General features: G+C 42.5%; 1 protein-coding gene, 1 long non-coding RNA gene and 7 pseudogenes across 4 annotated transcripts; 5 read left to right on the top strand and 4 right to left on the bottom strand.

The window, feature by feature from the left end:
- Nucleotides 1-11,743: 11,743 nt before the first annotated feature.
- LOC144580010 (NACHT, LRR and PYD domains-containing protein 7 pseudogene) lies at nucleotides 11,744-13,401 on the top strand (annotated as a pseudogene).
- Nucleotides 13,402-17,270: 3,869 nt separating this feature from the next.
- On the top strand, nucleotides 17,271-19,829 carry LOC128931024 (calcipressin-1 pseudogene; annotated as a pseudogene). Its single transcript, XR_013528856.1, has one exon. The product of XR_013528856.1 is annotated as a calcipressin-1 pseudogene (transcript).
- Nucleotides 19,830-23,188: 3,359 nt separating this feature from the next.
- LOC144580009 (uncharacterized) lies at nucleotides 23,189-41,981 on the top strand. The gene is made up of 2 exons (XR_013528855.1): nucleotides 23,189-24,322; nucleotides 39,997-41,981. It is a non-coding gene; the product is annotated as an uncharacterized LOC144580009 (long non-coding RNA).
- Nucleotides 34,018-34,658, bottom strand: LOC144580029 (HMG box transcription factor BBX pseudogene; annotated as a pseudogene).
- LOC144580008 (DNA (cytosine-5)-methyltransferase 1 pseudogene) lies at nucleotides 34,892-36,169 on the bottom strand (annotated as a pseudogene). Its single transcript, XR_013528853.1, has one exon. The product of XR_013528853.1 is annotated as a DNA (cytosine-5)-methyltransferase 1 pseudogene (transcript).
- LOC144580007 (fibulin-5 pseudogene) lies at nucleotides 38,811-39,983 on the bottom strand (annotated as a pseudogene).
- A 12,842-nt stretch (nucleotides 41,982-54,823) lies between the features above and the next one.
- On the bottom strand, nucleotides 54,824-126,786 carry LOC128930015 (proprotein convertase subtilisin/kexin type 5-like). The gene is made up of 12 exons (XM_078355017.1): nucleotides 126,733-126,786; nucleotides 109,952-109,994; nucleotides 106,556-106,692; nucleotides 104,919-105,226; nucleotides 102,731-102,751; nucleotides 84,560-84,971; nucleotides 82,097-82,327; nucleotides 78,680-78,758; nucleotides 72,450-72,711; nucleotides 60,770-60,892; nucleotides 59,173-59,359; nucleotides 54,824-55,551 (listed from the first exon to the last, which is right to left on the bottom strand). The coding sequence occupies exons 1-12, from the start codon at nucleotides 126,770-126,772 to the stop codon at nucleotides 55,145-55,147; spliced, it is 2,250 nt and encodes a 749-aa protein (XP_078211143.1). The 5' UTR covers nucleotides 126,773-126,786; the 3' UTR covers nucleotides 54,824-55,144.
- LOC100402010 (glutathione peroxidase 1 pseudogene) lies at nucleotides 84,432-85,104 on the top strand (annotated as a pseudogene).
- On the top strand, nucleotides 114,069-115,663 carry LOC118147816 (pre-mRNA-splicing factor RBM22 pseudogene; annotated as a pseudogene).
- Nucleotides 126,787-144,179: the final 17,393 nt, after the last annotated feature.

Genomic DNA, 144,179 nt, shown 5'->3' with positions numbered 1-144,179 from the left:
AACTGATAATTAACTAGAAGAGAGACTAATCAAGGGGTTCTTCTCTTAGACAACTGGGTAAATATCTAGGAAAACCCTGAAAGTTTCTTATAGAAAATGCTGAAAGTTCTCTGGAAAAGCCTGACCATTTCACTGTGGATTAGGGGCTAGGATACCTGAATGTGTGATGCCTGTCATCCCTTGTTAGCAATTTTATATAGGTTATGACAGTTCTGCACCATTTCTCTGTCCAAAATTTCTTTCCTCTCTACCTCAAAATCTAAATTCCATCCTCTGTTATGCTAGCTTCTTATATTAGACTGTTCTCATGCTACTAATAAAGACATACCCAATACTGGGTAATTTATAAAGGAAAGAGGTTTGATTGACTCACAGTTCCACAGGGCTCAGAGGCCTCAGAATCATGGTGGAAGGCAAGTGAGGGAAAAGGTCACACCTTACATGACAGCAGGCAAGAGAGCTTGTGCAGGGGATCTCCCATTCGTAAAACCATCAGACCTTATGAGACTGACTACTACAAGAACAGTATGGGAGAAACTGCCGCCATGATTCAATTATTTCCACCTGGCCCTATTCTTGACATGTGGGGATTATTACAACTCAAGGTGAGATTCGGGTGAGGACATGGCCAAAACATAATCACTATGGTGCTCTGTACTTTCCTTGGTGGCACTCAACTCATTTTGTAATTATAAATTTGCTTTTTGGTTATTTGATTCATGGTTGTCTTTGCCCTAACAACACTGTCACATCCACTAGAGTGCTGGTCTTTTCTGCATTGTTCAAAACTGTATGCTCAGCCTGTGACACACATAGGTGCACATGGTGTTTGAGGAAGGAGGGAGGAGTGGGAAGAGGAGAGGGAGAAAGGCAAGCAGTTAGATAGGCAGGCACAGTACAGTACACAATGGGTAAAATAAAGTTCTGTGATAGTTTAGAGACAAAAACTATCACCTCGGATTTAAACATGGGAATTAGGAAAAGCTTCAAAAAGACATGCCATTTTATCTGAGCCTCAGTGCATGTGCAGAATTTAAACATTCCCACTGGAAAAGCATGGGACAAGGAATAGAATGTGTCTCAGTTTTTCTAGAACATAAGGTCTCTGAGGAGGCATCATAAGAGTTGAGGCTAGAAATGTGTTCCAGACATGTCAGATGAGCTGTTTGACAATGGGGAGCCCCTGGAGGATCAGGGTGAGGGACAAGACATGCACAGATCTGTGCTCTGGAAATACAAGTTTGGTAAGGTGTAAAAGCCACATGTTGCAAGTAGAGAAATCTGAGGCATGGAGGTGACTTAATACAGACTACATTATTCTCTCTGCTATTTCTGCAAAAGTAGTTGTACTTACAGTGGCAAATAGCCTACCAAACATTCTGAGTCTATTGGATTTAGACAAATGATAATGTTGCTTACTCCTTGGAGGAATTTTTTTGTGTGAAACAAAATTACAAAGATGAATAATTAGAATATCTTGAAGACTATTCAAGCCTTTTCTATATATACATTTATCTATGTCTGGCTGGCATGCAAATTGGGGCTCATGCTTAAAATTATGGTGAATTATATCACAGAGTTCACATAGAGTAGATAAACCCCAAAAGAACCGTGGAGGTTGGAATGTGAAAATCTCTTTATTTAAAATAGTCAGGTGAATAATATTTTGATAAAAGTCTGCATGATTTTCAAGTTTATGTGGTTAATAACAGCATTTGCTGTGTAGCTTCAATGTTCTAGGACATTATATACATTATTTTATTTAACAGTCACATAAGATAGGTAATGCTATTTGTACCTTTTAGTTATTTAACTAGAGCCTCGAAAGCTCCATAGTGGCAGGACCAAGACTACAACTAAGTTTTTTCTAACATCTTTCTTACTAGTCTAGATGCAATTGTGCTTTGCCTGGTAAATAGCTTGTTATTATGTAAAAAGATCCTTTCCAGCTTACCAGTTCACAACAAAAGATATTAAACTTAAACACACAAATACACACACACCCTTCCCCATCTCTGTCTCTACACCCATCCTTTCCCGCCATCTTCTGCACCCATATTTCTTCCTTCTGAGGGGCATTTTCTGCCTTCAGGGAGTCACAGGTGTTTTCAGCTCACTCATCTCCCCGATCCTGCCCATCCCTGATGCAGCCATTCCTGCCTGGGTTACCTCTATCATATCCCCACTCCATCATCTCCTAATCTCTACCCCACATTCTGTTGGCTTCTCAATTCCAGCTGGTTGCTTTGCTGTCTCTAAGGCAGATGTGATTGTACAGCCCTTGTCACCTCAACATTTCACCAACAGAGCTGTGGCAGGGTGGGGCAACAGTGACACACAGCACAGGGATATATGGAAAATTTGATTAGATAAAACTCCTCATGGAGAGAAAATGCCTTCTATCAAACATGTCACAAAAATTGGTATGGCTAACATTGGTAGGTCATTCTCATTTTACTTAATAAAACCAGCTCTTGAAAATAGACTATACTTTAAATGCTGATTTCTGGTTGATTTATTTGAACCAGAGATTCTCAGACACGGCTGTTCTGTGTAATTTGATTTTTACATGTCATAAGGGAAAAACTCAAAAAAAATAGTATGTCACATGTTCAGAGTCCCACAATTGTCCTTTATGCTCTTAGAATATTTTTCTCAACTTCACCACTTCTCCATCTTCTGCACAGAGTTAGATAACTTTACTAACATTCCTTTACTGATTTTAGACTTTCATCTGATCCCTATCACAGACCAAGGGAGAAACACTGCTATTCAGCTCACTGGTAGGATTTGTTCCAGAATCCACTCTCCAATATTTCCCTACACTTTTCTCTGGCTGCCTCATTCTAATTACTTCTGTTGTTGATATTCACATTCTTATCCTGCTCTTTGGTCTCTTGACTTGATCTTTGCCTTCTCCTAACCACTTATTGCACCTGGCCGTCAGCTATTTTCGTGCCTCCTTACCCAGTGTCTCTGAAAGCAAACACCACTGAGTGGCCCCAGGGGCCCCCACATCTGAGTACCTGGGCAGCCAAGGATGGAAGGAAAATAATCCCTCAACCCAACTTCATGCTATTTTCTTTTAAATTTAACCTCAAAGAGTACTGGCCTATGCTCCAAACCTCAAGAACTCCTTGTGTGTAAACAGCTTTACATTTTTATCTTTATTCACTTTACATTTGAACTTGACCTCTATTTGACACTAGGCATGCTGTATTCTGAATCAGAATGGTCTTGGCCCCTCAACAGTGAGAGTATTGTGCTGAATACTCACAAGCCTGAGCCCCTCACTCTCTTCCTCTGAGGATGATTTTATTCCCAAGCATATCAGCAATCCCTCTAGCTAATGGATTTCATGTATGCATCTAAGCTATGAAAACAGACTTACTCCCATCTGCCATAGCTCAGCAACAAGGGCCTTGCAAGGTTCCTATCTGCACATGCACCATGGGGCTCATGGGGGCTAAATTAGATGGCCCAGAGTCCTCTTGGCTAGAAGGGATCAAGGACTCAGTGAAAAAAGGAAAAGGGAACTTTAGACATGGTTGATGGAACATTAAGACTTGGCGAAAGAAGAGGAGCTACCAGTCTGCCATTAAACAATTAAAACAAACAATACAAACAAAAATTTGGATGAATCTCCAAGGAATTAAATGAAAAAGCCAATTCCAAATATTACATGTATAAGATTCCATTTATATGACTTTTTGGAAGTGACAAAATTTCAGAAATCAAAGACATAGTAGTTGCCAAAGGTTTTGGACTTGGGGAGTTGGGGGATGGAAACAGGAGGAAGTCAGTGTGACTATGAAAGGGCAACCCAAGAGATCCTTATAGCATTGGACTTGTTCAGTACCTGGACTGCAGCAGTGGAGACAGGAACCCACGCCTGTGGGTAAAATTGTATAGCACTTAACACACCTACACACAGAGAGACAGACAGACATTATGATTTCATGGCATAGTCATGACATGAGTATAATTGAAACTGAGGAATCTAAATTAGATTAGATTATATCAATGTCCATATCTTAGTTGTGTAAAATGTTACTATTGGGGGAAACTTGGCAAAACATACAGGGGATCTTTCTGTATTATTTTTTATAATTTCATGTGAATCTAGAACTATCTCCATAAAATCTTCAATTAAAAGTTCTTTGCCATCCACTCTCAATTCAGCTTATTTCACTTTTCTTATTATCCTGTAATTTTAAGAGGCTATTAAGGAAGTCAGGAGGAGTATTTGATGATTCTAAATGAGGGTTCTCTCTTATTTTCTCCTGGGTTCTTTATGCTGTAATGTACAGCATCTGCCAATTAGCAATTTAAATACTTCCCTATGACCCTATGTGCTTCAACTGTCTCAGCACCAAGGCTGTCACTTAAAGGCAACATGTCCTCCCCATTGCCCAGTATCCATACACTAAAAGATGAGCTCCAGATTTGTATATACCCCATTTGAGTATTGTGATGATCTATAATTCAGTCACAAAGGGATCTAAAAAGTTCTTCAAGCCAAAGCAGAATGACAGCAGATGGTCCTATCCTAAAATGAAGACTTAAAGATATTAAGAAGAAGAACAACTCAACAAAAGAACATGAAGGGCCACAAAAAACCCAATCTTCCATGCTTTCACCTAGATAAGTACCTGCTCACTTCAATTCCATTTGAGTTCAGCAACCATGTCAATCAAAAGACATGCTAGAACTTGGTACAACACCATAGAGATGCACTCGGGTTGTTGACGTGATCCATGTATTTCTCAGCACCTACTAACCTCAACAAACAGAAAGCAAAACTTCCTATAATGTTTCCAGGCCCTCAAAGCCCCGAGTTTGCTTGTAGAGCTGTCAAAGAAGTACACATTTAACAAACCATCAGGCAGAAGAGTGTTTACAAATGAATTCTTAGTAACTCCCAACTTTTCTTCACTAGCTGAGCCATGAGTGCCTCTGGCTATGGCATGGTCTGCAATACTGTGGTGTCTTGATGGCCTCAACCACTGGTTCCCTGGGGTGATGAGTCAAGAACCCAGGACCTTGGGTTGCAAATAAAATTTCAAAACCTCTCCTATGAGGCCCACCACAGCCTGCAGGACTCTTCATGGGTCAGGCCTATATTAACATCATCCATCTAAAGGAATATGTAAGTCAGACAGTATGCCAAGCAAAGAGCTTAAGATGGAAATCAGTTCATAAGCCAGAGAAGATTCCAACTGGGTCAAACACCATGAAGCCCAAAACAAATAGTGAAAACTAAATCACAGCATCAGACATCAAAGTATCAGGGAGATGAACAAGAAGCAGTGGGCACAGTATAAATTTAAATAAGACTGAAGAAATTAACAAGAATAGGCCTGTTCTGACTGAGCCACCATTGTGCATGCAGAACAATTGTGGATAAAATGGCCAGCTGTAATATCAGACCTGGGATAAGAAGGGACACAGGGAGAACATGGAAATGATTTAAACCTAAGCAAAGCCCTGAACATTTAGCTCAGCTAGTGCCTGAGGAGTACTGGATGCAACAGTTTATAATAGACTCATTTAAAAACTCCAACCATGGTGTCCACCTCAGTTCCACTGGGAGTTCCTAGGAACAGCTAAGTCACAAGGGAACCAAAAGATTAAGGGGGCTTTAACATTTGCTCTTCAAATTAAGTAGCCTCTATTTAAGAATCAAACTTGGGGGAGAATCAAATTCCTAGGAAGCCCCAAAGGTGAGTGCACAGTAACCACACTATACTGCAAGAGCAGATAAACACAGAAAGCAATAAGATTTGACGAGGGAAACCTTGAGAATCAGAACAAGAAGGCTAGCAGTGAGTGAGCTGTAGATGAAATGACTGGCAATCGTCAAATAGCCTGGCTGGAACACAGGCCGACTACAGGGGTTTTCATGTCAGGAAGCATGTTTTCAAGGAAGCTATGATGACTGAGGCACTGGAAGAAGGCAGCATTAAAAGATTCCCATATTTCTCTCACTGGCTCTTGAGACAGGGGCCTTGGGGGGAAGAGGGGGAGGAGGGAGAGGGATAGAAGACAACACATATGGTGCATGGGGGATGGGTGCACCCAACTCTTACAAATCACCACTAAAGAACTTACTCATGTGACCAAATACCACCTGCTCCCCAATAACTTATGGGAAAAAATAGAAAATAAAAATAATTTTATAAATAATGAAACAGGCATCATTTAGAATAACTAAAATAATTGTATGTCCCACCCACCCTTGGGAGTCAGAGTCCACAATTGGAGAACCATTAGGCCCCTTAATGTGTCCTAAAACAGCCAAGCAATAGAATCACTGGGGAGATTGTGGAAATTCAGCTTCCCAGGCTTCATCCTAGGGACACCTAATAAAAATCTCAAGTTTGAAAACAACTGCTCAAGCAAACCTCCCTAACTGGTCATCTGTATTTCATTCACTTCTTGCTTCTGCTTCAGGAAGATGTCTTTTATGATCTTAGATTTGTTTGTTATAAGAGTGTTCCCTATAGCTAGGGTGACCTTAACAATTTATCATCCAAACTGGTACACTTAGAGTGTGAAAGGAGGTGCTGTAGGGTAATTATTAAATTAGGCTGGAACAACAGGCGTAAATCAACTTGGATTGCCTCAGGCAAACTACACTGTATTTGGAACAAACTAATGCCTCTCTCAAGGAACTTCCACCACTTATCCTCATTCCTCTTTTTGGAGTCATAACCATCCATCTAATTTCTTTGATATTCTTTTAAATCAGAAGATAGCTATTCTGGCATCCCTCCTGGTTCTTTAACCATTTCTTACCCAGAATCATAATAATGTACAACAAAATCAAATGTGATTGAAAGCAATGATGGGCCAAGACTCCACCTGCTGTCATCCCCTTGCCCCTAGTGCTGGTACCTGAGGCACCTCCTGCAGCATCCTAGGCATTGGTATATGAAAACCCTGCTGACTAAGTGAAGATCACTAGGTGACCTTTCCAATAGTAAGTTTTAGGTTTCTAGATGACTGCATTTTGAATGCAGGAATAATATGGCAAGGAAAAGAATAATGTTTGTTAGGCTTGCAATTCTCAGTATTTCTACTTTAAATATATAAGTACATGCATTTTTATATTGTAGAGTATAAAAAATATAACCAACATTCAAGTAAACATTAACCAGTTAAACAGAATGTCAACAGTGCATTTGAAATTGTGTCTGTTTATCTTTCTCTTCATCTCTCTCTTCTTTCAACCTCCAGCCCAAAAGGTAACCACTATCCAGAATTTGTGTGAATCCTCCCTATCACAATTTAACAGGATACCTTTAATCAAGACCAGGAAACTGAATGAAGTGGGGATGAAGATCTCACTAACTAAAAAGACAGCCCTCTGTCATGCATGATCTACAATTAGCTGGCAAGAGCTTCACACTGTTTTCCTAGAACCATTGGAATTAATGAATAAAGACCCCAGACTTGGCTGTCTCCCAAGCTCATTTGATGTGGCTAATGCAGAAAGGCCCATTCCACACTGCTGTGCAGAATGCTTAAGGTTTTGACTGAGGAAACAGGAGAATCTGGCACAGAAAACCTCCACAAACCAATGATTGTCCCAGCATTTTGTACCCAGAAATTGACTGCAACAGTCTTTTAAAGAAAAAGGGGGCTCATTTAAATCAAAAGGCTAACTAAAAGCAGGAGTTAACCAGAGAAGATATTGGAGAGAGACGGTGGATACTGATGGCAAGCAAAAGCATTTGTGGTCTCCCCCCTCAGTCACTAAGTCAGAAGGTAGTTTTGGAGATCCTATGTTTTGCCTTACATAGTCCTTGCTCTCATATTGTTTAAGCCTCATGTGAGAAGATAAATTCAGGGAATAATTATTTTATTAACAAAGTGGTATGCCATTGAACATCTTTACACATTTGTACATTGGGTTCTACAGACCACTGAAGAAAAAACACAGTGCCATATGTAGCTAAACAGTAATTATGAAGGAGAGCTTGTAAGTACAAAAGATATGAAAAGGTAAAGATCAGTTTGGCTGGCATCAGAGAAATCCCTGTAGGGGCAGCAACATTTCAGCTGGGCCTTGAAGACAGGGTAGGAGATGAAAAAATAAAGAGTGGATGCATTTTAATACTAATAATGAGAACAACTAGCATTCATTGAGTGCTTGGTACTGTGGAAAGAATTTTACATGCATTATTTCATATAATCTACCCAACAACCCTTGGAAATGTGATTCTACCCATTTTACAAATGAGAACACTGAGGCTCAGAAAGATTAAGTAATTTTTCCAAGGTCACGTAACTGGATAGTAAGAGGAGGATTGGAGCTCAGAATGTCTGACCAAACGGCCAGCATAATGCTACCCTGCAAAGGTAAAGGAACAGCAGGAGAGGAAGCCCAGGCATGGGAGAAAAGGGGTCAGCAAGGATCAGATATAGTGAAGGGGTGAAGGGGCATATGTAATCGGTCAAGTTATTCCTCTGCCAAAAAGCTCTAAGTATCTGCCCCATCCTCTGCACTCTGCACACAGAGATGCTCAAGACTGCTTGTTGGAAGGAGGTATACTGCTTTTTCAAGCCTGCATCAGTTGAGAGACCATATGTATTGGCAGAGCTGGTACACACAGAGTCCTCTGTTGGCTTTCCTACATAGACCTGGTGCTTTCTACAGCATTTCCCAGGCTAGAAGGCAAGTGAAAATCAGTACTTTTCTGTAAATGGTATATTTGGCTCCATCCAGCACCAGAAGCTGAGCAGGGACTCCACTAAGCTTTGGTGCTTTGTCTAAGCCTACCCTCGGCCAGGAGGCAAGCTCAAGTCCACACATATGTGTAGGACACAATGGCTTCTAGCCCTGATCACCCTGTGTAGCTAAGTAAGAACACCAGAGTCTTCAGTCTACCTTAGAGCTTAGCACAGAGGCCTGCTCAACTACAGACTCTGAACAGCAATACCACCCAGCCACTGGAAACAGTCTATAATGGTGCCTGATCAGAGTTAATTGCAGAGTCCAGTTAGCAGTACTGTTCAACCTTAGGGTACAGGAAGTGACACAGGCCCACTAGAGAACCTGACACTAAGGTCCAGCTTCACTGCCAGCTAACACATCCAGAATCCCTTCCTAGTAAGTAGTAAAGATCTGTCAAAGCCTCAAAGAGGTGGTCATCACCTCAAACACAGAGGCATCAATACAAGAATGAAAGGTATTATGAAAAGTCAGGGAAAGATGACACCACGAAACAAATATAAAGATCCAATAACAGATCTGAAAGAGAAGGTGATCTATAAAATGACTAACAAAGAGCTCAGGGAACTCCCTTAAAGAAGTCCAGGGAACTGCAATTAAATAAAATTAAATTGGAAACCAATTCATGAGCAAAATGAGACTTTGACAAAAAACTAGAGATGATAAATAGAAATGAAATAGAACTCTGAGTCATAAAGAATACAATAATTTAACTGAAAAATTCAATGGAATGCTTCAAGAGTAGACTTAATCAAGCAGAAGAAAGAATCAATGAATTCTAAGATAGATAACTAGAAATTATCTGGTCTGAAGAGCAAAAAGAAAAAGAATAAAGAAGGCCTACAGGAATTATGAGATACCATCAAGCAAAGTGATGTTCACATGATAGGAGATTCAGAAGAAGATAGAGAAGAGGCCCAAAAAGCATATTTAAGAAAATGGCTAAGCATTCCCCAAATCTGGGGAAAGAGAACATCTAAATACAGGAAGCTCAGAAGTCTCCAATCAAATTCAACTCAAAGAGGAATTCACCAAGATAAAGCAAAATCAATAATCAAAGACAAAGAAACAAAACTGAAAGCAGCAAGAGATAAGAAATGTATCACATTCAAGGGAACCACAATAGGGCTTTCAGTTGACTTAGCAGAAACTCTGCAGGCCAAGAGAGATTAGGGTGATATATTCAAAGTGCTGAAGAAAAAGAACTGCTAACCAGGAATTTTTTACTTGGCAACGGTGTCCTTAAAAAATAAGGGGGAGTTGGCCAAGCATGGTGGTTCACACCTGTCATCCCAGCACTTTGGGAGGCCAAGGGAGGTGGAACACTTGAGGCCAGGAGTTCAAGACCAGCCTGACCAACATGGCGAAACCTCATTTCTACTGAAAATACAAAAATTAGCAGGGTGTGTTGGCAGGCACCTGTAATCCCAGCTATTCAGGAGGCTGCAGCAGGAGAATCACTTGAACTTTAGAGGGAGAGGTTGCAGTGAGCCGAGATAGCATCACTGCACTCCAGCCTGGGTGACAGAGCGAGACTATCTCAAAAAAGAGAGAGAGAGAGAATTCTAACTTTCCCAGACAAACACCAAGGGAGTCTATCACATTATCCGTACTTTACAGGATTGGTTAAAGGCAGTTCTTTAAGCTGAAATGAAAGGTTTCTACTTAAAAACAGCAAAAAAATATGAAAGTAAAAAGCTCAATGGTATTAAGTAACACATAATCAAACTCAGATTCTCTAACACTGTATGGGCGGTATGTAAAGCAATGTTATCCTTACTGTGATGATTAAAAGACAAAACTATTAAAAGCAATTGTAGCTGCAATTGTTAAGAAATACAAATTACAAAAACAAATAATAATTTCTACATCAAAAGTATAAAAGGAGGGAGTGAGAGTGCAAGATTAAAGTTCAACTGTTATTAGCTTCATGTAGCCTGTTGGAAGCCTAAGATATTTTATGCAAGCCTCATGGTAACCGCAAAGCCAAAAGAAAACAGCAAGAGAGAAATAAAGAAACAAGGGACTTACCAAAAAAAAAAAAAATCAGGAAACCAATGACAAAACAGCAGCAGCAAATCCTTACCTATTAATAATTACCTGGATGTAAACAGATTAAATTATCCACCAAGAGACACAGGATAGCTGAATTTAATTAAAAACAAAACAAAAAAGAACCACACGCACACATACAGACTGAAACTGAAGGTATGGAAAAAGATATTCAATGCCAGCAGAGACCAGGAGTATCTCTACTTGTATCAGTCAAAATACTCTTTATATCAAAAACTGCAAAAAGAGACAAAGAAGGTCATTACATAATAAGAAAGGGGTCAATTCACCAAGAGGACATAACAATTGTAATTAAATATGCACCCAACATCAGAGCAGCTAAATACATAAAGCACTTATTAAATAATGTGAAGGAAGAAATAGATGCAATACTATAATATTGTGGAGCCTCAACAACCCACTTTCAAAAATTTTCATTCTACCCAAATAATCTACAGTGTCAATGTAATCTCTACCAAAATTGCAATGTTATTTTTCACAGAAATAAAAGTATCCTTAAATATGTGCAGAATCACAAAAGGCCCTGAAGAGTCAAAACAATCTTGGGCCAAAAGAAAAAAGTTGGTGACATCACACTCCCTAATTTCAAAATATCTTATAAAGTTATTGTAATGAAAATAGCATGGTACTGGCATAAAAATAAGCTGGATGATGAAACAGGATAGAAAGCCCAGAAAACAATCCATGCATGTATAATCAATTGATTTTTTTAAAGTTATCAGGGTATTAGCCATTTATTAAATGAAATAGAAATTAAAATAATATTAAGCCAAAGATACAAAACAAATTAAAATCATACTGATGGATGAAAGAGGAGGAATTAATAAAAGTAAATTGAAAAAAGTTCACTTAAATCAATAATTGGAGGCTGGAAGCAAAACCTGCCCTAAGGAACTCTTCAGCCTTAACCCAAGGTCTCATACGTGGAGCACTATGACATCACCACAGCTAGAGTGCACTCTGCAGCCCCTTCTGGAGCAGCTGAGCAAGGGCGAATTAGGGACTTTCAAATCCCTCTTATGGCTTTTCCCCTAGAAGATGTGCTACAGAAGACCCCATGGTCTGAGGCGGAAGAGGCCAATGGCAAGAAACTGGCAGAAATTCTGGACAACACATCCTCAGAATGTTGGATAAAAAATGCGACTGTGAAGATCTTGGAACAGAGGAATCTTCCGGAATTGTCTCAGATGGCAAAGGTTGAGTTGCTGGATGACAGACAGGTGGAAGACGCAGATAACCCTGAGCTCAGAGACTCAAAAGAGGTCTTGGAGTTAGCAAAGCCAGGTGAGAAGGAAGGATGGAGAAACGTGATGGACGAACAGTCTTTGGTCCGGAGGAACAGCTTTTGGCGAGGAGACAGTGACAATTTCCACGACCATGTCACTCAGAGAAACCAAAGGTTCATTCCATTCTTGAATCCCAGCAGACCACGTAGCTATCACCTTACACGGTGGGTCTGCAGGGTCCTGCGGGAGTGGGGAAAACCACGGCGGCTTAAAAAGTGTATGCTGGACTGGAAAGACTACAACCTCGGCCCGAAGGCCAGATACGCTTTCTACATCAGCTGCAAGGGGCTCAGTCACCTGGGCCCCTGCAGTTTTGCAGAGCTGATTGCCAAAGACCGGCCTGAATTGCAGGATGTCATTGCAAACATCCTAGGCTAAGCTCAGAGAATCCAGCTCATGGTCAACGCCTTGATGAGCTGAGCGTCCCACCCGGGGCGCTGATCCAGGACATCTTCGGGGACTGGAAGAAACTGAAGCCGGTGCTGGTCCTCCTGGGGAGTTTGCTGAAGAGGAAGATGTTACCCGAGGCCACTCTGCTGGTCACCGCGGGACCCAGGTCCCTGAAGGACCTGCAGCTCCTGGCCGAGAAGCCCATCAACATAAGAGTGGAGGGGTTCCTGGAGGAGGACAGGAAGGCTTATTTCCTGAGACACTTTGGAGAGGAGGACCAAGCCATGCGTGCCTGTGAACTTTTGAGAAGCAAGGCACCCTGTTCCTGCTGGGCTCGGCGCCCACGGTGTGCTAAACCATGTGAAGAGTCTGAAGCTGCAGATGGAGAAGCGGGGAGGACCCGGTCCCCACCTGCCACACCCACACAGGGCCATTTCAGCACTTTCTCTGCAGCCGCTTCCTGCAGGGTGCACAGCTTTGGGACGAGCTTCGGGCGCTGAGCCTCCTGGCTGCGCAGGGCCTGTGGGCGCAGATGTCCGTATTTCATGGTGAGGACCTGGAGAGGTTCGGGCGCAGGAGTCTGACCTCCGCAGGTTCCTGGATAGAGGCATCCTACGCCAGGACAGAGCCGCCAGAGGTCAGCGCAGCAAGGCGGGGTCCTCCCCTGCATCTGCAGCGAGGCAGGCGGGCGGGAAGCTGAGAACCTGCGATCTCGTGAGACACCGGTGCCCTCCCCTCCAGGGAGCAGAGGCAGCTCTGGAAGTCAGTTTAATGCGGACACCGCGACCGGCGGGGCGCAGAACACTTCTCCCAGCGTCCTGGGCTCCGCAAGCACAATTTTAAAACCAGCTGCGAAATCCGATCCTTCCGCAGTGGAGCGCGGCCGCCGCTCCGAGCGCCATCTCAGACTCCACCGGCTTCTGTGCCGCGAGTCACCCCGGTGAGTTCCAGGGCTCTGTGGGCCCCCAGCAGCCACCGGTCACGGGAGTCTCTTGGCGGCGGGGCGGGGTGGGGGGGGAAGGGGTGGGGAACGGAGCTGGGCGACTAGACGGCGCCGGGGTCGTTTCTCTACCCCTGCCCCGTGGCCTGAGCCGCATCCCTGCGCCTTCCCCACCAGGGCCGCGCCTTCCTCCTCCGGCCAGACCGAGCCCGGCCCTGGCGGGAAACTCACAGGCCCCGGGCAGCCTGGGCCGCGCTGCGGTGGAGAAGTGGGCCCGCCGCGCACGTGGGGTGGCCAGAGGCCACTGCTTCCCAGACCCATGAACAAAGCTGAGGATGCGGCTGCGGAGTTGGCCCTGGGATCTGCTTCAACTCTTGGCTCCAGGGCCTCAGCCGCCTCCCTGCGGTCAGCTGGCTATTCCCGGCCCTGGGCACCATCTTCCCTGCCTGTCACCACTCCTGTCTGCCCAATTAGCTCTGTCGCTACTCCAGGCTGGAGTGCAGTGGCTCAATCTCAGCTCACTGCAACCTCCGCCTCCCGGGTTCAAACGATCTTCCCGGCTCAGCCTCCAGAGTAACTGGGACCACAGGAGTCCGCCACGACGCCGGCTAATGTTTTTCTTCCCGTAAGACCGGGGTCTCCCTATGTTGCCCAGGCAGGTCTTGAACTCCTGCGCCCAAGTGATCCTCCCGACTCCGTCACCCAAAGTGTTGGGATTACAGGCTTGAGCCACCGCTTCCTTCCTTCTCTTTGAAGATGACAGATGAGGGGCATCTCGCATTTAGGGTACCCCAGAACACTAGATGCCCCTCATCTGTCATCTCTAAAGAGGAGGAAGTGGAGTCCCGGGCTCGGTCACTCCGGCACGGTGACTCCGGGGATCAACTGATTTTTGACCAAGGTGCCAAGAACACACAATGGGGAAAGGACAATATCTTCGATAAATAGTGTGGGGACAACTAGCCATCCACGTGAAGGAGAATGAAATTGGATCCATATTTCATACCACATACAAAAATCAACCCAAGTGGATTAAAAATCTAAGCATGATATCTGAAACTGTGAAACTACTAAAAGAAAACAGAAAAATCCCCGCAATTCTGGCTGGGGCAATGATTTTTTTAATATGACCTCAAAAGTACAGGCAACAAAAGCAAAAAGAGACAAATAATATGGTATCAAACTAAAAAACGTCTTCACAGCAAGCCATTAACAAAGTAAAGGGACAACCCACAGGATGGGAAATGAATATTTGCAAACTATACAGCTAATAAAGGGTCCAGATCCAAAACATATAAGAAACTCAAACAATACAAATCTCATCGGTCTAAAACGGTGAGCTCTTTCAATCTGCAGCTAACTCTTTTTTTTTTTAATTTTACTTTAAGTTCTGGGATACATGTGCAGAACGTTTAGATTTGTTACATAGGTATACATGTGCCGTGGTGGTTTGCTGCACCTATCAACCTGTCATCTATGTTTTAAGCCCTGCATGCATTAGATATTTGTCCTAATGCTCACCCTCTCCTTATCCCCCAAACCCCTGACAGGCCCCAGTGTGTGATGTTCCCCTCCCTGTGTCCATGTGTTCTCATTGTTTGGCTCCTACTTACGAGTGAGAACAGACCGTATTTCATTTGCTATTCCTGTGTAAGTTTGCTAATAATGATAGCTTCCAGCTCCATCCATGTCCTGCAAAGAACATGAACTCATTCTTTATTATGGCTGCATAGTATTCCATGCTGTATCTGTGCCATGTTTTATTTATCCAGTCTTTCATTGATTGGCATTTGGGTTGGTTCCAAGTCTTTGCTATTGTAAATAGTGCTGCAATAAACATACATGCACATGTGTCTTTATAGTAGAATGATTTATATTCCTTTGGGTATATACCCAGTAATGGGATTGTGCAGATCACGTTTTAATTTGCTCAGAGTTTTCTTCTCTTTGCATACTCATTGTTTCTGCTTCTTTTTCTTTTTCAGAATTTTCAGATTTGTGTAAATTCCATTTGTCAGTTACCATATCACCTTTATTTTCCATCCCAATTTTGTGTCTTAGAATTTTTGCTCTGAGACTTGAAGTGGTCCATGTTTTCCTTTGCTAGTTTCCAAGCTGTCCTCTAGCCCTGAGGGAGGAAAGCCCAGAATAGCTCTTCTACCACTCTCAGGCCTTCATCTGCCTGCTGTCTCATCCAAAAACATCTTGCTTCAGGAGTACAGATTGGAGTTAGGAGTAAAATTAGAGGCAAACTAGTTTTTTTTTTTTTTTTTTTTTTTTTGAGACAGAGTCTAGCTCTGTTGCCCAGGCTGGAGTAAGAGTGCAGTGGTTCAATCTTGGCTCACTGCAACCTCCAACTCCTAGGATCAAGCTATTCTCCTGCCTCAGCCTCCTGAGTAGCTAGAATTACAGGCATCCACCACCACACCCAGCTAATTTTTATATTTTTAGTAGAGATGGGGTTTCACTGTGTTGGCCAGACTGGTCATGAACTCCTGACCTCGTGATCTGCCCGCCTCAGCCTCCCAAAGCGCTGGGATTACAAGCCTGAGCCACTGCCCTCAGCCAGCTAGAATATTTTAAACTATTATTTCCCCAGAACCACACAAAATTGGCAGCTACATTAAATTTCTTACACACAGAGCTGATCTTAGAAATATGTAAGTCCAGACATTTTTAATGGTGACTATCCCAAGAAAGGTAATGGGGATGCATGTATGTGTGTACGTGTGTGTGTTATTATCCTCCAAAAAGGAGCAAAAGATTTTTTTAATGTATACCAGCAAACAATAGAAGAAAAGTTTTGTCATGCTGCATTTAGAATTCTGAACATCATAACATTTATTACAATGTATGTTTTAAGGTTAAAAAACAGTATTATTTCATGTGGAAAACCTTGGTAAATGACATTCTAGTTATATATTTAGTATTCATAATTACGTTAGAGTCATATGTAATATTCAACACTAATTTCTTATATAGTACATCTGGCACATAATTCTCTCATATCTTGGAGATGGTTCACATACATTTTTCTAATTCTGTCCTAACTAGTCTTATTAACTATTCAAATAACTTTATACTCTACTATGAAAATCCTTCTTTTTAATAAAAAATGTACTTTATGTAATAGTTCCCCTAAATACTTTGACATTACATCTGAACTATGATTGATATAAAAATACATACTTACATATATATTTATATCTATACTTACATGTATAAACGTATGTACCCATATCTATATGGAGAAATGTTTTTCTATCTGTCCTTCCTACTGGATGTCTTAAAATGCCTCCATTTTTGGGTTCCTTTCTTTTGACCTAAAACTAATTTTTTTCTACTAAAATATAGTGAAAATAAAAAAATTAAAACAACTGGAAGAACTAATAGTTGACTTTTTTGTCATTTTCTACCTCATTGGGACAATATTTTATCAATGCGTAGCATGGAAAAACAAATATAGTTTGTTTTTGACAGCAAAGAAAGGAGAAAGAATATGCGTCTCATTAGGCAAGAAAAGGATGAGAAAAGCATAATTTGGGTAAAGCTAAGTAGTGAAGTAAGTGTCAAATGGTAGCCTAAGAAGCTGAGGACAATTTTCCCTTACATCACAATTTTTAGTAGAATTCCTTAGCCGCTTTAAAAGCTGACTGAATATGTTTTTTCTCTTAAAAAAAATCTACAACAGGGTCGGCCCTCGGGGCTGGGTAGGCGGGCGCCGCGCCGAGTTTCTGCCCCTCCCGCGCGGAACGGTGGTCGCCGCTGCGCGACCGGGAGGGGTTAACCGTGACCGGGCGCGCATGAGGCTCCGGAGCACGAGCCGGGCGCAGCCCGCGGGGGTGCACAGGGGCGCGCGGGAGCTGGGATGGAGGACGTCTTGGCCGGGCCCCTGCACCGGGCGGCGGCGGAGACGGCCGAGGCATGAGCGCGGCCCGGGGTGACGCTGCTGCCCTTAGTGCCCCTCACAGGGACTGCGGAGGCGGACGAGGGCGGCGGCCACTGGAGCTTCATTGACTGCGAGATGGAGGAGGTGGACCTGCAGGACCTGCCCAGCGCCACCATCGCCTGCCACCCGGACCCGCCCTTGTTCATGGACGGCCTGTGCCGGGCCAAATTTGAGTCTGTCTTTAGGACATATGGCAAGGACATCGCCTTTCAGTATTTTAAGAGTTTCAAACGAGTCAGAATAAACTTCAGCAACCTCTTCTCCACAGCAGATGTCAGGCTCCAGCTGCATAAGACTGAGTTTCTGGGAAAGGAAATGAAGTTATATTTTGCTCAGACCTTACACATAGGAAGCTCGCACCTGGCTCCGCCAAACCCCGACAAGCAGTTTCTGATCTCCCCTCCCGCCTCTCCACCAGTGGGGTGGAAACAAGTGGAAGACGCAACCCCAGTCATAAACTATGATCTCTTATATGCTATCTCCAAGCTGGGGCCAGGGGAAAAGTATGAATTGCATGCAGCGACTGACACCACTCCCAGCGCGGTAGTCCACGTATGTGAGAGCGATGAAGAGGAGGAGGAAGAAGAGGAGATGGAGAGAATGAAGAGACCCAAGCCAAAAATTATCCAGACCAGGAAGCCGGAGTACACGCCGATCCACCTCAGCTGACCTGGCACGTGAGGAGGATGCATTCCAAATCATACTCATGGGAGGAATCTTACTGTGGAGGTGGCTGGTCACGACTTCTTCGGAGGTGGGAGCCGAGATTGGGGTGGCAGAAATCCCAGTTCATGTTGCTCAGAAGAGAATCAAGGCTGTGTCCCCTTGTTCTAATGCTGCACACCAGTGACTGTTCATGGCACCCGGGAATGGCTTGGGCCAATCCCCAAGTTTGTGGTGATTGCACAAGGACATTTGGGACTGTCTTGAGAAAACTGATCATGATAGTATTTTGTACTTGTTCTTCTCTGGTAGGTTCTGTCTGTGCCAAGGGCAGACTGGTCAGTGGGTTCAGGAGAGAGCTTCCTGTTTCTAAGCAGCCCGCCGGGTCCACTCTCTACTGGTAGGAGGAGGTACCACAGGAAGCCTCCTAGTGCAGAGAGGTCATGAACACAGCAGCAATGCAGCGTGGAAATTGTCGCGTTTCCTTTCTTCCCTCATGTTCTCAGGTTTGTGCATGTATAGTCCTGATTTTCAAAACTAACCTTTGTTCGTATATGAAGTTACACCGTGGTTTTACATCTTTTTGGAAGACAGGAAAGCATCTGGAAAACTTATCATCTTTCCCAGATTCTCATTCTCGACGCTCTTTGCAACAGCACTCGCTGGTGGAACTCTTCCTGGAATACGTTCATTCACTCGGAGTCCTAAACTGTGCAACGCGTAACCTGTACTTCTGCAAAAGCAGTTGATCTGAAGTTTCTCTGTAGTGTTTAGCTTATACAATTCAGAGAATAGCAGTTTCACTGCCAAATCTCAGTGGGTGAGACATTTTACTTTCGGTGTTTGGAGTCGGACATCAGTTTCTGTTATTTCTTTGATGTGGTGGTTTCTATACATGAATCTTTTCCAACAAAAACTTTTTTGGAAACTGTTGGTTGAGATAGTTGGGTATTTTTACCCCACTGAGACATCGAGAAAAAACTTGTAAATAAAGCTGATAGCATATATTCATACCTGTTGTACACTTGGGTGAAAAGTATGGCAGTGGGAGACTGAGTTGTATTAACCTACCTGTGAATGGTATGTTGTAGAAAATGCTGTCCCCAACGTCTAACAGGATTTGAATTCAAAGCATGTCAAGTGGACAGTAGCTCTGTGGTGATATGAGAGGGATGCAGTGCCTTTCTCCATTAATTCCTGCTGGAATTCTTATGCTAGATTAACATTTGTAATGTTTTTCTAGTTGTAACATGTATGTCTGGTAAATAGGTATTATATTTTGGCCTTACAATGCCATAACAAAGTTTGTCATTTTGAAATACCTAATGCCAAGTAACAATGCATGCTTTGGAAATTGGGAAGATGGTTTTATTAAATGCTTTGATTGTTTATATCAAGAAATTGATTGAACGTTCTCACACCCTGTTTATGGTACTTGGTATGAAGGAGCCTGTTTTGGAGAGACCATTGCATCACCATCTAGGTATTTCTAGTTAAGTGCTTTTAAACTGGAGAGGCTAACCTCAAAAAATATATTTTTAACTGCATTCTATAATAAATGGGCACAGTATGCTCCTTATGTAAAAAAATCAACAACAATAAATCTAGAAACCAATCAAATTTCTATCATTTCAAGCCATAATTATTTCAATTGTTTCAGGTTATAGAGCTATTGTTTATAAAATATGTTGCCTGATGTTTTCCAATAAAATGATGAGTTCGTGTCATTTGTAGGGACATGGATGAATCTGGAAAACATCATCCTCAGCAAACTGACACAAGAACAGAAAATGAAACACCGCATATTCTCACTCATAGGTGGGTGATGAAAAATGAGAACACATGGACACAGAAAGGGGAGTACTAAACACTGGGGTCTATTGGGGGAAAAGGGGAGGGCCAGTGGGAGGGGGAGGTGGGGAGGGATAGCCTGGGGAGAAATGCCAAATGTGGGTGAAGGGGAGAAGAAAAGCAAAGCACACTGCCATGTGTGTACCTACGCAACTGTCTTGCATGCTCTGCTCATGTACCCCAAAACCTATAATCCAATAAAAAATTAAAAAAATAAATAAATAAATAAATAAATAAATAAATATCTTATGCTCTCATCAACAACAAAATGCCTGGAAGAAAAAAGGAAATACTAAGGAATTAAGTTTGGCTGAAAAGCCTCTCTACTTAAAGGAATGAAAGGTGCCCAAGGTCTTGGACAGCTCTGCCCCAAAAGCTTTGCAGCATATAGCCCCCACGGCTGTTTCCACAGGCTGGAATTGAGTGCCTGTGGCCTTTCCAGGCCCATGGTGCAAACTGTCAGCAAATTTACCATTCTTGGGTTTGGAGGACAATGGCCCTCTTCTCATAGCTTCACTAGGCAATGCCCCAGTGGGGACTCTGTGTGGGGGCTCCAACTCACATTTCTCCCCTGCACTGCTCTAGTAGATGTTTTCCATGAGGGCTCCACCCCTGCCACAGACTTCTGCCTGGACATCCACACATCCTCTGAAATCTAGATAGACGCTCTCAAATCTCAACTCTTGCCTTCTTCACACCTTCAGGCCCAACACCATGTGGAAGTCACCAAGGCTTAGGGCTTACACCCTCTGAAGCAATGGCACAAGCTGTACCTTTGCCCCTTTTAGCCAAGGCTGGAGCTGAAGCGGCCATGATGCAGGGTACCATGTCCCTAGGCCACACAGAGCAGTGGGTCCCTGAGCCTGTCCCACCAAACCATTTTTCTCTCCAGGCCTCCAATGGGAGGGGTTGCACTGAAGTTCTCTGAAATGTCTTGAAGGCATTTTCCCCATTGTTTTGCCTATTAACATTCAGGTCCTCTTTACTTATGCAAATTTATATAGCCTTCTTTAATTGCTCCCCAGAAAATGGGTATTTTTTTTTCTACCACATGGCAGGGCAGCAAATTTTCCAAACTTCTATGCTCTGCTTTCCTTTTAAACATAAGTCCCAGTTGCAGGTCATTTCAGGTTATTTCTTTGTTTATGCAAATAAGCATAGGCTTTTAGAATCAGCCAAACCACCTCTTGAATGCTTTACTGCTTAGAAATTTCTTCCAACAGAGACAGTCTAGTGATTCCTCAAGGATCTAGAACCAGAAATACCATTTGACCCAGCAATCACATTACTGGGTATATACCCAAAGGATTATAAATCATTCTACTATAAAGACACATTCATACGTATGTTTATTGCAGCACTATTCACAACAACAAAGTCTTGGAACCAATCCAAGTGCCCATCAGTGATAGACTGGATAAAGAAATTGTGGCATATATATACCATGGAACACTATGTAACCATAAAAAAGGATGAGTTCATGTCCTTTGCAAGGACATGGATAAAGCTGGAAACCATAATTCTCAGCAAACTAACACAGAAACAGAAAACCAAACACCACATGTTTTCACACATAAGTGGGAATTGAACAATGAGAACACATGGACACAGTGAGGAGAACATCACACACTGGGGCCTGTCGGTGGGGGCTAGGGGAGGGGTAGCATTAGGAGAAATATCTAATATAGATGATGGGTTGTTGAGTGCAACAAACCACCATGGCATGTGTATACCTATGCAACAAACCTGCACATTCTGCACATGTATCCCAGAACTTAAAGTATAATTTTAAAAAAGAAAGAAATTTATTTTGACATACCCCTAAATCATCTCTCTCAAGTTCAAAATTCCACAGATCCCTAGAACAGGGACACAATGTCACTAGTCTCTTTGCTAAAGCATAGCAAGAGCAACCTTTACTCCAGTTCCCAATAAGTTCCTCATCTCCATCTGAGACCACTTCAGTCTGGACTTCACTGTCCATATCACTATCAGCATTTTGGTCACAACCATTCAACAAGTCTCTAGGAAATTTCAAACTTGCCCTTATCTGCCGATCTTCTTCTGATCCCTACAAACTGTTCCAACCTGTGCCTGTTACCCAGTTCCAAAGTGACTTCCACATTTTCAGCTATCTTTATAGCAATGCCTCACCTCTCTGGTACCAATTTTCTGTATTAGTTCATTGTTATAAAGAACTACCTGTGACAGAGTAATTTATTTTTAAAACGAGGCTTAACTGACTCTCACTTCCATAGGCTGTGCAGAAGGCATGGCTGGGGAGGCCTCAGGAAACTTACACTCATGGAATAAAGTGAAGAAAAAGCAAGCACACATCTTCACTTGGCCAGCAGGAGAGAGAGCGAAGGGGAAGGTGCTACACACTTTTAAACCACCAGATCTCGAGAGAACTCACTGTCACTAGAACAGCAAGCGGGAAATCTGCATCCAAGATCCAATCACCTCCCACCAGTTCCCTCCCACAACAATGGGGATTACAATTCAACATGAGATTTAGGTGGGGATGCAGAGAAGAGCCAGATCATATCAGATGACTTGCCACAGTCTGTGGTGCAACTTGTAAACGGAAGACCAGTGTTAGGATCTAGTTATCTTGTATTCACTGCAGTACTTGCTCAGAACCATTTTTTAAAAATTCAAATTCCATAAGAATTAAACAAAGGCAGAAGACAAATAGCATGGCATTCTAAAATTAATTCATACAGTTCCTAAGTCAGAAGACAAATAATATAGCATTCTGAAATTATTTCATACAGTTCTTTTATTATAAACTTAATCTTTGCTGTCTCATTAAATGAAAGTTTCTGGGATGACCACTGATGAAGATACAGACAGAAGCTATGAATGTGCTTTTACACATGCTTTGATCACATTTTTCCTTGCCTGAATTATTAGAGAAATAACACGTTTCCTTGTGCTTGATTGCTAAGTGAGACAGATAAGTGTGAGATTATTTTTCAAGCAATATACTTGCTCATCTTTCAGGAAGCACTTTACTCATGATTACATGTGCACTTACATAAAAGTACAGTTTTTATCTTGTCACTCACGATGTAATTATTCATAAACTTAAGAAAAGGAGTTTCTTTCAGCATGACAAATGGTTCTCATGCTTGTGACATGACACTTTTGATCTGTTATATGAAGGGAAATGTTCTTCTTCCACCTACCTAAAATTCTCCCCAATACAAGAAATTTGACAGCATTGAATTCTGTACCTGACAGGATGACTTGTCTCCTTGCATTCTGATAACCTAGCAATTTGTTCCAAGGAAAGCAGACATTCAAATGAAGAGTAACTTTGTGATAAAAAGACAGGAAGCAGGCCAGGTGCAGGGGCTCACACCGGTAATCCCAGCACTTTGGGAGGCCGAGGCGGGTGGATCCTGAGGTCAAGAGATCCAGACCATCCTGTTCAACATGGTGAAACCCTGTCTCTACTAAAAATACAAAAAATTAGCTGGGCATGGTGGCGCGTGCCTGTAATCCCAGCTACTCGGGAGGCTGAGGCAGGAGAATTGCTTGAACTTGGGAGGTGGAGATTGCAGTGGTCCGAGATCTGTGCCATTGCAATCCAGCCTGGACAAGAGCAAGACTCCTGCGCTCCGCGCTGCGCTTTGGGACCTGGAACCGCGCCGACACGGCGCCGGTGCGCTCGGGCCGCTGCGCGCTGCACTGGATCTATAGTCACAGGCGGCCCCGCTCCGGGCGCAACGCCTGCCGCCCGCGCCGGCCGTCTCCGCTCTGGGTCTTTGTGTCCCACCCTGCTCCCGCCCCGCCGCCCCGCTGCCCCGCGCCCACCCGCCCGCAGCTGCCGACCTGGCACCCTGGAGCCGCATGGAAGTCGGCAGTCGGAGCTGCGTCCAGCGCAGCGCCCCGGAGACCCCAGTGCGCCGCGCCGCCGCACCCTGCCCGTCGGCTCCTGCCTCGCGCCCTGAGGGCCCCCGGGGGCGAGCGCACCTGGCCGGGCGACCCCTGGAGCTGCGCAGCCCACCCCGGAGCTGCCTGCGGGCGCCCGCCGCCTTCCACGCCTGTCTGCCCCGGAGGATTGGGGGTCCAGCCTGAGTCGCGTCCGTCCCTTCTTGGCCTGGAGTGCGCGGAGCTGGGAGTGGCTTCGCCATGGCTGTGAGAAGGGACTCCGTGTGGAAGTACTGCTGGGGAGTTTTGATGGTTTTATGCTGAACTGCGATTTCCAAATCGATAGTTTTAGAGCATATCTATTGGAATTCCTCGAACTCCAAGTGGAGACTCCTCGCTCGGCCTTCCAACGCCGGGGATGGAAAAGGGACGGCCTCTTCGCCTTTCTTCCCCCGAGCGCTCCCGGACGCTAAAAGCTCCTAGAGGCTCGGGTGTCACGTCCGGGAAGATGTCCGATGGCGATACCTGACCCTCTCCTGTTTTCGAGGACGAAGGTAACATATCCACAATCTAGGCTGGCGGGCGCACAGGGACTGGCTAGCTCTGGAGAGAGGCTGAGATGCTGCGTTCGCGGGGAGCTCGGTCCGGGACCCGCTGGCGGGCGGGCGACCAGGGTGGCAAGACGCGGGCCGCGGAGCGCGTCCTGGAGAGGGGAGCCTGGAGTCGCGGCGCTGACTGCAGAGCCCCTGAGCCAGAGCGCCTTGGCCTGGTGCCGCCAGCCCGAGGGTGCGCGGGGAGCTCGCTTGCTCCACAGGAAACTCGGGCGGTGAGCTCTCTCCTCCATGCCCCTGAGATGGCCTTAGGCTTCTCCCGGAGGGCCCGCTGCACTTCGGCCTCCCGTTTCATTCCTTTGCCGGTAGCCCCCGAGTATGCGTTGTCGATAGCTGACCTATTTGTAAGGCACTTTCTATAAAAGCTTGGGGCCCTGCCCAGTCGTCACTGCTCCCGAAGCCCTTGAGACCCCTGGCAGGAATGGAATCCTTAGGATCATCAGACCTGCTCTTATCGGACGCCCCAGGAGGGAGCGAGCCAGGCTTTGTGCAGAGTAACTTTCAGTTTGGGCCACCAGAGTGCGTTCAGATTTTAGAAAATGCCATCCCTAAACCTGTGTGGCCAAAACTCGGCGTCATCCGGGCATTCAGCACTGCATAACACCTTATTTCGAGTCACAGCCAAAAGATATTTTACAGAATCATGGAATTGTAGTCTCCGGAAACTTGGAGAAGTGTGCAGACATTAGCTGGCTTCTGGAGTAAACGTTTGCTATCAGAAGCAAAATCCACTGCCTAACTGAAGTTGAGCAAGTTGGGCCTGGTTTTAGGAGAAAAGAAATGGGGGGGGGGCTGATTTAGAAATCACGTCTTAATTAAGGGAGTGTGTCCATTCTCTTAAAAGTGTTAAATTTCAGATTCACTATCATGTTAACCAATAATCCCTTCACGAAAAGGGCAAAAACGCCGGTTACCAATCGGTTTAAACAAATGTTTGTATGATGCTAGAAGGCACTTTCAACGCCGCTCATACCGAGAAGTTCCTCAGCGCAGCCTCGTCTGCTTTTGCGTGAATCCGATTTTTAATGTAGATTCTTGTATTTGCTGATGACATACTGGCTGCAGCATCTTTGCTTCGAAGCCGGCTTGAAAGGCGCCAGGTGAAGCCGGGCTAGGACCTCGCGCAGCCGCGGGCCCCAGAGTCCGGGAGAGGCAACCCGGGGAGCCCACGGGCACCACTGTGCGTCGGGTGCCTCCAGAGGTCACTCTTTCATGTGGAATCGCGCAGCGCCAGGCTTCGCCCTTCCCCCTAGGTCGCCTGCTCCAGTTTCTCTGCGCTTTCACTGACCGGCTCTCTCTAGGGCTGATTTTTTTTTTTTTTTCCCTATGAGGATTGAATATTTCTGTTTAAATCTAGTTGAAAGAAATTCCGTTAGCCTCTTCAGCATTTAGTTCTGTGTGTGTATCTTTATCTTTGCGTTATTATTAACAAGTAGTTTGTGTGCATCCGGTAGGAGAATTAGAAATACCTAGTTAGGGCGGCGGGGGCGGTGAAGGTAGAACCACCGTTATTTCGATCTAAGGTGTAGACATTAATAACTTCTTTGTAATGTGTCAGGGTAGGAGGGTGGGGGGGGGAGGTGACAGGTATTTACCCGCCATCCTGATGATGATGATGAGTCTGTTTTTCCCAGCTGTGTCCAGACTTGGAGACCTGGGAGGGCCCTGCGTTTCGGGAAGCCCGCCCTTTGCGCAGCTGGGCTTGATGCTGCTGCCTTCTCCTCCTCAGCAGCATTTCTTTTAAAATTCTCTTGATAACGGCTTGCCTGGAGAACTGGATAATGTGTCCCTGGAAAAGGTCTCCTTTGTAACTGAATGTTAGCTCTAGAGATGAGAAACATTTCTTCCTGCAGGAGCCATAGGGAAGACCTCTCTCTAAGTTTTTGCAGATGCATATAACCTCCTGATGCCAGGGCGTTGGTTTTCTTGGGGGAAGTTGTATATTTATTTCCAGGGGGAAGTTTCAGTCAGTAAATATGATGTGGCAGGAAGGTAATGAAATGCATTGAAATTTCACATCAGTTCCTATGAACTGTGGAACAATTCATTTGTAATGAAGCTGCCATCAGTAATTAGATTTGTTTCATTCAGTGGTCAGCTTTTTTAGCAGGTGGTCGACACAGGGGGCATGTAGCAGCTGTTTGGATGCAGGGTCCAGAAACCCTTTTGTAAATTCAGCCTCTCAGTAACTACTTGAGTCACATTGTTGACTCTGCCATCCCTGACTGTATGTAATAATGGAAAGAAGTCCTGCATGCTCAGAACAGTAGCTGCCCTGCTCGGTTATTCACATTGCTTTGATACGTTCTGGTAGAGTTGGGTCCATTGTAGCCATTTTGGTTGTTTAAAGTTGTTCTTTAAAAAAAAAAAAAAAAATCAGCAGAGAACAGCAATGCCTAGCTTGCATTTTTAACACTTCAATAGAACCTTTTTTTTCCAAGAGAGTTGTTTTTGCTTAAAGTAGTGGGCTCTTTAAAAAAAAGTATTAATTGTACTTTAATGTGAGCAAATCTGTATTTGTCTGGTGTTCTGGAATGTATTACACTGACTTTGTTGGGAAAAAAAGGTGAAGCTGCTATCAGTCATTCTTTTTACTTTGATTTTTTTTTTTTTTTGGCTGGAAGATTTCAGGCAGTTTTATTTTCTTTGGTCTATAATGCCAGTAAATAGGAGTTAGCATCTGCTTATCAGGTGAAAAGAATGACTTACAGTCCGAGAGTTCAACCTGTTGTGGACAGGACACAAGGAACAGAAGAACTGGACTCAACCAGCAGTTTCTGTTCAAGAAAAGGTTAACACCCCAAATTAGAATTCTGGAGAGCAAGAGGTTGAAGACCATGTGTAACATTTTTGCAAAAGCTTTGCTACACCTTTACCGGCAAATATACAGACTGAGATGCCAATGGAAAGGGGCCACAGAAAATAAGAAAAAAGGAGGAAGGAGGAAGATGGCACTGTAGGACCAACTCAGGACTGCAGCTCCCGGTTAATCTGCAGAGGGTGAGTGGACGCCGCATTTCCATATGGATCTTTATTGTCCACAGACTAGATTCCCAGGTGTAAGAGCCCCATGGGCCACCAGCATGGCAGTTTGGGCTGGCACAGCTCTTTGGGCTGAGGCCTCAGTGCAGCGACACTCCGTACAAAATACACTGGTTTGGTTGCCCTGTTAAACCGGCAATTGCAGATTTCAGAAGGCAGATTAGCACATTCATCTGATTAAACAGGACTTAAACAGAAAGCCAGGCCAGGAGATTCCTGGGCAGCAACGTGGTTTGAGCCAGCACAGTGGGTCGCTGCACAGGAAATCACACAGATCCCAGCACCCTTGAGCAGGCGACTGGAACACCTGGGAGAGAGTCAACTGTTCAACTTAAAAAAGGGGGGGGCTCTGAGGCAGGGAGCCAGGTGATCAGGCTCAGTGGGTCCCACCCCCACAATAACAAACAAAACAGCAATTGGAAATGCTCGAGGTTGAGAGTTTCATGGCAAGAACAGCTGAACCCAAAACGGTGCAGCTCAGTGTGGGGGGGCGTCCACCACTACCGAGGCATGTGACCCCCACAGAGGTCCACTGCCATTGTTGATGCAGCCTGCCATTGCCAAGGCAAACCACCATAACAGAAAGAGTCTGCCACTACAGAGGCAGGCCACCATCACCACTGCAGTTCTAACCACACCCATATAAACAGAGCTACAGGGAATTACAAACGGCAGCAGGGCAGAGCCCACAGCAGAAGGGCAGAGCCCATGGCAGCTCATGATAGCCACTACAGGCAGGCAGCGACTAAACTGCCTCGTCGCTGGGCAGGAAAGTGCAATGGATACTCATAAATAAAGCCCTAACTCCCCAGGACAGAGCACCTGAGGAAAAAAAAGGGGGGCTTTATGAGTTCTGCTGCAGTAGACTTAAAAGAACCTTCCTAGCAGCCCTGAATGAACAACGGAGCTCACAGCTCAACACTAGAGCTCCTATAAAGTACAGACTGTCTCCTCAAGCAGCTCCCTGACCCCCTTATATCCAAAGAGTCACCTCACAAAGAACTGATCAGACTGACATTTGGCAGGCATGATTCAGGGACAAAGATAGCAGAAGAATAATCTGGTAGCAACCCTCACGGTTCTGCAGCTGTACAGGAGTTCCCCCAGGCAAGCAGGGCCTGGAGTGGACCTCAGCAGTCATACAGCAGTGGGGCCAGACTGTTAGAAGGAAAACTGAGAAACAGAAATACTTCATCATCAACAATCTGGACATCCACTCAGAGACCCAATCAGAAAATCAGCAACCACTCAGATGGCAGATGGATAAATCCACAAAGATGGGAAGAAACCAGTGCAAAAAAGAGAGAAACACCCGAAACCAGAACACCTCGCCTCTTCCAAAGGACCAAAACTCCTCACCAGCAAGGGAACAAAGCTGGACAGAGAATGAGTGTGATGAAATGACAGAATCAGACTTCATAAGGTGGGTAATGAGAAACTTCCATGAGCTAAAAGAACATGTTCTAAATCAATGCAAAGAAACTAAGAACCTTGAAAAAAGATTTGAAAAAAGATTCGAGGAAATGATAACAAGAATGAACAACTTAGAGAGGAATATGAGTGAATTGAAGGAGCTGAAAAACACAACATGAGAACTTCACGAAGCATGCACAAGTTTCAGCAGCTGAATTGACCAAGCAGAAGAAAGAATATCCGAAGTCGAAGATCAACTCAATGAAATAAAACGAGAAGCCAAGATTAGAGAAAAAAGTGCAAAAAGGAATGAACAAAGTCTCCAAGAAATGTGGGACTATGTGAAGAGACCTAATCTACATTTGATAGGTGTACCTGAATGTGATGAAGAGAATGAATCCAAGCTGGAAAATACTCTTCAGGATATTACCCTGGAAAATTTCCCCAACCTAGCAAGGCAGGCCAATATTCAAGTCCAGGAAATAGAGAGAGCACCACAAAGATATTCCACAAGAAGAGCAACCCCAAGGCATATAATCATCAAATTCACCAGGGTTGAAATGAAAGAGAAAATGCTAAGGGCAGCCAGAGAGAAAGGTCAGGTCACCCTCAAAGGGAAGCCCATCAAACTCACAGCAGATCTCTTGGCAAAAACCCTACAAGCCAGAAGAGAGTGGGGGCCAATATTCAACATCCTTAAACAAAAGAACTTTCAATCCAGAATTTCATATCCAGCCAAACTGAGCTTCAGAAGTGAAGGAAAAATAAAATCCTTTGCAAACAAGCAAGTACTGAGAGATTTTGTCACCACCAGGCCTGCTTTACAAGAGCTGCTGAAAGAGGCACTACACATAGAAAGGAACAATGAGTACCAGCCATTTCAAAAACATACCAAGTGCTAAAGAGCATCAACAAAGTGAAGAATCTGCATCAACTAACGGGCAAAACAGCCAGCTAGCATCAAAATGGCAGTATCAAATTCACACATAACAATATTAACCCTAAATGGAAATGGACTAAATGCACTGATCAAAAGACACAGACTGGAAAATTGGATAAAAAGCCAAAACCCATCAGTGTGCTGTATCCAGGAAACCTATCTCATATGCAAGGATACAGAAAGGCTCAAAATAAAGGACTGGAGGAAGATTTACCAAGCAAATGGAGAGCAAAAGAAAAGCAGGAGTTGCAATTCTCATCTCTGATAAAATAGACTTTAAAGAAACAAAGATCAAAAGAGACAAAGAAGGACATTACATAATGGCAAAAGGATCGATACAACAAGAAGAGCTAATGATTCTAAATAGATATGGACCGAATACAGGAGCACCCAGATATATAAGGTAAGTTCTTAACGACTTATAAAGAGACTTAGACTCCCACACAATAATACTGGGAGACTTTAACACTCCACTGTCAATATTAGATCAACCAGACAGAAAATTAACAAGGAAATCCAGGGCTTCAACTCAGACCTGGAACAAGCAAACCTGATAGACATTTACAGAACTCTCCACCCCAAATATACAGAATATACATTCTTCTCAGCACCACATCACACCTACTCTAAAACTGACCACATAATTGGAAGTAAAGTACTCCTCAGCAAATGCAAAACAACGGAAATCATAACAAACAGTTTCTCAGACCATAGTGCAATCAAGTTAGAACTCAGAATTCAGAAACTAACCCAGAACTACACAGCTTCATGGAAACTGAACACTGGATCTTGAATGTTGACCGGATAAACAATGAAATGAAGGCAGAAGTAAAGAAGTTCTTCTAAACCAACGAGAACGAAGAAAAAACATACCAGAATCTCTGGGACACATTTAAAGCAGTCTCTAGAGGAAAGTATATAGCAATAAATGTTGACATGAGAAGAGTGGAGAGATCCAAAATTGACACCCTATCATCAAAATTGAAAGAGCTAGAGGAGCAGGATCAAAAACCTCAAAACCCAGTAGAAGACAAGAAATAACTAAGATCAGAGCTGAACTGAAGGAGATAGAGACACAAAAAACCCTTCAAAAAATCAATAAATCCAAGAGCTGGTTTATTGAAAAGGTCAACAAAAAAGACAGACCACTAGACAGACTGATAAAAAAGAAAACAGAGAATAACCAAATAGATGCAATAAAAAACGATAAAGGGGAAATCACCACATATTCCACAGAAATTTAAACCATCATCAGAGAATATTACAAACAACTCTATGTACATAAACTAGTAAACCTCGAAGAAATGGATAAATTCCTGGACACTTGTGTCCTCCCAAGCCTAAACCAGGAGGAAGCTGAAAATATGAATAGATCAATAACAAGGTCTGAAGTTGAGGCAGTAATTAAGAGCCTACCACACAAAAAAAGCCCAGGTCCAGATGGGTTCACAGCCAAATTCTACCAGACACACAATGAGGAGCTGGTACCATTCCTTCTGAAACTATTCCAAATAATCCAAAAAGAAGGAATCCTTCCCAAACCATTTTATGAGACCAACATCATCCTGATACCAACACCCAGCAAAACTCAACAAGGAAAGAAAACTTCAGGACAATATCCATGATGAACATAGACGCAAAAATCTTCAATAAAATACTAGCAAGCTGATTGCAACAGCACATCCAACAGCTTTTCCATCATGATCAATTAGGATTCATCCTGGGGATGCAAGGCTGGTTTAACATACGCAAGTCTGTAAACGTAATTCACCACATAAACAGTACCAAAAACAAAAACCACATGGTTATCTCAATTGACACAGAGAAGGCATTTGAAAAAATTCAACAGCCCTTTATGCTAAAAACCCTCAATAAACTCGGTATCGATGAAATGTATCTCAAAATAATAAAAGATATTTGTGACAAACCAACAGCCAATATCATACTGAATGGGCAAAAACTGGAAGCATTCCCTTTGAAATCTGGCACTAGACAAGGATGCCCTCTTTCACCTCCTATTCAATATAGTACTGGAAGTTCTAGCCAGAGCAATCAGGCAAGAAAAAGAAATAAAGGGTATTGAAATAGGAAAGGAGGAAGCCAAATTGTCTCTATTTGCAGACGACATGATAGTATATCTAGAACACCCCATCGTCACAGCCCAAAAATTCCTGAAACTGATAAGCAACTTCAGCAAGGTCTCAGGATATCAAATCAATGTGCAAAAATCACAAGCATTCCTATACACCAATAACAGACTTAAAGAGAGCCAAATCAAAAATGAACTGTCATTCACAATTGCTACAAAGAGAATAAAATACCTTGGAATACAACTCACCAGGAACGTAAGGGACCTCTTCAAGGAGAACTACAAACCATGCTCAACAAAATAAGAGAGGACACAAGGAGATGGAGAAACATTCCATGTTCATGGTTAGGAAGAATCAATATCGTGAAAATGGCCATATGGCCCAAAGTAATTTATAGACTCAACGCTATCCCCATCAAGCTACCACTGACTTTCTTCACAGAACTGGAAAAAACCACCTTGAACTTCATATGGAACCAAAAGAGAGCCCACATAGCCAAGTCAATTCTAAGCAAAAAGAACACAGCAGGAGGCATCACACTACCGGACTTTAAACTATACTACAAGGCTACAGTAATCAAAACAGCATTGTACTGGTACTAAAACAGAGATATAGACCAATGGAACAGAACAGAGGCATCAGAGGCAACACAACATATCTACAACCATACAATCTTTGATAAACCTGACAAAAACAAGCAATGGGAAGGACTCCCTGTTTTAATAAATGGTGTTGGGAAAACTGGCTAGCCATGTGCAGAAAGCAGAAATTGAACCCCTTCCTGACACCTTACACTAAAATTAACTCCAGATGGATTAAAGACTTAAACATAAGGCCTGGTACCATAAAAACCCTGGAAGAAAATCTAGGCAAAACCATTCAGGACATAGGAGTAGGCAAGGACTTCATGACCAAGACACCAAAAGCATTGGCAACAAAAGCTAAAATAGACAAATGGGACCTAATGAAACTCCACAGCTTCTGCACGGCAAAAGAAACAGTCACTAGAGTGAATCAGCAGCCAACAGAATGGGAAAAAATTTTTGCAGTTTACCCATCTGACAAAGGGCTGTTATCCAGAATTTACAAAGAACTCAAACAGACTTACAAGAAAAAAACAAACAAGCCCATTCAAAAGTGGGCAAAGGATATGAACAGACACTTTACAAAAGAAGACATACATGAGGCCAACAATCATATGAAAAAATGCTCATCACTGGTCATTAGAGAAATGCAAATCAAAACCACATTGAGATACCATCTCAACCCAGTTAGAATGGCAATCATTTAAAAATCTGGAGACAACAGATGCTGGAGAGGATGTCGAGAAATAGGAACACTTTTACACTGCTGGTGGGAGTGTAAATTAGTTCAACCATTGTGGAAGACAGTGTGGCGATTCCTCAATGACCTAGAAATAGAAATTTCATTTGACCCAGCAATCCCATTACTGGGTATATATCTAAAGAACCATAAATCGGTCTACTCTAAGGACACATGCACACGAATGTTCATCATTGCAGCACTGTTTACAATAGCAAAGACCTGGAACCAACCCAAATGCCCATCGATTATAGACTGGACTGGGAAAATGTGGCACATATACACCATGGAATATTGTGCAGCAATCAAAAATGATGAGTTCATGTCGTTTGTAGGAACATGGATGAATCTGGAGAACATTATTCTCAGCAAACTGACACAAGAACAGAAAATGAAATACTGCATATTCTCACTCATAGGTGGGTGATGAACAATGAGAACACATGGACACAGGGAAGGGAGCACGACACACTGGGGTCTATTGGGGGAATAGGGGAGGGACAGCGAGGGGGGAGCTGGGGAGGAATAGCATGGGGAGAAATGCCAAATGTGGGTGAAGGGGAGGAAGGCAGCAAAACACACTGCCATGTGTTTACCTATGCAACTATCTTGCATGTTCTGCACATGTACCCCAAAACCTAAAATGCAAATAAAAAAAAGAAAAGAAGGAAAAAAGCAAGAAACAAAGATAAACTTGGAAAGCAACTTGAGATTCTAACTCCCTGTTGCCTCAATTCCAAATCCAATTACATGTCTAAAGGGAGCTGCAGAAACTTAGCTGAAGGGTCAGTTGAGATTCTGACCACATGGCAGGAAGGTACAGGTCACATCTAACCTTCACTGGTTTTAGTCGGTTCTGAGGACACATTTCCAGTCTTCTTTTTTCTTGGGACAGGAACACTTTTCTGGTCAAATGTAACAGGTCTATATTGCAGAAGACTGTTGAATTTTTTTTCAAATTCTTCATCCAGCTTTGGGGAGCCAAGGAGACAGTCTTCCTTTGGCTTTGTCTTCTTGAACTTCTTGCTCGCATGGGTCCCACTCTGATTAAATGTCCAGCTTTCTTCATTCCATCACCCTTCATGATCAGAGGACTTTCCTTTTCCTGAGCTTCGTTTCCCTCTGTCAACATTAGCTCGCAGAGGTTAGCATGCCTTCAGACACCAGGGTTATATAAAGAGCACCTTTGCAAGACCTTTCAGATTTCCTGGAACCACAAGTTTCTATTTTTCTGTGACAGTCACTGTCCTCGGATTTGGCCTGTCCTGATAGGCTGGGTGGTAGTACATCTTCCATGGGGGTCAATGGTTCTGCCTTTATACCCTCTGGTGCCTCACCAGAAATGTTCTTGCTGTCAGAAATACAAATGAAATCTGAAGGTCTTAACTCTTTGGTGGTGTCTGAGGATTTCTCCTTTGACATTTTCTCTTTTTTTTATTGCATTTTAAAGTCTTAATTTCCACTCATACAGTGGTAGATTTGATATAATGCATAATAAAAATCTTAAAATCCAGAATGCACAAAGTACTGCACAATTTGATCACTAAATCATTAGTTGATAAGCGAACCTCACACAACAGCTTCATGTCAGCCAAGGCCACAAGCACCATGTACCATACATGTGAATGGACAGATTGACATGTTAAAAACACAATATCAGTGCATATTGGGGATTCCTGGTGCCAGAAACATGGGAGGGCAGAACTAGTCCTTAGCAGCTTCCTCCTCCTTTATTCTAGCTGAGGCATTCTCTCAGGCTTTGGCCAACACACAGAGCTTGATCTCCAAGCCAATGGCTTTGGCCAGGGGCAGTGGCATGGCTTGTCCAGGATGTTGCCAAAGAGCTGGTAGGTGTCGGGGAAGCCCTGGGAGCGGGCACACTCCCGCACACTCACCACATGGTGTTTCTCGGAGTGGAGCACGCAGCCCTGCTTGTCCATGGGCTCAGGGTTGGTGACTGTTGTGCTGAAGAAGCCGTCTCACTCGAGCCTTCCCTAGAGGCCAGCCCAGTGGTTGTGCCAGTTCCCAGTGTGGGGCAGGCACCAGGGGATGAGGGTGTTGAACTGCCTAGCTGTAGAGTCGCAGGCTTTGCCATCTTCCACACAGGAGCAGATTCCATAGAGGGCCCCGGAGCTGCTGCAACCATTCTTCCCATCGTGGTGGGTATACCGCAGCTTCCGGGCCATGGTGCTTTTGCTGTCCAAGCCGCACTTCAATGTTGGGCAGATCTCACCAGTCTGAGCCAGGGGCCAAGAGGATGTGCCACATGCGGGAAGCCACCAATGCTCTCATGTTCTTACAGATGTGGTCCCTGAGGATGGGCTGGTACTGTATGCCCCAGAGCTGCCTCTGAAACCAGGACTGAGGCTCCCCGTTGTAGGAGATCTCCAGCGCTGAGGCTCCATTCCGCACCTCCAGCAGGTCAGACAACGTGTCTCGCACCGTGATGGTCCAGAAAGGACCCGAGCTCAACCTGGTTATGTTGCTCACGAACTTCTTGTCATCCACCACCACGCTCAGCTGGCAGGCCTGGGGCACAAACACATGCAGTGGCTCCGGGAACAGGGGGAGCTTCTCTCCAGGGGCTGTGGCCAGGATGATGGCCTGCCTCCGCATCCAGGCCACGCCATGCTGACTGGCCTGCAGCACGCCAAAGGTGCACTGATAGCCCATCTTCAACCTCTGGAAGATCACCAAGGTCATGGATGTCCAGCTGGACCGGGAACACAGGGTGGCAGGTATCTTCTCCCACATGTCATTCAAAGACAAGTCCACGCATATCGAGTCCTCGACATAGGTGTATGATGATATGGCATTCCAGTGCCTGTCCTGGATCCTCTTCCCACTCCTGGGCTACTACGCTGTCTACAGCCTTCTGTACCTGGAGCACAAGGGCTGGTACTCCTGGGTGCTCAGCATGCTCTACGGCTTCCTGCTGACCTTTGGCTTCATTACCATGATGCCCTAGCTCTTCATCAACTACAAGCTCAAGTCCGTGGCCCACCTGCCATGGCGCATGCTCAACTACAAGGCCCTCAACACCTTCATCGATGACCTGTTTACCTTTGTCATCAAGATGCCTGTTATGTACCAGATTGGCTGCCTGAGGGATGATGTGGTTTTCTTCATCTACCTCTACCAATGGAGGATCTACCGTGTCGACCCCACTCAGGTCAACACGTTTGGCATGAGTGGAGAGGACCCCATAGCCTCCACCCCTGTGGCCAAGGTTCCCACAGCAGCAGGGTCCCTCATGCCTGCACCTTCACCCACCATGACCACTGCTACCAGGGAGGAGGCCTCCACATCCCTGCCCACCAAGCCCACCCAGGGGGCCAGCCCTGCCAGTGAGCCCCAGGATGCCCCTCCAAAGCCAGCAGAGGACAAGAAAAAGAATTAGTCACAACTGGTCCTTGCCTGTTCCGGTTCCTGGTGACCACAACCGCTGTGCCCTGGCCCCCTCACCCCCCCTCCCTGTTGCCCTTTCCCTAGATAGATCAGGCCAGGGTGGCAGGAGGCCCACCTTGGGTCAGGGACCAGCATGTGATGTAGGGGCCAGGGCAGGCCAGGGCTTGTGTGTGGAGGTGCCGTCTGTCCCTCTGTGTTTCCAGCCATCTCGCCCTGCCAGCCCAGCACCACTGGGAATCATGGTGAAGCTGAAGTGGTGCTGCCAAGGGGGTGGGTGGGGATGGGGCTGGGGCCAGGCCCCACTACGGGATGCCCATGGCTGTCCATCATCTTGTCCCTCATCCCTCAACCACTTCCCCCCTACCACCACCCTTTAACACAGTCTGGATTTAATAAATTCATATGGGTGTTTAACTTAAACTCAGAAAAAAAGTATCAGGTTTTTTTTGTTGTTTTTTTTTTTTATTCTACCTGCTAATTTTAAAACTGATCTATTTTTCTGCTATTTCTAAAATATAATGATTTTAATGTTGTATTGATTTTTATTGATAGATAACCTTTATTGAGTACTTTATCTGCCAAACATTGTGCTGGACACTTGAAATATAAATTTCACCTGATCCTCACAACCACCTTAGGAGACACACAGTTGCATTTTATAGATGAAAAACTGAGGTCAATAGACATTAAACAACTTGCTCAAAATCATGCAGTTAATTTATGAAGCTAGGATTCTGCTGGTCCTTTTAAAATGAAGCTCATACTCTTTTAGTTATACCATGCTGTATCCTTAATTAAAACCCAGAAGTTCATTCTGACTGCTTGGTCTTCCACTTCAAAACAAAGATTATAAAAAAGATGTAACCTCAGAAAAAGGAAATTTTTATATTCCTAAGAAAAAACAGCACCACTGAGCCACCATCTTATTTTATCAAGATCTCAATTGACGGTTTAGTTTTCCCCAAAAGAGCACTGAGCTGACTCAGTATCAAGTAATACCTGCACAGCCACCACAGCACCTCTTTGCAGCATCACATAATCACCAAAATCAACCACTTTTCAAAATTAGAAAATCACAGCCTAATATGTATTACTTGCAGTTTCTTTCTAGAGATTAGGTGCATGGTGACATAAAAATGGAAGCCTCCAGATTTCACAAAGATGTCAAGTTTTACATTTTGATACAATGCAAATGAATTGGCAAATACCATTGAAACCAACAATCAACCAAAGAAAAAAGTATTCTATAACCAAGTAAACACCTTCTATGACTTCCTTTTAAGAATAAATAAGGTCAAATTTATTCATTCAACAAACATGTATTGAGCACCTGAAACTGTGCTAGGTGCTGAGGAATATAGCTGTGAACAAGATAAATCAGGCTCCTGTCTTGACCAGATAGGTTTTTTTTCTCTTAAAATATTTAATCAGTTTGGAGACCTCTTCCTTCCAATACAATTGGGTAAAAATTCTAAAGAAAGCAAGATTAAGGAGTCCTCAAAGAAAACATTGTTCTAAAATGGAGAGGAGGCTGGGTTTGGGAAAAGAGAACATAGCACATGTCTGAAGGCCTTTGGAAGGAATTCTACAACTTATTTTTTTTTTAATACTCAAAATGAACAAGACAGGATTAAACAGTGATACAAATTTAAGGGCAATTCAATCTTCTTTTATGGCTGAAAATACCAGACATGGTTTTGAAATTCATTCTCTGAAAACCCTTCGATACTGCTGCGGTTTGTTTACATAGCCTTCTCAGTGTATGCAAAAAGCAAACTAGCTACTCCGAGCATTCCCCACCAGCTCCCAGGTCTTTGCAAAGCAGCAACACAGTGAGAGAAAAAGTGGAAGAGGTGAGAGCAAGCTGTTCACAGTCTTTGAACATAGACCACCACAAACCTAATCTATGTTCCTTAAAAAACATGGAAATAAACTGAAGGCCTTGAAAAATCACCAACAATCTTATATCAGGGAGCCAGTGATAATACTTTTTGATAACTGCATCATAGGAACTGGGGGTGGCATGTCCTTCAGGGCGACAGGTCTGCAATAGTACTGGTGGGAGTCAGGACGTCGGGGCTGACTCTTTGGGGAAATGTTCAGCAGGAAATGCATAACGTCTGTGTCACTCTCATTCTCTCTGTTGTTTCCTCTCCTCTCTTCTCCTGTCCCTTGGTGCTGATGAGAGGCAGCATCAGAGGCTCCAGCCCAAGGCTCAGAATGGGTACTGAGACAAATATATCCACAGTGGGACCACAGAGCTGCCTCTGAAGTTGATGACAGTGTTGACAGTGATCATTTCCAAGTCCAGCTGGATTTCCCGGGGCCCTTTGAGGGGGCGCGTCATCACTAGGATGGCGCTGATGGGGCCCATTTGCTGCACATAAAATTCTCTGTCCTTGTTCCCAGATTTGATCTGGAAAAGGTAATAGGCCCCAGGGTAGCAGGTCGTGGCTTGCATTTGGAAGATGTCAGCAGGAACGAAGTGTCCTGACACCACATCCACGTCCAGGTACAAGATGGTAAAGGGCTTGTCTCTGCAGCCAGGGTTCTCAGCAGGACACATACAGCAGTTATCACTGATCCTCAGATAAGGCTCCTCACATCGGATGGGGTCAATGCGTTTGAAACCCCCTTGTAAATTGTAGCAAGTCTGCTGCAGGTTTCATGTGTGCTTTCTGTGCTCACATTCATTGATGTCCTGGCGGCTTCGGTTGTCATCCAGTAGGATGTAGCATGAAGGGCAGGAGCAGAAGTACATGCTGGGCTGGTTCACACATTCATGTTGGCAGAGGAACTCAGAGAAGCTGCACTCATCCACATCACTGCAGTGAACACCATCTTCCTCAAGTTCATATCCTAGGTCACAGTGGCAGACGAAAGAGCCGTAGGTATTGATGCAGGTTTGCACGCAGGGGTCCTCAGTTACACACTCGTTCACATCTTGGCAAGAGCTTCCATCCTCATTGAGGGTAAAACCAGGGTTGCATGTACAAGAGTAGGATCCAGGAACATTCGCACAGAGCTGCTGGCAGTACCATAGTGACACTCATCAATATCTAAGCACTGGCCTTCCAGTAGCCAGTATCCATCAGTGCAGGAGCAGGGGTACCTGCCTTCAGTGTTGATGCAGATCTGGGTAGAGTTGCACTGGTGGGAATCTGTTGTACACTCGTCCACATCCACACACTGGTTGCCTTCATCTGGTATCCAAAGCGGCATATAAGAGGCCTGGAGATTGTGGAATAGTTTGGAGCTGAGAGTGGTGGGGCAGCTGCTGGGTATGGACCTGAGTGGGGGTCAAATAGGGGTTCAAGTAGGGCCCTCGATACGTGGGGTTTGCTCGGGGGATGCATAAATACCCACCATTTTGGTTAATACACATCATGTCTCCTCTGCAGGCCTCAGGGATGGTCCAGCATTCATCGACTCAAGAATTCCATGTTCATGGTTAGGAAGAATCAATATTGTGAAAATGGCCATACTGCCCAAAGTAATTTAAAGATTCAACGCTATTCCCATCAAGCTACCAATGATCTTCTTCACAGAACTGGAAAAAAACACCTTCAACTTCATATGGAACCAAAAGAGAGCCCACATAGCCAAGTCAATTCTAAGCAAAAAGGACAAAGTGGGAGGCATCACACTACTGGACTTCAAACTAACAAGGCTACAGTAATCAAAACAGCATTGTACTGGTACCAAAACAGAGATATAGACCAATGGAACAGAACAGAGGCATTGGAGGCAACACAACATATCTACAACCATCCAATCTTTGACAAACCTGACAAAAACAAGCAATGGAGAAAGAATTTCCTGTTTAATAAATGATGTTGGGAAAACTGGCTAGCCATGTGCAGAAAGCAGAAACTGGACCCCTTCCTGACACCTTACACTAAAATTAACTCCAGATGGATTAAAGACTTAAACATAAGACCTAACACCATAAAAACCCTAGAAGAACACCTAGACAAAACCATTCAGGACATAGGCAAAGGCAAGGACTTCATGAACAAAACACCAAAAGCATTGGCAACAAAAGCCAAAATAGACAAATGGGACCTAATCAAACTCCACAGCTTCTGCATGGCAAAAGAAACAGTCACTAGAGTGAATCGGCAACCAACAGAATGGGAAAAAATTTTTGCAGTCTACCCATCTGACAAAGGGCTGATATCCAGAATTTACAAAGAACTCAAACAGATTTACAAGAAAAAAACAAACAAGCCCATTCAAAAGTGGGCAAAGGATATGAACAGACACTTTACAAAAGAAGATATACATGAGGCCAAGAAACATAAAAAAATGCTCATCGTCACTGGTCATCAGAGAGATGCAAATCAAAACCACATTGAGATACCATCTCACACCAGTTAGAATGGTGATCATTTAAAAATCTGGAGACAACAGTTGCTGGAGAGGATGTGGAGGAATAGGAACACTTTTACACTGTTGATGGGAGCGTAAATTAGTTCAACCATTGTGGAAGACAGTGTGGCGATTCCTCAAGGACCTAGAAATAGAAATTCCATTTGACCCAGCAATCCCATTACTGGGTATATATCCAAAGGATTATAAATCGTTCTACTATAAGGAAATATGCGCACAAATGTTCATTGCAGCACTGTTTACAATAGCAAAGACCTGTAACCAACCCAAATGCCTATTGATAATAGACTGGACAGGGAAAATGTGGCACATATACACCATGGAATATTATGCAGCCATAAAAAATGATGAGTTTGTGTCCTTTGTAGGGACATGGATGAACCTGGAAACCATCATTCTCAGCAAACTGACACAAGAACAGAAAATCAAACACCACATGTTCTCACTTGTAGGTGGGTGTTGAACAATGAGAACACATGGACACATGGAGGAGACACTGGGGTCTGTTGAGGGGAAATAGGGGAGGGACAGCTGGGGGATGGGGAGCTGGGAAGAGATAGCATGGGGAGAAATACCAGATATAGGTGAAGGGGAGGAGGACAGCAAATCACATTGCCATGTGTGTACCTATGCAACAATCTTGCATGTTCTTCACATGTACCCCAAAACCTAAAATGCAATAACAGAAATAAAATATACGGCTTACCTAAAAAATAAAACACTAAATTAATTATGAAAAGCTTTGCATATGGCTCTAGTTTCTCATAAATTACTTATAAACATGATATTTACAAATATAATTATGAATTATAAGATGATATCATATTTAAGTAACATTTTGTTTCTGTAATCACGCCTCTTTTTATGTAATTTTCTCGTGTAATTCAATGTATTATGGAAATGCAATAACTGAAGAATTTGTATTTTATACAGCTAGAAATGTGTAAACAAAGTCTTCTGCCATAATTTAAAAAAATGAAGAGGAGCACCAAAACAAGTAATTTGCCAAGAGTCACAGTTTTCCTTGTATCCATATATTCTGATCCCCCTGCCACTACCCCACACAGACACATTCACATTTCCCACCACTCTCTCACTGCCTGCAAAAAGATCTAGTTAGCCAGATATGTTTTTTTCAGGCTTTTTCAGATATTACATTCATGTTTTGACTTGCCATGTAGCATAATTAAGAAGGCCTGCCTTTGTTTTCCTATTGTGAAAGGTTTGGAGAGTTTTGATGTCCCACTGGGCTGTCTGAATGACTGTCAGTTCACTTTATTCTTCATGTAGGTATGGCATAAGTGACTTTTCAACTATTAGAAAGTTACTTTTAAATGTTATTTACTTGACTAACATCCACCTTAATATTTCTCTTCTTCCCTTAAAAGGAAGAAGAATATTTGCCATATAAAACACTGTATATCTTATTTCAATATAAAATACAAATTTAGTTTTTATTATTCATATGCAACAGTAAAGACTCCCAGAAACATTTAAAAGCAGAGTTTCACATCAAATATGTAAAATTGCCAAACTCGAACTGAAAGACAGGCATCTTAATTTCATCCTTGAAATGCTAACTTACAATAAATATTTTGAATATTATTAAAAAATAAAACAAACAGAATGACAGTTGGAGGGCATGTCATTTTCTTATCTGTAGCTTGAACACTGTAATGATCCACCTCATTGCCACCATATTTTTCTAATTCAATTTTTTCATTTTCACTTTGAAAAATATTTGCCATTCTGGACAAGGATAACCAAAAGATGTTCCTCAGAGAAGGTGCACACATAAATCAGTAAGCTTGAAGCTCATGTGTGTCATGTAGTTTTAGAATGATTCCAAAGAGTTAAACAGCTTGCTGTGTTTTGCTGTGACAAGAACTTAGATTGTACTGCCCCACACCTCAAGAATGCAATGTCAGCCAGGCACTGTGGCTCACACCTGGAATCCAAGCACTTTGGGAGGTCCAGGTGGGAGGATCACGAAATCACGAATTCAAGGCCAGCTAGTTCGAGACCAGCCTGGCCAACAGGGCAAAATCCCATTTCTACTGAAAATACAAAATTAGCCAGGTGTGGTGGCGGGCACCTGTAATCCCAGCTACCTGGGAGCCTGAGGCAGGAGAATCGATTGAACCTGGAGGCAGAGGTTGCAGTGAGCCGAAATCACGCCACTACACTACAGCCTGGATGACAGACCAAGACGCCATCTCAGAAAAAAGAAAAGAATGCGATGTCAGAGCTTATCAGACCCATCATATGCGAGTTACCGGCCTCAACCACGGGAAATACATAAGAGTTCGATGAACACTCTGAGAACGCCCATCTCAGCCATTTCTCCAAATATGGCAAGCATATTCTACGACAGGGCTGCACTGCCAGTCACTACTTGGAAGACTGAACTCAGGCAGAAACAGTGCCCTACTCTGCCAGTCTTTGAGCTTTGAAGCCTGGCCTGCAACACCGGCACCATCCACTAGTGTCAGGGGACCTTAGGTGTCCTTGAGGATCTGCATGATGTCAGACACCATCTTTCCAGAGAATTCGCTTGGAAACAATGGTGCACCTCAAACTTTAATTGGATTTTTCTTTCCGCAGAGGCCTGCTTCATTCGTACTTCAGGAACTAGACTTGAATATTTGGAACTCGCTCACTCAGTGGTTAATGTGCCTCATCTCTTGGGTGTATTCCCTGTAGATTTGTTCACATTATTCTCCCCCTTTTCAAGCACTGCAAACCTAAGAAAACAAATTCTCCTTGCATGGCAATAACCATGTGATTTGTGAAGTCATACTTTGACGGTCTTATTTTAACCACACAAAACAGTGTGGCTCAGAAATTCAATGGGATAATTTCTCTGGTCAGGGGCATATCCCCATGAAGTGAAGCAGTAATGGAACAGGGGTTTTAGTTAATGGGTAAAATGGGTGATTTAATTGGAAATTACAAGGAAGTGAAGAGCCATTCCAAAATATGCAGAAATCTCTGAAATCATACATACTTTTTAGGTTAGCAAAACTTAAGTGCAAGGAGTCATAATTTGGGTTTATTTAAAGAATGTCTCTAGTCAGGCCGGGTGCGATGGCTTTGGGAGGCTGAGGCGGGTGGATCACGAGGTCAAGAGATTGAGACCATCCTGGTCAACAAGGTGAAACACCGGCTCTACTGAAAAATAGAAAAATTAGCTAGGCATGGTGGTGCACGCGTGTAGTCCCAGCGACTCGGGAGGCTGAGGCAGGAGAATTGCTTGAACCCAAGAGGCGGAGGTTGCGGTGATCCAAGATCGTGCCATTGCACTCTAGCCTGGGTAACAAGGGCGAAACTCCATCTCAAAAAACAAACAAACAAAGAATGTCTCTAGTCTTGAAATAACCTGGGTGATAAAATAATAATCATCTTTACTTTTTTCTACTTGTTTCTCTTTAATTTCAGCACTTTAAATATAAGACATAAAGTAATATATAACAGATCTTCAATACATATTTTGCAGAACTAAATAAACTTTAAGGGAGATATCCTAATAGTCTTCAAAATATTTTCACATTAGATTACATATTATTTTTCTGTCATCAATTTCTAATTTAAAGCTATTTTCCCACTTAGAATCCTTAAATTTTACCTCCTCTTTTATGGAGAGCTTACAATAATTTTTTCTCAGTGCATGAAAAAACTGAGCTTGACAACCACCCATCCCCTTGAAAATCAGTATTGTCTTTTATAATAAATCTCTTCCTTATTTACTGGAGAAGTGAAGCTAAGTATACTGTTGCATCAGCGTGAGTCAGAAAGAGAAGCAGATCTTGCTCATCAGGAAGCCAGGATAATGAAATTTCCAACTTCCTCTAGGTCATTTTGTGAAAGATGGTATCATTTTATGTAAGACAAATTCCCAGAAATATTACCACTCTACACACACACACACACACACACACACACACACACACACACACACAGGCAAGGAGGAGGCTATTGTGCCTTGGGTACTTGCCTAGGCATTGCCTGAAAAGTACAGATAATTGTCATTAATCAAGCTAATCACAACTGTTAAAAGAGATGACCCTCAATTCAGAGTTATTTCATATTCAAATGCAATACAGTTTCTATTTCTAATATACTAGGTTGCACAGAAACACTAAGATTGTACTTAACAAATGTGGACTGAGGACCATTTTAACATTGTAGTAAAGGACTGATCACAATTCTACCTAGTTATATTAACAACATTCCAGAATGGTATTGGGAATTGATTTTTTTTTGATGGGGGTCTCACCATGTTGCCCAGGGTGGTCTCTTAACTCCTGGACTCAAGTGATCCTTCTGCCTCAGTTTCCCATGTAGCTGGGACTACTGGTGCATGCCACTGTACCTGTCACATTTTTTAAGTCATAAACTGATTCCAAATCATAAATAAATCTAGAGGAAAGGCAGAGGACTTGCTATGGTGCTATCTTGACAACCTCAAAGTAACTAATCCCCAAAAGTTTCTTCAAAAATCACAAATTGCTTCCATCTTAGACCCAATTTTTCTACCAAATAAAGCCTATTGTACTCTATAATGAAAAATACAGAGCTCAATGATACTTAAGTGATGCTATGTAATCTAATAGCTTTGATGACTCAGTTTCCAAGATACACAATTATATTCAGAGTACTGTCTAGTCCCATTGATACCACAATCAAATTCTTCCTTCGCTGCAGACAACACCTCGTACTTGAGCAGAAGCTGAGTCATGTTCCCCAACATATGCCTCTAACAACAGATATGCAAAAGTCTTAGAGTTAAATGTCTGAGTGGTTCTGTTTTATAATAGATCAGTAGTTCCTGAAATTAGTATTTGCCTTCCAGGATAAAATATTTTTTCTAAAGTGTTCCTAATATTCTTGCATCTCTTAAAGTCATTGTCATAAATAGCAATGATGCTTTGATAATCCTGATAACAAACTACTTCCAAACTGCAATAAACAGAAGGAAAATGGTAGGATATACAGAAAATCCTTTGAGAAATCCAGAGAGAACTGATAATAGATATAAAACCAGTAGCCTGTGGCTTTTGAAGAGAGAAGCACATTTGTTCCCAATTAAAGCTAGGAATTCTCGACAGATATCATTTACTTTCAAATGACCATAATTGTTGTATTCCTTATAATGTCAAATGAAATATTCTTTGTTTCCTATGTTTACCAGCTCCTTTACTATTTGAGCAGAACAATCCATGATACATAGAGAAGGCACAGTCACAAGCAATCCCTCTGCGTTTCTCTCACATCTCCCTCCATGGTGACACACATGGCCATAGTTGTGCAGTGTCAGGCATGCCTTGGCTCCACTCTTGGAGTCACTGTGGCTCTTTCTTTCAGACCCAGAATCATCGCTTTCAACTACAGAGAATGAATGCATCCCAGAAAGCCTCAGTCTGGTGGCCGTTCCATCTACAAGGGAAGCAGTACAAATACAAACACATTCCTTTGCGTTTTATTCAAGATTTCATCATCCTGTCAAACTGAAGCCTTATGGAGAATAGCAGAAATTGTGATCATTCAAAAGGTCTTAGGAACAAATATAACTTTGGAAATGTACATTTAATGAAATGTTAAGTAATGGAAAATTACTTCATTTACTTACTTAGCATACATATTCATATATTTTACTTGATATATAATAATTGTACATATTTATGGGGTACAGAGGAATATTTCAGTAGATATATTCAAAGTACAATGGTCAAATCAGGGTAATTAGCATGTCCATCACCTCAAATCTTTATCATTTCTTTGTGTCAGTAACATGCAAAAACCTCTCTCCCGGGAAAAAATAATACAATAAACTGTTGTTTACTGTGGTTACCCTGTAGTGCTCTAGAACACTAGAACTTATTTCTTCTATCTAGTTGTACTTTTGAGGAAGACGATACTGACCACATTTGTGAAACATTATCCTAATATGAATGATAATTATAGGTGGGGTTTTATGCTAATATAGCTCAAAGAACTGCATAAATAAATGCCCACAATTATAAGTGAGAAAACAAGATTATTCAGTTTGGTCTGTGTGTGTGTGTGTGTGTGTGTGTGTGTGTGCGCGCGCGCGTGTGTGTGTGTTCCTATTGTCAAGCAAGGAGTTTGTTTTAGTTCATTTTTCAAGAGGCCCAAACTTATGCAACTGGAAGAATTAACTGCAAGTTAATTATTGCAATCTGAAGTTATTTATAAGACTATGGTATGTACATACATACACACAATTCTGAATTCACTGTGTAATATTAGTACTCAAAATCACATATATTCTACAGGAGAACAAGCTGTGTGAAAATTTGTGAGTTATCTCAGTCTGCAATTGGACACTACAATTATTTACTTTAAAACAGATTAGAAATGACTGACAGAAAGCTATTTTTTAAACAAAATGACAGCACAGTAAAAAGAAATGTGGTACAAAGTAATGAAGCAAAATATAAATTTTCCTTTGGGAAAAAAGTGAAGACACATAAAGCAATTGAAGAGATGTCTTTCATTTCCTAGAGTGATACACATATTTAGTAGTTTGGTAGTTAATTTTTGTTTAACACTTATATTGAGGTTTTGTTGGCATATAATGAACACACATACTTAAAGTGCAGGACCTGTAAAAATTTTTACATATGTATACAACCACGAAACTATCATCATAATTAAAATAAGGAATATATCCATCCGCAAAGTATTAGATATATCCAATATACCCCCACAAAGTATTCTCTTGCCTCTTCACAATCCCCTCCCCCATAACCTTCCTGCTTTTCTCAAATCCCACGTATCTGATCTCTCTCATGGTTAGTTTCTATTTTCCAAAATGTCATATAAATGGAACCATATAGTATTTACTTTTCTTTGTCTGGCTTTTCTTTCAGCACAATTATTTTGTAATGTATTAATGTGTGATGTGTATCAATAGTTAATTCCTTTTTATTGCTGAGTAGTATCTCACTGTGTGAATATAGCTCAATTTCTGTGTTCATTCATTTGAATATGGGCATTTGAATTGTGTCCAGTTTTGATCTCTTGCAAATAAGCTACTGTGAACATTTATGCACAGATGGTCATATGAAAATATCATTTCATTTCTCTTAGGTAAATATCAAGACAAGAATAGTATGTCATATGGTAGGTATATGTTTAACATTTAAGAAACTGCCAAATTGTTTTGCAGAATGTTTGTCTTTATGCCAAATTGCTACAGTTAATTTCTTTTTTTTTTTTTTTTTGGGGGGGGGAGGAAGGCAGGAAGGAAGGGAAGAAGGACGGTAGGGAGGAAGGAAGGGATGAAGGAAGGAAGGAAGGGAGGAAGCGGGGAGGGAGGGAGGGAGGAAGGGAAGGGAAGAAAGGAAATCAGGCAATGAAAGAGACATTGCCGACCTGGATCTAGAGGTTTACAAGTTGATTTATTTTTTTTTGAGAGAAGGAAAGAAAAAAAAAAAAAAGTAAAGGAGAGGAAGAAAGAGGAAGAGAAAGAGGGAGAGTAAATGGAAATATTGCTTTATTTTGAAAAAAATTGGATATTAATAATGGCCAATCAATGTTTCATTTAAACTAATGGGTAGGTGTGATGTGGTATTGACAAGAATGTATATTTTGTGTATCTGAAGTGGAGAGCTCTATAAATATTTATTAAGTTTACTTGTTCTGGATCTGAGTTCGAGTCCTTGATATCCTTATTAATTTTCTGTCTCATTGAATCTAAGTCTCCTATCTGGGTGTTAGGATCGTTAGCTCTTGTTGTTGCATTGATCCTTTTACCACTATATCTTTGTTGCTTTAAAATCTATTTTATCCAATACAAGAATTGCAACTCCTGCTTTTTATTTATTTATTATTTATTTTTGCTCTCCATTTGGTTGGTAAATCTTTCTCCATCCCTTTTTTTGAGTCTTTGTGTATCCTTGCATGTGAAACAGGTCTGGATGTAACATGCCGTTGGGTTTTGGCTGTGTCTTTTGATTGGGAATTTAGTCAATTTAAATTTAGGGTTACTGCCATTTGATGTTGACTGGCTGTTTTATCCATTCGTTGGTGTAAATTCTTCTTTATGTTGGTGCTCTTTACTTTTTGGTGTATTTTTAGAAAGGCTAATACTGGTTGTTTCTTTCTGTGTGTAATGCTTCTTTCAGAAGCTCTTGTAAAGCAGGCCTGGTGGTAATAAAATCTCTGAGTTCTTGCTTGTTCATAAAAGATTTTATTTTTCCTTCAGTTGTGAAGCTTAGTTTGGCTGGATATGAAATTCTGGGCTGAAAGTTCTGTTCTTTGAGGATGTTGAATATTGGCCCCCACTCTCTTCTGGCCTGTAGAGTTTCTGCTGAGAGATCTTCTGTAAGTCTGATAGGCTTGCCTTTGTGGGTTATCCGACCTTTCTCTCTGGCTGCCCTTAGTATCCTCTCCTTCGTTTCAACCCTGGTGAATCTAACGATTATGTGCCTTGGGGTTGCTCTTCTTGAGGAATATCTTTGTGGTGTTCTCTGTATTACCTGGGGTTGAATGTTGACCTGCTTTGCTAGTTTAGGAAAATTTTCCTGAATAATATCCTGAAGGGTATTTTCCAGCTTGGATTCATTCTCTCCGTTGCATTCAGGTACACCTATCAAACGTAAATTTGGTCTTTTCACATAGTCCCACATTTCTTGGAGACTTTGCTCATTCCTTTTTATCCTTTTTTCTCTAATCTTTTCTTCACGTTTTATTTCATTAAGTTGGACTTTGACCTCTGATATCCCTTCTTCTGCTTGAACAATTCGAGTGTTTAAACCTGTGCATACTTCTCGGAGTTCCTGTATTGTATTCTTCAGTTCCATTAATTCACTCATACTCCTCTCTAAGTTGTCTATTCTCAATAGGATTTCATCAAGCCTTTTGTCAAAGTTCCTAGTTTCTTTACGTTGGGCTACAACATGTTCTTTTAACTCACCGAAGTTTGTTATTATCCATTCCTTGAAGAGTGATTCTGTCATCAGGAGGCGCTCGTTCTCCATCAAGCCTTGTTCCATTGTTGATGTGGAACTGTGATCATCTTTAGAGGGAGAGGCGTTCTGACTTTGAGTATTCTCAGCTTTTTTACGCTGGTTTCTTCCCGTCATTGTAAATTTATCCTCCTCTCGTCTTTGAAATTACCAACTTTCAGATTAGGTCTCTTGAGTGGACGTCCAGGTTGTTAGTTCCCAGGGCCAGAGCAGCGGCGTTAAAACTGATGGTGCTTTTCTGCCCAGGATTCTCCTGTCGGGCTTCCTTCTTGTTTCCGTAGTAGGCGACTCTGCCTTCCCGGGGCTCCAAACCTCGGTCAGAAGGGGAAGCGGTCCCGTTTACTCTGCTCCGAGAGCTGCCGCGCCGAGGTGCCGGCGGAACCGCTGCACCGACCATGAGAGTCGCGCTGGCGACCCGTGTGTTTCCACCACTGGGGGATCTTCTGCTCCGTGAGCGACCAGACTTTGTCTGAAAGTGTGGCGTCCTCTAGTTCTCCGCGCCTTCCCTGAGAGCTGCAATCCCGGGATGTTAGCGATCGGCCATCTTGGATCATTCCCCTCCAGTTAATTTCATTATGGTAAACTAAACTTGAATTCCCAATACATCAATTTTATAAAACTTTGTTAAGATTTTTCTTGCATCTGAGGTCATGAAGAACTGTATTTTCATTTTCTTAAAACGTCTGTCTGAATGTGGTATCAGAATAATGCTGGACGTAGAGAATGAGTTCAAAAGTATTCTCTCGTCTTCAATTTTCTGAATGAGGAGGTTATAAGGAAATGTGACTTTTCAAAGAAGGTCAGGAATTTTCCAGCTGGTTAAGGTGGGAGAATATTCCAAGGGGTGTAAATAATACGTGCCCAAGGACATGAGATAGCAGGATATTATCCTGGAGAACCTAGAAGCAACTCAGTACTATTGGAGCATCATGGAGAAACTGAGAAATAAGAAGGAGGCCGGGAAATTGAGGGTGATTAAGTCCAGAGGCAAAGCCAGTGGTCATATGTGGGAAAGTTTTGAATGTCATAATCAGTGTAGGTGACAGGGAGCCTGCAATGGAATGATCTGAGGAAACTTGGAAATTATCTTTGGAATTATCTTTGGAATAGCAGTGTAGAGCATACACCAGGAGAAAAAGAGATTGAAGCTGAGCAATACTTCAGGAGGAAGTATGAATGGTCTAGATGAGAAACACTGAGGGCCTGATTGAGGCAGTGCTGATGAGGCTGAAAAACAGGTTGGGCTAATTTTTAGGGGAGAAAATTCAGAATTGATAAGGCTAGCTTGGTCTTTAGGTGTAGGTAGATTAAAAGAAGAAAAAAATAGCACTCTTATTGTGTATCTCATTTGGTAAAATGTAATGCTAAGCACATAAAAACGCTCAGGAATAGTTCTTTAATAAGTAAGTCTCCATAGTATTATCTGGTCTTGATTTAATTTTATTTCCAATTTTAAAATCACTTTCTATTAACTGGAACCTCCCATGCTTTATTCAGCCTCTTGGTGTGTTTCCAATCTACAAGGATTCTCTTAATATTTCCAAATGATTTGCAAGCAGAGAACTAAAAGGTGCCTTGCTTTCCAACCACATATTTATCTATTTAGATAGTCATTGTGTAGTATTCAAAATACTGAGAATAACATTGTATGACTAAAAACAAAGAAGGAAAGGTATCAAAGCTCAATACACAAGCATGAGCCTTCTTTCCATTGCAGGCCACACAGAGGAACACCACATTTTTTCTTTTTTTTTTTAAGGCAGAGTCTCACTGTCACCCAGACTGGAGTGCAGTGGTGCAATACCCGCTCACTGCGATCTCTGCTTCCCGGGTTCAAGCAATTCTTCTGCCTCAGCCTCTCAAGTAGCTGGTACTACAGGCATGCGCCACCATACCCAGCTACTTTTTGTATTTTTAGTAGAGACAGGGTTTCACCATATTGGCCAAGCTGTTCTTGAACTCCTGACATCATGATCCACCTGCCTTGGCCTCCCAAAGTGCTGGGATTACAGGTATGAGCCACCATGCCCAGCCCACAATTTTTCTTAGTATTGAACTTCAGTTCATTTCAACCTCATCCACTCTTTAACTGTGTATCATCAACACAGACTTTTTTCATAGAAAACAATTTCCAGTCTACAGAAAGAAATGGGAAACTCAGTCTATCAGAGCTTTAGAATTATTGAAGAAGATGAACACAGTATAAACAAAACTGCTTGTTTTTGTAAGCTAATTGCAATTACAGAGCTGAGAAAGACTTCCATTGATATGATGACTATCGAGCATATATTTTTATGTTTCTAAGAATTGAAAAGAAAACTATCAGGGCTTCAAATATATTTTGAAAAGATAATGTTATTTTGAGACAGGGTATTAGCTCTGTCACTCAGACCGAAGTGCAATAGCACAATCACAGCTCACTGTAGCCTTGACCTCCCAAGCTTAAGTGATCCTTCCACCTCAGTCCCGTGAGTAGCTTAGACTACAGGCCCTTGTCACCATGCCTGGCTAATTTTTACATTTTTTATAGACATGGGAGTCTCACTATGTTGCCCAAGGTTGACGTTGAGCTCCTGGGCTCAAGCAATTCTCCTGCCTTAGCCTCCCAAAGTGCTAGGATTACAGGCATGAGCTGCCAGTCCTGGTAAGGAGATAATTTTAGTTAGTTAGTTATTTTTTGAGACAGAGTCTTGCTTAGTCACCCAGGCTGGAGTGCATCGTGCCATCTCAGATCACTGCAACCTCTGCCTCCTGGGCTCAAGTGATTCACCTGCCCCAGCCTCCTGAGTAGCTGGGATTCCAGGTTTGCACCACCACAACTAGCTAATAATTGTATTTTTAGTAGAGATGGGGTTTTATCATGTTGGCCAGGCTAGTCTCCTGACCTCAGATGACCTGCCTGCCTCAGTCTCCCAAACTGCTGGGATTAAAGGTATGAGCTACCATGCCTGGCCAAGAAGATAATTGTAAATTATCACAATTTGTGGACGTGTATCATTCATGTACGTGATGCACATGATCTCTGAAGAGTGTTTTAAAGGTAAAATCAGCAAAGCACAGCCTGTTGGCCAAATCTGACCCACCACCTGTTCTTGTAATGCTGTGAACTAGAATAGTTTTTGCATTTTAAAATTTTTGAAAGGTTGAAAAAAATCAAAAGAATAAACTTTTATAATATGTGAAAATTATCTGAAATTTAAATTTCTGTGTTCATAAATAAGGTTTTATTGGAGTACAGCTCACCAATCCATTGTGTACCAGCTGCATTTATACTACAATAGCAGAGCTAAGTGCTTATGACAGAGACTTTCTGGTCAACAAATCCTAATGTACTTACTAGCTGGCTCTTTCCAGAGACTGTCAACCCTGTTTTATGAGCTTTCTTCTAAAGAAACACAAGCCTTTAGTAAACTGAAGACTTCTTCATAAAAATTTTCTATGTCAGTGATTACATATGATAAAAAAAGAAAATGCATGAATTTAGTAAAGACAAAATTGATATTACAGATGAAAACCATAGGCATGCCTTTAATTATATATAGGATGCTTATTTTCCACCTTATGTCAGTAGATAGTTTAAGAACACATGCTTTAGTGTGGCCATTATTTTTTCTTGCATCTTGATGAGCTTTGCATGACTTTTGGCTGGTTACTTTTCTCTTGTAAGCCTCAGGTTTCCTACAAAAACAGAGTAATAGCAACACCAACATCATGGGAGTATGTTGAGTACCAAAGTGGGGAAGTGGGGTGTTTTTTTAGAGGAATTACTTAGTTTGTTATCTGGTCATAGGTGTGCAATAGATTATAATTATCATTCTCTGAAAATGTCACTTTCACTTTCTGGTGCTCCACTTCTAGTACTGCCTGTAAGGTCTGAAAGAAAATCTGTAAGACCCTGCCAACCATCATTTTGCATAGCAAGAGCCCCGCTCTGTGTTCCAATCTGGAGAAAAACTGTCCTCAGGTACATGAATTCAAGAACACGCTTGACAGAAGAGTGGAAAAAGGGAAGCCTAGGAGGTCTAGAAACAAAAATCTTAGTGGTAAGCAGTGCTGGAAGGCTGGTCGGCAGCTGGAGTACAGCTTGTGAGCAGCATATTGGGATTTTTGTTTTCCATGTTAGACTCTATTCCAGCTCTTTCTATGGAGAGTCCATGGTTTTATGATGGGTTGTTGATGAAGGAAAGCTCTAAATTTTTTTAGAGTGGATGAAGTATTTGTCATTTTATTCCATTTTATGTTAGGTTAACACTGCCATTTTTCTTTTATTATTCGATGTCTTAACAGCTGATGTCTCCCAGGGGAATGGTACTCAGAAAATCATGAGGGTGCATTTCCTGGAAACTCTGTGATTTCTTTCTCACTGAGCTTGCCCTGCCTGTCTCCCTCCTGGGCCTGCTCTGCCTTTAGAATCCTTGTGACTCGGGATTCCTGTGGAGGAACTAGGGCCTGGTGACCTCCTGTCTCCTCAGCTATGATGCAACTTCTCTTTTCTTCTCTTAACTCAAGTAGGTCCTGAGCAGCCCAACAGAGGTGATCTCTTCTCCTCACCAGGGGTGGTCTGGAGTCAATTGATAAGAATCCTCTTTTCTTGGCCCTTACAAAACAAATCTCTGCCTAAAGACAGCTTAAGGGGAGAAAAATACCTGCAAACTGACCACTCCTTTGTACCCCCATTAATTACAGAAAATTAGATAAAGAAAAATCAGAATAGCAGGAGGCAGCAGACGCCTCCACAATGCAGCTTGGAAATAAAATTTCTATAGATCTGCTGTCCTTTTTTTTTTTTAATCACATAGAAGAGTTTGCACAAATCTCATTTTTTTCACTTCCTGCATTTTTTGTGTCTTGACATATTATTTTGAGGAAAATATCTCTGAATTTTATCCTTGCTCAATTGTGGTTGAACAGGAACTGTTAATTGAGTTTAGTCATTCAAAAGAAGAACAAAGTATTTCATCATTCTTACATATTTTGGTTGGACTCGTGATTAAAGAAGACAAATAAAAACACTCACACATCAGCCTGGTGTGGATAAAACCAAAAACAGTGATGCTCACAGGCATGCCTGAGAGTGGAATAATGGTGGGTGGGTAGGGGGTGGGTGGGCGGTGTGCCTGTTTAGTGAAATAATGGTGGGTGGGCGGGGGGGCGGTGTGCCTGTTTACTGGTAGGAGTAACTCTCATCATCATATTCCAGCTCATCTTCATCATCATCATCCAGCAGCCCGTACTTAAATTTCTGGTAGACTGTGCCATCCTGGCCCATGTAGACAATGTCATCATTGTCATCCTCATCATAGTCCCGACCCCTGTACTCAATCACCTGATCCTCTTCAAAGCTGGTGCTCTCTCTATAGCTGCTCTTATAGGAGGAGTAAGACTTGTTTGGGTCCACCAGCTTTTCATAGCCAGCCTTTTCTGTTGCCTGGACTCGGCCACGTGACTTCCTCCACACAACCACAGCTGCCCCCAGAAGAAGGGCCAGCATCAGGGAGGAGGTGATGAACAGAGCTGTCTTGAAGTGCTCAGCTGCAGGCCCAACCTTGCTTGTTCGAAGGATGCATTCTTCTGTTGGAAGTCCCCAAAGGAAGAGGCAAGAGGGAAAAGGTGGAAGAAATAGAATAGAGAGAATTAGTTTCTGAGCTAGAATTTCACCCTTATTTTCAAAATCGAAAATGCTGGAATCACTGTCTCTGCTTTTTCTTTGTTTAATTTTAATTTTATGTAGAGACAGTGTCTCATTATGGTGCCCTGGCTGGTCTCAGACTCTTGGGCTCAAGAGATCCTCCCACCTTGGCCACCCAAAGTGCTGGGATTACAAACATGAGCCACTGCACCTGGCCTGTCTCTGAATTTCCTAGAAGGCACACCACTGTATAAAATTGGAGTATGTACCCCCTGAGAATTCTAGTCTATGTCTGATGAAGTCAATAAATCCTTCTAGAAAGGTCAGTTTGCCATTCAAAGGGAGTTCCCTTATCCCTATATCTCATAGGTCAGCCACCAGGTGTCCAACCTTATCAACTGATTCTTCTCTTTCCCACCTAAAAAAAATTTCATCTTGGACCAAGCTTTAGTTATTGCTAAATGCTCTATTTTTTCCCCCCGATTCCAACTTCTTTTCTAAGACAGAGTCTTCTCCCAAGCTACCTTACGCTGGGGCCAGCCTGACTGTCCCACCACTTAAGGGCAAGAGCAGAATTTATAAAACTGCTGACTCTGAGAACCATGTGGGGCCTTAACAATTACTTAGCCCAATTTGTTGTTTGACGTTCGAGGAAACTAAATTCCATTGAGAGAAAGTAAATTGTCACATTGTCAGAGACGAGACTGTTGGTGGAACAATCAGAATTCAAATCTAGGAATCCTAGCTCCGTGCTACAGTCTGAAGACATTAGGACAGAAGGCTCTGACAACTGTTCCATGGCTTCCTGGAATTTTGTGCTCCTAGCCTGGTAGAAAAAGAAATACCATCTTTAAATCCTATCAACTTTAATGATATGCAGTTTTTTTCTATCATTATTAAGAGGTTTTTTTGTTTGTTTGAGATGGAGTCTTGCTCTGTCACCCAGGTTGGAGTGTAGTAGCACAATATTTTGGCTCATTGCAACCTCTGTCTCCCAAGCTCAAGCAATTCTCATGCCTTAACCTCCTGTGTAGCTGGGACTACAGGTGCATGCCACCTTGCCTGGCTAATTTTTGTATTTTTAGTAGAAATGGGTTTCACCATATTGGCCAGGTTGATCTCAAACTCCTGACCTTAGGTGATCCACCTGCCTCGGCCTCCCGAAGTGCTGGGATTACAGGTGTGAGCCACCACAGCCAGCCATTATTAAGAGTTTTGAAATCCAGAGCTCTGACCCTGTCATCCGTCAGCCTCTGTTTTGATGCATTGATTGAGAATATGGAGTTACCAAAACTGTTTCATGGAAGGAAAGATTCAACTATAACTTTAGTAATAATGATGATTTGTCTTACTTTTTATTCATTTATCCAGGTGGTATAATTTGGGTAATCAAAAAAAAAGGCTATTTTTTTTTTCTGTTCTTTAACTCACCACATGGGAGTTTGAAAGAACCAGAGGGAAAAATCTATCAGGCCATCTTGGATGTACAAGCTGAAATACACAGTAGGTTTTCCATAAATATTTATTGAGCCTCTTGGGTCTCCCTTGTTCAGGGGATACTTTCATGAGAGATTCTAGGTATGTTCTACATACTAGATAAACGAATATAACACTGCTGCAAGATGCAATGATTTTTGCTTATTAAATATTGACCAATGAAATCTGATTCATCATGACTATGTATTTTTCTTTTTTGCTAGTGCTAAGCAAGTTTTCTATTTTATCATAATTCTCACGGGATTTTCCCTATCAAGCCAAGTTTCTTCTTCTAAAGTAACAGACCTACCATTATTACATTAATCATTAGCAAGTTCAGCACAAAATTCTTCCCTGGAGAAAACATTAAAGCTATTGGAGAGATTGATAAGCAATCTGTGTGTGGTACTGTGAGATAAATAACGCCTGAAGCAGTAGAATCAATATAAAAATCCTTTTGAGGTTGTTTTAATTACGAGGGTGCCATACGCAACCATGCCTTGCATACTATTCTCCAACCCAGATCTGCAGAGTCAGGGTTAGCCTTTGTGATATGGTTTCCTTGAGGGGGTAGAGTGTCTCTGTAAAGAAAGATCAGGTAATCAGGAGCATTTAGACTTTTGCAGATTGCTGCAGGTGTCTCATCAGGAGCCTCAGGGGGATCAGGAAAGCTGACAAGATAGTTCTTAGTTGGAACAGGCTTTCACGAACTCTGCACCCAACATGCACAAACTACTGATTTCATTTAAAGGTGTTAATGTTGTGAGGGTTATTATTTTTAGCTGACACTGTGGATATTAGGCAATCAGACCCTCAATGTAGGTGTGTATGAAGAACAGAGAAAACCAGGTGCTCAGAGGGGTAGGAAAGCTAAAAGAAGGAAAATGTTTTTGGAGATATGATACTTAAAACCCAATTGAAAATGCTGATCAAAAATAAAAAAGAAATGGCTGGTAGCAGTTACGGGTCTGGGGTTTTCTTAACTTACAAATGGACAGACTCACAAATATGGCATCTCTTTTTGTTGGTGAATGTTATTTCTGAACCCCAAGGAAACTATCTACTTCTGGTATAGAAAGTATATTTTAAGAATATGTGTTTCTTTTTTGAGAAGAAATCTCTGTTTGAGATCTTTCTAAGTTTGTGACCAATGAGAATCAAGTACCTACATGGATGGGGTTAGATGTGGAGACAGCTGAGGGACTGGAAATTGGTAAAGGGAGTTTTACTTCTTATGCTTCAAGAAAAATTCATTTCTAAAATGTCATCAGTCTCTAATGAGAAGTCTAGGTTTGGGCTGACTTTCATGGAATGATTCTTCCACAGAATCAAGATAATACTGACATCAGCTTCCTTGATAGTTGATTCTCTTCCTTTTTTCCCCCAGGAGGGAAGAATGAAAAAAAGGAACAAAGTAAATTCATAAAGGTAAAATGCTAGCTCTACTTGAGTTCTAGTCTCGAAGGCAAGCAGAGAATCTAATTCCAGATGAGCCATTTATAAAAAATATTTGAGATGGCATCTTGCTCTGTCATCCAGAACTGCAGTGGTGTGATCTCAGTTCACTGCAATCTCTGCCTCCTGGGCTGAAGAGATCCTCCCACTCAGCCTTCTGAGTAGCTGGGACTACAGGCATGAACCACCACATCCAGCTAATTTTTGTATTTTTAGTAGAGATGGGGTTTCTCCAAGTTTCCTAGGCTGGTCTCCAGCTCCTAGACTCAAGTGATCTGCCCACCCTACACTCTCAAAATCCTGGGATGTGTACAGGCATGAACTCTCAAAGTACAGGTGTGAATCACCACACCCAGTCCCCAGATGAAACTTTTATTATTGGTGTGGATATGGGCATGCAAATCCAACTCTTTGAGCCTCAGTCTCCTCATCTGTAAAGTGGGACTGATAATCTCTACTTGTGAAATGAGACAATGGGCGTGAAGTTTCAAGTACAGTAGGCCCATAGTAAGCACTCAATAAAAAGGTAGCCATATTGATTCTCCTGAACTTCCCATGCCCTCTCCTTCCGTCCTCATTGGCGTTCTGAGCACATGCCCTTCCTCTGCAGACTGCTCTTGCTCTCCCCTCACCCATGGTGTCCTGGCAGTCACAGCACTCCTGGGCACTGGTGGGATCAGAGGCGTTGCAGCAGTGGAGGCAGCGGCTGTTGTCCATGTGCAGCACCAGGTTGGCAGGGCACAAGGTGCAGTTCTTGGCCCCTGGTCCCTTGCATTCTGTGCAGCTCTCGTGGCATTTTTCACAGTTAAATTTCTTTCCCTGTTAAGAGCAATCAGGAGGTTCCTTTTGAGTGCAGAGGTATTAACAAGGCACTGGAGTTTCCAGATGGCATTTCATCTTGTCTCCAGAAGGAGGGCGGTGTATGGGGGACAGCAGAAGGATGGTGTGTTCTGAGCCCATTTTAACTGTGCTGGGTGAAAAAACAAACTGTCTGTGATGGGGTGGAATCATGGCTGGGCACTGCCCTTTGAGATCTGCTAGTAACAGTGGGAGAACAGATGTATAGAACAGCTTGGGTTAGGAACTGACAGCTCATGTACTCAAGGACAGCTCAGGTCAAGGACTAGTTTTATCTGGCCCACACTATTGACTTTCAGTTTAAAATATTTTGCATTCATTTCTCACATCTCAAAAGGGGGATATTTCACATGTAAATTCATTCTTAATTTCTCTTTAGAAACTAGAAGACCTGTCAACACTGGATTCATTACTCCCACGTGGCAATGGCCCTGATTTTCACTCTTTTATTTGACACAATCCCTAGCACTTGCTATTTTGTCACCAACATGTAGGTGATACATCAATTTCCTTTCCTTCAAGCTTCAAGCTTATGCTGTGGTTTTCTTTGACCCAGCATGTATGTTAGTGACCTGCTCGGCCTCTGTGCTTATTGGATTCTTGTAGTGTGGCCCCGGAATAAGGTATGTTGTGGCCCTGTAGCTCAAGTAGTTAAGTCTCTATGGGAAGAGAGTAGAGAGATAAGAAAGTGGCTTCCTTCCCAACAAGTTATTCCTTAACTGGCACTGGAAATGTGGGTTAGGGAAGATGCATTCCTATTTTACTTCTGTAACTTTGGAAGTATGGTATGATAGAGAAATAAAGAGGACTATAAATTGCTTTTATTGAGCACCTTGGCGTGTTTCAGGCACTGTTAAGGTTTTCTCAGCTGTGTTACCTCATTGAATCCTGTATCTCATGTATTACCACATCCTTCAGGTTTAACCCCAGCTTTGTTACTTACCACTCATATAATCTTTCTTTTTTTTGAGACAGGATCTCACTTTGTTGCCAAGGCTGGAGTATACTGGTGTGATTGAGTTCAAGCAATCCTCCTGCCTCAGCTCCACAAATAGCTGGGACTACAGGTGTGTGCCACACGCTCGGTTAATTTTTGTATAAGATGGGGTTTCACCATATTGGCCAGTCTGGTCTCGAACTCCTCACCTCATGATCTGCCCGCCTAGGCCTCCCAAAGTGCTGGTGTGAACCACTGTGCCCAATGTGAGCTACTGTGCCTGGCTGGTAGAAGATTTTAAAATATTAAACATACACTATTTCTATAGTATGAGATTTTTGGGACTTTTTGATTGCCCGGAATGACATGAAGGAACTAAGCTCATGTTCCTCTCTGGAGAGAGCAGATGGCTTCACACCCCCTGCCCTCCATACCTCTCCCACTCTGTATTTTCCAACAAGACAGTCCGAGGTGCAGATCCCTCCCATGAGGTGGTAACTCCACACACAGGTTAGGCAATTCAACGCTCCTTTTCCTGAAAGAAGAAACACTTTAAGCTATGATATTGACCTTAGATTTCAACCTCTGTCTTTGTTCCAGAACACTTAAAAACAAGGAATATGTCAAGTAAATTGAAGAAGGGTGAATTGATTGATGATATGAAAAAGAAAAATATCTCCCACACAAAGTAAAAATAATACAATTAGTTCAATCGATGTAGATTCTCAGTCTGAAAATTGAGGATTTAGGGATGACAGATCTTTTATTACAGCAAGAGAAAAGATTTTCAGGGAATAAGAAATCATGTAGAAAGCATATAAGACCTTTGTTCATCCTCCTGCTTATTGCTTAACTAGTGTGGAGGATGTTACTAGCTGTTTGGACGATTGCAATACTCAGTGCATAAATCATGAACAGACGGTTTCTAATTGAGCAACAACACTAAACTTGGCACTTAAAATGCTAGGGCTGAAAGAATTTAGCAGCTCATTTTGTTTGGCAGTTCTTAATTTTGGGGTTGTAATGATGGTGATAGATTCCTTTGAAATTCTCTTGAATGCTGTAAGTTCTCTTCTCAGAAATTTGACATTTATTTCTTATTTATTTCTCATTTTAAAATATTAATAAATGAAAATTAAGGCCCAGACATGTAATGTCACCTATCCAGGGTTACATAGGTGGTGGTCAAGATTCAAATTCAAGTTTGCTGACTCATAACCTCTTGATCTTTCTTTCTTTTTTTTTGTTTTGTTTTTTGAGATGGAGTCTCCTTATGTTACCCAGGCTGATCTCAAACTCCTGGACTCAAGGCATCCTCTTGCCTCAGCCTCCAAGTAGCTGGGATTATAGATGTGTGCAATTGCTCCTTGCTGAGGTGCTCTTTCTACCACACCATTTGCCTTATCACATGAGCCACCAAATAGAGGGGTTGGAATCTACAGCCTCTGTTTCCTATGGAGGCAGTACTCTTCTCTCCTAACTCAGACACCCCAAAAAGGACAGGCCCAGACATGTTTTCTATGCAGGTGTCAAGGGATAATAACTTCTGGAAACTTTGGGGATAGGAGACCTAAATCTAGCTCATTCTGTTAGGAATGCCTGAGCATTTTTGCTGTTAATTTTAAAATGGGAGCATCAGATTAATGGGCATAGAATATGCCTGGTATTGTAAGTTGGAACTTGATATAGGTCTTCCCATCAGAACAATCCTGTAAAGGGTGGTTTTTGAACTTGAAGTAGAACCATGAATCTGTCCTTTACATTCACAATGTAGTTACATTGACTTTTCATGGCTGATCTGTGAGCTCAATCATTTATAATGCTTCTGTGGAAAAATTAATTCTGAGCTCTAACAACAGCTTAGAGAATAAACACCTTTACTACTGAACTGCTTCTTAGATTGGAAGCTGCCTGTAGTGATATAAACCACTTTAGTTTTACCTTAGCTCTAGCTTCATACAGAATTTCCTGCATGTTCGGGAACATTATTGTGGTCTCTGATGGAAAAATCAATCTTCTCTTATTTTCATTGTTCCTTTTTCCCATTCTACATTTTTCTAAAATATAGCTTAGATGTCTTACTTCAGTTTTTAACACAAAAGAGAGTTTTTTTTAAATGATGAGAAATTAAGGGTAGATACATGCTCTCACTTTAATGTGGAATCTAAAACAATTGAACTCATAAAAGTAGAGAATAGAACGGTGGTTACCAGAGGCTGGGGGGACTGGGGAGATGGTGGTCAAAGGTTATAAGGTTCTAGTTAGACAGGAAGAATATGTTGTTGGAATCTACTATATCTTGTGATGATACTTAATAATGTACTTTCAAAATTGGTAAGAGTAAATTTCAGATGTTCTTATCACAAAAATGAGTAAGCATTTGAGGTGACAAACTCGTTTTTTCTTCTCCAACTGCCTTCACAGGAAACAGAGGCTGTAAGCTTTGGACCTCCTCTATCTGGTGGCTAAGGCAGATAGTGTGGTAGAAAGAGCACCTCAGCAGGGTGCAATTGCACACATCTGTCATCCTGGGCTGTTGCCCAGGCTAGATTGCAATGGTGTAATCATGGCTCACTTCAGCCTCAACCCTTGGGATCAGGTGATCCTCCTACCTCAGCCTCCTGAGTAGCTGGGACTACAGGTGCACGTACCATATGCAGCTAATATATATTATTTATTTTTACTTTTACTTTTGAGACAGACTCTTGCTTTGTCACCCAGTGGTGTGATCTGGACTCACTGCAACCTCTGCCTGCCAGGTTCAAGCAATTCTCCTGCCTCAGCCTCCTGAGTAGCAGGGACTACAGGCATGCACCACATCTGGCTAATTTTTTGTATTTTCAGTAGAGATGAGGTTTCACCATGTTGACTAGGCTGGCCTTGAACTCCTGACCTCAAGTGATCCTCCTGCCTTGGCCTCCCAAAGTGCTGGGATTACAGGCATGAGTGACTGTGCCTGGCCACATTTTGTTTATTTTTTGTAGAGATGAGGTCTCACTATGTTGCCCAGGCTGGTCTCAAATTCCTGACCTCAAGTGATCCACCCACCTTGGCCTCCCAAAGTGCTGGGATTACAGGTGTGAGCCACTGTGCCTGGCCTGATGGACATGTTAATTAACTTGACTTAATTATTCCACATGGTATACATAGATCATGACATCAATTTGTACCCTATAAATATATATAATTATAATTTGTCAACGTACAATAAAATAAATTAAAAGTAGAAAACACCAAAAGAGGGGAACAGGCCATAGCTACGTTAGGTCACAAAATTCCTACCTTAACATTGGTTACATTTTTTTTTTTGAGATGAAGTTTTACTCTCATTAGTAGAGATGGGGTTTCACCGTGTTGGCCAGGCTGGTCTTGAACACCTGACCTCAGGTGATCCACCCACCTCAGCCTCCCAAAGTGCTGAGATTACACACATGAGCCACTGTGCCTGGACATGGTTTGTTACATTTTTCTCAAAGACCAACAATAAATTGTCTGAGGCCCAGATCCCAGGCAATATCCAAGGGCACTACATGTCAGCTTTGGGTGACAAATCAGGGACTTCATTTACATCTCCTACACTGATTTATTGCCAAACCTGCACACTTAGGGTACCCAGAATCTTTTGCAAAAGGCAGTTTGTTAATTTCTAGAATGCGTTCTGTTATTTTAAAGTTTAATATAGTACATCTATCATTGCTTCTAAGGATCTTCAGGGGCTTTGGGACCTAAAAGACAGGCATTTTGGCATTGCTTTAAAACTCAGAGCAGCTCACCATCTACTCTCCTTCAGACTGAACCCCATGGGATGAATTTAAATGCGAAGCAACTTCTGAGCTCTGTTCATGAGCCTCAGTCCCCACAGAAAGATGCATCTTGGAAGAGTTAAGAAGCTTTGGTTACTCAGCCTGGATTTTGATTCCAAACCATTTTATGAGGAGAAGAAACAATAACACAAAATCAAAAAACAAAAACAAAATAGAAAAAATAAAATTTTATGAGGAGGATAAGTAAAAAGTTAAGTATGTAAAGGCAAGGAATGAGCTAATTATGGAGGTTATCAGTTACAGAGAAAGGTACATATTAGGCCTGAGTGTACTACATTTTCCCAGTCTACCCCTCCTTCCATGCTTTTACATATTTTTCTTTTCAATATCTTAAAATTGTTGGGCAGTCCAAAGTGAATAAAATACATAATTGGTAATTTCTTCTTTAGGTTGCAAATTTTTTCCTGATTCTTTCATACATCCTCATTTCTTACTATGAGAGCTAATGACTTAAGAAGGAAGGAACTCATCTTTTCTTTTACCTAGTTTATTCTCCTGAGAAAAACCTGTCTCCAGATTTTGTATCTATATGCTGCAAAACCAGATGATTAGCACAACATTTTCCTAGCCAGCAAGGGACATATGTGCTATAGTAAAGAAAGGATTGCTCACTGCAAAGAATTATAAGAAAAAATAACTTTAAATAAAAAACTTAAATCAAAAAAAGAATGATAGCAGGAAAAATGAGTATCAAAGAGAACTTCAACTGGGCAAGTCCATGGGTTGATGTCAAATATGGAAGGAAGAGGTACGAACACTCCAGAGGGCTGCAAGATTCATCCACTAACTCCTGTTCTAGAATGTTTTCTATTATTTTAAAGTTTAACACCCTACGGATACGTTAAACTTCATTAATTTTTATTTTTGAGACAGAAAATTTTTTAGTTTTGAGACAGACTCTTGCTTTGTTGCTCAGGCTGGAGTACAGTGATAGATCTCAGCTCACTGCAACCTCTTTCTCCCAGGTTCAAGCAATTTTCCTGTAATTCTCATCCCTTGAATACAATCTCATGGATACTGTGAGGATGAACTTTTGAGACTGGTAATGCCCAAACCATCATCCTTGATTCACCCAGGAAATCTCAAACCCAAATAAAGACATGTATAGTATTTCTATAGTATAAAGCCACAGTAAGCAAAATAGCATGGCACTGATACAAAAACAGATACATAGACCAATGAAAAAGAATAGAGAACCCAGAAATAATGCCACACACCTACAACCATCTGATTTTTGACAAAGTTGGCAAAAATAAACAATGGGAAAATGAATCTCTGTTCAATAAATGATGCAGGGATAGCTGGCTAGCCATATGCAGAAGAATAAAACTAGACCCTTTACAATCACCATATAGGTGATAACTCAAGATGGATTAAAGATTTAAATGTAAGACTTCGGCCAGATGTGGTGGCTCATGCCTGTAATCTCAGCACTTTGGGAGGCCAATGTGGGCTGATCACCTGAGACAAGGAATTTGAGACCAGCCTGGCACGCATGGTGAAATGCAGTCTCTACTAAAAATAGAAAAATTAGCCGGGCTTGGTGGTGTGTGCCTCTAGTCCCAGATAGGAGGCTGAAGCAGGAGAATTGCTTGAACCTGGGAGGCAGAGGTTGTAGTGAGCTGAGACTGCACCACTGCACTCCAGCCTGGCCAACATAGCAAGACTCTGTCTCAAAAACAAAACAAAAATACACCAGGGATGGTGGTGTATGCCTGTAGTCCCGTTACTTGAGAGGCTGAGGCATAAATATTACTTAAACCCAGGATGTGGAAACTGGAGTGAGCTGAGATTGCATCACTGCACTTTAGTCTGGGAAACAGTGTGAGACTCTGTCTCAAAAATAAAATTAATAAAATAGATGGGACCAATAGACACTGGGAAATACAAGAGCAGGGAGAGAAGGAGTGGGGCAAGAGTTGAGAAACTACATATTGGGTACTATGCTCACTACTTGGGTGACAGATTCATTTATACTCCAAGCTTCAGCATCATACAATCTACCTTTGAAACAAACCTGCACATATAACCCCAATCTAAAATGAAAGTTGAAAAAAATATATTGTTTTTCCAACTGTGCTTACAATATCATGAATCATTTCTCTAATCCCCACAAATAACTTCAAAGGCTGGTGTTGTCCTGTTTTGTCTGGTTGCCAGTAAAAGACATTAGCTCACCTAATGATGGCTGCCTAATCTTAATTAGAAACCAAGTACCCCCTACTACACTGAGCTGCTCACTCAGAAACACTAGTGGTTGGAATTAGGGTTGCCAGATTCCACAAATGAAAATAAAGTATTTTATCAGGCAACTCTATTTGAAATAAAGGTCTCACACATCCAATAATCATGGTAACAGAGATAAGTTCAACTTTTCAAAAAAAATCAAATAGCCAATATTGACCACCACGTGGCCAATGACAGTATCAGCTTTCTACCACTCCCATTCCACCCCAATTCAGTGTATTTTCTCTCATCTGTTATCTAATTCTGGTTAGATGTTTTGAGCATTAACCACATGTGTTTCTGGAATGAAAAAGAGATAACATGGCTTAATGAGTAGTTACTGCTGTTTGGAAGGCTAATTCTTTCACGGGCAGGAGTCAATTGCGAATGGGCACAGACTGGGAACCACTATATGGTAAAATTTTTATGGAGCTGCCTTAGGGGCTTCCTGGGAGTAGTGGAGAGGGGCATCAGATGGGGCTCTGAGGTGGTTCCTCTGCTTCCACCCAAACAGCTCTGCCTGGATCAGTTTACCTAATACGGTTCAGCCTCAGATTTTATCTGCGGAATGTGGCCACTGCTAAAATACCATTTGAAACCATTGCTCTAGATTATTACTGTGTGTCCAATACAGTAGCCACTACAGGTGGCAACTGAGCACTTGAAATATGGCTAGTGCAACTTGAGTTGTGCTGTACATGTAAAATAAAACATCTCTGTAACATGTATGTAGATTACATGTTCAAATATTTTGGATAAATGTGTACAATTAAAATTATACTTATTTTTATTTTTTAAACATGACTAATAAAAATTTTAAATCACGTTTTCTTTCTCTTGGACAGTGCTGATACACCACTATGTACAACTACACAAATTAAACTAGCCTGGGCTGCAGGGACCTTGGCTGGTTTGTTCACGGTTGTATGAACATTGCGCCATAAAAAAATGGATGAATGAATACACAGAGTGCTAAAGGAATATAGAACGAAGGGTCTAGGGGAGGCTTTCTGGAGGAAGTGATGACTCTAATGGATCTGAAAGAGGTACCCAGGCAGAGCAGGCTGGAGAAAGTAATCCAGAGAGAGAAAGTGGGTGAGGTTGGCTCAGGTTTACAGCAACTAACTATGCATGGATTAGAGGATAGGAGAGGAGATGGTGAAAGATGAGGCTGAAGATGAGAAGAGATCTGTGTTGACAGGCCTCATATGCAAAGATACTAAATTAAAATTCTATCCTGGCCAGGTGTGGTGGCTCACACTTGTAATCCCAGCACTTTGGGAGGCTGAGGCAGGTAGATCATTTGAGGTCAGGAGTTTGAGAGACCAGCTTGGCCAACATGGCAAAACCCTGTCTCTACTTAAAATATATATATATAAAACAAAATTAACCAGCTGTGGTGGTGTGTGCCTGTAATCTTAGTTACTATGGAGGCTGAGGCAGGAGAATCACTTGAATCCAGGAAGCAGAGGTTGCAGTGAGCCAAGATTGTGCCACTGCACTCCAGCCTGGGTGACAGAGCAAGACTCTGTCTCAAAAACAAAACAAGATTCTATCCTAAGTTTAGTGGAGAGTTGTTTTTAAGTGGAGGTCAGTCACTATATTTGTTGTTTAAAGAGATCAGTCTAAGAGCCTATGGAAGACTGATTTATTACAGGCTGACCAATGCTAAAGCTAGGAAGACTAACTAAATAATTGGTAAACTATTCAGATAGTTCATGGTGAGTCTGAACTATGGCAGTGACACTAGAATACCAAGAGAGTGGAGATGGAGTTAGGAGATATTTAAGGGGTAGATTTGGCAAGATTTGGGGACAAATTGAATGTGGGGATTGAGAGAGGGGGAGGAGCAGAGGGTAATGGCCAGGTTACAGTCTCAGGCAACTGGGTGAGTGGTGGAGCCATTTAACCAGATAGGGAGCATCAGAACGAGTGGTTTGGGAGTGTGGTGAGTAGTTGGAGGTCTCTGTTGAGCATCCAATTAGAGATATTCCATTAGCAATTGTATGGAACTGGAGCTCAGGAAAACCATTTGGGAAAAAGACAGATTGGAGATACCAAGACATAGGTAATATTGGAAGCCACCTTAAACTTGGAGATGGCTTTATTCACATGTACTTGGGAAGAAGTTATTTTAAAATATAATGTCGTCAAGACACTCTTCAGGAGTTTCAGCTCAGTAGCTAAACAGAAACATGCTGATGGTCTTCTTCCAGTGTGGGGAAATATGTGATTTCTCATCTTGTTTTCCCTAATTCTTGGCATTTCTATGTCATCAACCTATTGCCTCAAGATGAATCATTTTGGAAGGAAACAACAACCACCACCACCAGGATTAGAAGCAGGCTCTAACAGGTTGGCCTTTGCTTGTTTCATCTAAAAGTCTTAAGTGTCCCTCCTGCCATCCCACCAGGCATTTTGATTAATAGAGTGAGGCTGGGCAATAATTTAGGGTATAATCCTCTTCTAAGAATCTCATTATCCATTAGTAACACATATGCATTAAAAATAATATTTTATAAGTTCAAGTTCTGATATCCCATCCACATTAAACATAATGAAATCATAGAATAAATATAAAGAGAGAAAACAAACAAAAGATAGATAGATGGCCTTACAAAGAAAATGAAATCTGTTTGGAACATGAAGAAAATATCAATGCTAAATTGTAGTCAGATTCAAGGCATCCACCTTCTCTGCTCCAGGACTAGAAGTAGGCAATGGTGGCTGCGAGTTCACCTTTTCTACCAAAATAGGAATTAAAAGTGTTTTACATAAGACCAGGACCAAAATCTAGGCTTAGAGCTTAAACCGGGAGTCAGGTTGAGACTCTGCCTTCGTAGACATAACTTCCTGACGAGAACTCTCCTGAGCTCCTAATTGAATTGCTGATGGGATCTGTGCTGTCATCAACATCACCTCCAGGAATACTGGAACATCTTGTTTCTGGACTGAGTTTCAGGTTGGAGAGAAGGATAGAGTTAGTGAAAAAATATCTGGACTATGAGAAGTAAAGATAAAAGAAGAGATAGAGGGAGTAAAGAACCAAAACCAAAACATTTCATTTACAATGAGCTTAAGACCAGCATTCCAAAGTATATAGATAAAATGAATGCTAAGAAAGACGACAGGCCAGGTGCAGTGGCTCATGCCTGTAACAACAGAACTTTGGGTGGCCAAGATGGGAGGATTGCTTGAGCCCAGGAGTTCAACATCAGCCTGTGAAACATAGCGAGACCTCATCTCTATTATAAAATAAAGTTTAAAAAGAGATGATAAACACAATAAACAATTAGAACATGAATTTACATCAGATAATACTGATATCATAAAGACATTTGACAAAGTCTTTAAAATTGGTATGTTTAAGATGCCCGTAAATAAATGAAGACATAGTATCTATAAATAAATTATAAGACACAAAAAGATCAAAAATAAAAATGGATAAGAAAAAGAAACAATTAGAAACCTTTTTTCTTTCTTTCTTTTTTTTTTCTTTAAGGCATGGTTTCACTCTGTCACCCAGGCTGGAGTGCAGTGACACAATTACAGCTCACTGCTGCCTTGACGTCCCTTGCTCAAGTGATCCTCCCACCTCAACCTCCCGAGTAGCTGGAATTACAGTTGTGTGCCACCATGTCTGATAATTTTTGTATTTTTTTGTAGAAACAGGATTTCGCCATGTTGCCCAGGCTGGTCTCAAACTCCTGGGCTCTAGGGATTCTCCTACCTCAGCCTTCCAAAGTGCTGGGATTACAGGTATTAGCCACTGCAACTGCCAATTAAAAATCTCAAAAGTAAAAATATAGTCACTTAAAAACAAAAAAATAGATGGGTTGGACTTTAGACTGAACACAGAGAACAAATCAGGGAATGAAATGGAGTGCCGGAGAATTAACCTAGTATAACTCACATAGAGTCAAAGGGGTAAAATATAAAAGAGTAGGTAGGATACAAAGACAGGTCAATAAACTCTAAATTGCATTTAATAGAAATTACACAAAAGGATATTGTAGAGGAGAGAAACAATTTTTGGAGGTCTAATAGCTGAACATTTTTTCATTTGCAAAAAGACATTACGAGTATGTCTTCCTATTCGTTCATTCATTCAGTGAACACTTAATGAACACTTATGTTTTATACTCTAGAGTAGAAACAAGGGATACACAATGAAGTAGTATAATCCTTGCCTTTGCTTGGGGGGCTCACAATTAGTAGGAGAGATGGACATGTATAATTAAAATGTAATCTAAAATTTCTATGAGAAAGCAATGTATTACAGAATTAAGGAGGACGAATACTCCTGGGAGGACTAACAAAATCTTCACGCAGGAGATGGGATGATACTCAAGATGAATCTTTAAGTTGAGAGTTCCCTAGAGCATTGTTCTTCAGGAAGACGAAACAAAGTCAACAGAGGCATGAAAGAGCATGGCATATTTGGTGGCTGCTGAGTGGTTCTGGGTAGTTCTAGGTGGTTCCAGCTTCTAGAATACATGGAAGAAGAGTCCTTAAGACATATGTTAGAGACTGTTGGGAAAATCTTAATCAACTTTTAAAGATAAAAGCACTTATGGGCCTGAGCCTTGGCTCACATCTGTAAATCCCAGTACTTTGGGAGGCCAAGGTGGGTAGATTACGAGGTCAGGAGTTTGAGACCAGCCTGACCAACCTGATAAAACCCCATCTCTACTAAAAATACAAAAATTTTCCAAGTGTGGTGGCGCACACCTGTAAGCCTAGCTACTCAGGAGGCTGAGGCAGGAGAATCGCTTGAAACCAGGAATTGGAGGTTGCAGTGAGCTGAGATTGCACCACTGCACTCCAGCCTGGGTGACAGAGCAAGACTCCATCTCAAAAAAAAAAAAAAAGAAGAAGAACAAGAAAGAAAACACTAATTAAAAGTTTTTTGAAGGTTAATAAGGAAATGCATAGAATGGAGAGATCTACCATGTTTATAAATACAATAACTCAGGATTATAAAGATGGGGTTTTCTCCAAAATAAATTCAATGTAATGCCACTCAATATCCAAATAGTTTTTAAAAATGAACAATTAAAAAAATGAAACTTGACTGATTATATATTTACATAAAAGAACTAAAAATAGTCGAGATAATTTTGAAAAGAACAGGAATGTACCCTACCAGGTAATACATTTTTCTAGAAAGTTTTTTTTTAAGTGAATCAAACACATTGCTTTATTTTAACATCAAGCTACTAATAGTAACACTGTGGCATGGTCCCAGTAGAAGATATTAAAATATGCATATACACATAAAGCTGAGAATATGGGTATGGGAATTACAGAAAACATCAAAAAGTCCTCTCAGCTATTCCCCAGAGGATTTTCCATAACGTTTCAAGGTAGCCAAGTTGGCAGAAGGGTGGCCACCCAGGTTCACCGCGGAGTTCCTATTTTGACCGTACGGTTATTCAGAAAAGAGTAGCCGGACACCATTTTCAAGTCCTCCCGACAGGACACAGCCACTTTTCTCTGCATAGCGAACTCCCTAAAAGCGCTCGACTTACCTGGCAAGAAACCTGCCTCCAAGAAGTGGCAGCGTGAGGACAGGAGTCTGGACGCGCATTGTGGGGAGAACCACGGAGCAACCTGGGCATCTCTTACGCCCCGTGTCTCACACCCCGGTCCCCAAGTCTCCACACATCGCGGTTGCGCTCGGGCCAGCGAGGCCAAGCGGCCGCGGGGAGAACAACCTCTGCCCTCGCCGGGGAGGGCCTTATGGCGGGAGGGGGCAGCGGGAAAGGAAAGAGAATCTGAGCCGAGAAGGCGCCGACAGGCCTGGGTGAAAGCGGTGCCACCCACCTGCGCGACCTCTTCGCCAGCCTTCAAGTACGGCCTAGGGGCGGGCTGGACGGGGGCGCGGGTCAGCCTCCTCTAGCCTCCGGCGAATGCTCCTTCTCCCTGACCCTCTAGCTGCGTCCCTCGCTCCCTCCGAAGGCAGCCGAGTGGGGAACGCAAGTCCTACGCAGGGCGCGACGGAGGGACAGCGGGGCGGACCGCGACCCTCCCCCGGCCCCGGCCCGCAGCGCTGCTCCTAGACCAGGCCCGGCCCGTCCAGGGATGCCCCCAACACGTCAGGAGGCGCGCTCCAGCCCTCCGCCGGCCTAGCCCACCGCTTCTCAGCCTCCCTGCCCGGGTCCCAGCGCGACTCCGCCACAGGCGCCGACCCCCGCCCTCTCCCCGCAGCTAGCAGTTCTGCAGGGATCGCAGCTTCCTGCAGGCTTTTGTCCGCACCGCCGAATCTCGCGATCTCGCGCGCAGCGGCCTCGAAAGTTTTAACAAAATGTAGACGTACTTCTTTCCTAAATATTGAGAAGCATTCATGGTGATCACATTTACGGAAAGATGTAAAGAAAAATGAGAAATTTGAATTTTAGGACAATCATTCTGTCATTAGTGTACCAGATGACCTGGTGTGGGGGCAAGATTCAGAAGTGGTGACCAGGCAGCTGTTTCAAAAGGTGTGATACTAGATACTGAGAATGGAAAATGAGGATAGTGAGAATGGAAGAAGATGTCATTAGATAACTATTTGGGAAAGAGAATCAACAGACCTTGAAGTTTCGCTTTGTTGGAGGTGGGTGGGTTGGGCGGGCATCAAGGGAAGGAGTCAAGGAGAACTTCAAAGTATTGGCCCAGGCTCGTGGGTAGATGGTGAGCCTTAAGGATCTCTGGGACAGACAACTAGGCTTCTGTAAAAGAGGCATGGAGCTTGGGAGAGTTTGAGGCAGAAGTCTCAGGGAATAGTGAAAGTAATGAAAATAAACAAGTTTCCCTCAGTGATTCAACAGGTAGAGTAGGAAAATGATGAGTGGGTGAACAATACTTCCTCAAGGAGATGATGCCTGTCTCTGGGCCTTGAAGGATGGGGTATGGGCAGGAGCAGCCCAGGTTAGAGGGAAGATGGGGAAGTTAAGAGCAAATGATGCTGGAGAGGATGATACATGAGGCGAGAAAGCAAGAGGAACCTCCAGGTGGTGAGAAGAGAGAAAGGGGCAAAGAAGGAAGAAAAACTTTCATTTTTCTATACCACATGCAAAATGTCAGACAGACTCTCAACTTTGCATTGATCACAAGTTGGATGGTATCTCTCACAGGTCTGTGTCCTTTGCTCGGCATAATAATGGTCTGGGCAGGTGCGATGACATTCTCCTTTAGAGCTAAGTAGAAAGAAAAATGTATCGCAAGACAGGCAGTCTGTGGGCTGTGGGCCCTGGCACGTCTTGCAGCTCCTGTTCCACTTCTCACACTGGCCGGTGGAGTTTTCTGCATAATATCTGAAACCAAGGGAGAAGAAAAGATGGAATATGAAGCTTTGCTCCTAAATTGGTTGCGGTGGAAAACATGGTAGTCAGGTTTCATTTAAAAGCTGGGTGACTTTCGCCTCTTTACCTTACTCATTAGATCACTGCTAATGCCACTAATGAATACAATGATTCCCAGTGTTCTTACCTGTAAATTGGGCCAATCTCTACCCTACTATTTGTGAAAATTAAATTGGGTAACACATATGAAAAGACCTAGTGCTTATCACACCTTGTAGCACCTACATCATCACTAGCTACCATTGCCTTTTTGTTTCAGGTGTGCCTCTCCAAATTCATGCTTTAAGTTGTGGTTAATAGGGGGCATCAGGGAATGGAAGGATTTTTTTTTTAATAGAGATGTGTATCTCACTATGTTGGCCTGGCCATTCAGAGATACATTTAAAAGATCCATCCAGGCCGGGTGCAGTGGCTCACACCTGTAATCCCAGCACTTTGGGAAGTTAAAAGAGAGTAAAGAAATTCTTTCTAAGGATGAACTTCTAAATGTCATCTGATTCATCTCTGTATCTCTAGACATCAGCACACTAAACCTATCCTAGAAACCTAAAGATTCATCTTTGGTTTCTCTGGTGCAAAACTATAGGTCCCAGTAGGCTTTTTTTGGTAGACTAATTCAGCTCCATGAACTTGATGAAAACTCATCCCGTGCCTAGGTCATGATGAGCCTTCCTCCATTTAGCCATCTGTCACTGATCTGAGTTAGTACACTTGTACCTCAGTGGCGCAGCTTGTCATAACTTGAGACTTGCTTCACTTTCTGCAGTTATGTGAAGAGCAATGACTACCATGTGTCAATCTGTAAGACTGAGGTACCTGAGAGACAAGGCGATAATGAACTGAATAGTTGACAAAGGTCACATAAGACTCAAGAAACCATCAAGAAAAAGTGAAATCTACACAGAGCAGAGGGAATACATGGGATTAGAGTCAGAAGATCAAATTTTTACTCCTGACTCTGCCATGTATTAGTAGCTACGTGACTTTGGGCAAGTCACTTACCCCTCTTAGGTTCACAAACCCTCCTCCCAGGTTCACTTACAGTTTCTTCATCTGTAAAATGAAGAGAACTCATATCAGAGTTCTCATGAGATTGTCACAGAATTAAATCATAATGTAAAGACACATTGTGAGTGGAAATACTTTGTAACTCTTAAGCAGCATCCCCAATTTTTTTAACCTAATGTTCTTATTATAGATTGTTATAAAGATGAAAAGCATCAGTAGGAACTCTGGGAAAGAAAGCGTATCAATTCCAAGTAGGTTTTTAATATTATCAAGAAATAATGCTGAAAGAGACAATGAAGAGTTTATCGGGTCAGATTAAAAGAGTGCAATACCGGGGTCCAAAGTGGCTGCCGCCAGAGGTCATGGCGCTTGTGAAGGCGAGGTCATCAGTTCAAGGCTAACCTGAGCAACCTCATAAGTTCAAACTGATTGGCAAAAAAAAAAAAAAAAAGAGTGCAATACCACTGCTTGCTCTGAGGACTCATCTCTTGAGCCTCCCAGCCTTGAAAATCATCTCATGCATAAGCACAAGCAGTAACCCAGGCTTCAAAGAAACTTCTCTGAGTTAAACACCAAAATAATTATGTAGGTTGGGATAGGGTGCAGAGAAATATATATCTACTTTTCCAAGGCAGAGGTTTAACATAAGAGGCTTATGGCAAGCATGTGGAACACTGATTTTATCAAAGGAAGAGTTCTCCTCATACACCTCATGAATATTCCATTTCTTCTTTATTAAAGAGATCTATGACAACCTGTGCCTCTCCCCATCAGCCCTGGGTAATTTCACATGCTGTGGAACAATTGTCTTCTTAATTCCATAGTCTGCATTCTATTTAGATCACGAGATGATCAAGCACCCTTTTTGTGCTTGAGAGTATTTACTGGCTAGATTTGAGGAAGATGGGATCCAGATCTTTGTAGACACTTACTATGGTGATGCAGAAGGGCTAAGCCAGGTAGCTTCATCCCTGTCTCTTTTTTTTATTTTTGTTGTTGTTGTTGTTGTTGTTGTTTTGAGACAGGGTCTTGTTCTGTTGCCCAGGCTGGAGTGCAGTGGTGTGATCTTGGCTCACTGAAACCCACCTCCCAGATTCAAGAAATTCTTATGCCTCTGACTCCTGAGTAGCTGGGATACAGGCACCAGCTAACAGACCCTGCTAATTTTTGTATTGTTAATAGAGACAGAGTTACACCATGTTGGCCAGGCTGGTCTTAAACTCCTGGCCTCGAGTGGTCTGCCTGCCTCAGCCTCCAAAAGTGCTGGAATTACAGGCAAGAGCCACTGTGCCCAGCTATCCATCCCTGTTCCTGTCTGTCAGGGACCTTTCTTCCTTGATCTATATAGCTGGTGCTTTTCCTTTTTTCCAAGATACGGTCTTGCTCTGTCACCCAGGCTGGAGTGCAGTGGTGTGATCTTGGCTCACTTCAGCCTCTGCCTCCCGGGTTCAAGCAATTCTGCTTCAGCCTCCCAAGTACCTAAGATTACAGGTATGTGATACCATGTCATGCTGATTTTTGTATTTTTAGTAGAGACAGGGTTTTACCCTGTTGGCCAGGCTAGTCTCGAACTCCTGACCTTGTGATCTGCCCTCTTTGGCCTCCCAAAGTGCTGGGATTACAGGCATGAGCCACCGTGCCCAGCCTGGCTGGTGTTTTTCAAGAGCTGCTAACTGTGGCTCTGTGCTGAGTGTTGTAGAAGCAAATGTAAGAAAGAAGAGGTGTTTTTCTTCCAGGAGTTTATAATTTTTGGGGGACAGGCATATAGGAATAAAAATAAACTCTAAAAGGTCAGTGATATGGTTTGGTTCTATGTCCCACCCAAATCTCATCTTGAATTGTACTCCCATAATTCCCATGTGTTGTGGGAGGGGCCTGGTGGGAGATGGTTAGATTGTGGGGGCAGTTTCCCCCATGATGTTCTTGTGGTAGTGAATAAGTCTTACGAGATCTGGTGGTTTCATAAAGAGAAACCCATTTTGCTTGATTTGCATTCTCTCTCTTTGCCTGCCACTATCCACATAAGATGTGACTTGCTCCTACTTGCCATCCACCATGATTGTGAGGCCTTCCCATCTGCCTGGGACTGTAAGTCGAATTAAACCTCTTTCATTTGTAAATTTCCCAGTCTTGGGTATGCCTTTATCAGCAGCGTGAAAACAAACACAGTCAGTCTTTGTCTTGCTCATCTTATTCATGCATACAAAGTGCTTGTCATGAAACGTGTTAAATAAATAAGTGAATGAATGAGATAAATCGAAATGCAAGGCAGCATATGGCACTAAAATTAATAAAATAAGCAGTAACTGCTATAGGACTGAAGAGACGTGTCTATTTGGGAGAAAGTATTTGAAGAAGGTCTAAGGTCACAGCCCTCTATTTGGGTCTGGAAACTCCCAATGCCCTAGGTTATTGATTGGGTAGAAAGAGTCAGAAACAGGCCTATCATCAATCTTTTATTCCTTCCTGGGAATGCCCAAGGGGAAAAAACAGGATGAATGGGTCAAACCCTCTTCCAAATATGCTGGCAATCAGACCTTCTGGTAACACAGTTTTTCCTAGCAGAAAAATAATAGAGTCCTTATCTGTGAAATGCTTTTAGAGAGATACATCAAGTGTGTGTCTAGGTTGTTAATGATAACAAAACTTGTAATCTGTGGATTTATGGAGGGCATGACAGGTTGGGGAATTAATGGGGAATAAGTGGAGATGTTAATGGAACTGTTTCCTTTGTAAATCAATGTTGCACATGCACTGCTCACCTCACATAAGCAGGTTGGGAGAATGTGAGTCCCTGAATTTTAAATCTGAATCTGAACAAATCCAGAAACTGAAGGAAAAGAACCTCCATTAATGGTCTTGGGCTTCTCTGAGGAAAGGATGCTTTGCCTCTGCCTTGTGATTGCTGAGACCTTTCCCAAATTGTTTTAATTTTTAGAAACAAGGTCTTGCTCTGTCACTGAGGCTGGAGTGCAGTGGTATAATCATAGCTTACTGCAGTCTCCAACTCCTGGGTTCAAGTGACCATCATCCCCAACCTCAGCTCCCATAGAAGCTGGGGCTATAGCCTCATGGCTCCATGCCCAGCTAATCTTATCTTAATATTTTACAGATTGGGGTCTCACTATGTTGCCCAGGCTGGTTCAAACTCCTTGCCTTAAGTGATCCTCCAGCCTCAACTTCCCATGCCAGTGGGATTACAGGCATGAGCCACAGTGCCAAGCTGTCACTATGCTTTGAATTATCAGTGAGGACTGTTGCTGAGGAAGATCAATTGCTCATGTGACTCTGGCCGGACAATCTGACCCTTTGTGTTAACTCACTGGGTCACTCTGCCTCTCCTGTTTCTCTTCTGTTATGGTGAATTGGTTCATCTTTGCTCCTTACTAGCACTGAGACTTCAACCTGGTTTTTTAAGTGTTCTAAATCTTAGTTTCCTCATTTGTAAAATGGGTTGATATCTGGTGTGGCTGTGGAATTACATGGGGGAAATGTATCGAGCACTTACCCTTCCCTACACTGGAGCAGGCACTCTTTTCCCAGCTGAAACCAGCCCAGGTGGCAGGAGTGGCACTGCCTGCTATGTCTCCCGTCACATGTCCTGCAAGAGCTGTGGCAGCGGGCACACCGGTGACTGTCCTCATCGGCATAGTAGCCCTCTGGGCAGTCCTTCACACAGGTTGTGTCTGTCAGGGGAGGAAAAAAGTCTTTCTGGACATTAAGCATGACAGGTCTCCCCTCTGTTATCCCTCCTATGTGCCATGGTGGGAGGAAGGAGAGGGCTCCAGGAGGAATGGAACAATGTCCCTGTGAGTTGATGGATATGCTTGGGAACTAAGGTGAGTGCCCCAGAAACAGAACTGCCCTAAGGCCATGAGGAATACCAGGAAAACAGAGGTCACAGTGGATTAGCCGTGGTGAGTAGAACAGAAACTACAGTCCAGTGACTGTGGATGTTGGCAACGGCTCAATGTCCAGCTCATGTATCCGATTAACTAGAGGGAAGCCCCAGTTTCCTAAAGGAAAAACACCTCTATATTGGTCTCTTATTGCTGTTCTTACAAAGTATCCCCACCTTGGGGGCTTGAAACAACAATTGATTACTGTTCTGGAGGTCAGAAGTCCAAACAGACCCACAGGACTCTGTTCACTTTAGAGGCTCTAGGAGGGAATCTGTTTCATTTCCTTTTCCACTTAGTAGAGTTCACTGCATGCCTTGGCTCATGGCCCCTTCTTCAGTCTTCAAAGGCAGCAATGCAGTATCTTCTCTCTGTCCCTGTGCTTCTGATCACATCACCTTCTACTACCGGCTCCAATCACCTGGCATCTCTTTTATCAGACCCTTGTGATGGCATTGGGCCTATGTGGATAATTCAGGATAATCTCTCTATGCCAAGATCCTTAATTAAATCACAGCCACAAAGTCCCTTCTGCCAAACAGAGTAATACATTGACGGGATCTGGGGATTAGGATGTGACATCTTCAGGACAGCCATTATCCAGTCTACCACAACATCCAAAAAAGTATCTAGTTTATAAATAGCCTAACCCTGGTGGTGTGGGGAAGGGTGGAGAGAATGTGAGGAGACCAGGCTGGGCAAATCTGGGCCCATCCCCAGGGGGCTACAGCTCTGTGTCCTACAGCAGCACTGAAGCCTCAGTTCTAATCTACAGCCTCCGTTGAGGGGAAGACCACTTTGTAGAGGCCAGGAGTCTTCCTCTCTGTATGAAGACATCTGAGATGATTACCAGTGGTATTCTAGATTGGAGATAAGTAGAAAAGAAAGTCCCAAGGATTGAGATTACATGGGAGACGTGGCTGGAGGGAATGCTTTTGTGAAGCAGCAACTGCTGGGGAGGAGAGTCACAGAGATTTGTGGACCAGGAGCTAAGGCAGCTGGAGACAGAAGACTGGTCTCCTTGAGTGTTTTTCTATTGTGAAGTGATCAGGAATGGTACTGAGAAGGGGTCTCCCTGCGTCTTAGCAGGGGGATGGCGTCCTTGCTCAACATGAAGAAGAAAAGCTTGCTACACACATCTTTAAAATATTTCTTTTAATGTTTAAAAATTTAAAATTTTAATTAATTTTTTTTGTAGGGATGAAGTCTCACTGTGTCGCCCAGACTGACCTTGAACTCCTGGGTTCAAGCAATCCTGCCTCAACTCCCCAAAGTGCTGGGATTACAGGTGTGAGCCACTGCGCCCAGCCAACCACATATGTCTATTTGGAGTTTCACGCTTTTGGTAGGGGAGGAAAGTGCTCATACTTCCTGGTCTTCACCATATCCATCTCTTTCTTCTGTCTCCTATGGCTTCTTTTTTGGTCAAGTTTTATTTCATTTTCTTTTTCCCATGCTTGTTTTAAGCCTAGTCACAGTACCCCTGGAAACCTGAGGACATTGCTTCATATTAGCAATAACCTTCAAACCTGATCTGAGGCACATGGCCAAACTTGGACTGTGCCACATTTTACTTAAGATTTCTTAATCAGCCACGCTAATGAAGGGGAAATTTTGATGAGGAGCTGAATATCTACATGTTCTTAAAGTGTAAGCCCACAGGCAACTTTTTTTTTTTTTGAGATGGAGTCTTGCTCCATGTAGCCCAGGCTGGAGTGCAATGGCACAATCTTGGCTCACTGCAACCTCCGCCTCCCGGATCCTTGTTCAAGAAATTCTCCTACCTCAGCCTCCCAAGTAGCTGGGATTACAGGCACGAGTCACCATGCCCAGCTAATTTTTGTACTTTTTAGTAGAGATGCGTGTCACCATGTTGGCCAGTCTGGTTTTGAACTCCTGACCTTGTGATCTGCCTGCCTTGGCCTCCCAAAGTGCTGGGATTATAGGCATGAGCCACTGCACCCCACTCAGGCTACTTATTAATTACAATGGAATAAATAGTAATTGTGCATTAGGGAAACAACATCTTGGTCAGACGATCAACATTAATATCACTGAAATCACGCACCTCCAGGTGTGACTCTTGGAGGACACAACAACCCTGTGAAGTATGCTGGCCAACACCCACACTCTGCAACTGGTCACAGGGCAACTTCACACCCATCCAAAAGGAAAAACGAAGACTGTATTTGTCTAAAGCATTGATATTGTGAAAGAGAAAGAAAGCCCATGGAAACGTTTCAGATTAAAGGAGGCTAAAGGGACATGGAAGGGCCTGGCTTAGTGGTTCACACCTGTAATCCCAAAACTTTGGGAGGTTGAGGCAGGAGAATAGCTTGAGCCCAGGAATTTGAGACCAGCCTGAGGAACACAGTGAGACCCTTGTATCTTAAAAGAAAAAGAAATTAGCTGGACGTGACATGGAAGGGCCAGGCATGGTGGCTCATGCCTGTAATCCCATCCCATCTACTTGGGAGGCAAAGGCAGGAGGATCTCTTAAGCCTAGGAATTCAAGGCTACAGTAAGCCATGATCATGCCAGGGGACTCCAGCAGCCTGTGAACCATGCCTGGCCACCCGTCTCTTAAAAAAAAAAGTGGCTGGGCACGGTGGCTCATACCTGTAATTCCAGCACTTTTGGAGGCTGAGGAGGGCAGAGTGCTTGAGGCCAGGAGTTCAAGACCAGCCTCTCCAACATGGTGAAACCACATCTCTACCAAAAATATAAAAAAAATTAGCTGGATGTGGTGTGCTCACCTGCAGTCCCAGATACTCAGGAGACTGAGAATCCCTTGAACCCAGGAGGCAGAGGTTACAGTGGGCCAAGATCATACCACTGCACTCCACCCTGAGCAACAGAATGAGACTCTTCAAAAAACAAAACAACCAAATGAACAACAACAACAAGTGGGGGGACATGGAAGTGAAATGAAACAAGTGACTCTAGACTGAACCCTAAAGGGGAACTGACAAAATTTTAATATGGATAGTATATTAAAGTATTGTATGAATGAAAAATTTACTAGAGTTGATAACTATCCTGTGGTTATGTAAGAAAATAACACTAATCTGAGGAAATAGGTACTAAAATATTTACGGGAAAGGGGCCACAATATATGTAACCTGCCCACAAATGGCTTTGAAAAAATAATATTGGGAATGATGTTCATGTATACACTGAGAGAGTGAGAGAGTGTGACAGAGAGAATGAGTGAGAAGGGGAGAGAGAGCCACAAACAAACGATAAAGCAAATGAGGTAGAAGATGAGCAAGGGGCAAACTGGGTGAAGCCCATCCCTGCGCTGTTCTTTGTATGGTTCTCACTCTCGCATTATTTGCCAAACACAAGGCAAAAAATTAAAAAGAAATCAGCCAATATCTACTGGACAAGGCAGTGTTCGAGGAAGATTCCCAGAGGGAGGGAAACACAAAGCCCTCCTTGGAGAGGTAACTCACTGAGAAGAAGGCTGTCCCTGGGGCACGTGCAGCACTGGTCCTCTGCCGGCCCTGTGCAGCGGAAGCACTTAGCATGGCAGGGCTTGCACCTAGTAGCATCCTCATCCCAGTACTCGTAGGGGGTGCATTTCTCATTGGCCATGCAGCTCCCACGGGGGTTCTTCATCAGGCCTTTCTGACAGGTGGTGCAGGTCCCAGATGATGAGCAGGTCAAGCAGGATTTGTGGCAACCTGCGGGCATGGAGGGATGGCAGAGAGAGTGAGTGACAGCCAGGGTGGCCCTCAGTGGAATGTCTTCCCCTTGGAAATAATGCTCACAGTTCTTCCACATTTCTTCCAGAGATTTCCAGAACTCTGGGCCAAGGGTGTGGGGCTATGAGTTGGGTACAGCCCTTGAACTCTGGGGAGGACCATTCTTTTGCAAAATGAGAGAAAATTATTTTATTTTCTCTGTGGCACTCAGGAAGTGCCTTCATGCAACAGCCACCTCAGAAATCTTAGTAAGGCTCACTATAGTTACTCAAACTGCAACAAAATAATAACAAGCCATTCTGTAACAGCACCTTTTCCACCAGTGTAACACCTGTTATGGTCCTCCACTTACCTCACTTACCTCACTTACCTTGAGCTCATCACAAGTACAGCAGTTGCTGGAATGTATTTAACTGTCTGTTGAGAAATAAAGGTCCCCTTTGCATTTATTTTTGAATACATAGTGCCTGTGAGAGGGCCTGGCATATAGCAGGACTCAGTAAGTATTTGCTAGACAAAGATAAATAACAATTCACTTTCACCTCTAGGTTTTCTTTTTTTAAATTTAATTAGAAATGGGAGCTGGGTGCGGTGGCTCATGCCTGAAATCCTAGCACTTTAGGAGTCCAAAGTGGGTGGATTGCTTGAGCCCAGGAGTTCGAGAGCAGCCTGAGCAACATGGCGAACCAGTCTCTACAAAAAATCACAAGAATTAGCATGGTGATTTGGGCCTGTAGTCACAGCTACTCAGGAGGCTGAGGTAGAAGGATCACCTGAGCCCAGGAGGTCAAGGCTGCAGTGAGCTGTGATTGCACCACTGTACTCCAGCCTGGGTGACAGAATGATACCCCGTCTCAAAAAAAATAGAGATGGGGCTTCACTTTGCTGGCCAGGCTGGTCTTGAACTCCTGGCCTCAAGTGATTTTCCTGCCTTGGCCTTCCGAAGGGCTGGGATTACAGGCACGAGCCACTGCACCAGGCTGACCATCTCTGGGTTTTAGTAGTTGCTGTTCTCCCTGCCTGGAATTCTCTTCTCCCAGATGCGTGCAGGGTTTGCATCCTCCCTTTCTCAATGAAATCTTTTAAGACATCTCAAGTTTTATCTCCATTCTGCCAATCTTCGTGTCCTGCCCCTTTGCCTTATTTTTATTCTTGGCTTATGGTCTTCCCTAATAGAATGTGAGTTCTATGAAGGCAGAGACTCTTTTTGTCTCACTCCCTGCTGTTCCCCCGGCCTGAAAGAGCACATGGCACATAGCAGGCCCCAGGTAAGTCTTCCCTGGGTGAACAGATGCATGGTATTATTATTGTTGTTTATATTATCCTCTCATTTTATCTAAATCAGGAAATTGGGCTGGAGATGCCAAGTCACTTATGCTAAGTAGTATCAGGAGTTGAACCCAGGACCTCAGCAACTGCCTCACTACTTCTGTCCCAGTGCCTCAGGAAAGGTATGGGACTTTTAGAGGTGTCTGTACTATCTATTAAGGGATAATCTGGGTGATCAGAATGGATCTAAAGTTCTTGTGTTTCTTAGAGAAGATCCTGCTTAGAGATTGATTGGTTGGTTGAAAACAGGGTCTTGCTCTGTTTCCCAGGCAGCGGCAGTGGCCGCCCAGTCGGTGTACGCCTTCTTGGCGCGGCCCGCTGGCCAGCGGGGAGCCTGTGAGCTTGGGTTCCTGCTGGACAAGGTGCTGCTTTTTGGGCCAGTTGCGGTGGCTTAAGCCTGTAATCCCAGCACTTTGGGAGGCCGAGGTGGGTGGATCACGAGGTCAAGAGATCGAGACCATCCCGGTCAACGTGGTGAAACCCCATCTCTACTAAAAATACAAAAAAATTAGCTGGGCATGGTGGCGCGTGCCTGTAATCCCAGCTACTCAGGAGGCTGAGGCAGGAGAATTGCTTGAACCCAGGCTGCGGATGTTGCGGTGAGGCGAGATCGCGCCATTGCACCACTCCAGCCTGGGTAACAAAAGCAAAACTCCATCTCAAAAAAAAAAAAAAAAAGAAAGAAAGAAAAAGAAAAGAAAAGAAAACAGGGTCTTGTCTTGCTCTGTTTCCCAGGCGGCGGCGGCCGCAGCCCAGTCGCTGTACGCCTTCTCGGCGCGCCCGCTGGCCGGCAGGGAGCCTGTGAGCCTGGATTCCCTGCGGGACAAGGTGCTGCTTATCGAGAATGTGGCGTCCCTCTGAGGCAGCACGGTCCGGGACTACACCCAGATGAACGAGCTGCAGCGGTGCCTCGGGCCCGGGCCTTGTGGTGCTCGGCTTCCCGTCCAACCAGTTTGGACATCAGGAGAACGCGAAGAACGAAGAGATTTTGAATTTCCTCAAGTACGTCCGACCTGGTGGTGGGTTCGAGCCCACCTTCATGCTCTTCGAGAAGTGCGAGGTGAATGGTGCGGGGTCGTACCCTCTCTTCGCCTTCCTTCGGGAGGCCCTGCCAGCACCCAGCGACGATGCCACTGAGCTCATGACAGACCCCAAGCTCATCATTTGGTCTCTGGTATGCCAAAATGATGTTGCATGGAACTTTGATAAGCTCCTGGTGGGCCCTGACAGTGTTCCTGTGCGCAGGTACAGCCGCCGCTTCCAGACCATTGACATCGAGCCTGACATCGAAGCCCTGCTGTCCCAAGGGCCCAGCTGTGCCTCGGGCACCCCTCCTACCTCAGCTGCCTGGCAGTTGTAACGCTGCTTTCTGGGGGATTTTCATCTGTGAGGGTGTTTCCTCTAAACCTACAAGGAGGAACACCTGATCTTCCGGAAAATACCCCCTAGAGAATGAACCTTCCAGAAAATACCCCGTAGAGAATGGGTCCTGTCCATCCCAGTCTCTCTGCCAGACCAAGGCAAGTTTCCCCACTAATAAAGTGCCAGGTGTTAGCAGAAAAAAAAAAGAAAAAGAAAAAAAAAAACAACAAAAAACAGTGATGTGATCATGGCTTACTGAAGCATTGACCTCCCAGGCCAAAGCGATCTCCCATCTCAGCCTCTTGGGTAGCTGGGACCACAGGTACACACCACCACATCTGGCTAATTTTTATATTATTATTGTTTTTTAAGAAATAGGGTCTTGCTATGTTGCCCAGGCAGGTCTCAAATTTCTGGACTCAAATGATGCTCCAGCTTTGGCGTCTCAAAGTGTTGAGATTACAGATGCACGCCACCATCCCCAGCTGAGATTGCTTCATTCTAAATGCTTTTCTACACCTCCCTAAATCTTAATTTTCAGATCGGGTTCTTTGTGTCATCTCTCTGGAAAGTCAGTTTGTCTCTGTGTTTCTTCCAAGACCACATTCCTTTTCCTCCCTTTGGTCTGGTACAAAGTGCAATCACATTGTAGGGAGACACATCAAGTGAGTCTCCAACTCTGTCCTCACTAGAAGGGTCACATTGAGCAGGTGCTTAGCTTCTTAAAGCATCTATTTCCTTCTCAGAAAAATGGAGAAAATCGCCATATACCTCAATGGCTCTCAACTTACAGTAAGCATCAGAATTACTGGGGGTGGGAGGAGGAATTAAAATGTTGGGTGCAGGGATCTGTGGCTTTTAGAGCTGTCCAGGTGATTTCAATGAGCAACCAGGTGTCTTTTTCAAGATAATGAAATCAGGTAAGTTAAGAAAACCTGCTCTGAGACCTGTAAAGCTCCCTGTATGGTAAATTACTTTCATTATTGAACATCAGAGAAAGGCAGGAAGTTCACCCTGAGTTCCTGCCCTCACACAGGCAAGATGGCACCAAAGGCCTGTGGCTGAGTTTGTCACCTCCCAGAAGCCATCTCCAGACCCGCGAATGCCCACCTGTTCTGCATGTGGGCACAGCCTTGATGTCCATGGTTTTTCACAGGTGAAAAACCATGTAGGACATTAACACTAAATAATGCTTTATATAAAACACACAAAAAGGGGTATCCGAATCACAAGGCTGGAGCAGAAAGCCTTCAGGAGTGAGACACATCTTCATGTCCTACCAAAAACCTTCCCCTGAGTATGTTCTAGGGCGTGGGTGTCCCAGAGTTTCTCAGTGGAAGGTCACTCTTGTTAGCGGAACTGCCTCTGGACATCTATCTTGTGTTTGCTTGGGGGTGACATAGAGGGGTGAAGGGCTGCTGGCTGCCTCATCGGAGTAGATCCTGGGGCTCTGAAAAGCCCCCTGACCACACATTTCTCTCACTTGCTAGAGAATTCTAGTAATGCATAACTTATTTTCCTGTCCCTTGATAATGAATAAGAGGCAAATGATTCATGCGGAGTTAAAATATAAGGGGGAGGGCGGATTACTTGAGGTCAGGCGTTCGAGACCAGCCTGGCCAACATGGTGAAATCCTGTTTCTACTAAAAATACAAAAATTAGCTGGGTGTGGTGGTGCATGCCTGTAGTCTCAGTTACTCAGGAGGCTGAGGCAAGAGAATCACTTGAACTCAGGAGGTGGAGGCTGCAGTGAGCTGAGATTATGCCACTGCACTCCAGCCTGGGCAACAGAGCGAGACTCCATCTCAAAAACAACAACAAAAAACATGGGCCAAGTGCAGTGGCTCACGCCTGTAATCCCAGCACTTTTGGAGGCTGAGGTGGGTGAATCACTTGAGGTCAGGAGTTGGAGACCAGCCTAGACAACATAGTGAAACCCCATCTTCACTAAAAATATGAAATAAGCCAGGCACAGTGGCACATGCCTATAGTCCCAGCTACTCAGTAGCCTGAGGCAGGAGAATCGCTTGAACCCAGGAGGCGGAGGTTGTAGTGAGCTGAGATCATGCCACCACACTCTAGCCGACAGAGTGAGACTCTGTCTCAAAAAACAAACAACAACAACAAAACCATGGAGAAAGACAAGAGGCACCAAGAAAGTCTTTTATGGTGGCACAGTTTGCTTGTGCTATAAACTTTTAATGGCTTAACATTTCAAGAAAAGTCTTGGGTGACTTTTGAAGATTCCTCCTCTGTGCTGTAAATCTTCATGTGAGAATGTTATTTTGATCAGCAGTTCATAGCCACTGTTGTGAGGAAGGTCCATGTGATTTGTCACTAATAAAAGTTACCTGTACAAAGCTTATGAGAGATTCATTTAAAAGAAAATTTACAACCAATTCACAATAATGACTCCTTGAGTGAGGAGGTAAAGGATGAGATGGGCTGGACATGGTGGCTCACACCTATAATCCCAGCACTTTGGAAGGCTGGATTGCTTGATGAAGCCAGGAGTTCAAGACCAGCCTGGGCAACATTCTGAGACCTCATCTCTATATCCCCAGCAACTCTGGAGACTGAGGTGGGAGGATCACTTGAGCCCAAGAGATGGAGGCTTCAGTGAGCCATGTCTGTACTACTAAATTTGAGCCTGGGCAGCAGCGGGAGACCTTGTCTCAAAAATAAAAAAAAAGATTGAGATGACAGTTCTGTGGCTGGGCCTGGGCTGGAATTGTGCAAACCCTGGAGCCTATTTTGAACCCCAGAAGTCTTTACCTCTGCACTCCTTAGTCTCTTTTTCATAATAGGTTCCTGCCAGACACTCCTCCAAGCACAGCCCAGCCCATCGTAGAGGACCCAGGAACTCTATGATGCAGTCATCAGCGTTGGGGCCACTGCACTCCAGGCAGTCTTTATGGCAGGGGACACAGTGGCGTGAGTCTGCATAGGAGCCACGGGGACAGGACTGGTGGCACACATCATTGTGCAGGAAGAACTCAGGCATGCACTCTGGGGAAAGGAGGAAGCAGCAAGTTATCTCTGGGGGAAAGGAATACATTGTTTCTGCAGTGGGTGAGCTCCTCCCTCAGCTCTCTGGTTGATTTGACTTGAGAGTATGCTTACCCTTCCCCCACCTGCCAGGGTCTATATCTTATGAGATATCAAGTCTATATCTTATGCTTACTCCCCCCCACCCCACCACCACCTGCCAGGAGGGGAAGGGTAAGCATAAGATATAGACTTGATATCTCACAAGCCCTGGCTTGATGGTGGGAGGCTACACATGGTGACCATATTAGATGGTGCTGGACTTAAACACACTGAAGTGGTCTGCCCTTTGGAGGTGCAAAAAATTGCAATGCTGCAAAAGACAGGGATAGTTGAGAGGCTGGAGGTATTGTTTGAAAAACCCAAAAAGCATGAACAGATTTTAAAAGTTGTATTAAGATTTTAAAAGTTGTATTGAGAACTTCACACTCTGTTCAATACAGAAAGCAGTTCAGGAATGGTTGGATGAACTTTTCATTCATTGTTCAGGTACCACAACAAATAAAGATTTGATCAGTGTGAAGAATATGTTGTGGGTTTATTTTATTTCTGTTCATTTTCCTACTTTGGAGGGAATCCTGGAAAACACTTGAGGTCACACCAAGAGAACACTTTGGATAGGGCAGCACCAGTTAAATCAGTCTGTATTATTATTCTGGATAGGAAATTGAACAGCTTTTTGGGGGAGATAATTCCTGAGGAAAAAAACAACAAAACTTGTTCATAGCCAGAGTGGTCAACTCAGTCATAGCTGCCCAAACTTATTTTTTTCTTACCCTTTTTAACAATTGTAGTTTTCTTCTTTTTAGACTGAGTGTTGCTCTTGTTGCCCAGGCTGGAGTGCAAAGGTGTGATCTTGGCTCACTGCAACCTCTGCCTCCTGGGTTCAAGCAATTCTCCTGCCTCAGCCTCTGGAGTAGCTAGGACTATAGGCACCCCCACCACACCCGGTTTATTTTTAATTTTTTTCTTTTTCCTGTTTGAGGTCCCGCTCTGACACCAGGCTGGAGAACAATGGTGCAATCTCGGCTCACTGTAACATCCACCTCCCAGTTCAAGTGATTCTTCGGCTTCAGCCTCCCGAGTAGCGGGGACTACTGGCTTGCACCACCATGCTCTGTATATTTGTTTTTAGTAGACACAGGATTCCACCACATTAGCCAGACTGCTTGAACTCCTGACCCCAGGTAATCCTCCCATCTCTGCCTTCCAAAGTGCTGGGATTATAGGCATGAGCCACTGTACCTGGCCAAACAATTTCAATTTTCTAGCTACTTCGTGTTTTGTTGTTTACTAGCAGTCTGTAAGATTTTATGTTCAAAAAGATGGGAACAGCTGGGCGCAGTGGCTCATGCCTGTAATCCCAGCACTTTGGGAGACTGAGGGAGGTGGATCACCTGAGGTAAGGAGTTTGAGACCAGCTTGACCAACATGGAGAAACCCCATCTCTACTGAAAATACAAAATTATCTGGGCATGGTGGTGGGCACTGTAATCCCAGCTACTCAGGAGGCTGAGGCAGGAGGATCACTTGAATCCAGGAGGCAGAGTTTGTGGTGAGCCAAGATCTCACCATTGCACTCCAGCCCGGGTGACAAGAGTGAAACTCCATCTCAAAACCCAAAAATCAAACAAAGGGAACATTAAGTTTTTCTCTGTATCTCTAGCACTTAGGATAGCACTTGCACACCTGCTGTGTGTACATGTGAGTGTGTGTAAGAAATCATGCAGAAAGCGGCTCTTGCTTGTCTTAGCTTGCAGCATCCATAATGAAAAGGGTGTATCCCACCCTCAATTTCTCTGATGACAGGCACAGAGACGTACCTTTTGGGAAAGGTAGGACGAATGGTTCCCGCAGCTCTTTGCCATCCACCCTCAGATAATCGGCCCCACCGGGTGGCTCAGTAGAGCCTGGCTCTCCTATGGAAAGCTCCCAGGTACCTTTGCATGTTTTCTCATGGATGCAGTCCTGACACATCTCTGGGCAGTGCTTACACACCCCCTCCACAGCCATGTGCCTCTCGGGGCAGGTTTCCTGGCACACTCCGTGGTGCAGGATGAGGGCTCCTTCACAAGAATGGCAGTTGGTGGCATTGCCTTCACACGTTCTGCAAGGAGAGCTACAGCATTTGCATACGCCATCTTCTGCATAGACGCCCCTGTGGAAGGAAGAGAGAGCACAGCTGGAGAAGTGATTCATTCCTGGGGGAAAGGAATTAGGGCTAAAAACAAAAGGGCTCCTGCTGTTATCAGCTGAGGGGCATCCATGGATTTATGAGGAAGTGAAAAAGAACATGCAGAAAAATGAAAGGAAAAGGACAGGCATTAGTCTTGTGAAGGAGAATAAATCTTGGGACCCTAATATCACTAAGCCAAAGGGGAAAGTCAAGCTGGGAAGTGCTTAGGGCAAACCTGCCTCCTATTCTATTCCTTCAAAAGATAGCTACTGGCCAGGCCAGATGGCTCACGCCTATAATCTCAGCACTTTGGGAGCCTGAGGTGGGAGGATCTCGATGGCAGGAGATCGAGACCATCCTGGCCAAGATGGTGAAACCCCATCTCTACTAAAAAATACAAAAATTAGCTGGGCATGGTGGTGCATGCCTATAATCCCAGCTACTGTGGAGGCTGAGACAGGAGAATCACTAGAACCTGGGAGGGGAGGTTGCAGTGAGCAGAGATCATGCCACTGCACTCAAGTCTGGGTGACAGAGAGAGACTCTATCTCAAAAAAAAAAAAGTTGTTACTAAGATTTAAAAAAGCTACAGTGGGTCGGGTAGGGTGACTCATGGCTGTAATTCCAGCACTTTGGGAGGCCAGGGTGTGTAGATCACCTGAGGTCAGGAGTTCAAGACCAACCTGGCCAACATGGTGAAACCCCATCTCTACCAAAAATACAAACAATTAGCTGGGTATGGGGGCAGGCACCTGTAATTCCAGCTACTTGGGAGGCTGAGGCTTCAGAATTGCTTGAACCCAGGAGGCGGAGGTTGCAGTGAGCGGAGATCATGACATTGCATTTCAGCCTGGGCAACAAGAGTGAAACTTTGTCTCAAAAAAAAAAAAAAGATATATATTACTGTTAAAACATTTTTTTTGGCCAGGTGTGGTGGCTCATGCCTGTAATCCCAGAATTTTGGGAGGCTGAGGTGGGTGGATCACAAGGTCAGGAGTTCAAGACCAGCCTGGCCAACATGGTGAAACTCTGTCTCGACTAAAGATACTGAAAAAAAAAAAATTAGCCAGGCATGGTGGCAGGCACCTGTAATCTCAGCTACTTAGGAGGCTGAGGCAGGAGGATCACTTGAATTCAGGAAGCGGAGGTTGCAATGAGCTGAGATCATGCCTCTACACTCCAGCCTGGGCGACAGGGCAAGACTCCATCTCAAAAAAAAAAAAAAACACTTTTTTTCATGAATAAATACTATATTTGCTAACTTATAAATAACTCTGAATATCTGGATGCTGTGCCATTGCAGGTTATGTTCCTGTTATAAATATTATTGCTGTTCTAGGATGGATCACACCCCAAGGGTGATTCTTAGAAATAGCAATAAAGCTTCCCGAGATAAACTGGATATTGTATGTTCCTCAGACTCTGTGTCTTCTGTTGTTGGTTTTCTTTTTTTCTGTAAACACAAAGATGAGGGATTCTGCCATAATCAGATCATCCTACCCATAACAGGACGACATATGCTCGTAATTCTGCAGTATTCCTAGGCCACGCTAGTAACTTTCCTACTGCTCAAAAAATATAGACTCTCTTGATGGCTGTTTATCTTCATAGTGTGCCATGGTTCCATGAGAATGGTTAAACCCAGACGCAGAGGAAAAAAACATTGAGCAATCAGCTAACTGGAGTAAAGCAAAATGCATCTCTTTCTTCCTTGTTTCAATGCTTTAGCAATTCCTGGAACATTCAAAGAATCCAAGAGAGAGTTGGAAAAGGTAATGATTAAATAAATAAGACAATAATAATGACAAGGAGTTCAATCCTGCCACTGAGAAAGCAGTGACTGACTCTGATCCTGACCTTTAGGATCCCTGACCTTCACCTTTGCTTCATTGTAACACTTGGCTCATTTTGCCGGGTGGGATGGAGCTCGGTTGCTAGGGAAGGAGGACTGGGAGTTTCCTGACCTGCCTTGTCACCCGGGTTCTCTTACTCTGATGCTTTGCTACCCTTCCTCCACTCTCTGCTGGACAAAATCCTCCAAGAACTAGTGACCATCAAGCGCAAATACCCAGCTGGGGATGAAGCTGGAAAACAGCATGCTAAGTCAAAAAGTCGATCACCAAAAAAAACAAAAAAACAAAAAAACATGTTTTGTCTTTTTGGTTTTATATGTTTTGTTTTTGTTTTCAGAGAAGGGTCTTGCTATGTTGCCTAGGCTGGCCTTGAATTCCTGGGCTCAAGCAATTCTCCAGTCTTGGGCTCCTGATAGCTGGGAATATAGGTGTGCACCATGGCCACCACGGTTGGCTAAAAGAACATATTTTATACAAGCCCATTTATAGGAAATGTCCAAGAATAGCGAATCTATCAAGATTAGTGGTTACTTAGGGCTGGGGAAATGGAAAAAGCGGGAATAACAGCTAAAAGGGTATAGGGTTTCTTTCTGGGTTGATGAAAAGATTCTAAAAATGATTATTGTAATGTTGCATAACTGTGAATATACTAAAAACTATTGAATTATACACTTTTATATCTCAATAAAGTTGTGATTTTTAAAAATACTCAATTGTACAAGAAGGCAGCATTGAGTGATAGTTAAGCATCTGGACATCAATGCCAGAGAGGTTTGGTTCAAATTCTGGCCATACCACGTATTCAATGGATAAAATCGAGCCTAATATTATTTTCCTCATCTGTGAAATGAGGGAAAATAATATAGTATGTGGATAAGAGAATTCTTCTGAGAATTAATGGAATCATACATTTAAAGCTCTTTGCACAATACCTGGACATTGCAAGCATTAAAAATATGGTGATTTAAAATGTTTTTTCCTTTGGAATCTCTTACCTCTTTGTATATTAAGGCCCTGAGAAGTATGATGCTGACTGATATAAACCTCTATTACTGGATCATAAGGCTTTTGCAGACCCAGACTTCCTGCACTTGGTTTTAACTTAGCTTCCCACATCAATATCAATACCAATATCAATTGTTGGTAGAAGAATAAACTCCACTGAGCTACACATCCACAATACAATACATTGATATTGTATCAGTATCAACTTTTACACCTAGTTGGTGCTAAATATGTATCTGTGTTATTGAACTGAATATGCTTGGCTTCTACACTAGATTGGATGCTTTTTTAGTGTAAATGCCATAGCTTATATTTATACTCTATGAAGTCCATCTCAGTAATAAAAACAAATATGTCATTAGGAAACAGGTGTTGTTTTAATCAAATTCTTCTAATAAGAGGGCAAATGAGAATTTGCCCTTAAAGTAGACACTGCCAGTTATTTTCCCAAATTCATTTTCTGCCTCCCTCTCTCCATTTTTCATGGCTGTCAGAGTTCTGATTTGGGTGTTCGGGGGTGAAGCTTGTTCAGGCTAAGCCAGTCCAGTCCTTATGTTTTCATGCTTTTTTCCAAAGATTGATTTAGGGAGGTATTAGTGATGCATTCTTGCTACTGATATCAGAAGGGAAGTCTGTGGAAATTTTCTTTTCTCTCAAGAAAGGGATCAACAAAGGGAAACATTGCCTTTCCTGGCCTGGTTATGGCTGCATGGGGCCACAGGGTCTGGAGCAGAGACGGACAGTGTGGGCTCAGCATTGGCACCAGTCAGAGTGGATGAACTAAGGTACAAGAGCAAAATGGAAAAACTGGGTTTTCCAATGAGCCTTTTGGCCACTGAAGCGAGCAGTACTGGACTTCCAACATTTTTTTTTGTGAGATAGTACTCCCTGTTGTGCCTCAGTCATTCTACTTGGCATTTCTGTTGCTTATTGCTGAAGGTTTCTTGCTGGACTTTGCATTTGCTATTTCCCACTTTCTTCCTATGTAAATTCTGAAGGTGGGACCATTGGTAGGGAGAGCAAAGCAATTACAAACCAGGAGACCAAGGAAACCAGGAGGAATCAATAAACAACTAACCAGGAGTTATTTATTAAAATTAATGTCTCACCTATTTAAACCTGTAGAAGAGATTCACATCACAGTCTTACTTTAGTAATGGAGAAAAAGACTGACAACAGTTGATCATTAATACAAGATGGGAAAAGAACTTTTTTTTAAGAGACAGGGTCCTGCTTTGTCATCCAGGCTGGAGTGCAGTGGTACAATCATAGCTCACTGCAGTCTTGAACTCCTGGGCTCAAGGGATCCTCCCACCTCAGCCTCCCAAGTAGCTGGAACTACAGGCAACCACTGGCTAATTTTTCGATTTTTTGTATACAGAGTCTTGCTATGCTGCCTAGGCTGGTTTCAAACTCTTGGCGATCCTTCCATCTTGGCCTCCTGAAGTGTTGGGATTACAGGCGTGAGCCACTACACCCAGCCCCTGAACATACCTTTCATAAAAGTAAAAATATACGCATAAAATAGTCACAAAGGAGGAGTGGGCATCTGGCCTCACATAAGTCCTCTGTGGCCCACAGCAATGTCAGTCAACAGAGGACATTTATGTGGGCACTCATAGAGTGAGAAGTTTTTCGGTAAATAAGAAGGAATTGTTACCGAAGGACCATAGGAGAGTGATTACAAGCAGGAAGTAAAAGAAAAAAGGGAACTTACTCCTGGCACTTGGAGAGGCACCTGCCTTCCTAAAGAGGGCGGCCAGGCTGCATCTGGCACTTTTCACAAAGACTGGCTCCAGAGCAGATGGCACAGGTCTCTGCATGGTTCTCACATCTCCTGCTCCTTACAGAGGGCCATGTGCCTTGAGGACAGGAAGGAACACAGGCTTGAGCCAACAGATACGCACCTAGAAATCCAGGGAAGAGGGAAGATGGGAATAGTCATCATGTGTTTCTCCATGCAGACATGGCCTTTTTAGCCTTTCCAAAGACCAAAGTATCCAGGCATTTATTTCAGGCTTACCAAAATATTTAGTAGTGATTCTAAGTCCTCCAGGATGAGTTACATTTCTAGAAAGGCAATTCACAGCAAGAGGCTTTTGCTGTTTCTTTCCTTTTCTCCAGATATTAGGTGTAGGTCATGATGGGACTTCCCTTTGCCCAGCTGATCAGTCTTATTAACACCCTGTCTGTGTCTTCCTGGTGTAAGGCAGCTGTACATGTCCAGCTTGATAGAATCTATTAATACTCTGCTTCCCCAGAGCCCGTCTTGTAAAGACACTAACATAGTTGCAACTTTTTTTTTTTTTTGAGACGGAGTCTTGCTCTGTCTCCCAGGATGGAGTGAACTGGTGCGATCTCAGCTCACTGCAATCTCTACCTTCTGGATTCAAACCACTCTCCTACTTCAGCCTCTTGAGTAGTTGGGACTACAGATGTGCACCACCATGCTGGCTAATTTTTGTATAATTAATAGAGACAAGGTTTCACCACATTGGCCAGGCAGGCAGGTCTCAAACTTCTGACCTCAGGTGATCCACCCACCTTGGCCTCCTAAAGTGCTGGGATAACAGGCATGAGCCACCACACCCGGCCCATAGTTACAACTCTTCCACCCAACTCTCCTTTTAACAGAAGATCCAACTACTGTTTAATTAAAAAAAAAAAAAAAACAGATACTCATTAAGGAAACCAATTTTCAAAATCACTCTCAAACCCAGAATTCTAAGAAAATGCTTTAGCTTTTTGAGTATAACCTTTTATATTTAATATGATTATTATCATGGCTTGTCTATGGTAAACTTTTTTGCTTTAGTATCAGATCCCATTATTAACATTGTACATTTCAACATGGACTTCATAATGATCATGTAAACAGTCTTTTTTTTTTTTTTTGAGACAGCGTCTCACCCAGGTTTGAGTGCACAGAGTAACCACTGCCTCCCAGGTTCAAGTGATCCTCCTGCCTCAGCCTCCTGAGTAGCTGGGATTACAGGTGCGCACCACCACGCCTGGCTAATTTTTGTGTTTTTAGTAGAGACAGGGTTTTGCCATGTTGGCCAGACCTGTCTTGAACTCCTGACCTCAGGCAATCCACCCACCTCAGCCTCCCAAAATGCTAGGATTACAGTCGTGAGCCACCTCGCCTGGCCAAATGACCATTTCTCTTCACTCCAAGGTGATAATTGAGAAGTCATTGTACCTCTTGTAAAGAAACTTCTTTTCTTTTTGTTTTTGTTCTTTGAAAATCCGATTTCATTATTGGCCAATGTTTGGGTCTCTGTGTTCTTTAGAGTAGCTACAGTGGTATGCAACCTAAATTTATCTCATCTTAAATTTGTCCCAAATCAAACATCAAAATTAAACATCAGAATTATCCCCCACTCATGAGCTTTCTGGTTGATCGGGCTTTAAGTAGGCTATCCCAGGTTAATACACCATTAACTAGGGAAACATTGGAAGTGTGTGTTCCCTTCTCCCCTTCCTTCCAACAGCATTTGATGGGGAGGCTTTCCCAGGAAGTCGCCTCAGCAACTCCATGGGACAATTTCAGAGACAGAACAGCTTCAATGACAGCACTCAATCAATACATCCTGAGACCTTGACTAGAGCTCAGGGGCTGCTCGGAAATCAGCACGGCTCACACAGGGAAAATCAGAAAATGAAGTTCTAGCTCAGAATGTGGGATTTAAATGACCCTGACCCTCAATCAGTATTGACATCTTACCATTTCCCTTCATTACCTCCTCCCTCCCTTTCTCCCTTCCTTCCTCTCATTTTCTTTCTGCTTGTCCTGAGAGTCAGCTGGGTATAGATGGCGCTCTAGTCACACCTGCCTTCAGATCCCAGCTGTGCCGCCGAAGGGTAGGGTAACCATAGATACAGTAATTAAACTCTCAGAGTCCTACTTTCTTTGTCTCTAAAATAAGAGAAAATGATTTGCCCTTATAGATTTGCCCTTATAGTGAAGACTAAATGAGATGATGTGTGTCAAGTGTGTGACTCAGTGGTGCGGTGAATGGTGGTTCCTTCTTCCCGTTGTCTCTCTCCTGTCACTGTTGCACTCCATTTCTGAGCCTTGTTTTACTCCCTTCTCCCTTCACTCTGCTTTCATACCTGAGTGGCACCAGGAGGCACTGCTTGGCTTCTATGATGATAGTCATGGATACAAAGCTGATGAGCTTTGTGATAGAGGAAACTAGATTCAAATACAGGTGAGAGAAAGATGCATAAATAGATAGGATGGATAGGTACAGATAAGGGGATAGGTGCAGATACTGGTGGAGATGGAGATATAAATGATTAGGCTGCCATGCTGGGTCATTGATTTTATCCTAGTTCGAAAAAATTACGCTGGTTTTCTTTTTTTGTTTTTGAGACAGAGTCTCGCTCCATCACCCAGGCTAGAGTGTGGTGGTGCAATCTCAGCTCACTACAACATTTGCTCCTGGGTTCAAGAGATTCTCTGGCCTCAGCCTCCCAAGTAGCTGGGATTACAGGTGCCCACCACCCAGCCTGGCTAATTTTTGTATTTTGAGTAGACACGGGGTTTCACCATGTTTCCCAGGCAGGTCTTAAACTCCTGACCTCAGGTGATTCACCTGCCTCAGTCTCCCAAAGTGCCGGGATTACAGGAGTGAGCCACTGCAGCTGGCCCCCTGGTTTTCCAATATACTAATTAAAGGTGATGATTGACTAATGTACTCTCTCTGGGGAATCTGCTAAGGGCTGGATTTAGCCTTGTGCAGAGCCACCTTAGCCACAGACTGTCACAAACGTGTTCCGCATGCCTCTCAAAGTAACTGATTCTGTCCCTGAAGGCTTTTTAATCTTGCAGTATCACTCAACCCAAAAGAGAAGACAGCCGAAAGGCGAGCAACCATCCTGTTGCTAATATCAGTCACGATGCTCACTGAATGGCTGAGAGCATTGTTCAAAGAATCATAACACAACAATATTTGTCAAACAATGAACACCTTGCAAATCTTCAGTGTTGTGTGCCCAGGCTTCAGACTGACTTTCCTTTGATGTTATCATTTATATACTAAAATACATTTATAAAGACATGAGTTTTCATTATTTTTCTCATACTTGTGTAAACTTTAATGTCTATATCTACACATATGCACATATTTATAATTACATGTATCTCACATTCTGGCAATTTGATATTTTACTACATACATCTGGCATAAAAATTGTACTGTCAGCCAAGCATGGTGGCTTATGTCTGTAATCCCAGAAGTTTGGGAGGCCAAGGTGGGAGGATCACTTGAAGCCAAGAGTTTGAGACCAGCCTGGACAACATAGCAAAACCTTGTCTCTTAAAAAATAATAATAAATAAAAATAAAATAAAGTTCTGTAATGCCCTCATATGTCCACCAGAGGGAGATCTATACAAGCAGTTAACTTAGCAATTAGGCCTGGGCAGAGGACCAAGTCCTCCCCAGCAGGAGCTCTTTATCGTAAAAAAATAAGGGTCTTAATCTCAGCAAGTAAATTTTAACCGTGATCACAGTTTCTCTTTTTCCCATTCCAGAAATTCTAGACTGCACAGGACTGCAAAAAAATGAATGAATGAATGAATGAATACAAATAAATAAGAAAGAACAAACGAACCACTTTGACCCAGAAAATGCAGTGTTCATTCTTCAGAAATGACTAGCTAAACTACATAAAGCAAGGGGTTTATTTGTTCTATTTATTTTTTATTACATACATAATTCGCACATGTTGCATAATGGAGAAAAGGCATGTACTATGATGTCTCCCTCCCAATCCCTTCTCCACCCTTTTTCATACAAACTATATCTATTCATGCTGTTTATCACCTTGCCTGTAAAGTGAACAAGCAGTGTACTTGGAGATCATTCTTTATCAGTACATAAGGCACCTCTTCCTTCTTTTTGGTGGCTCCACAGTATTCCATTGTATGAATACATCGACTTGACTTCTCTGTCTCCTACTGGTGATGATTTAGTGTTCTCCAGTCTTTGTGATTTCTAAATGCTGTGGTGACTGGGAAGGCTAGGTGCTTCCTTAGCCTATTAATGTTCTGCAAGGACAGAGGCTTTTCTAGCTAGCCCCTGCCAGGCATGACCACTTAGCACGTCAGGAACGTCCTTATATGTTACAGAAGTCTCCACTGCTAAAGTTTCACAGTCTTCCTTCTGAGTGCCACTGACATTTTGTGTTTATGGCCCCTTCTCTCTCCATGTCTCTCTAATGATCTCTGCATCTCTGCACCCAATTTGCAACTGGCCTCCCAGCTTCTTGGGGTGATTTCTCCATAGAGACCATCTCCAGAGACGGTCTCTGCTGCTGTGATTGGCGCCTCCCTATTTCCCTGTTACCTCTTTTGATTTGAACCTTCCACCTTCATCGCTCCTGCAGCAGGCTCTTCACCACAGATAGGTTTGCAGTGGGCACAGCTTCTTTTTTATTAAAAAAAAAGTATTTAGTTTTTCTTAATGCAAAAAGGATAAGGAAGATAAACTTTACCTATAATCCCACCACCCAGAAATGTCTGGTGTGTATACTGTGGCACATGAAAGCCTCATCTTCATATCGAGTGAGTATAGTTACAGCTATGTATAGATGTGTGATCATTTATAGCTTCAGTATACATAAGACTGACCCCGCACACTGCATTTAACACTATAAATCTCATAGGCATTTTTCTTGTCATTAACATTCCTCATAAACATAATGTTTAAATTTTAAGATGGAGCCTTGCTCTGTCACCCAGACCAGAGTGTGGTGGCATCATCTCGGCCTGTTGCAACATTTGGATCCTGGGTTCAAGCGATTCTCCTGCCTCAGCCTTCTGAGTAGCTAGGACTACAGGTGAGCACCACCATGCCTGGCTAATTTTTTGTATTTTTAGTAGAGATGGGGTTTCGCCATGTTGGCCAGGCTGATCTCAAACTCCTGGCCACAAGTGATCTGCCTGCCTTGGCCTCCCAAAGTGCTGGGATTACAGGCATGAGCCACCGTGCCTGGTTGTAAACATCATTTTTAATGGTTTACATATTTATTTGTATAAATGGTAATTTACTTAGCTTTCTTCCTTTGTTATATTTTTAAGATTGTTCCCTTCTCTTTTTAAAATTATAAATAAAGCTACTCTCAACATCATTGTGAGTATACATTCTTGGCTAAGTCAGGATTCTGCCTATTAGGCATTCTGACTTACCATTATCTGCTGCCTTCTTTTTGGGGCCATTTCCCCCAGACCTCTATTTATCTTTATACCCTCCCAAATGGCTTTTTTTGTTTTTTGTTTTTTGGAAGAGAGTCTAGCTCTATCACCCAGGATGGAGTGCAGTGGTGGAATCTCAGCTCACTGCAACCTCTGCCTCTTGGGCTCAAGTGATTCTAATGCCTCAGACTCTTGAGTAGCTGAGACTACAGGCGCATGCCACCACATCTGGCTAATTTTTGTATTTTTGGGAGAGAAAGGTTTTCACCACATTGGCCAGGCTGGTCTTGAAATCCTTGTCTCAAGTGATCTGCCCACCTTGGCCTCTCAAAGTGCTGGGATTATAGGCATGAGCCATCATGCATGGCCCCAAATTGCTTTCTTTCTTTCTTTCTTTCTTTTTTTTTTTGAGATGGAGTTTTGCTGTTGTTACCCAGACTGGAGTGCAATGGCACAATCTTGGCTGACCGCAACCTCCGCCTCCTGGGTTCAAGCAATTCTCCTGCCTCAGCCTCCCGAGTAGCTGGGACTACAGGTGCGCACCACCATGCCCAGCTAATTTTTGTATTTTTAGTAGAGACGGGGTTTCACCTTGTTGAACAGGATGGTTGCAATCTCTTGACCTCGTGATCCACCCGTCTCTGCCTCCCAAAGTGCTGGGACCAAATTGCTTTCTTTCATGAGCCGGGGAATGCTGCTTTCAAAGCAAACTAGTGTTTCAAACATTAAAACTAGATCGAGTCAAAGGATAGGGAGTAGAGTAGACTTCAATGTGTCCTGAGAGCTTTAGATATATTCTCTCACTTGTTTCTTAAAATGACTTTGTGGGAGGCAGTTTCACGTTTTCACTTTATAGACAAGGACACTGAGGCTCAGAGAAGAATGAGTAACTCACTCAAGGTCACACAGCTAACAAATTACAGAGCTGGGATTTGAATTCATGTGTGTCACTCTCTGAAGCTCGAATCTGCTAGAGGGTGTAGACATAGGCTTTAGAATTTTTCAGTAATGAATTTAAATTCTGAAGTAGTTTGATAGAAGCCAAAGTAATAGTGTTGCTGGTGGGACAGGTCTCTAAAAAATGAAAAACCAAAAACTGATTTGTAGTGTTTCCAATTTCTGTGGTGTAAATACTCCCACCATAGTTAATTTCAAGCTGTCAATGGTTTAACAATCCACTTACAGAACTCCTGAGTATGTAACAATCCGTGCAAGCTGATACAGATGGTTCTTTCATCCTGCTGGCCAAACATTTAATTACTTACAAGTGCCATTTGTTTTTTTCACTCTGTGTTCTGGTTGGTTAAATATCTAAACAGGATGTACTCATTTCTAAGTGAGGCAGCTGAACACATCTACAAAGTCTAAAAATCAGATTTCCAAGGCCTCTTTAAAATTTATTCTAAAGTTCAGTGATTAATAGGGAACAAATCTTCTCACTATTGAAGCTGATTTTTTTTTCGCATGTGAGCGGCTTTCTGTTTTTATGACTAACTCTGGGACTCTAGTCTTTCCCCAAGGATAAGAATTAAGATCAAGAGATGGGCTAGTGATAAATCATTAGGATGTGGTCAGACAAAAAGCGAATTCACTATGGCTGTGTTCTGTAGATTAGACCATCACCAGAGGATGTAATTAGAGCCTGCTGTAACATGGTTTTAATCAATGATGGAAATGGGGTAGGAGAAATGTACAGAAATTACTCCTAGGACTTTCCAGCACTACCGGGTGGAAACCACTTAAGAAAATCCAAATGGTTTAACAGTAACAGAGGAAACTGTTGCCATTCGCAAACAATGGCTTCAGGAAACCAGCGGAAGCCATCACCTTTTTTCAGAGCTCATGGTCTGCCCCACCTGAACCTTTCCCCCAAGGCTGCATGATGGATGCTTGAGTCACTGCTGAAGCTGCTTGCAGCCTGTTGAATACTGGTTTTATTCCTGCCACTTAGGGGCACTAAATAATTGTCACAATATACTTGTGATCAGGAGAGAGGGTCTGGGGATGATCTGTACATTTGTGCAGTGACTTTTTGGTGGCTGAAAGAACAAGAGAGTCCAGCCCCATCTTTGATTACTTAGCCTGAGCTGGAGGATTTTTCAGGCACTGTCTCATAGCTGGAAGAATCTGCGTCCTTGGACTAGGTGGGAGGTATTCCCACTTTGTTGGTAGTTGGCAAAGAATGGTGGCTCTCTCACTGTAGACATTCTCATCCTGATCAGTCACCTTATTAAGAAAGGAGGGCAGGGAATTCTAGCTGGACTTTTATTTCAAGGCTGTCTTCCTTGCTTGTGCTGATAGATGTTCATGGATTTGCTCGTGGTCTTCAGATGCAAACAAGATCTTTTTGTTTCCACTGGGGAGCAGCATGAGCGAAAGAATAGACTGAAGTGTGTGTCATCTTACCTTTTCTACCTTAACCTGAATCTGTTTGAAAAACAAAACAAAACCCAAAGAAAAACAGAAAAATGTGCTGGTCCCACCTGGGCAGCTATATCCTCTCAAAAGCACTCTGTAATTTGCCTGGGTGTCCTCTGAGATGACCCAGGGTGACTGCAATCCGCTTTCCGTCCTCTTAAAGGTGTGGATAATTAGTGCTTGTTCTCTGGAACCCTCTACTCTCCTGTTACACTCTCGATCCTGTTTTTTAAGAAAAAGAAGTCAGGAGAAGGTTGTAGGCATTGGCTCAAATACTCCCAGGACTTTATGGAATGCACTTCCCATTTACTATCCATTTCAGTGCTGAAACAATGCTGGGGGAAGCTGAGCTATAGCTTTACCTTGCTTAGTGAATAAATGGCTTCTTCTCTGTGTTAATGGTCTGCATGTCTTATTTCATAGATCATAGGAATGGGAAAGTACAGCTTTGTCATTGACTTGATTGTTTTTGTTCAGCCATGAGAAACACTCTCATCTCTGTCCCCAATCCCCTATTAGCGAAAAATCCCCAAATGCACTAATTCCTCCCTCTCTTCAAAAACATTACATTGTGATAGTAGAAAATGTGGAGGGTGGGCGTGGTGCTTTGACAAAAGGGAACCACTGAAGCCTGGTTTCTGCTTGCAAAATGCGTAGTCCAGTTGAAGGGACATGAAATCATTTGGGGAATCAAGGCCGCTCTAACTCTTGGCTCCTTGGACCGTGTCATCGTCTGGATGCCAGATAAAATACAGATGTTCAGCAAGAAACACAGCACCAGACCATTTTCCTCTTGGCTTGCACCACCTCTAAAATGCCTGAATGCCAGACAAACTCATTTTCAGCATTTTGGTTCAGCTATAACTCACAGAAGATATCCCAATCTGCATTGAATAATCTCCAGCTATGTCTCTGAAATAGGGCCCGTGTTCTCCCTGGCCTTCGGCTGCTGGGGTTTCGACGGTCTCTGAGCTGCTCTTCCATAAAACTGCGGTGGTAGATGGCAGCCATGGGCACACCTCCTCTCAAGCCCGGCAAAAGCCACAGAACTGTCACTCCCCCAGGCCTTTAGCATACTCCTCCTGTGCAGCCCTCTTTTCACTGCCATTGCCTCTGCACCGGTGATGCTTTTAACAAATTCCTACCTTGAAATCAAATGAAGAGCAGCTCCTGTTTTTGTGAGTTGTCTCTGCATAGAACATGAGTCAGATTCTTCCAGCAGGGAGAGGATTTTGTTTTGTAACCACCTCCAACATGGGGAGGTGGCTGAAAGTTTGTAATTACCTTGCAAGGAAGCCTACAACCGAGGCTCAAGTATGAGGAGGCATGTTCTAAAGACTTGGGGAGGAACGAGCAGCTGCAGGGCTTTGCTGTTGGATCCCAAGCTCCCACACCTGTGCCCTCCACTCCCTCCTCAGAAGCTCCACACATTCCCTGTCTGCAACTGGGAAGAGCATCTTTCAAAGGCAAGCTTGAACGATGGTGAGCTCTAAGAACTCAGCCACAGAGACCATCTGTTTTTAGCATAAATTCTAACACATTCGAGCAGTTCTTCCTTGTCTAACTGGAAAAGCCTACCCTACAGGTAAAGTTTCCTTTTACTGTAGTAAGAAGATACATGCCTGTGATAGAATTGAGTCTTTCCCTTCTGGGCCTACTTCATCCAGATAGGATAGACCAATCATAAATTGCCCTTTGGGCTCTCTCTGCTGGCTGAATGCCAACCTCAGCTTCCTACCCACTCCTGCCACAAGCATCAGAGAGACTCAGAAATGACCCCAACTTTCTTCTCTGCACAGCCTTTCTCTCCTGGATAACTAAAAAACCAGGGTTATAGAATGAGGAAAGCAGAGCAGGCAGCTAGACCCCTGCCCTAGGTCTTCTCAGGATAGGTTTGATAACAATGGTGAGCAAACCTAGAGGAAGAAGACATCGTTTCTTTCATGATATATTCATCTTCACCACCCTAATTTAATCTCTTTACATATATCTATGCAGAGTTTTTTGTTGTGTTGTTTTGTCTTCTTGAGATGGAGTTTTGCTCTTGTTGCCCAGGCTGGAGTGCAGTGGTGTGATCTTGGCTCACTGCAACCTCTGCCTCCCAGGTTCAAGTGATTCTCCTGCCTCAGCCTCCCAAGTAGCTGGGATTACAGGTGTGCACCACCATGCCTGATTAATGTTTGTATTTTTTTTCTAGAGAGGGGGTTTTGCTGTAAAATTCTTCCTTGGGCCAGAGATGCCCACACGCACAGACCCTGTGATCTCTGTTTGGGAGGCACATACCATTCCAGAATTTGCCCTCTGCCTGGGTCTGGGTGGCATGCACACACATCCCATGCAGCAGCTGCAGTCCTTCTGGGCAGCTGCTGCACTCATCACGGCCAGGGCCTGAGCAGGTTTCGCACGCTCGGTGGCAGGGCCCACATTCTCCCATTTCTTGGTCACCATAGAAGCCAGGGCCACATTGCCTCACACAGCTGCCACCTGTGTGAGAACACAGAGAGAAAGCATGAAGGCTTTGGTGCTTTATGCAAGGTCAAGTTCTAAAGAGGCTGGAGGAAATCTTAGGGACATTTTTCTTTGCATTTGTTTTTATTATTATTTTGAGATGGAGTCTCTCTCTCTGTTGCTGTGGCTAGAGTGCAGTGGCACAATCTTGGCTCACTGCAACCTCCACCTCCCAGGTTCAAGTGATTCTCCTGCCTCAGCCTCCTGAGTAGCCAGGACTACAGGTGTGTGTTACCAGGCACAGCTAATTACCTTTTCTACCTGAATCTGAATCTGTTTGAAAAACAAAACAAAACGAAACCCAAAGCAAAACAGAAAATGTGCTGGTCCCACCTGGGCAGCTATATCCTCTCAAAAGCACTCTGTAATTTGCCTGGGTGTCCTCTGAGATGACCCAGGGTGACTGCAATCCGCTTTCCGTCCTCTTAAAGGTGTGGATAATTAGTGCTTGTTCTCTAGAACCCTCTACTCTCCTGTTACACTCTCGATCCTGTTTTTGAAGAAAATGAAGTCAGGAGAAGGTTGTAGGCATTGGCTCAAATACTCCCAGGACTTTATGGAATGCATTTCCCATTCATATATTTTTATATTTAATAAAATTTAAAATATATGAAATATATAAAATTTAATTTATATATTAATTAGTAGAGATGGGGTTTCACCATGTTGGCGAGGCCACCGTGCCCAGCTTTTGCCTTTGTTTTTAAAAAAAACAAGATTGCTTTAGCTTATTTTAACCAAGAAATGTGTTTTAATAAATCCAAGCCCTGCGCAGTGGCTCACGCCTATAATCCTAGCACTTTGGGAGGCCAAGATGGGTGGATCACCTGAGGTCACGTGTTCAAGACCAGCCTGGCCAACATGGCAAAACCCCGTCTCTGCTAAAAGTACAAAAAGTAACCAGGTACTGTGATGGGTGCCTTTAATCCCAGCTACTCAGGAGGCTGAGGCGGGAGAATCACTTGAACCCAGGAAGCAGAGGTTGCAGTGAGCGGAGATGGCGCCACTGCATTCCAGCCTGGTTGACAAGAGCAAGACTTCGTCTGAAAAAAAAAACCAACACTTTTTACCTAAGCCCTCTTTCAACTGAGAATTTACATTGGCCATTAAAGGGTTCAGAGCATCAAATACAGAATCCTTGCCTGGCTAATGTTTATTTCCAAACCAAATTAAAATTCCTCCTTGGGCCAGAGGTGTCCACATGCACAGACCCTGAAACCAATCGCATGTGCACTCCTGTGGTCCAGACTGGGTGGAGCTCCAGTGCCCGGTTCTCACCTCAGATGGTGCCATTTTCTGACTTACCCAAGAGAAAGAAGCCCTCTTCACACCAGTAACACTCATTCTGGTCACAGCTGCCGCAGTTACTGTTGCATGCCTTGCATTCCAGTTCCTTACTGTAGGTCTTCTCAGGACAGAGTTTATAACAATGGTGATCAAACCTAGAGGAAGAGGACATCGTTTCTTTCACAACGTATGTTGATGTATTTCTCTTCACCACCCTAATTTAATCTCCTTATATATCTATGTGGGGTTTTTTGTTGTTTTGTTTTGTTTGCTTGAGATGGAGTTTTTCTCTTGTAACCCAGGCTGGAGGGCAGTGGTGTGATCTCTGCTCAGTGCAACCTCCGCCTCTCAGGTTCAAGTGATTCTCCTGCCTCAGCTTCCCAAGTAGCTGGGATTACAGGTGTGTGCCACCGTGCCTGGTTCATTTTTGTATTTTTTTTTTAGAGAGGGGGTTTCACCATATTGGCCAGGCTAGTCTAGAACTCCTTACCTCAGGTGATCTGCCCACCTCTGCTCCACAAAAGTTGGGATTACAGGTGTGAGCCGCTGCACCCAGCCTGTGCAGCATTTTCAACAGGAGTAGATAATTGAATTTCAGGCTTGGTCTGTTGTGCCCACCCCAACCCAAGTCATTAAACACCGCCTTTTGGACCTCCAAGGACTCTTTATCATAGCAGCTGGGAGAAGGAAGGGATACTGATACTTATAGAGTATTGATTATGTGTCAAGTATTAGTTCATCGAAATATGTATAAATGTCTTATGGTAGATATTGCGTATCTGTAATTTCTAGATAAGGGAACAGGAGCTCAAGTTTAAGTGCTCAAAATCACACAGCTAGTTAAAGGTGGGACTGGGATTTTAACCAAAGTCTGTGTGAAAAGGTCGTTTGCATGATTTGTCACATAGCAACTGGCAGTGAGGCCTGAAATAGCTTGGTGTTGAGTCCAAGCAGCTTACTAAAATGTCTGTGACCAGATTATTAACAATAATAACAAAATGCCTTAGCTTTTATTTATAAATATTTTTATGAATGTTAACTGTTATTCTCATTATAGAGTAAAATGTTGTAAATCAGACTCCACTGAATTGCAGGCCTACGTGAAGGGGGAGTGAACTGAAGCTGACCCCCCGCTTGATGAATTTCAAAGCATCAGCATGCTATCAGGGGAAATCTTTGCATTTCTTCCTTAACAACTCTTTTTCTTTTTTTTTTTTTTTTTGAGACAGAGTCTCCCTCTGTCACCCAGGCTAGAGTGCAATGGTGTGATCTTGGCTCACTGCAACCTCCGCCTCCTGGGTTCAAGTGATTCTCCTGCCTCAGCCTCCCTAGTAGCTGGGATCACAGGTGTGCCACCACACACAGCTAATTTTGTATTTTTAGTAGAGATAAGGTTTCCCTGTGTTGGCCAGGCTAGTCCCAAGCTCTTGACCTCAGGTGATCCTCCCACCTTGGCCTCCCAAAGTGCTGGGATTACAGGTGTGAGCCATCATGCCTGGCAATAACTTCTACTGTTTAGCATTTCGCTAGCTGTATTCAAAGTTTCTAAATGTTTTCAAGTATTAATTACATATGTTTGTTTCTTGAAACAAATCTCTCATGTTTTACCCTTAGTGATGTTGGAGCATGTTCTTTCAGGGTATTTGTTTCTCGAAGGGTTTTATGAAACATGCACATTTACAAGTTGTGGTGAGCTGGAGAAGCAGACAGTTTTGGCTCCAAAGTTTAACAGAGGATGCTTAACAAAGTTTAACAGTGCCTAGCCAACATGGCAAAACCCTGTTTCTACTAAAAATACAAAAATTAGCTGGGCATGGTGGCGTATGCCTGTAATCCTAGCTACTATAAAGGCTGAGGCACGAGAATCGCTTGAACTTGGCAGGTGGACGTTGCGGTGAGCAGAGATCATGCCACTGCACTCCAGCCTGGGCCACAGAATGATACTCTGTCTAAAAACAAAAACAAACATACGTAAAAAAACCAAAGTGTGTCAGGAGTGCAGTGATGTGAGACATGATCAATGCAGAGAATGGCAGGCTATTCTGGAAAAGTTAGATTAAAACCATAAGGCTAAGAACTGATAAAGTTAACTGATCATTTTTAGTATGTTTCAGCTTATTGGACTTCCCTTTCTCTCCCATTGTATTCACTCCTTCTGTCTTCCCACCTATTGCCACATTTCAAGTGTATTTGTTTTTGGACAGGTGGGTTCCATGGATGGAGGGAAAAGGCAATGTGGTGACAGAGGAGGTGACCTGCCAAAGCCCAAATGTCCCAAATGTAGACCTGTCACTAGTTGTGGTGCAACCTGAGTAAAATCTCACCCCTCTCTGAGCTTCAGTTTTCTTTTCAGGGGATCAACATCCTCCTTGTGTTTCTGACAATCTCAATGGAATGATCAAGAGATGAAACAGTCATGAGACTTTGCATATCACGAAACTCCTGAGTTCTTAGGAGGACAGGGAGGGACTATGCAGCCCGTGCATTACACAGGGCTTTCCTTTCCTTTGCATCTCCTTTCTCTTTGGCTTTTCTTCTAGACAGTCAACAGGGTGTGCTGGAAGGTAGACTAGAAGAGGAGCTGATATTGAAACATGCCATTTTTGATTTTGTGGATTTTTATTAGAGTACATTGGGAGTGATGGTTAACTGTGTTTCATTTAACCTAGTGCTCTGTGTCTCTAAGTTACCTAGGAGTTGATTAAGAGCTAGCATGGCGCCGGGTGCGGTGGCTCACGCCTGTAATCCCAGCACTTTTGGAGGCCGAGGTGGGTGGATCACAAGGTCAAGAGATCGAGACCATCCTGGTCAACATGGTGAAACCCCGTCTCTACTAAAAATACAAAAAATTAGCTGGGCATGGTAGAGCGTGCCTGTAATCCCAGCTACTCAGGAGGCTGAGGCAGGAGAATTGCCTGAACCCAGGAGGCGGAGATTGCGGTGAGCCGAGATCGCGCCATTGCACTCCAGCCTGGGTAACAAGAGCGAAACTCCGTCTCAAAAAAAAAAAAAAAAAAAAGCTAGCATGGCACCTGGCTTCACCCTGGAGCCTTCACTCTGGTTAAGGACAAGGTCTCCATGCTGACATTTACAAACAGCTTGCTTAGGACCAGGTATGTTATTAAGGTCTGTCCATGAACAGCAAGATCTGAATCTTGGTAACCCGTGGCAGGATTCCTAGACCCCAGTGTCAGGCTGGATGACTTCCAGGACCAAGAAAGAGATGGCCTCCTTTTGAGGCAAGGAAACAGCTGGGCTCTTATTGCTAAATCCAAGAATTGCTCATTAATAGCCTGACAGGACAGAGTTGCTTCGGGCTACAGGGCCACTTTTCTTTAATCACAGGATTGAGGATTAAGTCAGTAATGCTTAAACTGCAGAAAAGTCAGTGCCATAAGAGGAAGCCAGACTTACATGTAATACCCCATAGCGCAAGGTGTGCAGATTCCTGGATCATCTGGAAAAAATGAAAATAATGAAAAATAATAATAACGAGGAACTTGTCATTTTGAAAAATAGACTCTGGAGAAGCTGTAGCTTGGGATAAACAATCCTGTGGGATATTTCAGGAAACGTGCTGTCCAGAAATAACATTTGAACAGATTGCACCATTGTTAATTAGTAATAAGATGTACAGTAGGATTTATCTTTATCAAACGCAGTAAGAGTTCTCATAAACATTCGGCCCTTACTTTCAAGGAGGAATAGGCTCCAGCTACTGGGTCTTCAAATTAAAGATCAATGACCATCCACATCAAGAACCCCCTGGCTTCTACTGAGGTAGAGGGATGAGCAAGTCCACAAACAAATATTTGGAAGGGGCTACAAGCTTCTGAATAGAGGGTTTTCCATCAGTTACCCCAGAATCTTGCCAGTGGAAATGAGCATCATTTGGGACACCCCTTTGAAATCAGCACAATTATTTTTCCCAAGTATCCACTTCAGGTTATGCCTGTCACAACTTTCTTTAAAAAAAAAAAAAAAAAACTGCCCTGTTCTCATTAAGAGCAATGATTCAGTGCATCCCTGTTGGCTCCGAGAAGGGTTCTTTCCTGCAGCTTTCAGGGGACTTCAAGAGAAAAAGAATTTTGAGAGTCATCATCATAGTCTGTTTCTCTCTCTCCTAACACTTCCCAGAAGATGCAACTCTCAGATATGGCTATGAAGTGCATTCTATGACTTTCTCTGGCTTGCAGTTCTTGCACGTAACAGAGTTATCTCTGGTGGATTCTTTCTGTGATCTCACCTACCCTCCAGTCTTGCTCTTTTTATTTTAATAGGAGATGAAAGGCAACTGCTCCTCCTTAAAATGTTCCTCTTGGTATGTGAAGATTTTACGTCACCTTTAATTAGCAAAACTATTATCATTTGAACTTTGTGCATAGCTTTCCTTTCTAATCTATTCTGGCCTGTTCGGATTTTCTCAGATTGCCTTTAGGAGGTAGAGACAACCTCACCCAAATCTTAGTCACATATTCGTCTCCGGTCCTAGGGAAGCTACTGAATGATATTACTGTGTACTACACATAATACAATGAATGCATTGCACCAAATGTTAAGTGAGAAAATTTCTAGCAAAGGCTCTGCCAATTAAAGCAGGGATCTGCAGAACTTTCTGGAAATAGCCTGATGATGGTGCAGAGGAAGGAGTGCTGACCTGGAAATCGAGCTACCTGTTGGAAATTTCAACTCAGGCTTAACTGTCTTGTGAACTTGCACAAATGTCATTTTACTTTCTGGGTCCTGGTTTCTGCAGGTGTAAAATGAGCTGGTTGGACAAGATGGTTGTTAAGACTCCCAGAAAGTCACAGATTCTGAAGTTGAACCTAGCAAGAGTTGGCAACTATGGTCCACCCCAGGACCTTGACCTTGCCATCTATTTATATGTATTGTGCAAGAATGCTTTTATGTTATATAATCAGAGTTGAGTAATTGCAAAAGACTAAAGATGTTTACTCCCTGCTACTTCACAGAATTTGCCATCTCCTGACTATAAGCACTATCGGCTCATGACTTTGTCATGCTCTTCTTTGCTAGGGGACAATTACAAGTGTCTGTAATTGTTGTAACAGCTGGTTTCAGAGTTCCTCTTAGGAAAAGAACTGTCTATATTTAGGAAACTACTTTGTTAAGCTCCGTGGGGTAGAAGTGTAATTGGAAGAGTTGAACAAGAGCCAAGACAGTCAAAGAGATAGAAGGGCCCTTCTGCAGGAAGCTGTTATCTGCTCATGGGAGAGAAATGGTTTTTAATGTCTGGGTCAACATGGTTTGTAATACGGTGACTAAGACAGGACAGTGAAATGAGCCAAAAACCAAGCTAATTAGGTGGAACCAGGAACTGAAGCTAGAGATGCCCATGAGAAAAGCTTCCTGGAATTCTTAGAAATCTTGGGGAAGGCCAATTCACAAACTGGGGATCTGAGACCATTGCAAAGGTGTGCAGAGGCCCCAATGAATACCACCTGTTCCACTGGGCTAGTTCATTCTCCCTTATGAGTCTATGCATCTGTATTCTTTTCAGTTTCTTAATAACTTCCTACCCCTCAGCTTGCATTTGGTCCGCTTACTTTACTCTGCCTCCCTGATGAATGTATTTGACTCTAACAGTTTTGCTAATTCGGCAAGGGCTGGGGAAATCCTAATCCTGTTCTTTAATGTTCTGGTCATCCCTCCCATCTAGGAACTTAATGAGCTTGCTCTCTGCTCCTTTAAGCGGGTCACTGATGAGAATGTTAAACAGAACCAAGCCTCAGAAATGTGCATACCAATGCAATCTTGAGTTCAGGAACTTTTCCAGCCCAGTTGCACGGTGAATTTGGTACCTTTACAACAGTTTGCATAAATGAATAATGCATAGAACAGGAACTGTGTCTTATAACAGCTGATGAATGCCCATTAGTTTTTCTCATTATTACCAGTTGTTCTAAAAAATGAGAATTATTTAAAAAAAATTTTTCCACTTCAGAAGATCCACAAGTCAGACCTAAGCTAAATGAATTTAGCTTGACCACTGAGAGGCTGCTGTTATGAGATTAAGGAGGAAGGTAACAATCCCAAATCTAGAAGTTGACTCTAAGTCAGCTTGGCATTTAGATGGTAAGGAGGGGTGGCTTAAGGAGAAAGATGAATTTTCCTGGCTTCTAGTCTGTGTGTGACAAGGGGAATGGGAAGGGAGGCTAAACAAGCTACAGTTGTTAGCTGTCTTGGAAGGTGTTATCCAAAGTAGGATGTTTAAATAGCTCTGGTGATTTGATCTTGTCAAACTTTTGAGCTGAGAGAGCATATTTGGGGGGGAGAAGGGGAAAGCTCAGTCAGAATTCAGAGAGCCTCACATGTTTGGAAAAAAGCCTTCAGAAACAGTGGCTGGTTTCCAGCTGCTCATATCCCTGCTAAGGAGAACGTGTGAGCAGATGCCTCGTCAGGACAGGGATGCCGTCTTTCTGTCTTGAGAAACTCATTTTTACTGTCTCACTTATATGGGCTGGGGTGGGCAGGACTACAATGTCCACTCTATCTTGAGAGCTCTTCGTGATCCCCAGTGTCACCTTCCCATTGTGTCTTTGGGGATCATCCATACTGTCACTCATCATGAACTCACTGTCCTATGGAGACATTGCCTCCTGCTTCAACATCACCTTCAGCAGTCAGTTTACATTCTGTGCCATTTTATTTTGTTCTCAGTAATACCGATCACCTTCACCATTGAATTTGGATGGATGAGGGCCACAGTGGGAGCTGTGCATATCTTACCTATAAGATGTATTGGAAAGGAGATATTTTAAACTTGAACGTCTGGAGGAGAATTTATTTTTATGGTTTATATAAACCTGGTGTCCCATAATTCAGGACACACACAAGTGGAGGGTAAACATAACCATGGCAACCCCATGCAGACCGTGAGAGGGTCCTAGCCTCTTGCTGCTCCGTGAGAAATAAAATGTCAGCTCAAGTCAGGAAGCTGGCATTTTATGAAGATTCAATGTCACAATTACAGGGTGAGCCTGGCCACCGTGGCCATGCTGGCTGGCTGAAGAGACCAGGTCTCCCTATGGCATCCAGGCTGATATCAAACTCCTGATCCCAAGTGATCCTTCTGCCTTGGCTTCCCAAAGTGCTGCAATTATGCGTAAGTTATTTTGTCACTGGATAAAGACATTTGTGAAAAAAACTGGACTTCCAGGTTATTTATCTGTTTTCTAGCAGAAAAGCATGCAGTTTAAGATGGGATCTCACTGTGTTGCCCAGGTGGTTTTGAACTCCTGACCTCAAGCAATCTTCCTGCCTCAGGCTACCAAAGCCCTGGGATTCTAGGCCAGTCCTTGGAGAGACCAGGAAATCCAGAGTTTTCTCCGAGAATGGGGATTCCTGAGAAGTGAGTTTCACCTTGAATCAAGAAATGAGAATCATATGATGTCAAAGGCAATCCCCCAGGGCCTCAGGAACAAGGGAATGAAGAAGAGCTGGGCTTGACAGGATGATGGTGGTTCTCTCTCCCACCTAAAAGCTACCACTACCTCAAGACCCCCTCAAGATGGTGACCTGTCTTGGTTTCAACACCTTAAACAGGAAACATTGGGAAGATTCATACTTCTCCATTCCATATCAGACATGTCTTAGAGGAAACTCTTATATCTGAATGACCAAAGAAAAGTATGAGGAAAAATGCAAAATCTATGCCAGGCCATTCACAATTTTGCTGGTGCCCTGGAGTCCACATGCATTTCAAGAAGAATAAAGTGTGTCAAACCTGCAGAAGACTGAAGCATGTCTGTCAGACCTGCCTCTTTTTTTTTTTTTTTTTTGAGACGGAGTTTCGCTTTTGATACCCAGGCTGGAGTGCAATGGCGCGATCTCGGCTCACCGCAACCTCCACCTCCTGGGTTCAGGCAATTCTCCTGCCTCAGCCTCCTGAGCATCTGGGATTACAGGCACGTGCCACCATGCCCAGCTAATTTTTTGTATTTTTAGTAGAGACGGGGTTTCCCCATGTTGACAAGGATGGTCTCGATCTCTTGACCTTGTGATCCACCCGCCTCAGCCTCCCAAAGTGCTGGGATTACAGGCGTGAGCCACCGCACCAGGCCCCAGACATGCCTCTTAGACCTGGAGCATGGCCTGCCTATCCAGGTTTGTGATACAGAATTGTCTTTATAAGATGACATGCCAAAGTCAGATGTCAGAGAAGAGTACTACATGCAGAATGTGGAGAGAGGGGTTTCTAACTCAGATTGAAGATGGCCAGTTGGCCTGCTGGGGAAAGCCACATCCACCAGTGACATGCTGGACAAACTGGCCAGACCATACCCTATTACCTAAGGAATAAGCCCCACATTTTCTCCTTTTGGGGGAAGGGAGAGGGTAAGAGAGGAGAGGAGTTTCCATACAGACATGAGAAGCCTACAGGTCCACATGATTCCCTTGCTGATCAGATATTAAAGATCAATATTATGGAGTCAATGACCCTGTAGCAGATACGCTTTGATAGTAGGTTTCAACCACACCTCATCTGGAACTACCAGAGGACAAGTCTATCCCCATACTAGATGTTAGTGGTCTGGGTGATACCATTACCGAGACAGATCTTAAGAAATAATCTCTACCTCTTTAGAGAGATCTGGACAATCCCTATTGTGCAGAGACAATGGTGTGCTTTCATCCAGGTTTCCACAGGGCAGGCTGCACAAGTGGCAGCAGAGAAGTCCTTTAATAAGTTAACCGTCAATGGCTGCAGACTCAGTGTAAAATGGGAAGATCCCAGGCAGCCAGAGGAAAGGAAAATGACAGAACCCCAGACCCTGGGATCCAGCTAGAGCCAATTCCAGCACTGATGGAAGCAATTCCTCCTGCAGCAGCAGCAGATGCATCTGCCAATGACTTCAAGCAACCCCTGAGTGCTCCTTCAGCTGTGGTGTGTATTGCCTGGCCATGTTCAATGGCTATTGCCCTGCCCCCATCCGTGCTTTGCTCTGCCTCTCCAGGATTTGGGCCACATATGTTCTACTCAATGGGACAACCTTCCTTTTACAAGAGGACTCCAGGATAAATCCACTGTCTTTCTCAGGACCCTCAGAGATGGGAGCTCATGCCCGAAAACAAAGCAGACCCTGGCATATTATCACACCCTAGGGCTGTATGGAAGAAAGGACACTTAAACATCCCTCTTAGAATAAGTACATTTTTTTCTTCTGTTGTGGTTTCCATGGTATCTGAGTGTGTTCAGATGTGGGCAGGTGAAAAATGATGGCCATGGTTTTCTACACATATTCAAAGGATCGATGGACCTCAAATAAGATGCCATTAACACATCTGGCTATTAATATCACATGACAAATAAAACCTAAAACCTGTCTTCCTCATTTCTGTGGATGATAAACAGCTGGGTGAATTGCAATGTGCAACAAAATTACCAACCCAATCGTATGTTCACTTCACCTCTGTTTATGGGGGGAAAAATTGACCTGCAGGAAAAAAACCTTTTGAACATGCTTATGTCCACTGGGTATATTGTATTTTATCATCTACAAAAAGGTTACTAGCACTAATTTTTGTAGTGGCTAAGTGTGATTGAACTGTTTCAAATTAACATTATCAGAAAGATAAGTAGAAACCAGTACCCATTACAGCCCAGATCTTTTCTTTGCTTTTCTTTTTCTCATTTATTGCCAAAGAAATTTAATAATCCACTGTCTAAAAAGAAGACAAAAATGAAATGTCTTTGTATTCTGATCAAAAAAAGAGGAACATACTAGCTAAAATGCTTCTAACTTGTTTTTTTCCTAATTTTAGTATTCTTTTTGTATGTTTATTTTTCTTTTGGGGGAAAGAGAAGAGACTCAATGTCTTAAAGATAGCTTTTTATCATAATATGCCACAATTGGCCATGAAGTAGACACTATGTTCAGGCAGAATCAACCCTCTGCAAAACTCGGTGGTGGGGGTGGGGGTTAATTTCAGGGTACTCCTATCTTATCTTTGGCTATCTCATTCAAACTTCTAGGACTTTCATTCATAGCTCATGCTAACAAGATTCCCCCCACCACTCCTATTGAAACCTGTCTGTCCTGTGCTCTGTTACTGCAAGAACCTACTAGGTTACTGCCTAGGATGATAGGTGAATGGGCATGGCTGTTATGTGCTCTTGGGAGACTCCTAGGCTGAGTCCGATGGTTTCATTTTTTTTTTCTTTTGAGACGGGGTTTCGCTCTTGTTACCCAGGCTGGAGTGCAATGGCGCGATCTTGGCTCACCGCAACCTCCCTCCCGCGTTCAGGCAATTCTCCTGCCTCAGTCTCCTGAGTAGCTGGGATTACAGGCGCGCGCCACCATGCCCAGCTAATTTTTTTGTATTTTTTGTAGAGACAGGGTTTCACCATGTTGACCAGGATGGTCGCAATCTCTTCACCTTGTGATCCACCCGCCTGGGCCTCCCAAAGTGCTGGGATTACAGACATAAGCCACCGTCTGATGGTTTCATAAAGGGCAGATACCCCACACATGCTCTCTTGCCTGTCGCCCCCGAGTGCTCCTTCAGCTGTGATGCGCATTGCCTGCCCATGTTCAACTGCTATTGCCCTGCCCCCATCTGTGCTATTACTCTGCCCCTACCTCCAGGATTTGGGCCACATGTTCTACTCATCATGCCCAGCCTGCTCCATACTGTTTTGATTAATCACTCATTGACTTAAAATATTAGGACGTTAAAAAATACAACATTTATACACGTTATGCTCACCCACCACTTGCATACTAATATATGTGTGTATATAACTTATTCATTATTATGTACTAGTACATGAATGTATTAGTGTATTTTCATACTGCTATAAAGAAATGCTAAAGAATTGGTAATTTAAAAGAAAAAGAGGCAGGCTGGGCTCGGTGGCTTATGCCTGTAAATCCAGAACTTTGGGAGGCCAAAGTAGGTGGATCATCTGAGGTTGGGAGTTTGAGACCAACCTGACCAACATGGAGAAATTCTGTCTCTAGTAAAATACAAAATTAGCTGAGGGTGGTGGCACATGCCTTTAATTCTAGCTATTCAGGAGGCTGAGGCAGGAGAATTGCTTGAACCCAGGAAATGGACGTTTCAATGAGCTGAGATCGTGCTATTGCACTCTAGCCTGGGCAAAAAGAGCAACACTCCATTAAAAAAAAAAGAAAAGAAAAGAAAAAGAAGTTGAATGGACTCACAGTTTCATGTGGCTGGAGAGGCCTTGCAGTGGCCTCACAATCATGGTGGAAGGTAAAGGAGGAGCAAGGGCATGTCTTAAATGGCGACAGGTAAGAGAGCATGTGTGGCGGATCCACCCTTTATAAAACCATGAGACATCATGAAACTTATTCACTATCATGAGAACAGCATGGGAAAAACCTGCCCCATGATTCAATTAGCTCCCACTGGGTGGGGTGACATGAGGGGATTATGAGAGCTACAATTCAAGATGAGATTTGGGTGGGGACACAGTCAAACCATATCAATGAATATTTCACATATATTAAAAAGATGTGATAGAGTAGAAAATTTAAGATTTAAGAGGATAACATAAAAATAAACATTTGCATACCTCTCTCTGGAGACCAGTGACCCAGGCCACACCTAATCAAATGCTACATCTGAGCTAATAAATCCACATTTAACCTTGTCAAAACATATTATGAGTTTGGTTCCTTAAGATTGTAACTAGAAGAAATGGCTCTCTGATGGGGTAACTCACTTACATGTACATAAGGAATCACCTGCATTTGGCTTCCAGCCCTTCTTTATAGATGGATTATTTGATTCTAATTAACTTGTTCATCTTGCATTTTTGGGTCAGGAGGTAAGTAGAGATACAGATGTGAATGATAATGTTTGAATGATATGATTAGATTCTACGTTTTCCACCTCTTCACCACCTTCTGTAGCTTCAGTACATAAATTTATTCCTCAGAACAAACTTTCTAGATGAAAATCATCAATTATTATGTCTTGATAAAAACACAATCTGAAAGTTTATCTGTTGGGAATATATTTTTAAAAAGTATAGTACATGCATGCCTCAGAGATATTATGGGTTCAGTTCCAGACCACCTCAATGAAATAAATGTTAGAATAAAGCAGGTCACACAAACCTTTTGTTTCCCAGTGCATATAAAAGAAATACACTATACTGTAGTCTATTAAGTAAGCAATAGCATTATGTCTAAAAATGTATACACCTTCATTAAGAAATACTTTGTTGCTAAAAAATGCTAATAATCATCTGAACTTTCAGATCTTTTTGCTGGTGGAGGGTCTTGCCTTTGTATTGACGACTGCTTGACGGATCAGGTTGGTGGTTTCTGAAGGCTGGGGTGAATGTGGCAATTTCTTGAAACCAGTGGAATTTGCCAGATTGATTGACCCTCCTTTACATACAAGATTTCTCTGTAGCATGCGATGCTGTTTGATAACATTTTGCCCACAGTAGAACTTCTTTCAAAATTTGAGTTTTCAAAAAACTGATGCTACTTAATCAACTAAATTTATGTAATATTCTGTTCACCGAATCTTCACCAGGAGAAGTTTCCATCTTGAAAAGCCACTTTCTTTGCTCAACCATAAGAAGCAATTCCTCATTTGTTCAAGTTTTATCATGAAATTGTAGTAATTCAGTCACATCTTCAGGTTCCACTTCTAATTCTAGTTTTTTTCCCATTTCCATCACCTCTGCAATCACTTTCTCCATTGAAGTCTTGAACCCTCAGAGTCATTCATAAGGGTTAGAATCAACTTCTTCCAAACTGTTAATGTTACTGTTTTGACCTTCTCCCATGAATCACAAATGATATCAAGAATGGTGAATCCCATATACAGGAAGATGGAAAAAGACACTGGGGACTACTGAGGGAGAGGGACAATGGCTGAAAAACTACCTAGTGGGTACTATGCTCACTGCCTGAGTGTTGGGATCATTCATACTCCAAACCTCAGCATCACACAGTATACCCATGTACTAAATCTGCACATGTACTCACTGAATCAAAACAAAAGATGAAATTATAAAAACATATGATGGGTGTAGTGGCTCATGCAGGTAATCCCAACACTTTTGGAGGCTGGGACGGGAGGATCACTTGAGCCTAGGAGTTTTAGACCAGCCTGGGCAACATAGGCAGACTCTATTTCTACTAAAAATAAAGATATTAGCTGGACATGTTGGCATGTACCTCAAGTCCCAGCTACACAGGAGGCTGAGGTGGAAGGATTGCTTTAGCCTTGAAGGTTGAGGCTTCAGTGAGTTAAGATTGCACTACTGCATTGCAGCCTGGGTGACAGCAAAACCCTGAAAGAGAAAGAGAGAGAGAGAGAGAGAGAGAGGAGAGAGAGAGAGAGAGAGAGAGAGAGAGAGAGAGAGAGAGAGAGAGAGAACTATAAGGAATTAAAAACAGGAGATAAAATAAAAAATTGGCCAGGCATGGTGGTACACACCTATAGTCCTAGCTAGTCAGGAGGATGAGATAGGAGGATCACTTGAGTCCAGCTTGGGCAAGACAGTGGGGAAAAACAGAGAAAAGAATGGTATACTCCAGCCGGGGCAGCAGAGTGAAAAAAAAAGAATGGGGACTCCTTTCCAGAGGGTTTCAATTTACATTGCCCAAGTACACCAGAGGAATCACTATGGCAGCTATTACCATACACAGTGTCTTTCTTAAACAATAAAACTTAGATTGGGCTCAATGGCTCACACCTGTAATCCCAGCACTTTGCAAGGCTGAGGTGATTGGATTATTTGAACTAAGGAGTTCAAGACCAGCCTGGGCAATGTGGCAAAACCCTATCTCTATAAAAAATATAAAAATTAGCCTGGTGTGGTAGCACACACCTGTAGTTTTAGAAACCCAGGAGGCTGAGGTGGGGGAATTGCTTGAGCCCAGGAGGAAGAGGTTACAGTGAGCTGAGAACTTGCCACTGTACTCCAGCATGGGTGACAGAGTGAGACCCTATCTGATAATAATAATAATAATAATGAGACATGAAATTTGAAATTACCCTTCAATCCATGGACTGCAAAATTAATGTCCTGTTAGCAGGCATGACAAAAACATTAATCTCATTGGACATCACCATCAGCACTCTTAGGTGACCAGGTACATTGTCAATGAGTGGTAATAGTTTGAAAAGTATTTTTGTCTGAGCAGCAGGTCTCCACAGTAGGCTTAAAATATTCAGTAACCATTCGGTAAACAGATATGCTGTCCCCAGGCCTTGTTTCATTTATGGACCACAGGCAGAATAGATTTGGCATAATTCTTAAGGGCCTAGTGTTTTCAGAATGATAAGTGAACATTGGCTTTAACTTAAAGTCATGAGTTGCATTAGCGCCTAACAATAGTCAGCCTGTTCTTTGAGATTTTGAAGCCAGGCATTGACGTCCCCTCTATAGCTATAAAGGCCCCAGATGGCATCTTTTCCCAATAGAAGGCTGTTCTACCTAAGCTGGAAATCTGTTGTTTGGTATAGCCATCTTCATAGTGCTCTTAGCTGGGTCTTCCAGATGATTTGCTGCAGCTTCTGCATCATCATTTGCTGTTTCACCTTGTACTTTTACATTATGGAGATAGATAGCTTCTTTCCTTAGGCCTCATAAACCAACCTCGGCTAGCTTCCAACATTTCTTCTGTAGCTTCCTTACCTCTCTCAGTTGACATAAAATTGAAAAGATTTAGGTCGTTGCTCTGGATTAGTCTTTGGCTTAAGGAAATGTTGTGACTAATTTGATTTTCTATTCAGACCCTCAAATTTTCTGTGTCAGCACTAAGGCTGTTTCACTTTTTTTTTTTTTTATCATTTGTGTATTCACTGAAGTAGCACTTTTAATTTTCTTCAAAAACTTTTCCTTCACATTCACAACTTGACAAGATACCTAAATTTCAGCCTATCTTTTTGTTACTGTTTTTTGAGACAGTTTGGCTCTGTCACTCAGGCTGGAGTGCAGTGGTGTGATCATGCCTTACTGCAGCCTCATACTTCTGGAATCAAGCAATCCTCCCACCTCAGCCCCCCCTGTAGCTGGGACTACAGGCCACCATATCTGGCTAATTTTTGTATTTTCAGTAGAGACCGGATTTCACCATGTTGCCCAGGCTGGTCTCTAACTCCTGAGCTCAAACGATCCTCCTGCCTTGGCCTCCCAAAGTGCTGAGATTACAGGTGTGAGCCACTGCGCCTGGCCCCATCTTTGTTTTTGATTTGCCTTTCTCACTAAGCTTAATCCATTTCAAGCTTTTGATTTAAAATGAGAGATGTGCAACTTTTCCTTTCATTTGAACATCTAGATGCCACTGTAAAATAATTAACTGGCCTAATTTCAATATTGTTATATCTCAGGGAAGGTCTGATGAAATGAAGAGATATGGGGAATTGCCCAGTTAGTAGAAAAGGCAGAACACACTCATTTATCAGTTAAGTTCCATCTTACATGGTGGGGTTCATGGTACCCCCAAACAATTGTAATTGATGAATTTGTGGCAGGGTTGCCACAAAGCTGTACTTTGTAAAAAATGCAATATGTGCTATGTACAATAAAGTGAAATGCAGTAAAATGGCATACGCCTGTTCATTTATATAAGATGGGCTAATAGACAAACATTCAATTTTTGTTTCTCAAGAGTATTTAATGACACAGAAACATTTCATGATAGGCCATGTAAAAAAGGATGGTAATCCATATCTATGTATATGGTAGGTAGATACCTACCTATGTAGGTAGGTAGGTAGATAGATGATAGATGATAGACATGGCTTTATCAAAATCAGAAGGAAAAAAGCTAAAATATTAACAATAGTCTCTCTCTAGTAGACAGATGATAGATAGACATGGCTTTATCAATAATCAGAAGGAAAAAAATGACTGAGGCAATCTGCCATTACCACAGCAGTCCATCATTACAGAGACAGTCCACCATTACGGAGGCAGTTCTAACTATACCTCTATAAACAAAACCACAAGGAAGTTCACACAGCAGCTGGACAGAGCCCCCAGCAGCTCAGCAACGCCTCTGCTGGGAGACTGTGACTATGCTACCTTCTTGCTTGGCATGGCATCTCTGAAAAAAGGCAGCAGCACATCAGGAACTTATAAATAAAGCCCCACCTTCCCAGGACAGAGAACCTGGGGGAAAAAGGCACTTATGAGTTCCACTGCAACAGACTTAAATGTACCTGCCCAGCAGCTCTGAATGGAACAATGGAGCTCACAGGTCAGCACTTGAGCTCCTATAAGGGACAGACTGTCTCCTCAATCAGCTTCCCTACCCCTGTACATCCAAAGAGTCACCTCATAAAGGAGAGCTCAGGCTGACATCTGGCGGGTTTCCTTCTGGGACAAAGATAACAGAAGAAGAAACTGGCAGCAACTTTACTGTTGTGCAGCACCACAGGTGACCCCCAGGCAAGCAGGGTCTGGAGTGGAACTCTAGCAGTCCTATAGCAGAGGGGCCTGAGTGTTAGAAGGAAAACTAAAAAACAGAAAGAAATAACTTTATCATTAACAAAAAGGACATCCACTCAGAGACCCTATCTGAGTCACCAACTACAAAGACTACAGGTAGATAAATCCACAAAGATGGGAAGAAACCAGCAGGAAAAGTATGAAAATGCACAAAACCAGAATGCCTCTCCTCCTCCAAGGGATCACAACTCCTCACCAGCAAGGGAAATAGGCTGGATGGAGAATGAATCTGATGAATTGACAGAAACAGCCTTCAGAAAGTGGGTAATAACAAACTTCTCTGAGCTAAAAGAACATGTTCTAACCCATGCAAAGAAACTAAGAACCTTAATAAAAGGTTTGACAAAATGCTAACAAGAATAAACACATTAGAGAAGAATATAAATGAATTGATGAAGCCGAAAAACACAACACAAGAATCTTGCAAAGCATACACAAGTTTCAATAGCCAAATTGACCAAGCAGAAGAAAGGATATCAGAGATTGAAGATGAATTCAATGAAATAAAATAAGAAGGCAAGGTTAGAGAAAAAAAAGAGTAAAAAGAAATGAACAAAGCCTCCAAGGAACACGGGATTATGTGAAAAGACCTAATCTACATTTGATAGGTGAACCTGAATGTGACAGAGAGAATGAATCCAAGCTGGAAAACATTCTTTAGGATATTATCCAGGAGAACTTCCCAAACCTAGCAAGGCAGGCCAATATTCAAGTCCAGGAAATACAGAGAACAACACAAAGATATTCCTCAAGAAGTGCTCTCAAGAATTCCTCAATTATGTGCCCCAAGGCACATATTTGTCAGATTCATCAGGGTTTAAATCAAGGAAAAATTGTTAAGAATCTATAAATTACTTTGGGCATTCCTTTTGAAATCTGGCACTAGACAAGGATGCCCCTCTCTAACCACTCCTATTCAATATAGTATTGGAAGTTCTAGCCAGAGCATTCAGTCAAGAAAAAGAATTAAAGGGTATTCACTTAGGAAAAGAGGAAGTCAAGTTGTCTCTATTTGCAGACGATATGATTGTATATTTAGAAGACCTCATATCTCAGCCCAAAATCTACTTAAACAGGTAAGCAACTTCAGCAAAGTCTCAGGATACAAAATCAATGTGCAGAAATCACAAGCATTCCTATACACCAATAACAGACTTAAAGAGAGCCAAATCAAGAACCAACTGCCATTCACAATTGCTACAAAGAATATAAAATACCTGGGAATACAACCAGCAAAGGATGTAAAGGACCTCTTCAAGAAGAACCACAAACCACTGCTCAAGGAAATATGAGAGGACACAAACAGATGGAAAACATTTCTTGCTCATGGTTAGGAAGAATTAGTATTGTGAAAATGGTCATACTGCCCAAAGTAATTTATAGATTCAATGCTATCCCCATCAAGCTACCCTTCACAGATCTGGAAAAAACCACCTTAAGCTTCATATGAAACCAAAAGAGAGCCCATATAGCCAAGTCAGTTCTAAGCAAAAAGAACAAAGCTGGAGGCATCACACTACCTGACGTCAAACTATACTACAAGGGTACAGTATTAAAACAGCATGGTACTGGTACCAAAACAGGGATATAGACCAATGGAACAGAACAGAGACCTCGGAGGCAATGCTACACATCTACAACCATCTGATCTTTGACAAACCCAGCAAAAATAAGCAACGGGGAAAGGATTCCCTGTTTAATAAATGGTGTTGGGAAAACTGGCTAGCCATGTGCAGAAAGCAGAAACTGGACCCCTTCCTGACACCTTACACTAAAATTAACTCCAGTTGGGTTAAAGACTTAAACATAAGACCTAACACCATAAAAACCCTAGAAGAAAACCTAGGCAAAACAATTCAGGACATAGGCACAGGCAAGGACTTCATGACTAAAACACCAAATGCATTGGCAACAAAAGCCAAAATAGACAAATGGGACCTAATCAAACTCCACAGCTTCTGTACAGCAAAAGAAAGACATTAGAGTGAATCAGCAACCAACAGAATGGACAAAAATTTTTGCAGTCTACCCGTTAGACAAAAGGCTAATATCCAGAATCTACAAAGAACTAAAACAGATTTACAAGAAAAAAAAATCCCATTTAAAAGTGGATGAATGACATGAACAGATACTTTTCAAAAGAAAACATTTGTGAGGCCAACAAACATATTAAAAAAGTTCATCATCACTCACTGGTCATTAGAGAAATGCAAATCAAAACCACATTGAGACACCATCTCACATCAGTTAGAATGGCGATCATTAAAAAATCTGGAGACAACAGGTGCTGGAGAGGATGTGGAGAAATAGGAACACTTTTACACTGCTGGTGGGAGTGTAAATTAGTTCAACCATTGTGGAAGACAGTGTGGCAATTCCTCAAGGACCTAGAAATAGAAATTCCATTTGACCCAGCAATCCCATTACTGGATATATATCCAAAGGATTATAAATCATTCTATTATAAAGACATATGCACACAAATGTTCATTGCGGCACTATTTACAATAGCAAAGACCTGGAAACAACCCAAATGCCCATCGATGATAGACTGGACAGGGAAAATGTGGCACATATACACCATGGAATAATATGCAGCCAGAAAAAATGATGAGTTCGTGTCATTTGTAGGGACACGGATGAATCTGGAAACCATCGTTCTCAGCAAACTGACACAAGAACAGAAAATCAGACACTGCATATTCTCACTCATAGGTGGGTGTTGAACAATGAGAACACATGGACACAGGGAGGGGAGCATCACACACTGGGATCTGTTGTGGGAGACTAGGGGAGGGACAGTGGCAGGGGTAGGGGGTTGGGGAGTGATAACATGGGGAGAAATGCCAGATATAGATAATGGGGATGGAGGCAGCCAACAATATTGCCATTTATGTACCAATGCAAGAATTCTGCATGTTCTTCACATGTACCCCAGAACCTAAAGTGGAATAAAATATTTTTTTAAAAGTGTATCTTCAACTCCCCCCCAAAAAAGAAGAAAAAAAACTAAAATAGTAACCATAATCTCTGCCTAATTTTATGTTTACATATATATGCTTGTATGCTTTTAAAATAAATGTGTGTTATAGCATTGAGTAAAACAAAAATGTTATTATGGAAAAAAAAAAAAGCTCAGGTCTTGAGTTCCAGGTATCATTTGGGCCATGTGTTTGGAAACAGTATCCTCCCACAGATCTCCCCTGAGGGAGCTTGTCATTTGGCTAAGTTCTTAATTTTTTTGTTCATTTCTTTTCTGCCCACACCTACTTTCTCATCTTCCCATTTTGTCTCTTGGCATTTCCTAATTCTACACCACCAGGACAGAACTGATGTTCTTCTGTGGGGTGTGTGGCTAAAATCGTGGCAGATATTTGTATAATTTCCTTGCAAAAGATTCACTTTTAAAATGAATTGGTTTTCTAATATTATTCGGCAAAGGAGGCCAATGAATAAGAAATGGGGTTATTCTTGGCCCTCCTGAGACTCGTGGCTTTCACTGGGGCCAAGCATTCTTAAACAAGTCCCTATATGAGCACCTGCAGCCTTGTTGGAGTTGTTGGATCAGCAGAATGTCCAATAACCCCTGCTGAGATGTCCTACTCCTACCTTTGAAGAGAAAGACAGCATTATAAGCAGTGAATACTTGAATTGTTTTGAGAGATAATTAAGCAAATTGTTAATAAAATGCATATTCTCCCAGGGTAAATATATACTTACTTACTGAACAATGCTGTACAAATTTGCAGAAGAGCCACTGACATTCTTCAGTCCATCTGAAGGTAATGAACTGGGTAACACATTTATATTCTCAAAGAGTACAACTAATTATAAGCCCCAAATAACACAAAAAAGTACATAACTCAAATAGGTCTTGCTCTTAGAATTGCCTCAGATAATTAACACTCGGATACAAAATGGATCCTCTGACAGTTTTGCCAAAGCAGATTTTTCTGGAAGGTTCAGTGGTGCTGGGATATAAAATATTTGGTTAGGGGTTTGCTAGTGATTTTCAATCATCTTGTCCTCATGGGTGTCCAGAGATAATGAATACATGTTTGAATTGGCAGTGATGCAAATGGTGCAGCTGACAGTGGGGCACAACCCCCTGGAGGGACACGAGAGTAGAAGAGACTGGAATAAATAATCGAATTTATTGTCTACAAATGTTGGCTAAAGAGGGCTCAGTCTTCTATTGGACTCCAGTCTTTACTGAGTTCCCTAATTCCAGCAAGGGAATATCATAATAGGCAAGTTGTTTGTGGATTTCCATGCTTCTCCAAGCTGACTAGCAGGTGGAAGTGATAGATGAAAATACGCAGCAGTTTTTATAGGGATTGCTCACTAAAGCTGTACATTCATTTATGTATTCATTTATTCTGAAGCCTTCATTTTTGGGGGACGACATAAAAGAAAAAAATTAGATTATTATGTATTTTGAGATGGAATCTCACTTTGTTGCTCAGGCTGGAGTGCAGTGGCATGATTTTGGCTCACTACAACCTCCACCTCCCGATTCAAGCAACTCTCCTGCCTCAGACTCCTGAGTAGCTGAGACTACAGGTGTGTGCCACTGTGCTAGCTAATTTTTTTGTATTTTTAGTAGACAGGATTTCACCTGTTCACCAGACTAGTCTTGAACTCCTGATCTCAGCTGATCCACCCGCCTTGGCCTCCCAAAATGCTGATATTACAGGGGTGAGTCACTGCACCCAGCCTAGGTAATAATTAAAAGTGAAGCATAAATTTGTGTTCAATAAACACATGAAACAGACACTAAAACGCAAGCTTCATGAAGACATGTTCTGTTTTTTTTTTAATGTATCTCCAGTACCCAAAACTGCTGGTATATAGTGGATGCTCCAGAAATATGCATCAGGTGAAGAAAACAAAAAAGTATGTAAATTCAGATAAAGAATTAGAGAGTGATGAGACTGGGGCGGAGAGAAGAGGCTAATTTAGATGGGCTGGTCAGGCAGCGTCTTTCAAGAATTGACATTTGAGTAGAGATTCCAATGATAACATAGAGCTAGCCCTGGGAGGTTCTGAGGGCAGCTGTTCCAGACAAAGGCCAGGGAAAGCTTGTCCCATTCAAAGAACATCAAGAAGGCTAGTGGGGCTGGAAGAGATGGAGAGAAAGAGAGAGAGTCAGAAGGTGAAGCCAGGGTCATAGGCAGGACAAGATCATATAGGATCTTATAGGCCAGGATGAGAGATGTACATTCTAATCTAAGAGTAATGGGGAGGCATGAGAAGCTTCATTAAAAATGACTTACATGATCTGATGTATTTAAAATGATGACTGTATCTTGTGTGGTAATGGCTTATTTAACTGCAAAAACAGATAGGTCTATTAAATCTTGCTCAACTAGATTCTGTGTAACACACTCAAGAAATCTTTTTTTTTTTTTTTGGAATATACGAGGGGAGAAATGATTACAAATAAACTAAGACTGTGGATACCGTAACAGGAAAAGTCAGATTTGAGAGAAAGTCAAGAAATAAAATTGAGAGTATTAAATGATAAGATGTGTGGGGTGATGGAATGGGATTATTCCCTGGCCTTGCCCAAGCGCCTGGATGGATGGGAGAAGAGGAGCACCCAGCAGTGAAGTGGACATAGAAGTAATGAACACTTAGTGATCCCACACTGCAGACCATCCACTGCTTTGGAGACTATAAGGAATATATGCAGGTGAGAAAGGCACTTCCTACCCTCAAGGAATTTGCAGTCTGGTGAAGGTTCAGTAATTAGTAAAGCTAATTAGAGAGAAACCACAGTGAGGCAAATGATAGAATGGCGAAACAACCTCTAATCTAGTGTACCACAGAAATGTTTGTTCAGGCTGAAAGAAGCCAAGTTATGATTCTCTCTCTTCTTTTTTCCCAGTTAATTAGGCTTTTACTGGCCAGATGTGGTGGTTCACCACTGTAATCCCAGCAGTTTGGGAGGCCGAGGTAGGTGGATCACTTGAGGTTGGGAGTTTGAGACCAGCCTGGCCAACAGGGTGAAACATCGTCTCTACTAAAAATACAAAAATTAGCCGGGTGTGGTGGTGCCTGTCTATAATCCTAGCTGCCCAGGAAGCTGAGGCAGGAGAATCACTTGAACCTGGGAGGCAGAGGTTGTGAGCCAATATCACGCCACTGCACTCCAGCCTGGATGACAGAATGAGACTCTGTCTCAAAACAAACAAAAACCAAAGAAGCAAACAAACAAAAAATAGGCTTTTATCTATCTTGCTTAATAGACAAATTCAGAGCATTCTTATTATAGTTAGGGTTGTTCAATAAAATGCAGTGCTGGGAAAAGAACCCAAGGATTACAGTTTTAGTGAAGGATGAATGAAAGATAAACTTGCCAGGAGGAAGAGACAGGAAAAAATTATCTTGGTCTTATCTTTAGCATTGACTAATGCTATTTGACCCACTAAACCTCATGTTAAAATGTTATCCCCTCCCAGTCAGGTATAAAAACAATATTTTTTAACAAATTTTTTTATCTCCAATGATAGAGGTAGGGCCTAATGGGAGGTGTTTGGGTCACGTGGGTGGATCCTTCATGCATGGGGTGGTGTCATCCTCTTGGGAATGAGTGAGTTCTTGCTTTATTAATTTCCCTGAGAGTTTTGATGAGAGCTGGTTGTTCAAAAGAGCTTGGCACCTGCCCTCCTCTTGCTGTTTCCTGCTTCTACCATGAGTGGAAGCAGCCTGGAGCTCTCACTAGAAGCAGGTGCTGGAGCCATGCTCTTGTACAGCCTGCAGAAGCATGAGCCAAATACACCTTTATTCTTTTACATTTCCTGGCCTCAATTATTCCTTTTAGCAATACAAATGGACTAAGACAGGTAGATACAACAAAATAAAACAACAAAAAACATTCTTTGAGAATTTGTAACCCTAAGCCAGATCTCACAAAGGTTTATAGTCATAATTCATGTTACCTGTGTGTTCTGGAACATCTCAAAAAGAAAATTCAATTTCAAGTAGTTCCAGGTAAGTAGTGCCTTGAGGAAATTGATGGAAGGAAATGTAAATCTTCTCTTAAAAAATATATCTTAATCCAGACCCTGAAGTATTTTCATAGGTAAATTTTCAAGGAAAATGATCATAATTTAAAAATAGAAACCACACAAGGAAGTCAGTCACCATGAGAGAAAGTGAGCAGAAATAACAGCAGAATCAGACCCATAGAGACTACAGATCTTGAAATTACCTGGTGCAGAATATAAGATATATATTTAAAAAGTTTAAAGAAATAAAAAGAACATCTTGAAAATATAAATAACCAAGTGGTTTGTAAAACAAACTTTATATATATATATATATATATATATATATATATATATATATATATATATATATATATAACTTCTATAAGTGAAAGGCATAAAAATTAGAATCTAAAGCTCAATGGACAGATTAAACAGTGGATTAGGCATAGCAGAAAAAGAATTAGGTAAACTCAAAGATAGATACAAAGAAAAGATAGAAAGCCCACAGAGACAATAAAAGCTAAAAAATAGGAAAGGGTGGTTAAGAAATGTGGAGGTTAAAATGAGAAGGGCTAAAAATGTCAAAGATCCAAAAAGAGGTAACTGAGAGAATGAGAAAAAGACAATATTCAATAACAATAAAATGCCTAAGAATTTTCCAGAATTGTTGACAAAACCCCCCACCAATCTGACTGGGCACAGTGGCTCATGCCTGTAATCCTGGCACTTTGAAAGGCCAAAGCAAGAGGCGTGCTTGAGCCTGGGAGTTTGAGACCAGCCTAGGCAATATAGCAAGACCCTATCTCTACAAAAACAGTTAAAATTTAGCCATGCATGGTAGCATGCATGTGTAATCCCAGCTACTTGGGAGCTGGAGGCAAGAGGATTACTTGAGCCCAGGAATTCCAAGCTGCAGGGAGCTATGATTGCCTCACTGCACCCCAGCCTGCGTGAGAGAGATATACTGTCTCATAATAATAATAAATACCTATGATTAATTTCAAGAAACAGCACAAACATATATATTACTATTTTGTTAATCTATAAGAAGACTCATCACAGTGAAACTGAAGATTAACCAAGAAAGCAAACAGCTGTTAGCCTATGGAGAGCAGTAAAGAGATAGCATATAAGAAGAAACGCCTTGAGAAGGGAATTTGGAATTTGGTAGATGAAAGAACATCAGTCTTTTCAGAAAGACACTACAACCATGGCAGAAAATTCTTTGAAATCTTCATGAAAGATCTGGAATTGTAGAATGTAAGAGCCAGAGGGAAACTTAGGCCAAAGGCTCAGCTCAACTTTATAAATGTATGAAGCATTCTCATCTGTTTAGAGTCCTCTGGTTCTTCTGAAAAAAATGGCCTTTATTTCTTTTTCTGAGCTTCCAGTAAACTTTGTCTTTAAAGATACTGCAACTATTTTTCTGGTTGGGGTATAGTGAATTATTAGTCATCTACCCTTTTTATTTTTTTATTTAAGATGGAGTTTTGCTCTGTTGCCCGGGCCAGAGTGCAGTGGCGTGATCTTGGCTCACTGCAACCTCCACCTCCCAGGTTCAAGTGGTTCTCTTGCCTCAGCCTCCCAAGTAGCTGGGATTACAGTTGCCTACTACCATGCCCGGCTAATTTTTGTATTTTTAGTAAAGGCAGGGTTTCTCCATGTTGGCTCAGCTGTTCTCGAACTCCTGACCTCAGGTGTTTCACCTGCCTTGGCCTCCCAAAGTGCTGGTATTACAGGCATGAGCCACCATGCCTAGCCACCCTTTTTTTTTTTTAAAAAAAGGATAATTTTGACTTTTATTTTAGATTTAGGGGTCCCCGTGCAAGTTTGTCACCTGGGTATACTGCATGATGCTGACGTTTAGTGTATGACTGATCCTGTAACCAAGGTACTGAGCATAGTACCCAATAGCTCGTTTTTCAGCCCTTGCCCCTTCTTCTCCTATAGTAGTCCGCAGTTTGTATTGTTGTCATCTTTATGTCCATGAGTACCCATTGCTTGGCTCCCACTTAAAAGCGGTAACACACAGTATTTGGTTTTCTGTTCCTTTGTTAATTCACTAAGGACAATGGCATCCAGTTATATCCACGTTGTGGCAAAGGTTATGATTTTGTTCTTTTTTATGGCTGCAGATCTCCCTGTTAGGGAATATACCTCACTTTTCTCTGAGCTGTAGCACCTAGTCTTGTTCTCAGCATGAATTCATTCCTTCCACAAATACATTTTGAGTCCTACTACGTGCTATGGCTATGAAGGAGACTAATTTCCTAGCACAATATTTAGCTCAGGGGCAGGGGGAATGAAGTAAATAGAAAGATATTGCAATGAATGCTGTGTTTTCAGTGTTGCTCAGAGGATTCTGAACGATTTGCTAAGAAAATAATGTGATACCTAAATTAGAGCACGTGTGTGTGTGTGTGTGTGTGTGTGTGTGTGTGTGTGTGTGTGTGGAATGCCTTCAAAGAATGGTTTCTTGAGGAAACAAAAGCTTAGGTGAGACCTGAAAGATGAATTAGAGGGAGCAGGACAGAGAGAGGACAGAAAAGGAAAGAAAGCCATTCATGTAGAGAGAACTAAATCTACAGAGATGATTCCTTTAATGAAAGGATTTATTCAATTCCCCTTGAGGAAACTGTAGAGTGAGTGACAAGACCTCAAAAATACAAATAGTTGCCCTCATCTTAAAAACATACAGGTTTTAAATAATAGGATGGGGAAAGTACCAAGGTAAATTGCAGAGAGTTCAGGGTAGCTAGAGTAAAGAGTAGCTATGCTTGGGGAAGCAAAAAGGCAGGAGAGGAAAGGCTGGACAGATGAGTGGCTGAAGATCAATGCTCATGAAGAAGCTTTCATGTCATTCTTGGGAGTATGAACTTTATCCCTGGGCATGGGAAGTCATTTTAGATTTGTAGACAGTTGTCATCATCAGGTTTACTTTGTAGAAAGAAGGCCATTATTACAGTAGGGAGTGAATTTTTGAGAATGGGAGAATAGAAGACCGATGCTGTATCTGGGGGAATTATGTCCGTGGCTTGAATGGACATAATGGTGAATGGACATATGGTGATTGAGATGTGTAGAAGGAGACAGAGTGAAAAATATTTAGGAAGTAGAAAAGACTTGTTCAACCACCATGGGTTGACTTATGTCTTCCAAAATGATATGTCCAAATATTAATACCTACTACCTATGAATGTGTTCTTCTCTACATTCTTGGCAATAGGGTCTTAGCAGATGTAATCAGGTTACTAAAATGAGGTCACATTAGATTAAGGTGGGCCCTAAGCTAAATCAAATAAGTCAGTTCTGTATAAATGTGAAGACACAGACATGCAGACATAGAAGGGAGAAGGCCATGAGACTATGAGGCAGAGATGTGAGTTATGTAGCTGCAAGACAAAGAATGCCAAGGACAAAGAATGCAGCCACAAGGAGCTAGGAAGAGGCAAGAAATAATTTTCCTTTAGAGCCTCCAGAAGAAGCCAACCCTGCCAGCTCCTTGATTTTGGACTTCCAGCCTTAATAACTGTGAGATAATACATTTCTGTTGTTGTTAGCCACCCATTTTAAGAAATTTTTGTAGAAATGGGGTCTTGCTATATTGCCCAGGCTGGTCTCCATCTCCTGGCTTCAATTGATCCTCCTGGCCTGGCCTTCCAAAATGCTGAGATTACAGGTGTCATCCACCTGCTGGCCTAAGCCACTCATTTTAGAGTACTTTGTTACAGCAGCTCTGGGAAACTAAACTGCAACTTACTAGTGTTTAGGGACACCATGTGTTCTGGCCTTGATCTTTAAAATATTGGAAAGAGAGCTGCCTGTTCTTCTTTTCAATTCACCTACTTTTTTTTAAAATTGCATTTTAGGTTTTGGGGTACATGAGAAGAACAAGTAAGATTGCTGCATAGGTACACACATGGCAGTGTGGTTTGCTGCCTTCCTCCCCATTGCCTATTATCTGGCATATCTACCCATATTATCCCTCCCCAACTCCCCACCCACTGCTGTCCCTTCCCTAGGTTCCCCCACACAGACGCCAGTGTGTGATGCTCCCCTCCCTGTGTCCATGTGTTCTCATTGTTCAACACCTGCCTATGAATGGGAACATGTGGCATTTGATTTTCTGTTCTTGTGTCAGTTTGCTGAGAATGATGGTTTCCAGGTTCATCCATGTCCCTACAAAGGACATGAACTTATCATTTTTTATGGCTGCATAGTATTCCATGGTGTATATGTGCCATATTTTCTTTATCCAGTCTGTCTCTGATGGGCATTTGGGTTGGTTCAAAGTCTTTGCTATTGTAAACAGTGCAGCAATGAACATTCGTGTGCATGTGTCCTTATAATAGAATGATTTATAATCATTTGGATATATACCCAGTAATGGGATTACTGGGTCAAATGGAATTTCTATTTCTAGGTTCTTGAGGAATCACCATACTGTCTTCCACAATGGTTGGACTAATTTACACTCCCACCGATAGTGTAAAAGTGTTTCTGTGTCTCCACATCCTCTCCAGCATCTGTTGTCTCCAGATTTTTTAATGATCATCATTCTAACTGGCATGAGATGGTATCTCAATGTAGTTTTGATTTGCATTTCTCTAATGACCAGTGATAATGAGCGTTTTTTCATATGTTTGTTGGCCTCATATATGTCTTCTTTTGTAAAGTGCCTGTTCATATCCTTCACCCACTTCTGAATGGGCTTCTTTGTTTTTTTCTTGTAAATCTGTTTTAGTTCTTTGTAGATTCTGGATATTAGCCCTTTGTCAGATGAATAGATTGCAAAAATTTTTTCCCATTCTGTTGGTTGCTGATTCACTCTAATGACTGTTTCTTTTGCTGTACAGAAGCTCTGGAGTTTGATTAGGTCCCATTTGTCTATTTTGGCTTTTGTTGCCAATGCTTTTGGTGTTTTAGTCATGAAGTCCTTGCCTATTCCTATGTCCTGAATGGTTTTGCCTAGATTTTTATTAAAGGATATGTAATCTGAAATAAAGGTAGTGCAGAGGGGATTGCGGAAAGAGTAGTTCCCAAATCTGCACCTGTTCTTTGTGATTTTGAACAAGTAACTGAGGTCTCTTGGGGGTCAGTTTACTCACTGAAAAACCCTAGAAGAATTCTAGGATTTTTATGGTGTTAGGTCATATGTTTAAGTCTTTAATCCATCTGGGGTTAATTTTAGTGTAAGGTGTCAGGAAGGGGTCCAGTTTCTGCTTTCTGCACATGGCTAGCCAGTTTCCCCAATACCATTTATTAAACAGGGAATCCTTTCCCCACCACTTCTTTTTAGTGAAAAGGGGAATGCTTTATCATATGTGAATTCGTGAGTTTGGGAGAAGTAACTCATATGCCCAGCTGAGCGAGATGGGAAGGTTAAAGCAGAGAGGAGTGGTTAGGAAATTCACAGTTCAGAGATTGAATTCATGTTTTTCCTTTTGGCCTTATAAGGAATAAAGCTGATGCTTTGATTTTTTTTGTCTGTGTAATCTCCCTTCTTCCTTAATGTTCATTTGATTCTGAATTGTGGGAGAGCTGTGATTATTACTTTTTTATTTCAATAAAGCCCAAGGAAAGGGGGAGGAATGACGGGTTTCCTGGAATTTTGGCTTGTGCAGCTGAATGGTGCTGTATTTGGATCCCTGGAACTTGGGAGTGGGATCTGGGGATACCAGTGGAAGATGACAGCACACAGAAGGCACTTAATATGTTTGCTGAATTTAAGGTGTTCTGGCTTCCTCATTTTAGGGGAGAGTAAACTGACCCCCAAGAGTCCTCAGTTCAAAATCACACAGAACAGGTGCAGATTTGGGAACTACTCTTTCTTCAATCCCCTCTGCACTACCTTTATTTCAGATTCCATATCCTCTAATAAAAATATTCACACCCACTTTGAAAGACCATATTACACAGGCTTAGGATGCTGTTCCAGATCTTTGACCCTCTGCTGGTTAGCAAAAGCCCATATCGCACTTTCATCTAAAGAATGTCTGTCCAGGCTGCAGGCTTTGGGGCACTTCAGTTGGGACTTGTGCCAACAGTTTACACAAATCATTCAAGTAGGAGCTCTCCATCTGCCACAGAAGGGGTCTTCAGGATGTTTAATCATTGCGGTTTTTATTTCAAGACCTTGCCCTGAATGTCCTCTATTCAGGATACTGTGCCAAGGCTGAACTGCCTGGAGCAAAACAGAACAATCCTTTGGAGATTGTGGGAGCCAGGCTGGAGAGCCAAAGGGACTGGGCATGCAGTCCCACCAGAATCATATTTTTTATTACCTCTCCATTCAGCATGATAATGGAAGGTTTCAGCAAACAGCCTTCCATTTCCTGATTGCTTAGGTACATTTCACATTCTCAGCATTCAAGGAAACTCTCCAAAGAAATACATTGCAGGAAAAAATGAAAACCAAGACAACATACACTTATCTCCCTTGCTGCTTAAACAGAAACATAACTGCTGAAAAACAAAGCTTATTTTCCAACAGATATATTTTCTGATCATTAATTTTTGCCTGAATTGCTGGTTCATGTAAACAAACTAGGACTTATGTAAACAAGTCCTGTTATCTGAAAAAAAAAGAACAAAGAAAGAAATCTAAGAGCCATCTGGTATGATTCACTTTAAAGAAAAATAAAAGAGTTGCTCATATTTTTAAAAAGATATTTTGAAAGACTCTGCCTATTCATCATCAGGCATATTTTAAAGAAGTGATGTTTTCTTTTGTGTATCTTCAAGTCGCTATAGCAACTGGATCACTTTCTATTCATTAATCAGGAGTCACCAGCCAGAGAATCTATCCTTTTTCCCTCTAGGTTTGGAGCCTTGGTCAATTGCTCTACCTTTTTAAAACTTCACAGATTTTGAAAACAGTTTTCTTCAAAAATGTTTCTCTTGATCTGAGAGTTTTGCTGTGTTCCATGTGTCATGTATTGCTGCACATTTTGTCCTCTATGTTATGTGACAGCTTCTATGGAATACTAGGTACATTTTGATTACTTCTCTCTACTTCTGTGCTTTTATTGCTTACAGCTATAGGGGCTTTAACTGAATCTCCAGAGTTGTGCAACAAATTATACAGAAGCACTTCCACTTGTTCTTTCTTTTGTATACTGCCGGCTGGAAACGCTGTCTAGTTTCAAATGGAGTTTTGTTTTCTTTAATACCCTTTGTAAGCTTCTCCTCCTTCTCAAAAGTCAGCAATCCATCTCAATTTTTATTAGTAACATGGACCTGCCGAAACTGTGACGAGTAATCGCACAATTCTTAATCGCTTGGTAGCCTGAGGAGCATCGTGATCAACCTTTCCTGGGTTATATTCACTTCCCTGAACACTTGGATTGGATGTCAGCTGCTGAACGGCTCAAAACATCACATGAAACAGGGAAGGAGAGACTTGTGAGTGCCAGGAGTCTAGAAGTGTAGGCTGGAATACACTTTGCAGAAATGATTTGTTCAGCCAGTACTAATAGTGTTTAAATTATGTTTAAGGAAATCAAAAGAGTTTTTCATAAAAGTCTGAATTACCTCGAGTTCTGCATGCAGCAATTGGTTGGGACTGAGGAGTGACTCCTTTAGATAGGGAAGCCCTGTGGCCTCAGTCCCCAGCTGGCCCGCTTGACCATGGTGTCTGCCTGGCACCTGTAGATATAAATGTCATGCCTTGCCAAATTTTACAGATGAAGAAACTGAGACTAGAAATTTTTAGGGACTTGACCAAAGCCAAACAGCTGATTAGTGGCAGCTTGAGGACTAAATCCAGCTTTGCTGATCACTAGCCCAGTGCTTCTAGTTTTGTTTTTGTTTTGTTTTGTTTTGTTTTGATTTTGGGGCAGAGTCTTGTTCTGTTGCCCATACTGGAGTACAGTGGGATGATCACAGCTCACTGCAGCCTTGACCTCCTGGGCTCAAGTGATCCTCCCTCCTAAGCCTCCCAAGTAAATAGGACTACAAATATGCACTATAATCTCTGGCTATTTTTTGTATTTTTTTTTTTTGGCAGACATGGGGTCTCATTATGTTGCCCAGGCTGGTCTCAAACTCCTGGGCTTGAGGGACCATCCACCTCAGCCTCCCAAAGTGCTGAGATTACAGGTGTGAGCCACTGGACCTGACCGCTTCTAGTTTTTGAAGATTAAAACTATCTTCTAGTTTCTCCTTACACTGCACACTGGGGTACACAGTAGGTAATCAGGAAATATGTTTTAGACTGATGATGACTGAGAGCTGTACGAATCCATGTGAGTGACCACCAGGCAACAATGCAACGACTCTTACCACTGTGGGCTTTACAAAAAAAAACACTTGGTGTTATTTAGAGAAAGAAGCAAATTATGATTCAGGTATAAACACATTGCCATGTGACAAGCACGTGTATGTGTGTGTATGTGGGGTGGGTGGGCAGGAAAAGTGGAAATACCCTCTCAGCTCCTGCTCCAAAAGTGGCAACTTTTCAGGATTTTTCAAAGGCAATCTGAGAGCTAGGAATTATGAACAAGATGAAAGGAACTTAGAAGCAGTACTTGGGCCACAAAGCTGATTTATCTAGAGAAGCTAGTGAACGAGCAAACATACTTTTACATTGTTTGCTCTCCCGTCAATTAATGGCAGATGTCTTAGTCTCTGACACAGGTCAGTTTATCCACCTCAGTAGTCCCACATTAAAGGAAGGCAGACCCACAAACTGGTGTGTGTGCCTGCAAGCATGTGTGTGGGTTTTGTGAGGGTAGGCAGTGCCTTACCGAATTAAAAGGCAATGCTCTTCAATTTTGAGAGACTTTTCTCCTTGCATCCATTCTTAAAGAGGACAAAAACTTATAAATAAATCCTTGCTGTTTTGATGCCACAGTAAATTAAGAGAAAAAGTTGGCCATAAGTGAAGACTCAGGCTGTGGTAATACTTCATCTAAATGGCTCACAGGGAAACAAAGCCATTATAATAATAAAATAAAAGCTTAGCACCTGCCAATGGGACAGGCCACCACTGTGATATTATGTCCTGCTCGGCTGGGAGATGCTCTGCTTTAGTGTCTACAATGGTCTTAACACAGAGCTTCGTGATAATGAAGAAAAGATTCCTGTGAATAGCCAAATACCCAGTCTCTACAAAGCCAAGCTCTTCTTCCTAATGAACCTCATGTGACCACTCTAACAACATTCCAGGGGCACTGAGGTCTGAAGACAAGAGGGATTTTGCAGTATGACTAAGTTTACACAATAACACATAAAGTAGAAAGCAGGCTGACAATTATCTGCTGAATTTAGAGAGAGCTTTGCCCCACCATGAAATACCTTCAACTGGCCGCTTATCTAGGATATGATTCTTTAGGATAATTTCTGGCTTTCTCTCCCCTGCATTTCTACCTTTATGATTGTTTTATGAAATCTCCTCTGTTTTCTTTCTGTCTGTCATGGGTACAGCCCAGAACCAGTTTACAGAGTTTACTTAGAAGAGGAGCTCCGTTTTAGAAGGCTGGCTGTTTCGTTGCACTGGGATGCCTCTCTCAGACACTGCAGATTCTGATTCCAAGGCCATTGTTCTTTGTGGCATTTCACAGCCCTCCAGGGGATCTTCATTCAGATTGGCAGGTGATAAGCTATTTTCAAGTCATGGGTAATCGCAGTAATTCAGCATTTTTCCTTATTAGCCCCCTCTGCATGAGGAAGATACACTGAAACTACTCATCTGTGCCATCTATTTTTTTCCAGGTTTACAGCTTTGGTGCTCCAGATGAGCCATGTTGTTAGTCCAAAGGGATTCAATGAAAGGGCATCTACCAACCTTTCTAATGGTCACAAATTACCTGGATGACAATGCTAATCATTTTTTCCTTTGCTTCGAGAGAAGCAACTGGCTGGTTTGAAAACCACTGATATAACCATTTCAGCATCTTGAGGCTCTATTGAATGATAGATGCACAAGTGACTGCTTAAGTTTGTGAGTGTTTACTCTTGGTAATGAGTAATTTTCCAAAGCATCCATCCATTTTAGAAATCTTCAGTATTTCACCGGGCGTGGTGGCTCACGCCTATAATCCCAGCACTTTGGGAGCCGAGGCAGGTGGATCACGAGGTCAAGAGATCGAGACCATCCTGGTCAACGTGGTGAAACCCCGTCTCTACTAAAAATACAAAAATTAGCTGGGTATGGTGGTGTGTGCCTGTAATCCCAGCTACTCAGGAGGCTGAGGAAGGAGAATTGCTTGAACCCAGAGGTGGAGGTTGCGGTGAGCCGAGATGGCGCCATTGCACTCCAGCCTGGGTAACAAGAGCGAAACTCCATCTCAAAAAAACAAAACAAAAAAGAAATCTTTAGTATTTCTAAGAAGTTTGGCACTGAGGGAAGATAGATTTGCTTGACCACAGAAGGCTCATGTATTTTGGCATGTGCATCCAGGGAAACAGGGCTGTTTTCACAAAGACACTGCTGTGAACATCAGTGTTCTTTATCAACATTATGAAAGATGAAAGGGCTTATTTTGCAATGGTAATTAAATAGACACACATTTAGAAACATCTGGAGACCCTTGTGATTGACCCAAGCTGCCATGATCCCTCCTTTTGGCCCATTATTGTCAATTACATCTACATATAGTAAGTACCATGTAATAATTTTTTACAATGGACTATTTATTTCAATCATCTAGCAGTTTAGCTGAACAGCTTTGCCACTTTTTTGAAGAGATATATAGGCTACAAGAAATAATTTATCCCCTTAGATGAATATTTCCAAGCACTATGCTAATGCTTCAGTCTCTATGTACTTAACCTCTAAAACCAGTGGATTACTTGAATATTGTACTTTCTTTAACCAGTGTTTACCTTTAGGGAAGGTAATGCACCTTCCCTAAATGTAACTAAAGGAAAGTCTGAAGAAGCTTTCTGCCTTACACTAATTGTGAAAGCTCTACATTGTGAAAGTCTGAAAAAATGGGCAGGCTTAATGACACATGTATCAGATGCAATTATAAAACAGAAAAAAAACATGTGGGTTAAATAAGCACCAAGAACTAACATTTCCTTCTCTTTATAGGACCGCAAAGAGAATTGGGTAATTTTTAAAACTTTTTATTTGAAAATAACTTCAAAATTACAGAAAACTTGCAAGGATAAAGTATTCATCCTTTGCCTAGATTTCACTATTGTTAACACTCTGCCACATTTGCTTTAGTCACTCATTTCTTTTTTGTTTTTTGTTTGTTTTGAGATGGAGTTTCACTCTTGTTACCCAGGCTGGAGTGCAATGGTGCGATCTTGGCTCACTGCAACCTCCACCTCCTGGGTTCAGGCAATTCTCCTGCCTCAGCCTCCCGAGTAGCTGGGATTACAGGCATGCACCACCATGCCCAGCTAATTTTTTTGTATTTTTAATATAGACGGGGTTTCACCATGTTGACCAGGATGGTCTCGATCTCTTGACCTCATGATCCACCCACCTCGGCCTCCCAAAGTGCTGGGATTACAGGCTTGAGCCACTGTCATTTGTTTTATATATTATACATACTTTTTTGGGGAACCATTTGAAAATAAGATGCGTACTTGTGGTCTTTAACCCATAGATATTTCATCGTGCATTTCCTAAGTATAAGTATGTTCTGTTAGGTAACCACAATAGAGTCATACTTCAGAAAGTTTCAACTTCAGGAAATGTAATATTAATAAATACATTTATCTACTCTCCCATCTATATTCCAATTATTTCAATTGACCCAATAATGTTCAATAAAGATCTGTTCTACGATCATGCATTGCATTTCGTCATCCCATCTGTTTGGTTTCTCCTAATCTAGAACAGTTTCTTGGCTCTTCGTTGACTTTGGTGACATTGATATTTTTCAAAGGCAATTTCTTTTTTGATTTTCACTTTTTTTCAACTTTTATTTTCAATTCAGGTGGTACATGTGCAGGTTTGTTACCTGAGTATATTGAGTGATGCTGTGGTTTGGGGTATAAATGATACTGAGCTTAGTACCCGACAGTTAGCTTTTCAACTCTCATCCCCCTCCCTCCCTTTCCTCTTCAGTAGCCCCCAGTTTCTGTTGCTGCCATCTTTATGTTCATGCGTACTCCATATTTAGTTCCCATTTATAAATGAGAACGTGCAGTAATTGATTTTCTGTCCCTGTGTTAATTTGCTTAGGATAATGGCCTCCAGCTGCATCCATGTTGCTACAAAAGACATAATTTTGTTCTTTTTAATGGCTGCATAGTATTCCATGGTGTTTATGTACCATATTTTCTTTATTCAGCCCACCATTTACTGGCACCTAGGTTGATTCCATGTGTTTGCTATTGTGCATAGTGCTGTGATGAACATATGCGTGTAGGTGTTTTTTGTCAGAAGGATTTCTTTTGGGTATATATATGCTGGGTATATTTGGATATATTCCCAGTAATGGGATTGTTGGGTCAAATCGTAGGTCTGTTTTGAGATCTTTGAGAAATGTCCAAATTGCCTTTCACTGTGGCTGGACTACTTTATGTTCAAACCAAAAGGGCATAAGCATTCCCTTTTCTCCCCAGGCTTGCCAGCATCTGTTGTTGTGATTTGTTGATAATAGCCATCCTGACTGGTGTGAGATGTTACCTTGTTGTTTTGATTTGCATTTCTCTGATATTAGTCATGTGGAGAATTTTTTGATGTGTGTTGTCTGCTCCTATGGCTTCTTTTGAGAAGTATCTGTTCTTGTCTTTTGCTCATTTTTAAGTGTGTGAGTTTTGGTTTTTCGCTTGGTGAATTATGTTTCTTATAGATTCTGGATGTTAAGATCTTTGTCAGATGTGTGGTTTGCAAATATATTCTCCTATTCTGTAGGTTGTTTGTTTACTCTGTTGATAGTTTCTTTTGCTGTGCAGAAGCTCTTGAGTTTAATTAGGTCCCACTTTTCAATTTTTGTTTTCGCTGTAATTGCATTTGATGACTTAATTATAAATTCCTTCCCAAGACCCAGGTCCAGAATTATGTTCCCTAGTTTTTCTTCTAGGACTTTTATAGTCTGAAATCTTACACTTAAATCTCTAATCCACCTTGAGTTAATTTTTTGTATATGGTGAGATTGGGGTACAGGTTTATTATTCTGCATATGGCTAGCCAGCTATCCCAGCACAGTTTATAAAATAGGGAGTCCTTTCCCCATTGCTTATTTTTGTCAATTTTGTTACAGATCAGATTGCTGTAGGTATATGAATTTATCTCTGGATTCTCCATTCTGTTTCATTGGTCTATATGATGTTTCTGTACCAATACCATGCTGCTTTGGTTACTATACTTGTAAAGTATAGTTTGAAATTGAGTAATGTAATGCCTTCAGCTTTCTTCTTTTTGCTCAGGATCATTTTGGCTTTGGATTCCATATAAATTTTAGAATAGTTTTTGCTACTTCCATGAAAATTGACATTGGCAGTTTAATAGGAATAGCACTGAATCTGATTGCTTTTAGCAGAATGGCCACATGAATGATATTAATTCTTTCAATCCATGAGCATGGAATATTTCTGCATTTGTTTGTGTCATCTCTAATTTCTTTTAACAGTGTTTTGTAGTTCTCCTCATAGAGATTTTTTACCTCCTTCCTTAGATATATTCCTACATATTTGTGAGGGGGTGGCAGGAAGGGGGCTATTTGTAAATGGGATCGCATTCTTGATTTGGCCCTCAGCTTGAACGTTATTGGTGTAAAAAATGCTACTGATTTTTGTACATTGATTTAGTATCCTGTAACTTTACCAAAGTCATTGATCAGTTCTAGGAGTCTTTCAGCAGAGTCTTTAGGGTTTTCCAGGTATAGAATCATAACTTCCACAAACAGCGATACTTTGACTTCTTTTTTTTTCTATTTCGAAAAAAGCAATGGTTTATTTTTAATAAAGGTTCTCATTTGGGATTTTCCTGATGTTTCCTCATGTTTAAACAAGTTAATCATCTGCAGCCAATCTACTCTGAGGGTCATGTTGTACCTTTCTAAAGACATCACCCCAGGAAGCAACCACTGTTCATCTGTTCCTCTTTAGTGTTGTTAATCTGTACACTTGGTTTCGCATCCCAGAAACTTCCTCTAACTGCAATCCAGCACAACACCTGGGCCTTGAAGCTGGTGAATAATTTTCGTTAGGCAACTAAGAGTACACGTCTCCAGGATCGGCACGAAACGGAGTTTCAGAATTCAGAGCT

This window comes from Callithrix jacchus, chromosome 17 (genome assembly GCF_049354715.1).
Source record: "Callithrix jacchus isolate 240 chromosome 17, calJac240_pri, whole genome shotgun sequence".
Classification (NCBI taxonomy): Eukaryota; Metazoa; Chordata; class Mammalia; order Primates; family Cebidae; genus Callithrix; species Callithrix jacchus.
Note: the sequence above shows the minus strand (reverse complement) of the source record. Positions and strands in the feature narration are given on the sequence as shown.

What these genes read in the sequence shown, in the direction of transcription:
- LOC128930015 (XM_078355017.1), bottom strand. Translation starts at nt 126,772, where the DNA reads ATGTCAGTGGCTCTTCTGCAAATTTGTACAGCATTGTTCA. An exon ending in TGCGCTATGGGGTATTACAT is followed by an intron (nt 106,693 to 109,951) that starts GTAAGTCTGGCT and finishes CTCTTCCTCTAG; the next exon opens with GTTTGATCACCATTGTTATA. An exon ending in TAGAAAAAAAATACAAACAT is followed by an intron (nt 102,752 to 104,918) that starts TAATCAGGCATG and finishes TTTTTCAAACAG; the next exon opens with ATTCAGGTTAAGGTAGAAAA.